The 144,179-nt window shown below is 38.1% G+C and overlaps 2 protein-coding genes across 5 annotated transcripts; both read left to right on the top strand.

Moving 5' to 3' along the window:
• Positions 1-48,700: 48,700 nt before the first annotated feature.
• On the top strand, positions 48,701-49,354 carry LOC134753734 (uncharacterized). Its single transcript, XM_063689674.1, has one exon. It carries the CDS (start codon positions 48,701-48,703, stop codon positions 49,352-49,354), a length of 654 nt encoding a protein of 217 aa, XP_063545744.1.
• Positions 49,355-49,817: 463 nt separating this feature from the next.
• Positions 49,818-72,043, top strand: LOC134754413 (peroxiredoxin 2). 4 transcript variants are annotated; one of them, XM_063690733.1, is made up of 5 exons: positions 49,818-49,838; positions 65,147-65,287; positions 65,935-66,074; positions 69,839-70,007; positions 71,237-72,043. In XM_063690733.1, exons 2-5 carry the CDS (start codon positions 65,157-65,159, stop codon positions 71,382-71,384), a joined length of 588 nt encoding a protein of 195 aa, XP_063546803.1. In that variant the 5' UTR covers positions 49,818-49,838; positions 65,147-65,156; the 3' UTR covers positions 71,385-72,043. The 4 variants fall into 4 exon arrangements, with proteins under 4 accessions (XP_063546803.1, XP_063546802.1, XP_063546801.1 ...); XM_063690732.1 differs by lacking the exon at positions 49,818-49,838 and adding an exon at positions 51,416-51,556; XM_063690731.1 differs by lacking the exon at positions 49,818-49,838 and adding an exon at positions 53,563-53,695.
• The last annotated feature ends 72,136 nt before the right edge of the window (positions 72,044-144,179 follow it).

Raw genomic sequence — 144,179 nt, 5'->3', positions numbered from 1 at the left:
TTTATTTTATAATAACATCTAGCACCGTACGTCAGCTCATGTGTTGGAAGTTTGAAGATCAATTAAATACTTTTTAATCTTACTTTTAAAAGTTGCTGTCGAAGTACAATTTCTTATAGGTGGTGGTAGATTATTCCAACACTTCGTGGCGGCGAATCGAAAGCTGCCACGAAAATCAGACGTACTGTGCTTCGGGCGAACAAGCCGTTGAGCGCCCCGCACTTCACGCTTAGGGCATTGTATCTTATTAAATAAATATGAAGGTTTTTTTGTATGCATGACTCCAAATTTGTGCCAACAACCCCTGTAGCGGTAGTTTGGTTCACTCAGCGTCCATTTTTTGCCCGCCGAGAGGGGTGGGCAGGTATATTCACCTACGGCGAATAACGGGTTCACCGCCATGTAGTCCACTAATCTTTTTAGTTGGACGTTAGTGCTCCGAACTCTAAAACAGCATTCATAGGATTCAATGAAGGTCTAACATTATGAAACTACGAAGTTTTCTTGAAAATAAAACGAAGGGTTGAACAATATTATGAATAAAATATTAAGTTTGATGATGATTACTCACACTTTTCGCTTGGTGGAAGTCGCCATCGCAATAAACTATTAAATTTTAAATACCCGTAGGATTTAAAATTCCCCGCCGTCAAATGCCTGATTAAAATTTGACACTGACATTTCCAACTTTAACGAGAAGGAGACAAAGTTATCGTGACTAGGGTCGCTCCGTTTCTAAGGCTGACTATTCATTATTTTTTCCGATTATTTTTGTACCGATTCAGTGTTGCCACGAAAGAAAAGTTTGTTCCATGTATAAATGGCCACACTGGCTAAGTCGCGCGCGGAAACTCTTTTCTCGATCTGCGAACTCATGCTACCCAAAATAGAGAAATTGACAGATCGAGTTAGAAATTTGTGACGGGCGACTGCCGTCTCTCGCGGCGCGAGCTATCCCGCATGTAATCATGTGCTAGCCGTGCAGAGGAGGGATCAAGATACTCGATCTGAACAAGCTGCGTGCGGTTTTCGAGGTAAGATTTGAACCAGTCGAAAGCGATGCCCCTGGTTCCATAGCCGTATAATTTTTGTAGTAAAAGTTGAGGACTGCCAACCATCTAAGTGGTGAGGATGGTAATGTTGTCGCGTAGGGCGATGGCGAAAAGAAGCGGCAGGGATTAATCCGAACAATTCCTCGGAGCACTCCCCGTTATACACGCGATAGAAAATGCAGAGCGAGGCCACATCTCTACGCAGCGCCAAGGAGTCAAGCCGTTCCGAAATACGCTGGCAGTCGACAATTCGAGTCGCTCTTCGTTGGATGCGGTCCAGAGGGAGAAGCTGGTATTGGGGTGCCCCTGCACATAGATGAGAGCAGTATTCCATGTGTGGGCGAACCTGCGCTCTATACAGCTGTAGGCGGTGGGCCGGCGTGAAATACTGTCTCGATCTGTTGAGCACACCGAGCTTTTTTGAGGCTAATTTGGCCTTACCCTCTAAATGGCCGCGGAACTGGACTTCACTCGAAATGTCGACGCCGAGAATTCCGATGCTGGCTGCGGCAGTCAGGGGAGTGCTCTCAAAACGAGGTGACATGACAAACTCTAACTTTTTTGCGGTAAACGCGCAAACCTGTGTCTTGGCAGGGTTAAAACGGACTAAGTTTAGTCGACCCCATTCAGAGATTTCTTTTAGGGAAGTCTCAATTTCAGACACAAGTTTGTTCCGGCTCTCGATGACGTTTTCCCGAGAGATATTGGTGCGGCCGGTGTAAGAGGCATCACCCGTACTATCATCAGCATAACAATGAATTCCGCTGATTTGCAGCATGTCATTGATATGCAGAAGGAATAGCGTGGGCGATAGCACACAGCCTTGGGGGACACCAGCATTCACAGACATGGAGTCTGAGCATTCACCGTCAACTACGACCTTTATGCTTCTGTCTGCTAGAAAGCTACTGACCCATACACATAATCTCTCGGGAAGCCCATAAGACGGTAGCTTCGAAAGAAGTGCTTTGTGCCAGACGCGATCGAAGGCCTTCGCTATATCCAAACTAACAGCCAATGCTTCACCCTTTGTCTCGATCACCTGTGCCCAACGATGTGTTAGGTAGACTAGAAGATCACCAGCCGAGCGGCCTCTACGGAAACCGTATTGTCGGTCACTAAGCAACTGGTGGTCCTCCAGGTACCGAAGGAGCAGGCAGTTGATGATGGACTCCATTATCTTCGAGAAAAGGGAGGTTATAGCTATTGGCCTGTAGTTGGACGGATTTGAGCGGTCGCCTTTTTTAGGGATCGGGTGCACCAAAGCTGACTTCCACGAGGTCGGGACTACGCCGGAAGAGTAAGAGAGCCGAAAAAGACGCGTTAAGACCGGTGCCAACTCGGGAGCACACATCTTCAGCACAATCGCAGGAATTCCATCGGGCCCACTCGACTTATGAGTGTCGAGGGAAAGAAGTGCTTTGCGCACCGAGCTTTGGTTGAACCGGACATCCGGAATATAGCTCTCGCACCGCGGTATGGTCGGCGGCAGTTTCCCCCGTCATCCAAAGTCGAGTTGGACGCAAAGAGTTTGCCCAGAAGATCGGCTTTGTCTTTTGCGTCGTGGGCCACTGAATCATTCTCCGTGTGCAGAGGTGGAAAAGATGGCGTGCAGAAATTCCCCTGGATAGCTTTGGCAAGAGACCAGAACGCACGAGTTCCCGACGGGAGACGCTCTAATTTCTCGCCAATTCCACCAATGTGCAGCGACTTTGCTCTGGCAATAACTCTTTTGAAGGACCTGGAGGCAAAGTTAAACTTCTTTCTTAATGCGCTAGTCTTTACATCCCGTACTGCCGCTGCGTCTACCCAGGCTTGGTAACATTCCTGCTTTCGGCGAGAGGCCTCTTTGCAGGAACGACCACACCAAGGTTGGGATTTGCCACCAACAGGGACCACAGAGGATGGAATGAAAAGCTCCATTCCCTGCAGCACCACGTCAGCAACAGAATCAGCAACGACGTTGGGATCATCCGGCGTGAAGCAAACCTGCCTCCAAGGGTAGGATGCAAAGAAGGACCGCATCCCGTCCCAATCTGCTGACCTATAGTGCCACACACGGCGGCCACAAGCAACTCGCCGACGCGGCGGGTAAGCGAGTGGTACCGTACTCCGGATCAAGCAATGATCCGAGGAACCGAGTGGTAGCTTAGCTACACCCTCTTCCGAGCATGCATATAAAGAACTGGCGTCCAGTCGAGCCTCATGGGAACCTTCATTATATATATATTCCGATACTGCTGGTGATGAACCCGCTAATCCTCGTGCTGAGTTGCTCGAGCTGCATCCGAGTTAGTTTCCTCCTGAGACCCGACTGGCGTGAACCCGTCCAAACTGCAAAAATGTTTGCGTTCAAAGCTTTGGACAATTTCGTATATTTGTCCTTTAGCGAGAACTTGGGATTCCCTCGGCAATTCACGTAATGAGCTTCCTAACATTTGACAAAAATCGTCTTTGTGGTCGCTTGGTCGAGCCGTTGAGTCAACCCCCCTTAAATATCTTAATAAATCCGCTGAACACACTGGTTCTACGGAACGTGAACTAGTGGCAGATGTTCTTTTTTGTCCCCGATTTGGACGAAAACTTCTGAGAGGCTGTGTAGCCGTTGAATTTGAGGCCCTAGATGGTTCCGCTATACGGTCAGGTAACTCCACGGCCCCTTGCGATCCTGAACATCCAGGCACTGGTTCTTCTTCGGCTAGTTCACGCCGTTCCCTGACTTGCTCCTCCTCGAGGACCGTGACTCTGCCAGCAATGCTGCTCACAGTGTCACGGTCCTGTAAATGCGGTTTTAAAAAACCTAACTGGGCAGAGTAACGGTACACCACCAGTTTCTTTGCCACTTGGCCGCTTTTCGTTTTGTTTTTAGTGATGGACTTTCTGTACACGGTTAGCACATGATGGGCGCGACAGTCGACAGGCGAGAAAACGCCGCGACATAGAGCTCTCTCGCGAATCGGTAGCATAAGACTCCCGCGACAACCCGCTCTCTCGCGGACATATGTCAAAGCGACATAATTTTGTCGCTTGACAGTTCCACGCGGAATACTCTTGAAACTCGTAGCACAAGTGCACTTTGGGCGACAAAATATCCCGCGTTTCAACGTCAAAATGAGAGAAACTGTCTTCGGGACATAAAGCTAGCGAGACGCTCTCGAGGACCTCGCCTATCCCTTGAAAGTAGATAAATCCAAAAAAGGAAGTAAGTTTTCCGTGTTTTCTTATTAATTACATGCTATTGCATTTTTTGCGTTATAAATATTATGAATTGAACAAAATTTTATAGTTTTTCAGAATGGCATTTTTTCTTTTGCTGAATGAAGAGCTTAGGCAAAGAAAAATTCAGCGGAAGAGGTTGCGGGACGCTAACAACCCCTTCGAGCTGCTGGATCCGGAATTTCAGCATTTATTAATGTTATAGGTTGGTAGTTCTTACCGCCATACTCCTCTAGATCCAAAAAAATATTTATCTCTGTGTTTTACACTAGTGTTGTACCTTGTTCATGATTAGGTCGATCAGATTTTTGGAAATCGTGCTTCCCATAACCTGTGAGGGTTTCTCCTCTCACTTTTAAACTAATCACTGAAAACACTGTGTATAAAGAAATACTTTAATATAAAAATACAACACAATAATAATGAAAAACAGCCTCCGCTGACAATATTATTTTCTCCACAGAGAACCGTCATAACATTCCATTCAAACATCCTTCAAGATTCAAACCAGCCAGCCTGTCAACAATTGTCTACCTCTTTGCTCTAACAGTCGGGCATAGCTATGATTAAAATATATTGTGTAAAAATATTTTCCATTATGTCAATATCTAGGGAGGAAAGTGAGGACTACGTTTGTACGGAGAATCGATAGTCTCCTATCCTTTTATTTATTTATTTATTTATGTTAAGGAGAACCAACAGCTATACACTTACAATAAACAACAAGATTAAAACAGGAAGCCAATTACAGGAACTCACAGGTAGTAACAAAATATTCAATTTTAAACTAATGCTAACACTTACGCACACACACATGCGTACAAAAAAGAGAGAAAAAATAACATAAAATAAAAAACATACCAAATTGAAAATTAATGGCGATGGAAGCCTTACAATAATCCTAAGTTTTGAACACTTAGTTCATTAGCCCCTCTAGGGGCTTCTACTTATAGGTATACTTATTCAATAACAACAGAGGTCACATAGTTCCAGATAAAAAACACTCTAAAGTAAAATTGATCAGATTCAAATGAAGAATACATATTTAGTGACAAGGCGCCAATACACTAAGTTGATAAATTCCATGCATTTCATCGCGTAATGAAAACGAAACAAAAAAAAAAAAAGAAAAAAAGATTACATCTACGAGTAACATTACATTAATAGAAATGTCGCTCACATAAAACACCGCTCAACCAAACTATGCCTCACATTAGGAACTTTACAGTTGAATATATCGATATCAAGTTCTTTCGATAGCTCATTTAGCCTTCGACTCGCGCGAACCAGGAAGCTATTCTGTCTATATTTGGAGGATGCAGTCTTAACAGATATTGGGGGATGGTACCTTTTAGAGCGATAGGGGGTATTAAAAGAAAGTTTACTAAGTAGCTCGGAACAGTCAGTTACACCACTGGTGATGTTCAGGAGAAAGGTAATATCAGATATGTCACGTCTTTTTTGCAATGGGACTAGATGGTGTTTCTTACAAATACTTAAATAATTGGATGAGCTATAGGGATATTTCAGTTTAAAGCATAAATATTTTATAAATTTTTTTTGAACGCGTTCGATTCGGTCAACGTAAGTATTATAGCAGGGGTTCCAGACCTGTGACGCGTACTCCAGTTTACTCCGCACATATGCGCAATAAAGCACTTTCAGGGTTTTAGCTTGGGTGAAGTATATAGAATTTCTCATTATAAAGCCTAGCGCTTTTAGTGCTTTTAATGTATACATACTATTGTCACTGTGACAAGGTACCAAATGGGTCATAAATTAAACCTGTTCAAAATACCTTAAGCAATGATAAAAGCTTTATCTAATAAACGTTATCATTTCATAGTGTTTGAGACATGCTAAACTTTAATGCGTCATAACGATGCGTACAATCACCTGCAAAAACACGTTACTCTTCAAATGCCGCAAAAATATGAGACACGCTCAGGCTCTACAAATAAGACCATGTCAGATATTTTTGCGGCCTTCGAAGAGTAACATATTATTGTAGATGACTGTACGATAGTAGATAGATTACCTACTCACGGAACACTTTGCTGCCGCAGTTGCGACTGCGGGCTTGGCCAAATTATTTCTTAGTATATGACATTTATTTCAGGGTATATTTGTGACTGTATGTATGTATGTTTGTTCGCGATTATCTCTCGTTTGGCTGAACCGATTTTGATGCGCAGCAATTTAATAACCATCGGGTAATTACTTAGTTTTTGAAGGCGGTGCCAAACCAGCAAAACATTCTTTGCTGCCAAACAGAAAAAAAAAGTATTAGTGAAAGAACTAAATTAATGAGTAAAGATGTCTTTTACTATGTTCTCCAACATTTTGGGTTAGCACCGCCTTCAACACTTAAACAATTACCCGGATGGTAATTAATTTGCTTATTATTAGGTATTAATTACTTTTTGTCAGAAATTTGCTTTACGACGGGATAGGGACTGGACAAGGATATGGGTGAGGTATATAATAGTATTTTATACAATCGTGATATAATAGAGAGCTTTTCAGTCGAGTGCCGTGTTTAAGCAACGAAGCTTACTGAGTTGCTTAAGTTAAGGTACGAGATTGAAAAGCTTGATTATATCACTATTGTATACAATACTTTTTCTACGAGACAAAAAAAATATACTTTCAACTAGTAGAATCATATACTTAGGTAAATAAACCAAAAGTATACAGCTAAGATACGCGAGCTGCCGCGGCCCGCGATACCTTCATACTCGTACGCGCACCGGCCGCCGGGCCCGGTGCCCCCGGCGGGTTGGTCAACGACACCTCCTCGTAACTCATGAGGCCCTGGTACCTGCTCCGCGCTAAATTCAATTTTAAGACAATTTTTTACTCGATTGTGGCCACCGTAGCCTATGGAGACTAACAAGCAACGCTAAGCGGTTTTCGTAGGATATGGATGTTGCTATATGAAGGGTGTCACATGCGCGTTTATGACTTATGAAGCAATTGTTGGCCAACCAATCACAAAGCAGATGCGACGCAGCAGCGTGTTTAAGTAGGCTAATTTGCATTGAATCGAGTCTCCGTAAACAAGAAATATTTTACTGAAATAAATGAAGTTCTATTTTCAAAATTTTTATAATTGACTAAACCGTATCGATAAAATTCTTATGCTTGAGTCGGAAGTGCCATAGACTATCCAACGTTGAAAAGAGTAAGGTTGTAGTGTTGCATATGAAGTCGTAATACACAGATTATACTCGACGAGTAGAAAAAAAATATTTAGTGTTTTTCAGTGGGTTGGTTTTTTGAAGGCGGTTCCCTTTTTTTAAAAAAGAAATAAAAATAAGTTTTTTTTTATAATTATTTTTAGTGTAACTTTTATTCTATCGCCTCAAAACTTTTGGGGTGTCTTTAGCATGTCGCATTACATAATTACAGCATTAGTAAAATTCTACTTTATTTCTAGTACCTAGAGTTCATAGTCTTTAAAATGGCAGACTAAGGTTACAATACTTAATTCACGAAGGCTGATTTTTGCTTGCAATTTTAAGGACAATATACCTACCTTATTTAACTTAAATACGGTAGCGTCAAACTCTTTCAAATTCTACGGTGAATGGCAAATAGTCATATCATAGTAGGAAGTTAACATTCACATACGACTTTTTGTTTTGGAACGTCACGGACGTCACGGTCAACGTCCTGAACGTCGGTGGGCGAGTCCGACTCGCACTTGTCCGGTTTTTTATTGTTAGTTGACACTTGACAGTCGGTGTAAGTCTCTCGCGCTAGATGCATAAGAGGAATGTGTTGGGGTTGGGTGTGTGGTGTGTGGAAGGTATAACGCCGGTAGCCGGTAGTGTAGTGAGTAACGTAATGTGCTGACTGACCTTCTTCTCGAGCTGAACCTTGTTTTCGAGCGCGTGCATGACGGCGCGCGACACGCGCTCATCGAGCGCGCGCAGCGCAGCGTCAGCGTCGGCACGCGCCAACGCCTCAACGCCCTCTACATAGCTGGTCCACGCGCCGGCCAGCTCCGCCACCGGCGCCCCCACACATCTGCAACATTGTTACATTTCTTTACATTATTTTCAACACACTTGCTCGTAACATGCAAGTTATTTAACCGGAGGCTTATAATCCTAGATATTAAACACGCGGTCTTTTTCATTATATTATAGAACTTGTTAGGTAATTAATGATAATTAACAACTTAACAAGGTAACTGATTGCTAATAATATGTATGGAAACGGAGCCATCTTAAATTTGTCGAGTAGATTTTACAACGCGGACTGGCGGGCGCGGCAGGCAGTATGACAGATGCATGACTGCATACTAACTGTTTTTAACAATTAAAATTTGATTAATATGAGTTTCCTTTTTTTCCTCGCAAGTGTGTTGAAAAACGTCGTAAGTAAAACACGTGTGCATTGGTCATTACACACATCGGCTTTCTTATTACGCGCGAGCTGTAAGCGAGCACAGGAGATTCTGGCTACCCCTTGGAGCCCTGGCTCATGACGCCGGTGTTGCACGCCGTCCCGCACTCGCCACAGGACCTCTACACGCGATGGCACTGCCAGGCCCGGAACGTAGTGGGGCGCACCAACGGCTACCTTCTTTGAGATGCTTGGGTTGGACAGGTGCCTCCACTACACTCCAGAAAAATCGTGCAGCCTCATTTATGCTTGCTGCACAATATATAATCTTATGAAGTACTTTGGGTAAATATTTTTATCTGGGTACCTATAGTTTGTACGTTGAAAATATCGAACGTACTTATTTAATTTTAACTACTACGATTATGTTTCAGAGTCGAGTTGAGGCAAGAGGCAGCAGAGCCAATCGAAAACGAGGAGAATTACGGCCAAAATTTAGAAGACGCTGCGGCCCTTATGCGCTTAGCAAACGAACGCCGAGAGCGTTTGATAATACAATATTATTCTTAAAGAAAACTTTCATTTCAGCTGCATTTACTCTCTACAACCTTTATATATATTATCCTCAAGGGTATCTATGCAAAGTAAAACTATTCTTAAATTGCATGCGCCTCTATTAGTATTTTCATGTCAAAAAGATCTGTCGGTTGCAGATAATTATCTACCGTAAACATTCTCAATTAATACACACGGACAGATGGACAGAGTAGCGTAGGCGTGTGCTTTTCGATTGGTTTAACTCTAACCAAATTTTACAAGTTCATATTTCATTAACTAGTTACACATAGGTACGTAATTAATAAGATTTGATTTAAAAAAATGAGTCCCACCGAGTTTGTTGCGCCGCGCGGCGCGGTGTATGTCCCCATCCCCAACCGTGGTATAGCACGTGGTTGGGAACGGTGGACGGTGGACGGTGGTAGGCTTTGTCATTCATAAATGCATTGTAATACCGTAGTTATGCCTTAATCAAACAATCCAACACCTTCACTGTCACTTCAAATCTACGGGTATGAATAAAAAAATCTTGACATGTATTTATATATAGTATTGTTTATTCTTCAATTGAGTGGCTTAAATTAAAACTACCTATTAGATAAGAAAAATTATAGGGTAGATATTATCAGAATTCATTCTTAGCAAGCTGGAAATCGTTTTAATACTACTATGTGGACTGGAAGAGCGAGTTCTCCTGATAAAGCTACTTCATACCTAATAGGAGGACTCGACCACTATGCATTTACCAACTAAGATTGAAATTAAATAAATGATTATCTTATTTTAAAATGAATATCTTATCTTATCTTATCTTATGTATGTATATAATCCGAGTTTGCGCAATCCCAGAAGGTGTGCATAAATTTTAGTTGTCTTTTTTTCAGTTTTTTATTGTAGATCTAACGTATGCGGAGTGAAATCTGGACAAAATTTTGAACATGTAAAATGTAAACAAAAACATAAACTGAAATTATACCTAACTGCCAATTTAGTCTATTATATCTGTCAATTAATCCGGTAAGTTTCATGGGCATTGGATTCTTTCTCTTGAAATTGTGGTCAATCTAGAAGAACACCATCGCGAAACTGTATGTAATTTCTCCAGTACTATTTCCCTATGGCCGAAAGCGAAGATAGTGGAACATTTTATGTAAGCGGGGTAGGTGAAGATATGTTTATAATATTTTTACATCCTTTTTCTTAAAAAAAAAAACTACCGCTAGAAAGTTCAGGCCGCGTCTGGTTCAGGTAAACATTCCAGCATTAGCCAGTTTCCTGGGAGAGATCGATTGAAGAAAATGACGGCCCGATGGGTCACAAAATCTTACAGAGAGGTCATGAGATTTTCAAATGTGACAGTAACTGTTTAAAAATATCTTGAAGATATGGGCATCGGCAAACATTCAAGAAAAGTTAAGGTCACCGTCTCCGAAAAAAAAATAACTGAAAATTTACCATATCGCGACCGGTCTGGCCTAGGGGGTAGTGACCCTGCCTGTGAAGCCGATGGTCCTGGGTTCGAATCCCGGTAAGGGCATTTATTTGTGTGATGAGCACAGATATTTGTTCCAGAGTCTTAGGTTTTTTTTTTTTTTTTTAATTTATTTATCTCAATGTACATCACAACAATTTTCTTACAATTATATTCCTCGCCAAACTGCGATTGCAGTTTGTTGGCGAGATAGCGCTCATTTTTACATTTTAAGCATTTATGCACTTAAAAAACTAAACTTAAACTAAACTTAAACTTAGATACTATCCGAAAAGCGAACATGCATGGCGATAGTTTATGATGACTATTAAAAAAAAGATATATTATTTTATCTTTTTGTTTAATTGTCACTACACCTTTTAGACTATTTTAACAACTAATTAAGGTATATTCAAATATAGTTTACAGTTTTAATATTAGGGTATCTTTTCCAATAACGTTTTTTTAACTCATTTTTAAATTTAGCCATACTACATTTATTTTCTTCCCTTAGGTAGTCAATTTCGTTATACAATTTTGGTATCAAAAACAAATTAGTCCTTTTGCCATAATAGTTTTTAGCAGTGTTTTGTACAACTTTTTTAAGCCTTATGCTCTTTGTTCTATATCTACTTTGTTTCAGCACCTTAAATTTACCATCAAAACAATATTCTACTGCTATCCTATATTGCACCTTTTGATGTATAGGAAGTATTTTACATATCTTATACAATTTGTCGTAATTTCCTTTGAGCTTATTTTTAATTTTTTTATGAACTAGGTATTTCATAGATCTTAACTGTAGTTTTCTAATTTCATCCAAATAAGTATGAAAAGTTCGACCATAAACACTAAAACCGTAACCAATGATTGAGTCCACTAACGCGTAATAAACAACGAGCATTGTTTTTTTATTAACTAATCTATTTAAGTGATACAACTTACTTAGGACTGAACGGAGTTTTGAACAAACTGCAGTAACGTGTGTTTTCCAGTTAAAATTGTTATCCACATGCATACCTAAATATTTATATATACTAACATATTCTAAAGGTTCACAGCTACAACTATAGGTATTATTTGTTCGGTTGTGGAGACATTCGTACCCGTGACCTACAATCCCATACTCATTGTAATTTACAGTTTTTGCCTTTCGATTGTATGGGGAATACATATGCATACACTTCGTCTTTGATAAATTGATAATTATACCGTTATCGTGGGCCCACTTCACTACATTGTCAAGGTCACTTTGAATGTTATTATGGGCTACCGATATATCTGTATCTGTATCTGGTGTTTTCTATGTATTTAAGTATTTATATATATTATATATATTTTTGTCTGAGTACCCATAACACAAGCCTCCTAGGGCTTACCGTGGCACTTAGTCAATATGTGTAAGAATGTCCTATAATATTTATTTATTTATTTATTTATTTATACCGACAAAAATGTACAAAAATAGCCGTTTTTGCGTAATGGGACTTATGGGGGATTAATCATATGACACTTAAAATGGAAATTAATGGCAAATTATTTAATATTTTGAGAACGACAATGGTCCAACGGACGAGAATGTGAAATATGTCGAGCATATGAAGATTCCTAAAAAAGTTTTCCTAAGGAAGATAAAATTTTAACTTAAATAAATGTCAACATTTGTGTTTTCAACACCGATGGCTTTAAAATAAAGTACCACAACTTCCGTTAAAAATCTCGAATTTGAGTAATCTTTATCTTGCATTTAACACTGTTAAATACATTATTAAAAAAATGAAAATGTATGAAAAATAACCATGTTGTTTTTATTTAATACGACATTGAATTTTGTCCAGATTTCACTCCGCATACGTTAAAAGGGTACGTTCGACGGAAAATTTGTTGGAAAGTATATTAATGTAATATGAATTCGTAAACGCCTTTTCACCAGTGTCTGATCCACCAAACTTTGCTGGCAGTGTCATTGTAATTGATGGTGGGTTCCTTCTACATCGAGTGGTTTTGCAATGTAAGGAACAATTTATCTCCTAAGGCTCCCAAAATATAGGCACACCTCCTGGGATTGCGCAAACTCGAATTACACGAATTTAGGAACAAATGGAGATTTAAAAATTAAAACGGTTTGCAGTTTGAATTTAAGTTACTACCATTAAAAATTTAAATTTTGGAAAGGTGTCGGCCGGTTTCTTTTTAGTTGTCTTTTTAATATTACATTTTTTATTTTTTGTTCCGCGACCAGCTCCTGAAACAAATTTCATATAATTAACCAAAAATATAAATGGCTTTCATTATAATAGATTTCTAAAAACAATACCTATACTCTTAAGCTTGTAGATAGACTGACGTGATGAAACTCTTAAGGATTCTGTTTTTGCAATTCTGGGTAGGGATCTTTATATGCCTTAAGGCCAACTTTAATTTGAAAAATAACATGCTCGACTTGGCCGAGGGCACTGCAGTGCCCCCAGATTACGAATAAAATTGCACACGATGCACAAAGCATACCTTCAGATGCAGCGTCTGCTGCTTTTGACCGTCAATAAACTGCAGCGTGGGCTTGGTCGCAGCGTCCAGCGCGCGTGCCGGCCGGCGCCGATTCTTAGCGCGCGGCGGGGTGCCCCGGGCCCGGGTGGCCGCCTGCGCCTGCGCCTGCGCCTGCGCCTGCGCCTGCGCCTGGGTGTCTGAACCGCTGGGTCTCGGTGAAGACTCGGTGCAAGAGAGCTGAGGAATAGCCATGAGATTCTCGATCTGTAATAAATAAGTATATAATAGAGATGATAGCTCATTATGAATGAAATAAATAATTTAGGCTTAGGTAATAATTATGGTTTAAGCATTTAACACTTTTATTGTCCGTGCATTACATGTAATGCACCATCCAATTAACTCTGTCACGTCTACGTGACGTCAGAAATGGATAGCTGTAAGCTTATGGATCACATATAATGCACGGACGTATCGACTCTCGACCCATGTCATTTGTTAAAAGCGAGGGACAGTAAAAGTGTTAATACTTATTAATACTTTTACTATACCTACATCCCATACGAATTATTATTAAAAAGTGACAAATTTGAATGCTATACCAATACACCCAAACAACTTCTAGATTAACATTTTTCATTCATACAAACAATGTAAGTTAAATAAAAGCTTGTAAAAATATACTTACATCTTGCTCGCCCACGCCGCTTTCTCCCTCCACCGAGAGCCCCCACAGCACACTCCCGGCCAATAATACTCAATATTTGTTGGGAGAGTGTGGAGGGTTCAGGAACCAATGCCGCATTTCCAGTTTTGGCTCTTGCCACCCGGGCGCGAGCCGCTTCTTCGCGGGCCTTTTTTTTTAAGTCGCGCCATGTCTATAAAAAGTGAATATAAAAATATTGTAACTTGGCATATAACTATGATTCTTGATATTTTTAATGACAATATGATAGAAAAAAGTAAAGGAAAACTACTTTTGTAATTAGTACTTACGTGTTTCCATTGATCCACACTCTTAAGGGGGCCGATTTCTGCCAACAACCCCTGTAGTTTGGCCCACTCAGCGTCCATTTTTTGCCCGCCGAGTGGGCAGGTAAATTCACCTACGGCGAATAACGGGTTCGCCGCCATGTAGTCCACTAATCTTTTTAGTTGGACGTTAGTGCTCCGAACTCTAAAACAGCATTCATAGGATTCAATGATGGTCTAACATTATGAAACTACGAAGTTTTCTTCAAAATAAAACGATGGGTTGAACAATATTATGACTAAAATATTAAGTTTGAGATTACTTACACTTTTCGCTTGGTGGAAGTCGCCATCGCAAAAAACTATTAAATTTTAAATACTCGTAGGATTTAAAATTCCCCGCCGTCAAATGCCTGATTAAAATTTGACACTGACATTTCCAACTTTAAAAAATATATTCGCTATCTCTTTAATCTTAATACTGCGAGAAGGAGACAAAGTTATCGTGACTGTAATGTACCGTATTTACCTCAGTATATCATACGATGTAATGTATTTCCAACGATTCGCCAACACCAACATCACGCGGCACGACCGGCTCTGCTCGTGGTATAATATCGACTGACCGTAACTGTCAGTGACGTCACCATGACGTAAGCGCTCGAAGCGTCAATACACTACATCCCTTCCTTTGTTTATTTTTCGAGAACTAAGTTAATCATAACAATACGTAATTACATACCCAACGTTCTATGAATGCGCTGGTACCATTGCCTTGGGTGGACATCTCCAAGACTCCGAGATCTATGACTTACCCCACTTGGGACTTTTGTAATCTTCAACTTCTCTACTGTATTGTCGATAACTCCTGTAAGTCTGATACCTGAATCCCTTTTCCTTTCCCCCTTTTTCCGTATAGTCTAGTGCTTTTACTTAATCCCCTTGTTTTTATAATCGTCAAATCCGTTCCTAAAATGTTCGTGATATGAATAGTGGACTACATCATCGGGTAATGCCTAACAAAACAATCCGTAGCCAACTCAGTCTGTGATAATTAACTTATTTAGGTACTGAGTTTATTATCTGTATTAATTATGAAATGATTTAATGAAGCTCCAACTGCTCCAAGAGTTAGTAGTTTCCCTCTAGAAACCTCTCATCTAAGTCACTGCATGAGCTAATGAGCTTATCATTTGGGAGTGGTGTGTGTGGAAATACTATGATGCAATGCCTTTAATTTTTCTTCGCCTAGTTGTCCAAAACAGTTCTACCAAATAAAACTGTGGCCCCAATTATTTATATTTGATTAGCTAGACAATAAGAGCTGAACAATCATTACAGTATTAATGACATTCTTCAATTTTGGTGACAATGACGGTTCATTTTTTTTTCTATAACCAATGACGATTGAATGCTGACATGATGATCATGTTTTAGTTTATCTCTGGTCCGTTTGTTATTTATTTACATTTCCTATTGTTAAATTTAATTTTTCTACACCTTGTGTAGCTTTCTACGACCCGAAAGTGACTTAACGAATCCTATTTGAGTACTCGATAATGGCTCACTATCTTTTCAACTTTCAATACTGTACAAGTGTACTTACAGGTTACAATGCCACTTAAGCTATAAGCTACACTGCCAACCTAAACCAAGTTGTGCTTATATACAATGCATTATTATTAATACAATATACAGAACTCCAACCAACTTTGACAAGGTAGGGTTGTGGACTAAACAGTATAATTACAAAATTCAAAAGTTCATTTTTTCAAGTGGGCCTCAAGACTTGGAAGTTTTTTATAAGAAAGGCAAGCAGGCAAGGTCACTCTTATACTTCTGTGTAAGTAAGTGGCCTTACAGGACTCCATTTACGCTTCTAGTTTTTATATGCATTTAATTATGTTGAAATTCTCCTTTTCTAACTGCATGTTTTAACTTCTGACACAATTAACAGTCTTACAGAAGCGAATGCCACTTCTAGTTTTTACATGCATTTAATTATGTTGAAATTCTCCTTTTCTAACTGCATGTTTTAACTTCTGACACAATTAACAGTCTTACAGAAGCGAATGACAAATCATCCGAATAAAAAGATCTAATTATGCTTACACTAATAATATGAGATATTATAACCACATTACAAGATACACAGTACCCACAGTGCAGTGTAATTACCTTGCTACTTTCATCTTTATAGTGAATACAGAACGGAGCTACGGAGCTGTATCTTTTCTTTCAGTGCTACGGATTAGCTATTTAAATTCCAAATTCCTTGTCTCAGAAAATCAAGAACCCATATGTGATTGTTTGTAGCACATCTCTTTCTTTTTTTTAATACATAGAATTAATAAGTAGTTGACAATCATCAGTATCACATAGATCAATCTAACATTGATTCTGGTGCAATTCATGTTTACCTTTTTTATTTTGAAACGTGATTGTTTAGTTACATACGCTTTGTGCACGTACATTTTCTGTTTACTTTATTATGTGCAACATTTATACAAATTCATGAAGATAAGCTTCCTATGCAATTTGTGCTGAGTCAGTGATACAGCATGTTATACATTAAATATTGAACCAACATGAGTTTTATTTTTACTATCACTTTCAGAAGGTCAATGATAATTGCTAGCTTGTGCAATTTTCTGTGTATGTTCAAATAACATGTATACCTACATTTTAGACCAATAAAATCTTATTTTATAATATTTATTTATTGTAATCTTATATTTTATACACAAGATGCTTTATAAATCGGTTTTCAAATGTATGAGTCCCGTCCATTAACTACGAGTTATATACATAGTATCTATAGACCTGCAAATGTGTTTATGTGGATATATATATATATATATCTACAATACAACGCAACGTCCATCAATCTAGAGCAAATTCGTTAGATACTTGTGGTAATGTGAAACCAGGCAGTTGCTTATTCATTACCCATATTACATACCTATATATGATAATGACTGCACTGTTCGCTATGTTCTTTGTACATACATATAAATATATTGTACATGGTATCGTGTGGTATCGTTCACCACTAAAATGGACTTCATGTTTTCTCTAGAATTCTTTATTTTCCCGCATGTAGTCTAGTATGCGTGTGCAGATGGTTAAAACTACGAACCACATACATACGTAAGCTAGCTGCATAGCTTAATTATTTAGTTTTTATTTTATTTATTAGTTGGATTTATTTTTATGGCTATCTACTTAAATTTAAACATATATTCACATTTTCAACCTTTGACATACCAACTCGTAGGTAGAATATGCCTATGGAAGATATCGGACGTAGGTTTAATAAAACATTCAATGTTTATTATTTCATAATTTCTTTTTTTTTTATATAGTAGCCGTGTGACATGTGACGTTTGGTCTGAAGTCACAATGTTATTTTAATATCACTGGTACTTATTTACAAGTATCCATTTATGTACCGTAGTTGTGTAATGAAACATTCACAATTTAGTTTTTTGCTATACACTGTATTGAAAAGTTGACCGAAGCGTCAGCGAAGGTCTCCGTTTTAACTTGAGCCAAATGCTTTCGTTTCTCCTCTACAGGTCACAATTTTCAACCGATTATCATGAAATTTTGTGACCAGATTAAATATATTTTTTCCGATCCAGGTTTTGGTAATTTTCCAAACTGCGTAGATTGGCATTAAATAACTAGTGCCAATAGCGTCCATGGCGCTTAAGACCCTTGTGAGTTCACTATGATAATGACAATGACTCAACGAACCAAGTGTTTCACACAGAGCCACTAGTAACTAATTATAGTGATTATTATGAATTTGCTAAATAATCACGACTTCAAGCAGACACCTTCATCCCTTCCTTTTCAAATGAATGCAGTGTCCATGTAAGGTTCTGCGAATTTCGTTTAAATCTTCGAAGCTTATTAGCTATGTAAACTAAACGTCGTGAATGACCAGTAGGTAAGTGTTTTCCTGCAACCGTTTTTTTATATAATTATTGGATGTCGCTGACTAGCAGCCAAGTTAAAGTATTTGCAATTGATATCCACTAGATTATGGAAAAAGCTTACTTAACTCATTGTTTAATTAATTTATATCTTTATATCGCCAACACTCCTTTTTTTATTACATATTACTGTATTAGGTAGCTGTTTGATTAGCTAACCTCATTTAACACTTTAAACTCTCGCGTTTTGTAGACATAATTAATGTCTATACCGGGTCTAACGCGATTAAATTTCATTATTTTACCTATTTTCCGACGTTTCAACTAGGTTGCACTAGCTGTGGTTTCGGAAGACTGACGTCCCAGCAAATGTCAATTGAGATTTGAGATATTGGTAAACAACACTAAACTACCCGACATTAGTTTATATAAATGTTCGGGGTAGACAAATAAATTTTACCTCACCTCATTTATTTAAAAATTTCATCAAAAGTATACTGACTAGATTGGAGACTATCCAGTTTTTTTTTTTTATCAGTATAACTGGATGGATGGTCATGCCAGTACCTCAAAATCAAATCTATAAATAAGCCAGATACATTTTACTTTATTTGCGATCGCTGATAATTTATTATATCTGCACAGTTCACTTATTATTGTTTTTTTTTAAATATATATATATAAATAATTTCGTTTGGATTATAACTTTACCCCGCTCTTAAGGTCTTCAAGCGATTTCTCGCGTCATCTTAGAAACGCTTTATTGGGTGACCTATTACAGGGTATACCCATTTGTTTTAATACAACGTGTGGCCTTGCTGTCAATTGTATGACCATATCATACAACATCTATGTATTAAACAATAGGCCGTACTATAGTACGATGCCGATTTAATGAATCTGTCGATTGACATCAATTTTGCTATACACAGCATGACTATTTAGTCCTGGCTGTAAAACCTGGTGTTTTCAGTCTATATTTATATTATTTAATGAGCAGACAAAAGATATGCCTATTTGCATTGACCGATTTAGTAATCAGATTTTAATATACACGTGACAATTTAATGTCTAGGTTCGGGAACCTGCTAGGGTACTAAGCACCTATTTTAATTTAATGAACAAATCAATTCATCTGTATTAACCGATTTTGTAATCAGATTTGTTATTTCCGTGACAATTTAATGCCCAGGTACGGGAACCTGCTATCTCAATTTAATGGCCAGATCAGTTTATCTGTTCTAACTGATTTTGTTGTCAGATTTGTTATTTACGTGACAATACAATGTCCAGGTACGGTAACCCGCTATCTTAATTTAATGGCCAGATCAATCTATCTGTTTTAACTGATTTTGTTATCAGATTTGTTATTTACGTGACAATTTAATGTCAGGTCTGGTAACCCGCTATGTTAATTTCATGACCAGATCAAATTATCTGTCGTGACTGATTTTGTAATCAGATTAGATATTAACGTGACAATTTAATGTCCAAGTTCGGTAACCCGCCATGTCAATTTCATGACCAGATCAAATTATCTGTCGTAACTGATTTTGTAATCAGATTGGTTATTAACGTGACAATTTAATGTCCAGGTTCGGTAACCCGCCATGTCAATTTCATGACCAGATCAAATTATCTGTCGTAACTGATTTTATCGTAACTGTTATTTGCGTGACAATTTAATGTCCAGATTCGGTAATCTGCTAGCTGCAGCTGTTTTATGTCTATCTAATTACCAGATAAATTTATCTGCTTTGATTTCATAAATCATGACAATTTAATGTCCAGATTCGGTAATCTGCTAGCTACAGCTGTTACATGTCAATCTAATAACCAGATAAATCTATCTGCTATGTTTTCATAAATCGGTTTCATTATACCATCCATAATGTTACGTGTGACAATTTAATGTCCAGATTCGGTAATCTGCTGTTTCAAAATAATCAAGTCACTTGGGCTCCTGATTGGGAATCACCTTACATATTCACATTACTCGTAGCAAAGTAAATACTTTCTTCCTCTCACTACAATCATGTTTAAATAAACCAACTATGTATTACATTTGCATCACACAATTGCGTTCTGATGGAACTAAGTTGCAATAATAAAGCTCCAGTGTGAACATGTCAACCATGAATGTAGTGTCATTGTACCTACCTACTTACGTTTAAAAGTGGAAGTCAACATGCAATTATTTGCAGTGTTGATGCCTGGCAGGCTATAAGCTTTAAACAGTGCTGTTAACACTGGCTGCCTCCGAGATGATTTTTTTATTTGTAGGTAGATCTAATTGTTGTTAGTCGCACATTCAACTTTAAAGCCTACAATTATAACTGTAACGTTCAACGCTTCAAAGATCATATTGCTAGATGGCGTTACCGAATGGAAATATTGTTTTCTTTGTTTTTTAGAAGTGAGTGTGTAAGGTGTACCACCAGTGCGTACTCTCACTTATCACTTGTTTGAAACAGTGGATTCGATTTTAAACCAATTTTTTTTTGCACACTGACAAAACTTGATAATTAATCGAGATCGACTAACCTGTCTTCCCTTTCCTCTTTTCTTGTTTTCCTCGTCGCCACATGTAATGTACCGTATTTACCTCAGTATATCATACGATGTAATGTATTTCCAACGATTCGCCAACACCAACATCACGCGGCACGACCGGCTCTGCTCGTGGTATAATATCGACTGACCGTAACTGTCAGTGACGTCACCATGACGTAAGCGCTCGAAGCGTCAATACACTACAGTGACTATTAGGGTCGCTCCGTTTCTAAGGCTGACTATTCATTATTTTTTCCGATTATTTTTGTACCAATTCAGTGTTGCCACGAAAGAAAAGTTTGTTCCATGTATAAATGGCCACACTGGCTAAGTCGCGCGCGGGATGGCTCTCGCGTGGAACTCTTGTCTCTTTTCTCGATCTGCGAACTCATGCTACCCAAAATAGAGAAATTGACAGATCGAGTTAAAAATTTATGACGGGCGACTGCCGTGTCTCGCGGCGCGAGATATCCCGCGTCTAATCATGTGCTAGCCGTGCTGCGTTTTTTGACGTCTTCTTCTGTAATAAAGAATTAAATATATGTGTTTACGGCACGCAAACTGGTTGGTAGCAATGTAAATAAAATAGGTAGGTAGGTACATAACTGGTACTTCTTCTAATCAATTCCAGTAATTTTAACACTAGTACTTACTTATAATTACTTAAACAATTATCACAATCACAATATAAATTCCTAAGAATTTACCATGTGTAATTTTGTGCAATTGTATATCGTGAGATAAATAAATCATATCATATGCAGATATATAAACTCAATCAAATAAAAAAAAAGAAGGTGATTAAAAGTATTACAATTTACCGTTTGATTCTAAATCCCTAGCAATCCTGAGCCATATGGATCCTTTTTATTTAGGGTCCATATACTTCGGGTTCGTCATATGGTACAATACGGGAAACTGCTCCACTGCAGCTATGAGCCTTTCATCAAACGACATAGCTTATAAATACCTTAAAATTACTCGTCTAACACGTCTGTACTTTCTAGAGGTATGACACCTATATATTTTATTCGAAATTACGTTTGTAGCTAGGCTATCTGACAACAGATTTTTTAATACAGTTGCTCAAAAAGTGCTCTTTTCGCGAACTAGTGCTTTTTATTTTTCCAATTTTTTTAAATTTTTACATGTTCCAATTCATGACTACTTATTGATGAGTGTTAATATTAGTTTCCTTTAAACGTCGTAATCAACATAAAAACCTACTGTTAATGTAAGAATACGAAAAATATGCATATTTCATATTTTATTACTTACCTCTTCATTCCTCTCCTCTTCAAATTATTTTTTAGGGTTCCGTACCTCAAAAGGACAAAAACGGAACCCTAATAGGTTCACTTTGTTGTCCATCCGTCCGTCTGTCTGTCTGAGTGTATGTCAAGACCCTTTATCTGGTGAACGCGTGGAGGAATCGACTTGAAATTAAAACCATATACTTAGGTCTATAGCCCCTTGAAGCTGTGAAATAATCAAACTTTTAAGTTAACGTAAAAAAAAAACTTTTGTATGGATGGAACCTTCGGTGGGCGAGTCCCACTCGCATTTGTACGGTTTTTTTTATATAGGAGGCAAACGAGCAGAGCCCATGAACAGAGGTCGTATTATAGGATTGGTAGATACATTAAATATCATAGAAACAGCGCTATGTTAGAAGAAGTTATTTTTTAGGGATACCGTACCTCAAAAGGAAACACACACTTATATGATCAGTTTGCTGTCCGTCCGTCCGCCCGTCCGACTGTCTGTGTGTGCATCTGTCAAGACCCTTTATCTGGTGAACGTGTGGAGAAATCGACTTGAAATTAAAATGATATACTCAGGTCTATAGCCCCTTGAAGCTGTGAAAAAATCAAACTTCTAAGTTAACATAAAAAAAAGATACTTTTGTACGGAACCCTTGGTGGGCGAGTCCTACTCGCATTTGCCCATTTTTTTTAAATATAGGAGGCAAACGAGCAGAGCCCATAAACAGAGGTCGTATCGAGATAAGAGTGGTAGATAAATTAAATATTAATACTATACAGTATGTACAAAGAAACAGCGCTATGTTAAGTAGAAGTAATTTTCTTAAATACAGGAGGCAAACGAGCAGAGCCCATGAACAGAGGTCGTATCATAGGATTGGTAGATACATTAAATATCACTATACAGTATGCACAAAGAAACAGCGCTATGTTAAGTAGAAGTTATTAGGGTTCCGTACCCAAGGGGTAAAAACGGGACCCTATTACTAAGACTCCACTGTCCCTTTGTCTGTCACCAGGCTGTATCTCATGAACCGTGATAGCTAGGCAGTTGAAATTTTTACAGATGATGTATTTCTGTTGCCGCTATAACAACAAATACTAAAAACAGAATAAAATAAATATTTAAGTGGGGCTCCCATACAACAAACCTGATTTTTTTGCCGTTTTTTGTTACAGAACCCTTCGTGCGCGAGTCCGACTCGCACCTGGCCGGTTTTTTTAATATAGGAGGCAAACGAGCAGAGCCCATGAACAGAGGTCGTATCATAGGATTGGTAGATACATTAAATATTACCATGTACAAAGAAACAGCCCTATGTTAAGTAGAAGTTATTTTTTTAAATATAGGAGGCAAACGAGCAGAGCCCATGAACAGAGGTCGTATCATAGGATTGGTAGATACATTAAATATTACCATGTACAAAGAAACAGCCCTATGTTAAGTAGAAGTATTTTTTTTAAATATAGGAGGCAAACGAGCAGAGCCCATGAACAGAGGTCGTATCATAGGATTGGTAGATACATTAAATATTACTATACGGTATGTACAAAGAAACAGCGCTATGTTAAGTAGAATTTTACATAGGTAGAGAATCTTTAAAAATAAAACAATAGCTACAAATCAGGTGTTAACGAAATATTGGCCCGTCTTTATATATTATGTATATACCCTACGGAATATTTCATTTAGTTGGATGAATTTAGGGTGGGAGGCTTGTTTGACCTTAATGAAATGAAATGAAATGAAATATATTTATTTGCATTAAGTGTGATAACATTCCTGGTCATAATATGTAAAATTAGATCACACACTTAGCTAATAATAAGCATGCAAATTTTTTTAAAGCCTAAACTACACACTAACAACTATAGGTATTTAAACTTAAGGTATTTAAGAACTTACAAATGTGTGTATTTGAGCCCCAAATTAAAATTTTCGTTCGTCAATGTGGACCCTATAGAAGAACCGGTTTTTTTTCTTCTTATTATTACAAGTATTCTCACGGAGCCCCAACAGAGGAGCCCTAGGGGTCCGCGGAGCACACTTTGAGAATGGCTGATATAGACAACTAGATAGCCAAAATAATGTTACAGGTGCCCTATAGTATTAGGTATTGTGATAGGTACAATGAATGGTATAATAAACAATTTTTTTTTTCATATATGTACCATGGACATTCCTCGATGGCATCAAGTTGCAACCGGAAAGCGATGATCACATGGTAAATCAAATCCTGAAGACTGTAGCAGCCACGTCTAACCAGGATATATTCAATAACTGTTTATTCTTTGTTGTTTGATATATAACTAGAAGTTCGCCCCGGACTGAGAACTCGCGGTTTGAACAACAAGAAAACCTTTAACAATTATATATGTTTGCCGTAATGTAAGTAAACGCTGCAGCTTTACGGCTTGAGGGTTCAGGCCCCAAATTCACCAGGATGCCTAGAGTATCAGGCTAGGGGATTCGTGTTAAGCTCCACAGCAGAACCACCTTAGCTTTAATGAATATATGAGAAATATCTATATAATGTCTAGTCTGTTCGGAAAGAGAAGAGTTGTGGAATGTATCGGGAACCATACATTCGACGACTCTTCTCTTTCCGCACAGACTCTACAATTCTAAGAAAAATAGACTAGTTTAAAAAATATCTATATATATACTAGTTCGTTGTACGCTTTCTTATGTTTCAGCTGTAGAGCATACTCCCTGGCAGAATTGTAGTTTAATATTGTTACACACGCAGTATGCCTGGTTTTATACTTCACAGTCAGGGCTATAACTGCGAACCACTTCATTTGTTCATCTATTTGCCTCTCTATCACTCTTATATATATTTGTGCGGAGGAGAGGCACATAGATGAAATTTTTATTTTGGATGTCTGGCGGCTCCCCTAAGGAAATTACGCGTTCCACGTCTAAGTCATTAATATTAGATAAGAACAATAAAATATACGAAGAGTACTATTGTATTATTTCAGTAGTTAGTGCCTTTGGGTCATTTTAGGCAGAAAATAGGCAAAACTCTGCGTAGGTAGAGGGCGTCACTAGCACAATCACAGGGCCTACCGCGTAACACGACAATCGAAATTTCGGTCTGCCTGTATATCATTCTTGCATGTCGCTGCGCGTACAAAAGTCGCTAGGGTGCACTAGGGTAATTCCGAATGATTTTTGCACTAGTTGATAAGGTGTATTATATATGTCTCCATGAACCAGTCAGTATAGCAAAGTTTTTAGACGGAAATAGTGAGTAACTTACTTACTAGATGGTATAGCCTAACAATCGATTACAGAATTTTTCATAAATAATGTAAGATTTTCGAAATACAAGCGTTTCAAATCTAGTTTTTTTTTTCGTTGCGAACGTGCAATTCCGAATTGGTTCGGGTAAATCCGAATACACTTGAAAACGAGTTTAATGTGTATGTCGCATAAGGTACATATTACTCTTTTGATTAGAATTACCTTCCCTGCTCTTTTTACTCGATTAGGCTTATAGGAGTACTTATTCATGTGTGTGTCAAGCTTTTATTTCGGAATTACCCGATCAGGAATCTGTGGTACTCAAACTTTAATGACACTTGCAGAGGACAAAAAAAATTCCGGCTTGAAATGCCACGAATCGAGGAAAATATTCCCATACAATATGTATGCAAATGAAAACTTTTATTTTTTTAAGCCAATCGATTTCATTCCTATCCAGTATCAATAGTTTCCTAGGGGTCGACTTATGATAATGTACCTACTTACTAAAAATCCACATATTAAAGAAAACTTTTTCCATACATGTGGAGCAGAATTTACTATGAGAGAAAAAAAAATAGCCTGTGAAAAATAAAAGTTAATTTTGATTGTTTGAGAACCACTTGCTGTCACTTTGAGAAAACAAGGTCGGGTAATTCCGGAACACTTTGTGATACGGAATTCCCCACTTCGGGTAAATCTGAAAATGTAATAAAATTCAAGCTAGAATAGTTTGAGCCCATTTAAAATGGCTAAAAAACGATAATCTCTTAAACACAAAAGCAGTCAATTCATTTACTCACCAAATTACAGAGTTAGCGATGGTCGTCTAATTCCGAATGTCAAAAAAGCGGGAATTTTTCACCCGCTCATTAATCTGATGCGCCACACGCGTAGTTTCATCGCTAGCGTCCCGAGCCTTCTGACGCGGGGAGGGAGATACTTGAACGTCATAGGGAGTGTTGCCAGAGCAAATAATGTAGCCGCGTTTAGTAGATATTAGTAATTTTCGGAATATCCCGATTTTCGGAATTAGCCGAGTAAACCTTATGTGATTTGTAACGATATTTCGGTTTTAATGCCATTTTGAACCTTATTTCTATACGCATATGCTCCAAAAACAGCGTAGCGCTTATTTCAATATTTAAGGATTTATTAAATGTAGGTATGTGACGCCTATACAATGAATGCTCTTCCTATAATCGCTAACTGGAATAAATCACATAACTACATTAGCTTATTTGAACAGCAATTACAGAAGTGTGCTCGCTATGTGATGCTTGACACATAGCGATATGTTCTACAAGTTTATTTAAAAATGATTAGATGCGCTTGCTCCCGATATGTAGTTTCTCGCACATAGCGATATTTTTATACTAGTTGCAGTCGATGTTATGTTTCTAGACTGTGCGTTTTACGATACATAGCGGGATTTTCTTATAACAATCGAGTCTACCGTATATTAAACTATTAACTACCCTCAAGTTGTATACAGGTACCTACTAAACATGATTATTTCATGTGAAGCGCTAGTGGCCTAGCTGTAAGAGCGTGCGACTTTCAATCCGGAGGTCGCGGGTTCAAACCCACGCTCGTACCAATGAGTTTTTCGGAACGTATTATGTACGAAATATCATTTGATATTTACCAGTCGCTTTTCGGTGAAGGAAAACATAGTGAGGAAACCGGACTAATCCCAATAAGGCCTAGTTTCCCCTCTGGGTTGGAAGGTCAGATAGTCGCTTACGTAAAAACTAGGGATTAGTTGTCAAGCAGACCCCAGGGTCCCATGAACCGTGGCAAAATGCCTGAATAACGCGAGGAAGAAGAGTTGATCTTAATATTTTTTGCCTATATTTTTAAAAGCCCGACTTTTAATTAATTGCAGGTTTATTTCGGAAATTATTTAAAACTCAACTTTTTGAAATTCCTTAATAATCTTTTTTTTTTGACAAAGGCCCTCCAGCTTGGGGAGCCATTTGGTGGATATGTGGGACTCCCTCCTGCAACCATCCTCTCCTAGTAAGAGGAGAAAAGGAGATATACCCACTAAAAGCCACTCCGGCGCTCACCCTTTTGGCCGTTTTAAGGAGGTGCGGGATGCCTGAGATTCTACTCCTTCCGGCGGCCCTTTCTTATCTTACTCCGGAGTACCCACACCGCTGGAAAGGAGAGTCATTGACGCTTGACCCACTGCCAATCGTGTAGCGCCGTGTAGTGCGGGCCCCCACAGCCCGCTGGCCATGCTAGGGGTTTAGGCGGACAGCAAATTGTGCCCATCTTCTTCACCGCCGTCTGCGCCGGTTCAGGTGCGCGTCGTCAGCTCCTACTCTCACGCTCCCTTTCCGGGTTTTGAAATGACGGTTTTGCAGAAGAAGGCAACTGCGTTCCATTTCCTTTCGCTGCCCAACATAGTCATTAATACGTTGCGCAGCGAAACGTTCCCTAATCCAAGAGCCGCCGTCATGGTGCGACACTCTACGGCCCAACATTTGCATTCTTAACTGCAGTGTGCCTCTATGGTATGAAATCCATAGCGAACGTCCTCCAGGTCGTCCTTCTTAGCTTTGCTGCATCCGTTCGTGCCCTTGTTGACGCGTCCTCGGCAGTTCTTCGGGTGCAGGGCATTCATTTAAGGCCCTGCACCTGACCCTCTCCCTGTGCTTATCGGCGAGTATCAGAGCCTCTAACTATCACTCATTTTTTGACAACTTGAATCATTAAAACAACCTAACTTCACTGTGATTACTTAGGAATGCAGGAGAAAACCGAAAACGGTTGTGCGGAAAGTTGGTTTTCGCGAACTAGTGCTTTTTACTTTTCCAATTTTTTAAAATTTTTACTTGTTCGAATTCATGACTACTTATTGATGAGTGTTAATATTAGTTTCCTTTAAACGTCGTAATCAACATAAAAACCTACTATTAATGTAAGAATACGAAAAATGTGCATATTTCATATTTTATTACTTACCTCTTCATCATTATAAGTATTATAACACGTTTATTTTTTTATGTTGAAAAGCCGTTCTTAATAAGTTGTCTGAATGGAACGGAACGTCTGTCAAAGAAGAGGCGTATTTTCTTACTCCAAGAATGTTTTAAGTTTCCAAAGGCAACATTCAACATTGTTTTTATAAATATACGATACACAAATAATCGTAAATAACTATATTTAGGTAATAATAGTACAATGTTTTAATAGCAGCGTTTTACCTTACAATAAAACGCTTATTAAGCGAAATACCTTATGTGAAGCCTATATTTTAATATTTGAGAGAGCGATGCAGTTTGTCAGTGACGAGCGGTTCCGGTTCATGATCGTGCTGACACCTACCGGCATGTTTCCAATTTCAGTTTTAACCCCCTCCACCAGCGTCCGTCCGTGGCGTGCGGCCGCGAATTTGGTTCATTGGGTCTCAAAATATACCTAAATAAAACGAAGTTGCAATATACCACTTACCAAAGGGTTGCAGTTCATTTATTATTCCGATGTGTAATAAAACAAAGACATACACTGGTATCACTGGTATGCACTGGCATTGAACTGTAAAGACAGTAGATGGTTCTATTTGCATATTGCATGGTAGGATAAAAAGCAGCGTGCCAAAAGTACCCTCAACGGGCATAATAAAATAAAAGTGATGTGGTTTATTGCAAACTGAGTGTTGTAGCCACAGGTGAAGTTAAAAATATAGGCTTCAAATAAGTTATTTCGCTTAATAAGCGTTTTATTGTAAGGTAAATCGCTGCTATTAAGCTTCTGTACCGTTATTTGAAGCCTATATTTTAATATTTGAGACGTGTCTGTGATCGCCTGGTGGTCAGAAAACGCCAATGTGACTTATGTGACTCATTTATACTCACAAGTGAAACTGGTGGAAACAACTAGTACAAGTGCACTTAACAATCCGGGTACATGGATGAATGTTAAATAGACTAATGGGCTAAGTGTGAAGTGACATATTTTACTACACCTAATTATTTATAGGTGGGTAAGGAGGGTTGTCAGAAACTGAATGTATATAGATATCAGTATGTTTATTAAAAATTATTTCTGACAACATTTTTATATTTTTTATTTCATCCATCCCACAAAAATATTCTAGGGCCTAAGCCCATACTAACCAACCTATTATGTGGTTTTATTTTATTACACGAGCAATAATTAGAGCCGGTATGGTAAGTATAATATTAATCCGAGAGCTGTATTACCGCAAGAATAACAGTAAGATGTTTCTCTCATTACTATTTGTGAAAATATGTAACGTCCTGCAAGATGTATATAATATTAGTATATTAGGGCGTACGACATATATAACTTAACTTGGCCTTTGGTTTTAGATTAAAAGCGTAGTGACCGTATCTGATCAAAGTCATGAGCAAGTGCTGTATTATTGGTAATAAAAACCCCGTCAATTTCGGTTAACCAGCTACAACTGAATCTAAGCTCTGTCCAGAACATTGCTCTTCCGCTTGGTTCTTTGTGCCGTTTGATATTTTACACATTAGGTACTCTGTTTGCGTTTCTGTTTAGCCAAGGTTTGGCCCGTGCATAGACAGATCTGCGTAGTGTTTCAAAACAAATATTTGCATTCGCATAATTTCAACCTATAACAGCCATGCTACCCGGAAGACGGCTACAAAGCTAGGGCGTTTTGTCTACAACAGCACCTTATTTCGGGATTACTTGTACTACCCGTAGTGCAAGCTCAAGGAAGAGCAAGATATATTTATATATAGATTATAGATTTAACTGATGTTGTTATCTGGCGGGTTAGGTAGGTAAGGTCAATGACCTTCGCGTGTAAAATGATCAGCATTCAATCATTTGGCATTAAGCACCCTTCTTCTTTTTATGTTTTTGAAGAGAAACGAAAGAAAGATAGTGATGAAGCTTTCAAATGAAGTGTCTTAAAGTGTCAAACGTGATTTGAGCACTAATTCAACCTGCCGCCTGGGCTATGGCGCAGGCACCTAGCTTTAAATCTTATCAACCCTCTATATTAGGATGATTTAAATAATAGTTATCTGAGTGAGCTTACTGATTCGCGCATGTATTTGTACCATTCTCACAAAGCCAATACTGTTTTTTAAAATATTGTTACCAAAAACATTAAATATTAGAAGAATTTCACCGGACACCAATTAATGAGCATTAGTACAGTAATAACCATCGAGATTACCTTATTACTGCTTCCTGAGTAATTTTTAGCTTTTGATATTTAGAAACAAACTGACCGTTTTTTATATTGTTGGATTTTAACCCATTGATACATGTATGTAAATTCTTTCAGCTTATTAACTTAAGGGATTGGATCAGTTTTCCAGAAAATGACCTTTGTCCCCATTCCTTAAAAACGTGCGAGCCTGCGAGGGCTCTGTTGTTAACCTGAAGTTGTCTAGGGAATCTAGGACATTTATAATATTAACGTGTGTTATTCATCTGGATTGATAAACATATTGGCTTTGTTTCATTTGGACTGATACTCTAAGTAGATGAGTTGCAATGTGAGAGTCATACACATTTTATACATATAGTAATTTGATTACCTCGTTCACGTCTTGCAAGACAATGCAAAGTTAAGGGAATCTAAAGTTAACTTCTTACAATGCACCCTTGCAGGTGGGATACATTGTATCAAACATTTATACCTATAATTATATGCAGAGAAGGAACCTTTATCTTAATGTTTTGACCCACATGGGATTAAATGATGAATTTTTGGCCTGAGCCAGTCAAGAGTAATGTATTTCTACCTTTTAATGAATGAATAAACTGAAAATGAATGAAAAAATTAATAACTTTATTTCAGGCACTAGTGGCCCATTAACTTGCAATCGCAATGACTTGCATCATATGTGGCGCCGGGGCGGCCCGCTGGTTATGGCAAACAAAATTAAATTTTAAAATTTTAGTTCAACGATTAGTATCATGAACTTTATAAAATCGTGACCTTGGCCCTGGCATAGGAATTACACAATTATTTGCTTGATTGAATGAACCGCGTCTGAAGCCACTTCTAACCTAATAGATGGGTTTGTTAAAAACGGGGTTTATGGTGCTTATGGTGATTTCTAATCTTACTGCCCTAAAAGCCAGTTAACCCACTCAATGCCAGAGCGAACTACGCGTTGCTAGCGTAGCTAATAACACGAGAAAAACAGTATGTAGCGAAAAGCGTCTACGAAAGGGAAACCCGCCTAGCGGGTCGCTGGCAGTGAGTGTGTTACTTATTTTATCTTTTTAGGGTCTTATAATATTAAGACTTAGGGTCTCCCCGGGAGAATTTAATGTTTATTAGTGAGGTGTGTTTTTGCAGCAAAACGAAAGTGTGAATAATTTCTCAAATGCCTTGCGTAGGCAGAGATTTACATGGAGGCGAATCATTTTTACACATTGAAAAACATGTTAAATAGATACTTGTATCATAATTGCTTTGTAGTAGCAATATTTGGTTAATGAACTAATTGCTACGCGCTTGCACAGCAGGCTAATGTATATTGCACGCCTTGCGCAGGCATGTTGTATGATATTAATATACTTAGCTTAAACAGTTTTAGTGTAACTGTAACTACTAAAAACCCAGTAACAACAGTTCCAGAACAATGTTCAACTATTAGCTTTTCGCCCAATGACTAATCATTTTTGCACGCCTTACGCAGGCGGTAATAAAAGGTCTTGGCGTTTGGAGCCCTGTTGATTGTATTATACCAGTGTTATAGTATTTTGCTTCATCTACTAGCTTTTCATGATAATGAAACTCGCACGCCTTGCGCAGGCGACGGGTCTTCAGCTGGCTAAATAATAATATTCACACGCCTTACGCAGGCGGGAAATTTTAAGTATGTTATTTGAATTCTAAAGCATAGCACAGCATAGCTTATCAGCACATATTTTAATAAACTTTCCGGCAATACCCGCTTGCGCAGTGGGTAATTGCTGTAGTATTTAGGGCTTGGCGGATATCCATTATATAAGTTACGTTATGGTGGTAAATTTCTTCACACCTTTCGCAGGTGGGAATCTTAGAGTATGCTAAGTCAACATAATGCACCATTGTACTACTCTGCTTATGCAGCAGGAATGTATGCCTTGTGCAGGCAGCGGCTCCGTTACCACCAGACCTCCCAGCCTCAATTACGTTACTCAGTTTTTTCACAAGAGTTATTTTTATAGCAAAGGGTAAAATAGTGCCCCTCCTGTATGCTGTTATACATATACATATATATACGAAATCAAAATTTTGTATGTATAAAAATACTTATTAACCAAAATTCATAACAACACAAACTGGATAGAGATACCTCAGTTTTACATACAAGAGTTTCACTTTCCAATCCCTTGCTTGAACTAGCAGGCAGCTTTTAACAGCTAAGTATTTATTGTTAGGTACAAAACCCTTAATTGAAAATAAAATTCAAAGGTGCTGACGGTACCGTGACTACCGTGCAACCAAAGTTGGCAATACTTAAGAGAAAACTTTCCAAAGACTATAGACACAAAGATCGAAAAGGGAGGTTTTCGATGTAGGTTTGTTAGTTACCTTGCGCTCTTCAGAGCGGAAATAGAAGCCCAGCGATAGCTGGGCTTCGTCGACTTTAAGGCAGATAGGACCCTAGTTTGGAAGCGACTAGAGTAACTGTTTAATGGTGCCAATACCAAATATGGCATTTCTTTATTTTTGTGATATTTCGATTTCAATGCAAAGGAAAATAATTTTTATTACAGCAGCACAGTACCAAAAAATGTGGAAATGCACGGAAAATATCAGGTCATAGGTATATCTCACTATCATTAACACTGTAATTACTTTAGCCTAAAAATACTAAATGCAAACACACAGTGATTACTTAGCATAAATTACGACGTCATAGAGCGCGTCTGTTTAAGACCTTTGAAATTAGGCAGTTCTATTTTGAAATAGAAACCGTTATAACCTCCCTTTCGGAGGACACTAAAACGGAGGCCTATAAATTGCCATTTTCACTTTTTCAAGGGCCTGTTCCTTGCCTTAAGACGAATCGATTCACGGTAAACAAAATAATATAAAAGTCGCTTACTTACGGCGACCGCTGCGCTGCGCTCGCGATGTGAATCGATCACGTGTCAGCTTCTCTAAACACGTTAACGAACCCGAGCTGTCCGTCAAATGTTTTAAATTTAAATTATATTAATAACCGAACGGTAACACCGTTTTAAAAAAAATACTTTTAATTAGTACTTACAAAAAATTCTAAGAATTTAAGAATTTCTAAGAATTTTTTGTAGTGAACCGAACGTTCCGACAAACAGAACGCCAATGAACCAAATCCGCGGCCGCACGCCACGGACGGACGCTGGTGGAGGGGGTTAAAACTGAAATTGGAAACATGCCGGTAGGTGTCAGCACAATCATGAACCGGAACCGCTCGTCACTGACAAACTGCATCGCTCTCTCAAATATTAATATATAGGCTTCAAATAACGGTACAGAAGCTTAATATTTACAATTGTTTCTGTCTTAAAAAAAGAGCATTGCGCATCATCGCTGGTGTTAGTTGGGATCATCCTGCAAAGGACTTGTTCATAAAACACAACATACTAACCGTACCTAGTCTTTACATCTTGGAAATGGCTAAGTATGTTAGAAGTAATATTAACCACTTCCATACCAACGCTGATGCGCACGGCTCCATCACGCGACGGCGACATGACCTGAGCTTGCCACACACACGACTGGCTAAAACTAAAAAATTATCTTGCTTCAGTGTTGCACTAAGGACAAAGTAATAACACTATACTGATTTGCACTATTGAAAGATGAAATGACGAATGACCGAAGATAATGATGGTATTAAAATAGTTTGTTTTTTTTTGGAAATAATGACATATTGATAGTGAGTGGAGCGCACCATTCCTATCCAATCCCCTCATTCCGTTATAGCCCAGTCAGTAAAGGTAGAGTCACAGTCACACCAAACTAACCCGGCAGCGATATTGATAGCACAGATTGTGCAAGTGTTATTTTCAACCATCAAATTATGACGTTTACCATTACCATTACACTTGCGTAGTCTGTGCTATCAAAATATTTACAGAACGTTAGTAGGGTATAGGGTACTAAGTACTAACATTCAACTCAGGCGTAGGTTTTACTTTATAATAATACAACAAAACGTGAATCATTTTCTTTTAATTCTGCTTCGATTTGACCATCAATTTTTAGGGTTCTGTAATCAATTAGGAACCCTTCCCTTATTGTCCATTCAATATGTACAATCAAATTATTGCCCACGGAATATTAAAGTTTTGTTCAAATGAGAGCGAAGGGTGACCCTGTCAAATTTCAATAATTTGGTCTCATGCTTCAGGCGAATATTGAAATAAACTTCAATTATACGCTGTGTGCAAGTATACGCTGTCTTGTGTTTCCTTGTGTTGGCGGCAAAGTCGTAGAAAAGTGGCTAAAATTTAAGTAAGTACCTACTGTGTTGGTGTGTGTTGTTATAATACCTTCAAAAAAGGTATTATAACAATCGTTATTATTTTAACTCGGTTATAAAGGCTAATATCTTAATGATGTGAAGAAATTAGTTAAATATATATTGTACCTATTATACCGACAAGTTATCGATACAGTCATATGAACATTTTGTCAAGCCCTAGCGTATAGTAACAGTTTAAGTTTTTACACAAAATATTCCAAATTATTGACTAATATGATAAAATATTAGCACACAACTGAAGAAAAACTTATAATTAATTTGTACAAACCGGCTTTTTACACTTTTTATGCTGTTAATTTAACAAAATATCGTTAAGAAAACTTCGCTCGGAATATCATAATTACCTGTGAAATGAATGTTTGCCTGGGTTATTTCGCCCTGTGATACCACAATCCGGCACACTACACGACACCATCTTCACTACATTACTTAATTACACGTTTTCTTCCAGATTTCTTTTTATTTTGAAGATTAAAAAATACGGCAATGCGCTCACGGTCGAGTTGGGCCGCCTGTCACTCAAAAATGGTTACGTTTTCTCATTTGTAGTCTGACTCTTTCGCACTCATGGGATGTTCATATACGAGATGGCTTCCTTTCCTACACTTCAGCTGTCTTTATGCGTAAGCATAAATTTTAGGTCTGTGCTATTACCTTAATGCCAAAATAGCATAATCTGACAGATGGATTACCTAAACTGAGGGATTACACGAGTTTGAAGTTAAGCGACTCAATTGTGTCAAATGTCTCAAATTAATAGTCATAATATCATATGGTTGGAGAGCCGGCAGTAAAGTTTCGAACCAACGTGATACCGCGATGAGATGCACAATGGTTTCCCATAAAAGTGATGCTAAGTCCGAATTTGATAGTCTGCCACGGCGGAACTGGCCGAAAGTACAAAAAAGATAGCCACTTCCGGTGCGAAAAAGGGGGGGTCATTTAACCCATCTGATACTGCAATAATAGCTATGGCATCAGTTAGAAATTTACTGGTAGATACAGAAAAGCGAAATCTGCCAGTATGATTCCTGCCGGAAGTGCTTGGCATACGCTCTCAAAGGTGACCATCGGGACCCCTAAATTAACCCATCTGATACCAGCATGAAACCAATTCCAGTCGGTAGATATGAACCTTCTATTCAGGAATATATAAGTCTGCCAGGGCGTTTTCAGCCGAAACACCTTGACATACGAGATTTTGTGGCGCAACATCCGTGGTACCCGTATTTCGGAATTGTACATATTACGGACATTTCAAATACTGCAGGCTTATTAATTTATTACTCTATGCTTATATTTGTATATTATTACGTTATTAATAACATATATTTCAAATTTATTAAATACACAATATAATTTGGGCATTAATTTAATACCTGCTTATGGCTTTGTACTTCTTTGTTTGCCTTATTAAAGGTGCTAACAAATTAGCTACCGATATCTTTACAGTTGATAGTACTCGGCTCCTGAAGTATATGTAAGTATGAAACATTATAGGTTTTATGATGTTATTTTGAGAAAATTGGAAAACAAATTTGCTTTGTAAAAAAACTCTGTTAATGAGATAATTAAATGAGACCTCGTTGAACAGATTCGAAAACCTCTTTTAAATATAAAACGTAACTGGCCACTTCACGTTGATAAATCAAATGACACGTTGACAATGACATTTAAGACAAACAAGCAGTTAAATACATGATGATTATTTTTTAGATATAATTATAGTTTATTTATTTTGTTCGGTAAATAAAATAAAAATTATGAGAAAATTTCTTAATTTCTGTTAAAAGTTAATTGTTCTAGTGTAAAGTACCATCTCGTAAAATTTCTGTAGCTAATTTGTTAGCACCTTATATATAAATAATAAAATAATTTTAAATTACAATATCCTTATTTACCAAAATGAACAAAATTATTATTATTACATACTTATTGTAAACGGGTGTGAAAAGACAGGATTTTCAACGTTAAGGACGATTTTTACCAATAATCCAAATATGAGCATTTTACATCATTTTTAGGGTTCCGTACCCAAAGGGTAAAGACGGGACCCTATTACTAAGACTCCGCTGTCCGTCTGTCCGTCCGTTCCGTCTGTCACCAGGCTGTATCTCATGAACCGTGATAGCTAGACAGTTGAAATTTTCACAGATGATGTATTTCTGTTGTTATTTATAAATATTGGGAGTATTATGGGTACTAGGCGAGGATATACATACATACTTATATAGATAAATATATACTTAAATACATAGATAACAACCATGACTCAGGAATAAATATATGTTTTCATCACACAAATATATGCCCTTATCGGAATTCGAACCCAAGACCATCGGCTTTGCAGGCAGTAAGTAGGCCAGACCGGTCGTCAATAGATTAGTTATCTCAATTTGTAGTGTTATAAAACAACACCCTGAATGTTAAACTACGTCATTTTTGCGTCAACGTCAAGAAATGTAGGGGAGAGGTGGGAATGACGGTATACTTAATGTTTCAAGTCCAATAAAACTAAAAATGCTATTATTTTTAAGTTTTTGTTATTTTTATTATTATCTTTGGTAATCAGTCTTTCATAATCAACACTTACTAGGAACTCTCTAGTTAGATAATTAAATTAAAAATAAATTAAAATGGCCAAAAGTGCCTACTCTCCATCTTGCCACCCAGGTATGGTAAGATGGAGGAACTCCTACCGGACAAGATAAGAATAATTCATAGAAATATTATATTTAGGGTCTAAACAAAACTTCAATTTTTGGATATTGGGTCCATCGTCTAATACCTTCTCACGAACTGTTTTACTTTTATTTCTTAAGTCGTCTGAGAGACAGAAAATGTGTTTACAGCTAACATGTACCCCATCTTCCCTTTATAACAGCATCCACCGCTTTTTTCTTGGCCTCTAACCACTCTCCTCTATTTGACTTTCTTTTATACTTTTTCACCGTTCTACAAGAGAAGAATAAATAAATTCAAATCCGCAATTCTTCACCAGTTTATCACTTTAAAACTACGGCCGTCAACCCTATCTTGCCCCATGTGCCTAATGAAATTCGAAAGTAAAAAAAAAACCGTACTTGAAACCAAACAAGTCCTTAGCTGTTGGCGTGATTGCTGGGCCATAGGAATAAATTAACAGTATATATGTGCTGGTGATAATAAGGAAACAAACGCAAACCAAATAAAACACAAAAACCGGCCAAGTGCGAGTCGCGTTCCGTCCCATAATACCATTACGCAAAAAACGGCAAAAAGTCATGTTTGTTGTATGGGAACCCCACTTAAATATTTATTTTATTATGTTTTTAGAATCATTTATGCATCAATTGTGCATTACAGGTAATGAATACAGGTGTTATAAACAATTAGTTATAGTTTGTTGTTATAGCGGCAACAGAAATACATCATCTGTGAAAATGTCATCTGTCTAGCTAATCTAGCTATCACGGTTGATGAGATACAGGCTGGTGACAGACGGACAGACAGACAGACAGACAGCGGAGTCTTAGTTATAGGGTCCCGTTTTTACCCTTTAGGTACGGAACCCTAGAAATAACAAGGAATATGGCAAAAACAGTTTTGTTGCAAATAAATAATTAACGACACCATTTGTCTAGCCGGTCACTGTGCGAACTGATTGCCATGATGGCGACGCATCGTCATGCACTAACGGGATTCTGATGGTTGGTCAGTCGTGTCGCCATATAAAGCCGCTACCCCGTCTTACTCGTCTTGCCCCTCTCTCCCCTACATAAGATAGTGATTAGACACACCAAATAGGTGAAAAAACGCCTCAAGCGTAAAAGAAACACCAAAAATCATTTTATGTCGCATTTCAAGCCTGATTTAGTTATGAATACTAATACCCCCTTATTCGTAAAACTTTACGAGCCTGAATTAGTTAAATTATGTTTTATCCTTTTCTTACAAATACATAAGTCAAAATGACAGACAAAGACAAACGATTCATATAGCTAATTCAATGACTATCAATCATATTAATCACATTATTTAATTTATTTTAACTTAATTTATTATAAATATATGTTATTAATAACGTAATAATATACAAATATAAGCATAGAGTAATAAATTAATAAGCCTGCAGTATTTGAAATGTCCGTAATATGTACAATTCCGAAATACGGGTACCACGGATGTTGCGCCACAAAATCTCGTATGTCAAGGTGTTTCGGCTGAAAACGCCCTGGCAGACTTATATATTCCTGAATAGAAGGTTCATATCTACCGACTGGAATTGGTTTCATGCTGGTATCAGATGGGTTAATTTAGGGGTCCCGATGGTCACCTTTGAGAGCGTATGCCAAGCACTTCCGGCAGGAATCATACTGGCAGATTTCGCTTTTCTGTATCTACCAGTAAATTTCTAACTGATGCCATAGCTATTATTGCAGTATCAGATGGGTTAAATGACCCCCCCTTTTTCGCACCGGAAGTGGCTATTTTTTTTGTACTTTCGGCCAGTTCCGCCGTGGCAGACTATCAAATTCGGACTTAGCATCACTTTTATGGGAAACCATTGTGCATCTAATCGCGGTATCACGTTGGTTCGAAACTTTACTGCCGGCTCTTCTACCAATAATAGGAAATACGATACGATATTTTTCGGACGTCACGGACATCACGATATTCACGATTTCGACAAGCAATCGAAATATACCTTTTTTGCGGCACTCATTATGAAATACTAGCGTTCCGCCCCGGCTTCGCACGGCGCCCCTTAACAAATTATACACCTCAACAAGAATCACTATTTTTGAGTTTATCGCGAACATACAGACATACAAACAGACGCGGCGACGGGGGACTTTGTTTTATAAGATGTATAGATATAGATTCTAATTATATTTGTCCGAGGTAGTTATTACATGCAGTATCCCGATTCCAGCGTCTAACGTCGCGATTTCAGAGCCTAAAAAAAATCCTACCTGGCAACACTATGGTCACCGTACTTCATTCCTGTTTTAGCGCGAAAAACTAACGGTTCGCGTCCCGTGAAAATAAATAGTTTTATACATTGTTATATGTAAAGAATTACATACTTTGTGAGAAAAAAGATGCCTAAAAGATTTAGTGAAGGTGAGGATGGTGATGCACGAAAGTTACGGAAGATACGTAAGATGGAAAGGAAAATACAAAGATACAAAGAAGCCATGACAGGTAAGTTTTCATCAAACAATGAATTTTGATTTGCATTACCAGTTTTTTCCACACATAGCAGGTTATTTTGAATAGTTTTTGCCTAGACATAGTAAAATCTCGTTGAGATACTATGAATATGGATGTAAAATTATCCATAACCTAAAACGGGTTGCTCGAGTTTCGAAACCCGTTTCTCTCGTTGAGAGAATTTATCTGGTTCTAGTTTTCTGGTTTTACCTTACCCTCATTTTCCGGTGGAAAAGGGGAAGATCTCGTTGAGATATTATAGATACTTTAGAAGATGTCAATCGTTTACATTACCTTCATACCGGGATCTTTCGAGTTTCGAAGTCCTGATGTCCCCGTTGGGTGAAATTAACTTAGATGATAACATCTAATCATACCCCCAGATTCCGTTGGATCAAGGGGAGGATCTCGTTGAGATATTATGTGGATTTTAGAGAAAATACCATGGTTATTGGTTCTTGCTCGGTTCACTAGACAAGTTTGCTCTGAAATTTGGGTATCATAGTGTGGACTTAGGTATAAACCTAAATTACTTACCATAAGCATGTGATTGAAATCTAACACATCATGGAAAAAATTTCAGCTGCGGATCCAGAAACATTATCAATTTTGGAGCAAAATAGTGTGGATGAAAATTATAATAAGTTGGAAGAAGAAGATAATACTCATACTGACAAACCAGAAGAAAACCAAGAACACCATCAAGAACAGGAGGAAGAGGAAGGTGATGTCGAGATAGAGGAAGACCTGCCCCAAGACATCCTGGCTGCTCTCGGAGAAGAGGGACAGGATGATGATGCTAACTATGGTGCTGAAATAAAACCGGAGATTGTAAAGATAATCGATACTATACTAACAGATGGAATTAATAAAGAGATGCTTGAATCCTTATCAAAGACTAAGATTCCGAGAAATATCAAACTGTTAGATGCTCCAAAACTAAATACAGAATTTGCAGGGTTCCTCAACAACTCCATGACTAATAGAGACAACTTACTGAAAGATAGACAGCAAGACCTGGGTAGAGCAATTGCTTTAGTTACTCAAACAATTAATAATCTAACCAAGAAAGATTTTGATAAATTACAGGCAATAAAGTCCCTGAGTGACAGCATAAGACTACTCAGTAACCTGCATTTCAATTACACCCAAATTCGCAGAAAGTTGATTGCACCATTTATGGATAAGTCATTGACACAGAACTTAAGTGAAAACAAGCGATCTGAGTTTTTATACTCTAAACTAGAGGAATCGGTAAAGACATCCTCTGCAATGAAACGCACAATCAGCATTCTGAAACCCAAAAACACACCAAAAAACTATCAGAATCCCAGGTGCCAAACCGCCCCAAATCACTACTCGACAATAATAATAATAATAAGCCCGCAGGGCAGCTTGTGGCGAGCTGTTGGGGAGTAACGACCCCACGGACCCGAGTGCTCCCGAGAGTCGGTCAGGGTCTCCGTCTCCGGCGTGTCTTCGTCGGTCGGAGTGGACCCCAAGGGGACCCGCAGGACTCTCAGCTCTGGCTTGCCTTCATTGGCTGTCCAGAGAGGAGTCGCTAGAGCTATATGCTCCAGGGGTGGAAGTGAAAGATGCATAAGACGCGAGTTGGCACAGTGGCTGGTAACAGCCACTGGGTAGAAAGCGGCGCACACCTCTCGACACCCCTGAGCCGCTCACACCGGTGTTGCTCCTGGTCGTCTTCACGACGGCAGTTTCAGGGGCCCATCTAGTCAGCGGCAAGTCACCACCTGCCTCGATAACGTGTGTTAGCATTGTTATGGCAGGTGTCCGGACTTCTTTTCAATAGCCCAGTCTCATTGTCCACCCAAACTTCAATCCATAGACCGGTATACTGTTCACTTTTTCTACAATAGTCCCAATGCCTGTTGCAACCGGTTCATGGGTGTCTATTGTTGCACCTGTGAACGGGTTCCAGCAGGCGTTCTACATGACATTAAAGCTCTCCAAGGGGCCTCTACGTGTTGGATCTATATCCCCACGCAAGCCTATTAAAAGACCGGGATTTATAGGCCCGAGAAATCCGAGGAGATACAAATAATAATAATAATAATAAAAATCTTTATTGCTTTAAACCTTGGATATACATTTCACATTATAAAGTTTGACAATATGAAACAGGTGTAACAGGTTTGTAACACATTTAGGTAGTGGGGTTGAGTCTCTGCCTCCCGAACTAGGTCCAAGCCTGTGTCTCGGGAGTCAGTGATTCCTCCTAGGTACATTTGAGCTCTCAATTTAATAACAATAATAGTATACACGTAGCAATATACGTTCTTAAACAGGGATATAAAGCAAATGACGAAGAGAAAATAAAGAAAAGAAGTATACAAACAACAACAACAAATACTAAAAGAGAGAAAATAAGCCAGCTAATAAGTGTAAGTATGTGTGTAATTGTGGTTAAGTTAGTGCGTGTTCGTGTGTGTATGGTGTATGAAGTGTGTATGGGGGAGGTGTGAAGTTAGAGGGAGTGTAGATAATGCGGTTAGTAACTATGAATAACTTGATATTTAAGGAGGAGAGCAATAGCTATTTATGGGTTACTTCAAGCATGATAAGAGGTTCTCGGTTTCCTGATATGATAGAGATTGTAAAAAGGCATTTAGTTTTGCTTTACAGTTATAGGAGTTTAAAGGATATATATTTAATTGTTTATTAATTTTATTATATTATATTATACAAGAACAAACAACACGAATTACAAACCAAGACCATATCAAAGCAACCAGGCCCCAACCTACAAGCCACACCGCAGCCATCAACGTCTACCACAACAAGCGAGGTCAACCCGCCGACCAACAACATCCCATCATCGAGGAGGTCGTGCGAAGTACCCATAAAGGTAAATTTTGCTGCCCGTCTTAAACATTTTTATAATTGTTGGGCATTTTTGACAGATGATGAAACAATCCTAAAATGGATAAATGGATATTCCATTCCTTTTGATAGTGAACCATGTCAACATAATGTACCTCTTAATAATACATTTAATGCCATTGAGCGACAGATTATTACAATGGAAATACATAAACTTATTGTAATGGGGGCTATTACCCAATGTCAACCAAGTAAAGGGCAATTTCTGTCTAGTATCTTTACTATCCCTAAAAAAGATGGGTCTCACAGATTCATTCTCAATTTAAAGTGTTTAAACAGATTTATTATAACAAAACATTTCAAGCTGGAAGACATTAGGACATTATGTAAACTAGTTACAGCAGATGATTACATGTGCACTATTGACTTAAAACATGCATACTATTTGGTGCCTATAAATGAATCACATAAGAAATATTTAAGATTTACATTCAATAAGAAATTATATGAATTTAACTGTATGCCATTTGGTTTGTCTACAGCTCCTCTAGTTTTTACTAAACTTTTAAAACCGGCTATTGAAACACTGAGAGAACAGGGTTTTAGGATTATTATCTACCTTGATGACATTATTTGTCTTGGGAGTACTTACAAGGAATGTCTAAATAACACCCAAACAACATGTAGTTTATTACAATGTTTAGGTTTCATGATTAATGATGAAAAGAGCTCTATAACACCATCCCAAGTGAAAGAGTATTTAGGCTTTACTATTAATTCAAAAACCATGACTTTAAGCCCTACATTAAAGAAACGTAATAATTTATACTCTTTAATTAAAGACTTCCTTAAAATTAAATCATGCAGTATTCGAGAATTTGCAAAATTATTAGGAAACTTAGTATCAGTCTGCATAGCAATTCCTTATGGTTTTGTATACACAAAAAACTTAGAAAGGGAAAGTTCTTAGCTCTAGAATGCCATAATGATAATTTTGAAGGAATTATGAACATCAATAAACCAATCAAAACAGACTTAATGTGGTGGAAAGAGAACATTTTAGTAAAGAGTAATAACATTAAACAATATAACTTCTCCTTAGAAATATTCTCAGATGCTTCACTTATGGGATGGGGTGCATTTTGTAATGGCCAAAGTACACAAGGCAATTGGTCTGAGTGGGAGCGCAATCAACACATTAACTATTTAGAACTTTTAGCAGCTTTCTTTGCTCTAAGATGCTTCACAGACAAATATAACGACTGTGAAGTACTTCTCAGGATAGACAACACAACGGCCATAGCATATATTAACCGTATGGGTGGGGTGCAATACCCGTTATTAAATAACATTACTAGACAGATATGGAGGTGGTGTGAATTGTGTGATTTTCAGTTTCGCAATTTTAATGTAGATACTGAGTGGGAACTTGCGCAGGATATTTTTAATATGATTGTTAATAGATTCGGCTTCCCCGAATTAGACCTGTTTGCGTCACGAATTAATCACAAATGTGACAAATATATATCATGGCACAGGGATCCCTTCGCCTGGAACATTGACGCTTTCACAGTCAAATGGAACTCTACCTTTTTCTACGCTTTCCCACCTTTTGGTATTCTACTAAAGGTTCTTCATAAAATTAAATCAGAAAAGGCCACAGGCATTTTAGTATTTCCACTATGGCCATCTCAAGTTTGGTATCCACTTTTAAAATCTATGGTAATATCAGATATGCTAACATTCGGACCATCTGAAGATCTCCTCGTGTCTCCTTTCAGAACTGCCCACCCACTCCAGACTCAACTTATCCTGGCGGCGTGCAAATTATCAGGGAAGCGTTTAAAAGAAGATTAATTGCAGAACGTTCAATTGACATTATGATTGCTTCATTATCTAAGAACTCCATTAAACAATATAATAGTTGTTTACGCCAGTGGTGGCTTTATAGTAAACGTAATAGTATAGATACATTCAGTGCATCAGTGCCTATCATAATATCATACTTAACAAATTGCTTTGAGAATGGCCTGTCTTATCAATCACTCAATTGCTATCGCTCAGCGTTATCCCTTATAATTGGCAGTCACATAGGCACGGATGAGAGAATTAAGCGCCTATTCAAAGGGTTTTATAAGTTGCGCCCTATGAAACCCAAGTATAACGATACTTGGAATCCGGACACAGTATTAACATTCTTAGGAAATCTATATCCCTTAGAATCTTTGCAACTAGAATTACTTACAAAGAAACTAGCAATGCTACTGATTTTGGCAACAGGCCAAAGAGTACAGACTCTTTTTTATATTAAAATTAATAATATTAAGACCTCTACAGATGGTTTCACAATACAAATTACAAACCTTTTGAAGACCTCTGGGCCCAGACGTTCTCCAACAGTACTTAGCATACCATATTTAACTAACAAACCTGAGATATGTCCCGCTAAAACTTTAACTAAATATTTAAAAATTACTCAGAGTATACGACAAGAAAATAGTTCTCTAAAGAACCTTTTTCTTACTTTTAAAGGTCCTATCAGGGAAGCCTCCACTCTGACCATTAGTAGATGGCTGAAGCAAATTATGAATGATAGTGGGGTGGATATATCTAGATTTTCAGCTCATTCCACTAGACATGCGTCTTCTTCTAGAGCACACAGAGAAGGTCTTACTATAGACAGCATAATGAAGGCTGTAGGTTGGTCATCAAGGTCGCACACATTTGCCCGACATTATAATAGACCACTAACTAATATGGTTAACCAAGTTCGATTTGCCCGAGCAGTGCTCGGAGATTAAAATGTTTTGTGTTTAGTATAGTTTTTATTGTAAGGGTCAAGTCCTGAGTTACGTTTTATTAAACAATTTTAGTTGAAACTTGTACTAAGACAGTACAAACAAATAGTTATTGTTGATTAACTGTTAAGAAATTAGTTAAGGAGCTTATAAGAGTAATATAAGACTGTTACTCACTGATTAATTTTATTTATAGAGATTTAATCTGTATGGTTGTTCTAATTTGATCTCATTATAACTGTTAAGAATACAGTAAGTATACCTAAGGTATAAAATGTAAGATACTTGAGATAGTAAGTCTCTTTTTTCCATTAAAACAAAAGTAAATAAATAATGTTTATTAATTTTCTCTGAACATCTACATGTAATAACTACCTCGGACTAAGCACAAATATAATTACAGGATTAAACGAACTTACCTGAAGTGAAGTTCTATCCTGATTATATGTAGTGCTTAGTCCGAGGTAGGAAGTTCCCTTCCCTCCCAAGATTAAGGTCTTAATCTCTTACCCTCTTAATTAGCTCTGAACTTAATGAAGTACGGTGACCATAGTGTTGCCAGGTAGGATTTTTTTTTTAGGCTCTGAAATCGCGACGTTAGACGCTGGAATCGGGATACTACATGTAATAACTACCTCGGACTAAGCACTACATATAATCAGGATAGAACTTCACTTCAGGTAAGTTCGTTTAATCCTGTAATTATAGATAGATTGAACATTTCTACTCCTATGTTACATTTTTTAGTTTCAGCGCCATCTTTAAACAAACTTCTAAACGACGCAAGAGCTTCGGATGAACGAATTCATTCGAGTAAGTAAAATGCTAAGTAAGTAATAGATGTCGTTATTTTTCAACAGATCTACCTAACCATTTACACATTTAATTTACAGTATAATATGGTAATATGATTAGGATTACAAATTACAACATGCGTAAATAGTAAATTAATTTAATTAATAATAGGTATTTTAGTTTCAGCGCCATCTCTAAACAAACTTGTGAACGACGCAGAGCGTCGGATTAACCAATGAGGTTGGCAACTGTCAAAGGTTTGCATAGATGGCGCCATCATAGCTTGCCCCTTTTTCTATGAGATTTGGCTTAGAGGGCATCCAGAACATAAAATTCCATTTAAAAAAAAACATAATTTTGACACAATTCTAGGGATTGACAGGGCATTCGAGTAGGTAAGTAAACCGCTGCATGTAAGTAAGTAATAGATTTCGTTATTTTCAAACACATTTACTTTACAGTATAATAAGGATTACAACACGCGTAAATAGTAAATTAATAATAATGCAAATAATTTTCATCTTTTAAGTGAAGTTTAATTACGGGTGATTACGGCCCGACCTGGCAACATTGCACAGCGCCATTTTTGTTTTGAGCTGGAGGAAACTGGAGGATATCACGCCGCGGATTGTACGTGGAGGGCAGAGTTGCCAGGTTTACGATAATTGTCGTACATGTACGATAATTTGGGCTCCGGTACGATGTACGTTCCAACGAGCAAAATATGATACTTTCCCTCAGAAATAGGGTACAATTGGGGGTTCGGCTCCTTAGTGTAATTCAAAAATGTCGAAATTTCCTGTAAACCGTTTGGATCTATCACAATTATTGTGAGCCTATTGTGTCCCACTGCTGGGCAAAGGCCTCCCCCCTCTTCTTCCATTCGTCCCGGTTTTGAGCTACATCTGGCTAGTCTCTCAAAAAGGAGTCCAAGTTATCCCGCCATCGCCGACGAGGTCTGCCGGATCCCCGGTTTAACTTGTAAGGCACCCACAACGTGGTTATCTTGGCCTTGACCCACAAGTCATTCGGCATGCGGCAGACATGACCAGCCCAGTCCCTTTTTAACTTTGCCGCTTTTCGAGCTATTTCTATTTGAGTTTTTGGGCGCATTGTGTTGTTCCTGATGCGATCCCTTAGTTTCACACCTAATATGCTGCGCTCCATAGCTCGGGCAAACCCTGAGTTTCGACTTCTGAGCTTCCGTCAAAGGCCAAGTCTGAGCACCGTAGGTGAGGACTGGAAGTGTGGAAGTATGCACATGTCCATGAGCCTACCTTTAAGTGACAGAGGTAGTTCGGCCTTCTAGCCGTGCTATAGAACCCTGGAATTATTTTAGCTCGTCTTAGTAAATGACCCACGAAACGGCTCCGTCGACTGTGACCGGCTTGAAGAAGAATTGCAGAAGCGGAAGAGAAAGTACTGCGTACTATCACGGTAATAGTGCCTTGGTGATGTTATAAGGTCACAGTCAGACGGAGCTTACAAAATGAGCAGTTAAGCACTTTAGATTTTAAATACACAAATTACAATTTAAATCTTTATTTAAATCAAAGACAAAAGGGTTTTACAAAACAAAAAACATACACACAAACATAAACACAATACAGAAATACAATGTCAAAAATTATACAAATATTAATAAATACCTAAAATCTAAAAAAATCTACGTACAATTTCATCAACATTACCTAATATATTTTAATATAATAAAAAAACACACAGAAATACAAAACAAAACACAAAGTAGTAAGCAACAGTCAGTCAAAAATCCCACCCCGCGTCATCCCCGGCGCAAAGGTGCCCAAAACGCTCGCCGCATTACCGCGCTGAACCGCAATGGATAACCTCTGCAGTGCAGAGTCTGCACCAAGAATGACCCGGAGCGGGGATCCAGGCCCTTATTCCGCAAATCTTTCCCAAACTCCTTGAAAAACTCTCGAATAAAGTAAATATCAGGTAAGTGTTAAAAATATCATACTTGCAAAATAATGTAACTTATATTAATTTAAACCCCGACAATTACGTATCTAAGGATCGCAGAAATAATTACATATGATTAACCTAGGTTACGTAACATTTATGTTACAACGCGGCACATCCGATACATAACCGAGCCTGCGATGCCAGATATCGACATTCTCGGAGAACAATACCTCACGAACGATGTTAGCAGAGAATGAGAGAAGTTTCTAGTTTTGTAACCAGTAAGAATAATGTTATTATGTTTCTTTACAGATACCATGTTTCCAACGAAGAGTACAGATTCACCATGATCAGTGACTGAACTTACAGATATTAGGTTTCTAGAAATTGCAGGAACATATAGTACATCTTCCAGTTCAAAGCCATTTGGTTTGAGCGACGAGGTTCTCTGCACTGGCACATCTTATTTCAACATTTATATTTTTATAAAACTCCCGTGAGACTCATACATATTAACCTTAACTACGCGGACGACATGGTGCTGCTGAGCGCGTCGGTTTGTGGTCTCAGAAGGTTGTTGAGAATTTGTGAGGAGTACGCTGTGAGCCATGGCTTGAAATATAATGTGGCTAAAAGCCAATATATGGTCTTTGAGGCCGGCAGTAATCGACCATTGCATGTACCTGATGTAACTCTGTATGGAACACCACTAGAAAGAGTAAAGAGTTTTAAATATTTAGGGCATATCGTTACTGCTGACCTGAAAGATAACGTTGACATTGAACGGGAGCGAAGGGCATTGTGTGTAAGGGCTAACATGTTGGCGCGCAGGTTTGCTCGGTGTTCCAGCGACGTGAAGTTGACGCTGTTCAAAGCCTACTGCACGTCGCTGTACACGTGCAGCCTGTGGGCTAACTACACACAGAAAGCATACAATGCACTTCGCGTCCAATACAACAACGCGTTCCGGGCAGTGATGGGGCTGCCTCGCTACTGCAGCGCCTCGGGAATGTTCGCGGCAGCGCACACGGCGTGTTTTCATACCACTATGCGACTGCGCGCCGCGTCCTTGGTCCAGCGGGTGCGAGCCAGCCCCAACACAGTCCTAGCGATGATCGCGGACAGAGTGGACTGTCCTTACATCATGCACTGCTGTGACAGGCATGTAATTAAGACTGGCATAGGATAGGGACTTAGTGTATGCTTTAAATTTATTTTATTGTTTTATTAATAGGTACCAATTTTTCGATTTCAATTTTAATTTTATATTTGTTTTTATTATTTTTATGACGTGCAAAAACTGATTATGAGCCTTGCAGCTTGAAATAAATGAATTTTTTTTTTTTTTTTTTTTTTTTTTATTAAGTTATTTTACACCGACGTGTCGTGCTCCGTGAAGACGGTCCTCGTAAATTGGACCGAAACATGTCCAGCTATTCGACTTAATAATACGTGAGTGACCCGGTTTAAAATAATTTAATATATTTATATTTTCTGTGGAATTTATATTATTATTGTAAAACATGTGGGAAGAAGCACCTGAATCAATGATAGCTCTAGTACTAGTAGTCGTATGCTTTATTTGTTCACTCACCAGGCTGAAAGTGCGACAAAATCTTTCAATATGTCCCTCCCTTCGTATTCCCTTCCTATTACATTTCCTACATACTTTTGTGGAAAAACATTCACTGAAAGTGTGTCCATTTTGAAACGTGTTAATAAATGTTGCAAATTGTGCACTTTTTATTAAAGCAGAATCTCGCAATATGACCTGGTTGTTTACGGTTGAAACACTTCTTTTGATCACTTTTCATGGCTTCTTCTAATTGTGGATGTATTTCTAAGTGACTATTTTCAAAAAGCTTAAATTCTTTTTGAACACTCAATGAGAGTATGTATGGTTTGGTCGGATTTTGGAGTTACCTCCCATATAGTTCTAAAGTAATTTAATTTTGGTGGTAAAATTGTTAAAATCTTTTGTATAAGCATGTCATCACTTATTTTGTTTTCGGTTGACTGTAGTTCAAAACACATATAGTTTGCTGATGTCCTGAAGTATATCTCCGGTGAATTTATAGTTATAAAATTCAATGACTTTAAGGTGACTGTCTTTTTCCACTTTGTCAAAAACAACATCAAATTTATCAAAAATGTTCTTTGTAGTTGAGCAATTAATAACGTAATGTATTATATTTTCATCTATTGAATTTAAGACAAAATATTTTCTTTTGCGGCTTTACCTTTATCTTCGCTGTCATCTCCAATTCCTTTGGCATCCAAGAATAATTTTGCCAGTTTTCTTCAATTTGAATAATTTGTATTAGTTTTCAATTTGTTTAAGCTGTCCATGTTGTTCATGTTTGAAAGTTACGTACGGTTTTTTCTTCAACTGAAACGTCATCAGTCTGGTTAATAGCCTTATTTTATAACCAACTCCGTTGCTAGCAAGGGCTAAGGCCATGCTTTGTCCTTATCACCGACCGGGTTTTTTTACATAGTCGGGTTATGGCAGCATAGGTAGGAGGCGATGGCGAAATACCGAAATTTATAAGAGTGAAAGAGAAAAAGGATTATGCTGCCATACATTAACCTGTCAACACATGAATATGTCTTTCTCTTACCCCTGGTCGCTCGGTTTCATGTCTTAAACTACTATACTATGTCTATGGTTGCTAGGAATATCTTCTGAAATATTAGTGTACGAAACTAATTCGTTTTCCTGAAACACTAAACACTTATTTTGTAACGCGTTCTATAGGGCTCCATAACCTGTAAACGATTACAGGAGGACCTTGGAGCTTTAGTGGAATAATGGGGAGGCACTTCTATAAAATCACAACATATTTATTATTAAATTTACATTCACAATATTAATGACATCTGTCTTGTAAAACAGTTAGAAGTGACTTATCAATTTGAAAGCCACTGAAATATTCTTATTTGATATTCTATAGTTCTGTCACAGCAATGTCTCATTTCAAACATAGACAGAGAGAATAATACTATCTTTGTCTTACACTAGTACTAGCACCCAAAAGAAAAGGATGAGTATAGTTTTTATTTGTTCTTATTTAATGCCAATTTGGTTTGACCAACTATATATTCGACATCAGCTTTGTCAAGCTAGAGTCGATTGCTCATAAAACCTCTACACCAACATGTACGATAACTTTTTCATCGGTAAGATAATTTTGACACTCAAATACGATAATTCATGGATAATTCTCTTCCGCTCACCTGGCAACACTGGTGGAGAGAGTAGAGTCGTCGTGTTTTTTTTCTATTCTGTCCTGTCGCCTGTCGTATCTGTCACTTGCACGCCGACTTTCGAAGCGAAGCAGAGATCGTGTGATTTGTTTGGAGTCTTCTAGTACATTTCCCACATACTTAAGTGAGTTATATGATTATTTTTATTGTAGTTTTGTCTTACTTTGTTTTAAAAATTATCGATTCTCGTTCTTTTCTAAAATCAAAGTATTGCCGTCTTGCATGTCTATTGTTAAGGTACATTGAGAAAAACGTTATGAACCGTTGAAATAATCCCAAGGTATATGAGTAATTATGTGACCGACCTTGGCTTGAGCTTGCAAGTTATTTCTTGTCTAGAAGATACAATTGATCTAGCGGTTTAAGTATTTTTAGATGTACCCACTTGGTTAAACGTTGATAGCCCATAAGACTGTCTTGACATTTGTCAATTCGAATAATTTCTTAATATTAAGTACAACCTTATTCTGATTTTGAAAAGGACGTTCATGATGCCCTCAGAATCGAATGATAGGAAACGACACCGAAGTGAAACCGACGCCGAAGCCAGTAGCAATGTGGCCAAAAAAATAATGACATTGACACAAAGGTGCTGTTCTTGTGGTGTCGGGGTAGCATGTTTCATACAAAACATTATTTGCTTTTTATTAGGGTTCCGTACCCAAAGGGTAAAAACGGGACACTATTACTAAGACTCCACTGTCTGCCTGTCTGTCTGTCACCAGGCTGTATCTAATGAACCGTGATAGCTATACAGTTGAAATTTTCACAGATGATGTATTTTTGTTGCCGCTATAACAAAAAATACTAAAAAGTATGGAACCCAGTCGGTGGGCGAGTCCGAATCGCACTTGTTCGGTTTTTATTTGAATAGTAGGTCTGTATAGGTAAATTGAGTTTAGTAGTAGCTATCACGGTTCATGAGATACAGCCTGGTGACAGACAGACAGACAGTGGAGTCTTAGGGTCCCCTTTTTACTTTGGGTATGGAACCCTAACAATCAACTTCCTATGAAATAAAATAGATTTTTACTGTAATGTGTCTATAAAATATATTAAACCGGACCACCTCCATAACAAGGAGCATTTTCATAGAGTGCACATGTCGAGCAATCCTCGAGTTTATGAAAGTGAGTGACTCGATTTAATATGTCAGTGTCTCGTGGAAGTTTTGTTATTAAAATTGTACGTAATGTGTCTACTAAATCTTACATTTAAAAGTATGCAGAAAGAAAATTATGAAATTCTTTTGGTTTGTGATGCGATGCGAAAAGATTATTATAATTTTCTTATTTTCTTCTAATTCTAATTTTCTTTGTCATGCTTTTATCTATGGCATAGATAAAAGCATGACAAACCAAAAGATTATCATAATTTTCTTTCTGCAGAATTATAAATCTATGCTTGATGGGTGTTATTTCTTGTCTTTCTTTTCCATCACAGATAATGCTATAATTTCCATGGAGTAACAAATATTATTTTCTAAGTACTAATAAAAATATTGTCTTGCTTGCATAGGTTCTGTTATATAATAAAATATTTGTGTTAAGGCAAATAAACCAGTTTTTAGTATATTAACTGAGCACATTTGAGGAATTGTTGCATACAATAAATCTAATCTTTTTTAATGCTAGAAATTTGCATGATGAGATTTAACACTTTATGTGAAGTTGTAAAAATGTAAGATTGCTTTAAGTGATTTGGCAATTATAATTTTTTGTAGTATATTGTATCGCAGTGACTTAAGTTTTAAATTGTTAAATATGCTTTTCCTTCTCTAAATTAATTTTATAAAGAAACTCCGAATGTGGTGAATATTAGGAAATATTTTTTTTTACATTCTTGTACCAAACAGGACACCATTGTTACTTTGGCTCTTTTCACACTGCATGTAATGTTTAATGACTGGTATGGCCTAGTCTGTAGTGACACTAGTGACCCTCCCTATAAAGCCGATGGTTCTAGGTTCTAATCCCGATAAGGTAAGGGCATTTATTCCGGATTATCTTTATTTTACTTTGGTCGAATTGACCTGAGACTGTCTAATTGCCCATGAACCCATAACAACTTGATCATCTTTCAAGAAATAAATAAATATGGTGTATTTAAATGTTGTGAAACTTATTACAGTTTTAAATAAAGAAGTGTTAGCAGCCAGGATGAGTATGGAACATAAATGTTACTGTCGAGGTGATGAGGTCTCCAGCTTAGAACTGAACAGGCCGGAACACCTGATGCCCATGATGAGACCTTTTTCAATGAGGTTCCATTTACTTGTCTTATGTAGCAATTACTTGTAGTGTTCTATTATATTATATATAATACCTATTTAGATAGTAGGTAGTATTTTTGTAAATAAGTAATATATGCAATATATATACATGCTTACAATAGTTAGAATAGCACATGACCAACCTGACGGTTGTTGTCTGTAAGGGAATTTCTAGAGTATCATGAATAATTATGTTTGTATTTGTAGTTTAATTTGATGGACTAACTACCTAACTGCAACTGTATTTAATTAAAATGGCACTATATTTTTTGCTTCAAGTTGTTAACTATACCTACCTATAGACATTAGTTTGATATAACAGAAGTCAAGGTACGAAATGGGTCGGAAATGTAATTCTTTGAGTGTACCTTATCAGTCTTATCACCGTAGGTAGCCTACATAATTTTATTAAAATCACCAGTGTACTATGAGGGCGACCGCGTTTAACTTTCGCCGCTAGGGGCGCTACTGTAGATAGGGGGTCTTTCAAAATGTCAATTGCATAGAAGTTTGGGGGAATTCGAGCTTTTTTATCGGGAATTTTCACTCCTTATTCATAATTGTGGTAAATCTTTGTCCATTTTTGATTAATCATGGTAAACAATAGATATAGCTCAAAAAAAAATGTTAGTGGTTTAATAAAAGTGCCAACTAAAATATATGCAGAATTAAACAGGTTGAAAAAATGACACATTTAGACGTTTGTGTATTAGAACATTTTGATTTTATAAAAATAAGCATAGAAGAATTTTGAGATCTGTTTTTCTGGACCTACATCTACAGTGGCGCCAACTAGTGAGCACAAAATAGGTAGCCCTCATTAGTGTAACTAGGTACAGTCAGAAGGAGAAATTGCTAAGTGTTTCGTCAACAATTTCTATGAAAGATAAAACTAGTTTATTTGTACTTGCCTACTCCTTACAGCTGAAATATGTCATTAAACTAACTAGCCTCTCTTTTTCTCTAACCAGATAAAGTAATTTAAAAATAAGTAGGTACCGTAATTTGACTTTAATGATATGGCATTTACATAGAATTCTGAAATACCTACCATATACTTTTACCTATATCTTCTTTGAAGAGATATGTTACTACGAAATGACAAAAAAAATACAACAATTTAGTAGCAGTTATTTTTAAGGCAAAAAAGTGGTGCCATTGTGCCTTGCCTACCCGCATTATGAAAATGGTTATGTTCCAGTATGTAATTAAAAAAACATGCTACATTATAGCCTTGCGGTGCGGCCGTGATCTATAAAATCGCTTTTAAGGGTTCCGTACCCAAAGGGTAAAAACGGGACCCTATTACTAAGACTCCGCTGTCCGTCTGCCTGTCACCGGGCTGTATCTCATGAACCGTGATAGCTAGTTAGATAGATAGTTGAAATTCTCACAGATGATGTATTTCTGTTGCCGCTATAACAACAAATACTAAAAAAAGTACGGAACCCTCGGTGCGCGAGTCCGACTCGCACTTGGCCGGTTTTTTTATTGATCTTTATAAGAAAGTGTTGGAACTATCGAAGACATCAAAGTTGCAGTAAAGTAAAACTAGGGACAAAAATACAATAGAGACAGATATTTGCACTCTTGATTGTTTTAGACTAAAGTTTGAACTTAACAGTTAAATTTATATTTTTTACTAGCGACCCGCCCGGCTTCGCACGGGTAGTTCAACTAATTTACGCAAAACCTTTACAAATCTATATATATATACGTAAAAGTCCTGACTAATTGACTGACTGACTGACTGACTCACTTAAATCAACGCCCAGCCCAAACCGATGGACCTAGAGAGCTGAATTTTTCACAATTGATAGCTTTTATGACGTTAGTATCCACTAAGAAGGGGTTTTTCAAAATTCATCCCCTAAGGTGGTGAAAAAGGGGTTGATATTTTGTCGTGGTCCTAATTTTATTTAGCTAGGTACTTGAAACTTCATAGAAATATATATAATTAAAAGAGAAAAAAAACTTATTTCAGCATTATTGAAAATTCATCCCCCAAGGTGGTAAAAATGGGGTTGAAAGTTTGTATGGAGATCAAATTTTTTTTTTAATGCGGGAATTGAATCTTTGTATAAAGGCATATATTATTAAAATACAAGAAATGTAATTTAATCGTTTTTAAATATTCATCCCCTAAAAGGGTTAAAAAAAGGTTCAAAGTGAATCTATTACAAATGCTTTGAAACTTCTTAGAAAGGCATTGTAAAAGATTCCAAAAAAGTTATTTCAACGTTCTTAAAAATTCAACCCCTAAATTAAATAGGGGTTAAATAGGGGATGTAAGTTTATATGTGGTACAAATTTTCTTTTAAGCTAGGAACTTGAAACTTGGTAAAAAGGGCATTATATTAGAATAGACGAAAATTGATTACTTACACCGTTTTTGAAAAGTTTGTATTAATAGTTTCGGGAGCGAATTTTTTTTTAAATAGTGGACTTATAAATCTTCTAAGAGGGTCGACAGGGATTATATCGGGAACAATTTTTTTCAGTAAGGGTCTTGAAACTTCGTAGTTTGTGAAAGACAAATTTCATGCGTTGTATAATTAACAAATGATTAACCGTCCCTACTGATATCTTTTGCTGCATAATGTTCTATATTATGCTCATGTAGAATATATAACCACCAACATACAAATCCACGCGTACGAAGTCGCGGGCATCAGCTAGTTATACATATAAACCATCCTCTTGAATCACTATCTATTAAAAAAAACCGCATCAAAATCAGACAGACGGACAGACAGCGGACAGCGACTTTGTTTTATACTATGTACCCATGTAGTGATACCTTACAGACTACAGACCACGTGAATTTTAAGCTAGCAACAGATTTGTGTAAATGTAAAGAGCCCGTTATCGATTTTAGTCGCAAAAATCTAAAATTGATAGATTTAGTCGCTAAAATTGTACACCTTATGATACATTATAGAAATAACAAATACTGGTTTCTATTAGCACGTCTTCTCATCTTGCCGTTTTGCAGATCAATTTTTTGAAAACAGACTCACTAAATTAGTAATGATTTTTTTTCTGGTGGACGTTTAGGTAAACGCGCGTAAAGCACTGATTTTGTCGCTCTTATTTGTAAATTTCGTAAAGTTTGGACGGCTAAAAATTGTAATTTTGTATTACACATATCCTGTACTCGACCTTTTACAGACTACATTTTTATTAATATGTGACGTTTTCAATCAAAAGGTACCACATTGTCGCTTACCATAATGACGAATGTATCTTTATACGAATAACCTGTCAGAGCGTCCTTTTGGCAAGCGATTTGATCGAAAACGGCACATATTACTTTGAAGTAGTGTAAATGAAAGTTAGACGAAATCAATTTTCTCCAGAAATTACTTCAAAACAACTGACAATTTCTCTGAGAATCGACTTAATCTCAACGTAATTTCGATACTTAAACAATCTACAACATGTGCTGAAACTGTTCTTGTACATAATTTTGTATAATTAACCACCATAATTTTTGATGAATTTTTAAAAACTGCCCCTTATCTTCATATATTACCGGTGACGCACGCTCGCGACCTCATTATTAAAAGGCAAGATGAGAGGACGTGCTAATAGAAACCAATTCTTATTATTTAGATATCACGTAACAAAACGTGTATAATTTCAACGACTAAATCTATCAATTTTACATTTTTGCTCCAAAATCGTTAACGGAATCTATTATGCCTAGAGAGCGTCAGCTGGCGGTCCGTTGGTGTGGTAAAGAACCTTAGCCGCCAAAACAAAACAAAAAATTCTGCTACTGGAAAGTCAGCTGACTATATAAGGGAGGTCAGGCGGTGCGGTGGTGGACATGTATTATTGTTTTCTTCGTATTTTGGTGGCAACCACTTCTCAACCCAACAACGGAACCGCAGCTGCTCTCACGAGGCCTTACTCATATCACATCTCTGCTCGCGTCGCGTGTGCCTAGCCCGGGGTGTAAGTCTTATTTGAATATGTATTAATATTGTTCCATTTTTATATTTTATCTCTGAGATGTTTTGAATTTTAAAAAGAGTATTTCTTTAGCCTATCCTACCTTGTTGTGCCATTAACTATTAAAAGTTAAGTTAAATTCCAAAGCTTAAAAGATGCATTGTCAAATACCTGCTTATTGCATACAGCTCATAATAATACAATAAGGTACTATATCTTTTACCTTATTGTATTATTATGTGCTGTATGTTTCCCAAATAAATAAATAAAAAATAAAAAAAATACCCTCATTTCCCAGGGTCAATAAACTGGAAGCAATCTTGACTAACATGCTAACATGCGGGATTCTCGCCGAGCACTTGTACCGCAGAGATGGAAGGTTACTCGCTCAGCTATGGAATACTTCCAGAACATTACACGAGGTGTACATAATGCCCCCGGAACATTACTTACGATTACGACTCTTGGAACCAATGCACGATAGGTTCGTTTGATATCCCGTAGCTATTTATTAGGTCCTTACCTATGAATTGGGCGTTTTTTCACACGAATTATTTTGTACGTAATTTATTAATTTTAATTGACTGTGTAACAAAGGTCAAATAATAGATTTTTATTTTTTTATTTAGTGTTTCAAATTAAAGCTTGAAAACCACCCCTTTCATATGCTGCCGGTTCAAGTGTTTCAATTACGTATAGTTTTATGATGCTAACTATTTTTAAGTAAATTTTGTTTGGTTAGAATTTGACATTGCTGAATAATCCGCAAAATTCAATGTATGAAAATCACAGTTTCCCATAAAGTTCTCCATACTAAACGCCAATTTCATAGGTAAGGACCTAATATTAACCATATAAAGTCTTTCTCTTTATCAAGCTCGGCACATAGATAATACCTATAACCTATAACGTAGTCATGGAAATATTTTTTCCCCTCACTATCTCGGAAAGTTGTATTTTATCCTTTAAAACAAGCGGGGAAAGACGCATTTTATCTAATAGTAGGGAAAGTAATTTGACCTTGGGTGGAGCGTGTTTAAGTAGCTTGACAGATAACAAAACGTAAAACGCTCATAATAATGGTTCGTTCGATATCATATATCATTAAACAAATGGTTTGAGAATCTAATAAAAAATACCAAATTTAGCTTTATTTAATGATTTTAAGTCATAAACATTAAAGTTCCATAAGAAACGTTTGTTTTTTAATAATGATGTTAAATATAATTCTGAACGCACAAGTTGAGTCGATGCAATTTCAAAACGCATCATTGACATTTCATACGTCAGAAATGTCAACATTGTCAACAATTTTTTTACTTAAAAACTTCTCACGTAAAAATACAGAATTTCCAGAGTTTTTTGTTATAATATCGTAAAAAAATTAGTGATTCCAGTGATGAAGATGATCTAATGCCTGTGGATGTTGCACTTTCCTCGCTATAGTGAGGTGAAAAGTTTTGTGTTACACACGGGTGCAAATGTATTTTACTTCTTGTGTGTGTGTGTGTGTCGCTACGCTGAGGATTCTATTTTAGAACCACTCGCTTCGCTTGTGGTTCAACTATAGAATCCTTTCGCTTGCTCGTGTTTCAATTCCACACTCGCGGGTAAAATACAACTTTGCACCCTTGTATAACAAATAACTAATGTTTATCAACGAACAGGGACTTAGTCTAACTCCATATCTTCATTCAGCCGCTTATCGGTTGAATGATTGATTATCTACCTGTATTAGTGTAGACGTAGTCTAGACAGGTACACAATTACCATCAAATCAGATGCATAAGAGCGAAAAAGGTGGCCAAGGTGCACACATAATATCTGTACGGCTACCACGAGTTGGTATTTTAACTCCCGACGCAAAAAGAGGGGTGTTATATATGTTTGATGTCAATGTCTGTCTGTCTGTGGCATCGTAGGTTCCAACGGATGGACCGATTTCGATGCGGTTTTTTGTACATGAAAGCAGTTTCCTTGCTTTGGTGGTTCTTAGATAGCACTTCTTAGTAGTACAATATATAGTATAGAAATGGATCCAGCAGTTTGAATAGTATCAGCTCTTTTCCAAATGAAGCATTTTTGGCATAAAATAATGGATTTTTATGGGCATATAGTAAGGGTTTTTTTTTAATTTTTTTACAGTTAAATATGGTGCTACAAGTACTATGCGATAATTATGGTTGGGGGGCCCAAGAGGGGATTTTTGTAGTTACTTGAGCGCGTCAGATTAAGATATGAGTGGTATCTTGCTACCTTGTGGAGTCTACCTTTACCACTTTTAGCCGTCTATGTAGGTCCGTTGGTTGGTGGGGGGCTGGTGGGAGGTTCAGCAAATCGTTAAGCAGATTGTGGATTTGGTCATTTTAGTCCTAAACCTTATTAATGCTGTAATTGTGCAATTACTAAATCTGACAATTATTTCCAAGTTAATGCTATAATTTTTAGGATTCCGTACCCAAAGGGTAAAAACGGGACCCTATTACCAAGACTCCGCTGTCCGTTTGTAGACTCGCACTTGTCCTGTTTTTTTAACCCTCCACCAACCCTACGAAATTTAAAAAAAATCTGTAGACGCTTTCCTGCTCGCTTTAAAAGAAAACTTTATATTACCTTTTTTTATTCTTATTATCTAATATTTCGATTCTAATAGGTTTCTACGACGCTCGAGTAACTACGCATTTGAGGCTCCGTCACACAAGCGCGTTTTGCGGGCGGAGCGTTAACGGAGCGCTATGAGAGCGCTCCCGTCGCGCCGGCGTCCGCTCACGCCCCGCTCGCAAAACGCGCCTGTTAATTGAGTTATTACCTATATATGTTTTCAGACAAACAAATTAATAAAGTTTTCAAACATGTGTGGCATGATACATCTAGGTGTACTCTTTAAAATTCACCACTCTCCCCTCCCCTCCACCTGACGCTACACCCCCTCCCCCTCCCACCTTGAAATGTGTCCCCGTTGGTGGTTTTTTGAAATTCCCACGAAAACTATAATAGATATCAAAAAAATGTCAAGGACAGAATTAATCCTTATTAAATTTGGAACAAAAAAGGCTATGTACAAGTTTGACGGTATTCAAGGTATAAGTACTTGTATAACCTTAAAATTACAAAATAACCATACTCGTTTGACGACGTGCATTATATTTTCAAAACGACTAGACGGATTTTAATGAAATATACCTAAAATTCACCGCAGTGAAGCCAGCTATCAAACAAAAAAAAACACATTCAAATCAGTTAATCTGTTTCGGCGCTATGAGGTCACAGGTATACACACAAATACCAAAGACATAATTCAGGGAAATTATCTAAAATTACGGCATTATTAATGGAAGACTTTTTTCAATTGGAAATATTGAAATGTGTACGTTATAGACCAAAGTTATTTCACATCAACCCTCCCCACCCCCTCTGTGTCACCCCCCACACCGCAAAGGGCCCGAAACGCGGTTTTTCTCAATTTTTAAGGAAACCGTTCAAGATACAGAAAAAGTGTGTAGGAACGAAATGATCTTTAATAAATTTGCTATCAATCTTTTATACACACTTTAGTGCTATCACTTGTAGTGTTTGTGCAATATGTCACCAAAGATGCAATTTTTTTTAAATTGAATACCGTCAAACTTGTACAAAAACACATAAAGCCTTTTTTGTTCCAAATTTAATGAGGATTAATTCTGTCCTTGACACTTTTTTGATATCTATTATACTTTTCGTGAGAATGTCAAAAAACCACCAACGGGGACACATTTCAAGGTGGGGCTAGTGGTGAATTTTAAAGAATGCAGCTAGATGTATCATGCCATACAGGTTTGAAAACTTTATTAATTTGTTTCATTTTCCCATACATTGCTTACATAGAATTCCTCAATTATATGTGACGGAGCCTTTAGCATCGCCGGCTCCCCAGCTATTAGCATATTACGTGATAATATCGAAAATTTAAAGGGCCATAATGGCCAAGATACATGTGCGAATAGGTAATTTCCTATTTTTCGCACTTGTATCGTAATGTACTATAATTTAATTATATTTTCCCCTCACTAGCTCGGAAAGTTGTCGTTTATCCTTCAATACAAGCGGGGCAAAACGCGTTTTATCCACTAGTGGGGAAAGTAATTTGACCTTGGATGGAGCGTGTTTAAGTAGCTTGACAGATAACAAAACGTAAAACGCTCATGATAATGGTTCGTTCGATATTAATTATCATTAAATAAACGGTTTCAGAATCTAATAAAAAATACCAAATTAAGCTTTATTTAATGATTTTAAGTCATAAACCTTAAAATTCCATAAGAAACGTTTGTTTTTTTATTTTATAATGATGTTAAATATAAATCTGAACGCACAAGTTGAGTCGATGCAATTTCAAAACGCATCGTTGACATTTCATACATCAGAAATGACAACATTGTCAACAATTTTTTTACTTAAAACCTTTTCTTTCCGACTTGCGTAAAAATACACAACTTCCAGAGTTTTCTGTTATAATATCGTAAAGAAATGAGTGATTCCAGTGATGAAGATGATCTAACGCCTGTGGATGTTGCACTTTCCTCGCTATAGTGAGGTGAAAAGTTTTGTGTTACACACGGGCGCAAATGTATTTTACTTCTCGTGTGTTGAAACACTCGCGGGTAAAATACAACTTTGCACCCTTGTATAACAAATAACTATTTTACGTTAGCGACTGCGTGAACTCGATACCAAACATGGCCTAGTATAGCTTCACTGATGTAGAAGTCAAGATAGAATTGAGAGCCCCAAATAAACTTTCAAGAGAGGATATCCCGAAAACTATTCAAGATATCGAAAAACTTGACTAAATTAAACTTGTAGCAAATTTAACCAGCTTTCTAAGTAAGTAAGTATGTCGCTAAGACGCAAAGAGTACGACGAAAGCTTAAAGGCTACGACCGGCGGGGACTTTCGATATGTTCACCTCCTAACTAGTCCAAACAAAGTTACGGAGTCAAAAATTGTTCCTATTCCTATACCTTCTTATTGCTTGGCCTATATTTAGAGTAATTATCATTAGCACAATCGGATTAAGTCTCACCTCGAAATCCTTCCAAAGATATGAAATTTGGTATGTATGTTAATTAAAGGTCTCCTTTTCATGTCCACACTATTTGACGTTTGGGGACCTCGAGGAATCGCAGCCATCTTGGAAAATGTGTACCATCCTGGACAAATTTGCGGTTTACTCTAAATATACGTTCTCTATGAAAATATGGTGTAAGGCAACATTAAAGCTTATTAAATTCTACACAAAAAAAGTCCTAGATAACTTTGCGGAAATAATACATCTTGTTATAGAAAATAACAGCTGAATCCAGATTTAGCGCTTATACCCTTTCAGGGGATATTCTCTTAATATGAAACTTGGATGAATATGAATTCCAATTTTGTCTATACATTTGTACACGTTCTACTCCAATATCAACATTTTACTCCACTGTGACTTAAACAGAAAGTAGGGTTATGGGTTTAAATACTGAAAATCAGTACACCCTGTAGCTGTAGGTTTGAAGGGCAAGAGGAATCTACCGATATGTCATTTTAAAAAATCCGTCCAGTATCCTGAGCTACAGGGTGTACTGATTTTCAGTATTTAAACCCATAACCCTACTTTCTGTTTAAGTCGCAGTCGAGTAACATGTTGATATTGGAGTAGAACGTGTACAAATGTATAGACAAAAGTGGAATTCATATTCATCCAAGGTTCATATTAAGAGAATATCCCCTGAAAGGGTATAAGCGCTAAATCTGGATTTAGCTATTATTTTCTATAACAAGATGTATTTTTTCCGCAATGTTATCTAGGACTTTTTAGTGTAGAATTTAATAAGTTTTAATGTTGCCTTACACCATATTTTCATAGAGAACGTATATTTAGAGTAAAACGCAAATTTGTCCAGGATGGTATACATTTTCCAAGATGGCTGCGATTCCTCGAGGTCCCCAAATGTCAAATAGCGTGGACATGAAAAAGAGACCTTTAATTAACATACATACCAAATTTCATATTCTTGGAAGGATTTCGAGGTGAGACTTAATCTGATTGTGCTACATAGATAACGACGTAGTCTGATTGCCTGCTATTAAAAAGTTTATCGGCCAATCTATACAAAAAATGATGATGTTTAATGGCTGAAAATATCACAAATCACAAGATATTTAAATGTTGAAGCTCGCAGCTAAGCAAGTAAGGCCAATAAAGCCTGACTGAAACATCATGCTACTTTATTACTTTTATTTATTAGTCATTGATCAATGTGCTGAATCATTTATTGATTTTTAATGAACCGTGTTACTCAATGTTGACTAGTATTGTGCAATATAGTATTTAATTAGTTATGTAGTTAGGTTTCTAGTAGAGTAGAGACGTCTATAGCCTTTTATACTTAACTAGCGATCCGCCCCGACTTCACACGGGTACTTCAACTAATTTACACAAAACCTTTCCAAATTATTTCTAAACCTTCCTCTTGAATCACTCTATCTATTAAAAAAACCGCATCAAAATCCGTTGCGTAGTTTTAAAGATCTAAGCATACATAGGGACAGACTGCGGAAAGCGACTGTTTTATACTATGTAGTGATTGAGTTCATAAAATTGAGTAGGTACTTAACAGGCTGTCTAATCCATACTAATATTAGAAATGCGAAAGTGTGTCTGTCTGTTACCTCTTCACGCTTAAACCGCTGAACCGATTTAGACGAAATTTGGTATAGAGATAGTTTGAGTCCCGAGGAAGGACAAAGGGTTTTTTTCCCAGAGGTCATCCTTTTAGGGGGTGGAAGTTTGTATAGGAAATCGATAAAAAGCAGATTGGATAAAAAATAAGCTACCCAAATTACTAACTCCACGCAGACGAAGTCGAGGGCAAAAGCTAGTAATAAGTATGTTGATGCGTATTACAACAGCTATCCTTATCTATCTACATATTTATATAAATAGTACCTATAATTCTGCTCTAGTTAGAAATTATATATTTGCATTAAGTATTCTCGTGAGACTGTGTACGATAAATTCAACATAATATTCCAAATTGTATTACTTACTCGTATTTATGTATGAACTTTTATTGAATAATAGAAGGTACTAAACTCAAAAACAAAAAAAATTGCTTTTGGAACTGAGGAAGTTAAAATGCATTGGAACATCATGTTTAATATTTATACAAACACCTATCAATAATACCGTATGTCCGCCTAAGCCTTTACTCAGGAAATTTCAACGGTAGACACAGCGGATAATCTGAACATTAGCCAGTACAATTTTCCGAAAAAGAGTTTTTTTTTCGGAAAATTGTACTGGCTAATGTTCAGATTATCTGGTCAACGCTGTGTATACCGTTGAAATTTCCTGAGTAAAAGCTAAGGCGGATATACGGTATTATTGATAGGTTTGTATAATATTGGTAAAGAATGCAGCCGAGCCACTACAGGGCACTAAGTGATGTTTTTGTACCGCAGCTTTAACAAGATGCCTCTCCAGCTGACCAAACCCGCCCCTCAGTTCAAAACCACGGCGGTCGTCAACGGCGAGTTCAAGGACGTTGCTTTGTCCGACTACAAAGGAAAATACGTAGTCCTTTTCTTCTATCCCTTGGATTTGTAAGTATCATCTACATTGCTAATTTTAATTTCTACCTATAGTTACTTATTCTTAGTTTAGGTATAAAAGACACACTTATATTTTACTTTATTATAGGTTACTAAATATTTAAGGGCAATTTACCAGATTTTGGATATACAATATAATATTAGATTCCTGAATAGCATACTGTATTTTTTTTGTAAGAAATAAATAATAAAGTTCCAAATGTTTCTGTATAAATAATTATGACCAGATAATAACTGGTTTTCACTACGTCATTATCTCATTATATTATTACAGCATGTAATTATTTATACTAAACGCGGTGTTTTGACATTGATAAACACAGTTTTATGGTGAAGAGGTTAAATGTCGTAAGGGCATCGTTAGTAGATAATTCTAGAACACAATTATATAACATTGTTTTAAAATATAAAATAGTTATAGGTACCATATAATTGAATGCAGGGTAAATTGTCACACAAGCCGTTTCAAAATAGCATGTACTTACCTCTTAGTTACTCCTTTTGCATAGGTACCTGTAGCTACTGAATTATTGTAGCAGAAGGTATCTTTCTTTTGAAACTATGCTTAGTAACGGCGTAAACAAGAGCATAGCATAGAAATTTAATGGGGACTATTAAACGTAATATTATCTTTTTAGCACTTTCGTGTGCCCTACTGAGATCATCGCGTTCTCGGAGCACGCTGATGACTTCCGTAAAATTGGGTGCGAAGTGATCGCCGCCTCCACCGACTCCCACTTCACACACTTGGCTTGGATCAACACGCCACGCAAGCAAGGTAGGTATCTTTACAACTGACTCACAAAAAGGAGAAGGTTCCCACCTTGAAATCTTTCTTTAAAACTTTGTAAACTTTGCTGTCTACTTACTCCCGTTTTCTTAAAGAGTCCCTGGCAAGCTCGGCCTAATTGCACCTTTTCATACAAACGTAGTTCCGCTCTCATTTTAAAACTACGTGTTGGATTGTAATGAAACTTAATACAATGACATGAGGTATATCTAGGTCTGTAATTAGTTTATATAGCTCCAGTTTATGAAGCAAACAAAATAGAGCAAAAACAAGTTTTGATGAAAAACTTAAATTTCGCTGTATTTTTTTTAACTATGGTATCTGAAGCTACATAAACTAATTACAGACATAGATATACCTTATCCTATTGTAAGTACAAAGTTTCAGAACAATCTAGCAAGTCGTTTTAAAATGAGAGCGGAACTACGTTTGTATGGAGAACCGAGCTTGCCGGGGACCCTTAAGTCAGAATCTGATGACTAAATCCTGGAGAAATCTAGGGAGCCCCTACAGTGCCTAGCCTCCTAGCCCCTCAAATATTATGGGCATACCTACTTAAGTAAAGCGATTTCAGTATTTAAAAAAAAGTAAAACGTGCATTTTATAACAGACTAGAAAAGGAGGAGGTTATCAGGTGACAGTTTTTTTTGTGTTTGTTACCACAGATTTAAAAAATTGTTTTTTGTTTATAAGTATACTAGAGACCCGTAGCGGCGTCAAAACGCCGCTAGAGTATGGTTCTAAAAGTTAGGTTGCATGTCCACTGGAGCGGAGCGGTAAGCGGGGAAAAAATCCAGCAATAGAATTTCATTAAAATTACAGAGCGGAGATTTTATGCCATTCAATCGGTGGATTTTTTCCTCGCTCATCGCTCCGCCAGTCGCCACCTCGCTCCGCTCCTGTGGCCAGGCAGCCTAAGACTGAACGCTTAATGAAAAAAAAAAAACTCAAGAGCAATAAAAATGGGTACATAAAGTATCCTATCAAAACATTACATGTAAAAAGATTCATAAAATGTTCATTCATTCAGGCATTCATGTGCTGTTGTTGATGTGTAGTCGTTGTTGGTGCTGTTGTTGGTGCAGTAGTTTTGTTTTCCAAAGGGAAAAAGTAATGAAGTTGTACTTTTGTAGAAAGAAAAGATCCGCATGCGAGCACTTCATTCCCGCAGCTCGGCCTTCGGCCTTCGCTGGGTTTCTGCGCGTTGTTTTCTTGTCTTACCATTTGGCTCTCATGCCTAAAATTTCATAGGGCTAATGTATAATTGTATATTTTCAACACACTTGCTCAAAACGACGTTTTTATTCCACCGATTTTTGGCTCATAATCCTAGATATTATAACACTTGTGCTTAGGGTTCCGTACCCAAACGGTAAACACGGGACCCTATTACTAAAACTCCGCTGTCCGTGTCTGTCCGTCTATCCGTCTGTCTGTCACCGGGCTGTATCTCATGAACCGTGATAGCTAGACAGTTGAAATTTTCGCAGATGATGTATTTCTGTTGCCGCGCTATAACAACAAATACTAAAAAGTACGGAACCCTCGGTGCGCGAGTTCATGAGACTGAAGTTTACAAACATTTTACAAACATTCCGTGACATTCCGTGTCTGGGCTATAACAACGAAAATCGAAGTTCAAATTGCGGGCATCTTTCTCTGTCACTCTAATTACGCCTTCATTGGAGTAAAAGTGCCTAGTTTTGTGGTGCCTAGTTTTAAGATTTCAATTCAAACACAGTGTAATATTGTTCTTGAATAAACAATGATGATGATGAAAAGAGAAAGATCCCGCAATTTGCGAATTTCGGTTTTCGCGGTAGACCTAATAATAAACATAGTATATACACGTAGTTATAGACATGAAACCGAGCGACCAGGGGTAAGAGAAAGACATATTCATGTATTGACAGTTTCGTGTATGGCAGCATAATCCTTTTTCTCTTCCACTTATAAATTTCGGTATTTCGCCATCGCCTCCTTGCTATGATGCCATAACCCGACCATGACAAAATGCCCGGTCGGTGATAAAGACAAAGCATGGCACTATTTTCTCTTTCCTCTTATAGGAATCGCAATAAGACTATCTTTCTCTATCAAAGAGTGTCAGGCCCTTGGACCTAATTTAGCTTTTTTTTTAATTTACTTTTCTGAAAGTCTGTACAACGACTGGACCGCGACCTTGGTACCGTCAAAATATCTCTTTCTCGCTCTCAGCATACGGCGGCCCACCTTAAGCGCCTAACACATTACCGCACCGCACCAAGGTCATTGTGCGATGCACCTAAAGCACGAGAAAGAGATAGTGCGCAAGGTGGTCACCGTACCTACGTTAAGGACGCAGCTTTAAGTTAGAGCCAGAAAGAAATCTTATAGCCGTATTTAACAGACTATCGTATAAGCCGTTAGAGACTACCACACCTCACCGCGGCCTTGGTGCGGTGCGGCGCACGTATCGATAGTGTGCAAGGTGGTCACCGTACGTACGTTAAGGACGCAGCTATAAGTTAGAGCGAGAAAGAAATATTATAGCCGTATTTAACAGACTATCGTAAAAGTCGTTAGAGACTACCACACCTCACCGCGGCCTTGGTGCGGTGCGGCGCACGTATCGATAGTGTGCACCGTGGTCACCGTACGTACGTTAAGGACGCAGCTATAAGTTAGAGCAAGAAAGAGACAACAAACTGTAAAATCATTTTTGTATTTTCGTACATGTTTTAAGTGTTGCGGATATCATGTTGCCCTCAAAAATAATATTTCATCATGCTGAACAACTTACTACAGGTTTAAGTGCAATTCATGTTTATTATTATTTGGTCATCTTGACATCTTGAGTCAAAATTGGCAACGTGACATGTCACGTGGTCAAACTCACAAATTAACTTTACATTTTCAAATTAATTTTTCAGTACTTTTTCAGAAAAAAAAATCCAGGAGTTTTATGCAACTCTCCAGCATGAGACGAATCTAATGACATATCGTTTATCAAAATCGGACCATAACTGTAGATCTGATGGGATGAACAAAAATCGGCCTCGCGTAATATATATATATATATAGATAGATAGGTAACTAACATCAAAGTTGACAATTTTTAGGGTTGCGTACCCAAAGGGTATTAACGGGACCCTATTACTAAGACTCCGCTGTCCGTCCGTCTGTCTGTCCGTCTGTCACCATCTGCATTACATGAACCGTGATAGCTAGACAGTTGAAATTTTCACAGATGATGTATTTCTGTTGCCACTGTAACTACTAAAAATACTAAAAAACTGAATAAAATAAAAATTTAGGGGGGATACCGTACAACAAACGTAATTTTTTGCCGTTTTTATAGATAATGGTACGAAACTCTTCGTGAGCGAGTCCGACTCGCACTCGGCCGGTTTTTTGTTAAAGGTTATTTTTATATATTATATGTTCGGTTACTTTGTATGAAGGTAACTTTGGTAGGAAGAGCGGGATCTCCTGCCACAAGTATAATTTTACTTACAACCATATTTTGCTGTACACAATATTGTAACCTATAAACGCTTTTTCATATATTTTATTATATATGTAATAACGAATACGACTAATTAATGATCTAACTCAGGAATATTTAAGAATTCACGTTCAACGTGTTAAATAAAATTAACATTTTATTACAAAAACAGGCAGATTGGACAAACGAAATTTCATTTTAGTATTCCAAAAAAAAAGTTACACAGGTTCGTGTAAAAATTCAGCTTGATTGTCTGAACTTCCAGGAGGTCTTGGACCGATGAACATCCCAATTATCAGCGACAAGACGCACCGCATCGCGCGCGACTACGGCGTATTGAACGAGGAGACCGGCATCCCGTTCCGCGGGCTCTTCATCATCGACGATCGTCAGAACCTGCGCCAGATCACCGTCAACGACCTGCCCGTCGGACGGTGAGTGCCTGTTTCAAGCAACCAATGATGCTTTCATACCAACAAATAAATATATTAAAGTATACTATATAGTTGCCACATGCGTGATGCGTGCTCCCATGACCCGTGACGGACAGAACATACGCAATGCGATCAAATTGAAAACACGTTTTAACATTCCCTGACAACATACCAAAAACAAACGACGTAAATTAGTCGGGTTCATTGTTTCCTATCAATCTTTGATGGGGAACAACAATAAAACGTCTACCTGTGTGTAGGGTAGGGAAACCCTTTTTTTATAGGCTTTGGGCGGCCAGAGAATTCAATAAGATTGAATGTGTATTATAACCATTAATTTATGTATCCATTACTGGTGCTGTTTATTATATACCTCCATATGTATTATATAATATACCTAAGCATAAGCAGATCCGTAATAAGAGTCTAATATTTTTTTGTAGACATAGCATGTGGTATTGTATAAAATAAAGCTTACTGCTCCCGCGCTCCGCGACAGCCGAGTAGTAAACTGAAACCCACTGTTTAGTGACTTTAGTGTATAACTTGGCCTTGGTGTTATCGAAACCGGTTTCATTCTTTTATTACCAGTTACAAAGTTCAAGTCTGTAGAGCTGCTCGTCTGCATACCTATGTTTTTGAAATAACCCTTCGTGTATTACATATTTAGAACAGTTTCCATTTACTAAAACTGGCCCAATGCGTACCTAAGGGTTTCTTAAGTTATAAAATATTTAAGTAATTAAAATTCTCACAACATACCCTCTTATTTGGTATGTGACACACAATACAGTTTGCTCTATTATTATTTTTGATTTACCACCAAAAAGCAAAAAAGTGCGCACATTGTTGAAAATGTATTAACCGATTTGAAAAACCCCAGGTGGTTCTCATTTCATCGGAATCTTTTTTTATTTACCTCTGTAAATTGTGTAAGCGTATTCATTTATTTGCCGTATTTTATAATCGGTATAAATTAATAATTTTGATTCCAAAGACGTATAAATTTCCGGTGGAAAGTTCCCACAATTGCAAAAGAAATCACATATACTTTTTTAAACCTCATATCTTTGTAAAAGCACATCAACATTTGCCGTTTCCAAACGGAAACTCCTTTATTTCTTCTGAAATTATCTATGAAATTTCGAGTGCTATTTCAATTTTTTGAGACCTTTCTGCAACTTACACATGTCTAAGAAATACATATACTTAATTAGTTTATAAAACAGGTCCGTGGAGGAGACTCTTCGCCTTGTGCAAGCCTTCCAGTTCACGGACAAGCACGGCGAAGTGTGCCCGGCCAACTGGAAGCCAGGCTCTAAGACCATCAAGCCGGACACCAAGGCTGCGCAGGAGTACTTCGTCGACGCCAACTAAAATTACCGCCTCTACCGCTGCGCTGTGCTGCTAATAATACCGTTTAGATGATCTATAGATGAATACATGTAAAATGTCATCAAAATCGTAATCTTGGCGTGTGATAAAACTGTTATCAAATGGCGGAATAAGCGCGTAAGCCATTATTTTTATTTAGAATCTTGACGTTATTAGTTATTTTTTACCTATTACGTTTTGAGCGATAACTTGCATTTATGAACAGTCGTGTAGTAACAACTTTATAGTGAAAACTGCTCTCTGGTCTTCATGAGAGCAGTTTTCAATTTTGTATGTTGTTACATTTTAAGTGGGGATATAGTAGTTGACAGCGGTTACGTGAATCTCTCAGCAGTGATTCTTTTTTCCTTTGGGCAAAATCTGCAAACTACACTGCTCAAAATCTAAATAATTATGATTAACGGAGAGGTTTTGTTTTGATCCCTTATCCATACCACGTTGATGCAAATTGGTTAGTAGTCGCATTTAGGTCATTCACATGTAATCAACAAGTAAATGTATCCTAGGGTGATCCTAGAACAGTCTAGGTAGTGCAAATAGCATTGTAGTTAACACATCAGTATTTACAGAGACCCTACCTATTTGTTAATAGAATCACTAGAGGCTGTTATAAATAAACTGTGCTGTGCTAAATATAACTATTTAAGAAGTTTCCTTTTAAAACCTACTGAACGTTGTTCGACTAATCCATAAATACACGGAAAAAAAGAAAGAGCGCGCCGCGCCCTGAGCCTAATTTAGTATGAAAATCTATGTCGCCAACACACACACTACTACACACAACACAAATAGAGGGTCGGTTTTTGGTCTACAAGTCTTCTAGAAATCGATTTTCGCTCATGTCGTCTCGGACATGGGTATATTTGGTATCATTGCATTCAGTATAATGCCCTGAACACAAATATATGAGATGACAAGCCCGAAAGTGGTGGGGGTAGTTGCTGTGACGTCATAAAGTCGGCAGTACAAAGTTTTTTACTTTCTTCTTTTAAACATACCATGAAAGGGCTTTGTGAGTAGATTACAAATATATAACACTAGAGACCCGTTGCGGCGTCAAAACGCCGCTAGAGTATGGTTCTAAAAGTTAGGTTGCCTGTCCACTGGAGCGGAGCGATAAGCGGGGAAAAAATCCAGCAATAGAATTTCATTAAAATTACAGAGCGGATATTTTATGCCACTCAATCGGTTGATTTTTTCCTCGCTCATCGCTCCGCCACCTCGCTCCGCTCCTGTGGACAGGCGGCCTAAGACTGAACGCTTAATGAAACATAAAACTCAAAAGCAATAAAAATGGGTACTTATACTATAAAGTATCCTATCAAAACATTACATGTAAAACGATTCATAAAATGTTCAGGCATTCATGTGCTGTTGTTGATGTGTAGTAGTTGTTGGTGCTGTTGTTGGTGCAGTAGTTTTGTTTTCTAAAGGGAAAAAGTAATGAAGTTGTACTTTTGGTAGAAAGAAAAGCTCCGGCGCGCCCCACTCTAAGCTTTATATCTGCATACATCTAGCAAATATATCAAGTTTGGTGTCTTTTTCGTATAATTCGAGGATGAAGAATTCATTTCTGTGACTAAATTTTCACTCACCCATACAAAAAATTCGAGAAATACAAAATTTAAAAAAATCTTTACACTTTTTTTTTCGAAAATCCTCTATAGAATTAAAACTATGAGAACTTGCTCTAGAAAAAAAATACCCGTGAATAGCCCAGTTATCCTACTATATAGAATGTTAAACTTGTCAAACATTTTTCTTTTATAACTCTGTTAAAAAAATGTTTTGTGTCGCGCGGCGTACCCGCGTTGTAAGAGCGGTATGCAGCTTTTAGGATTTTAAAGTGTTTAGATGATTTCTGATAAGTTGTTATTCTTCTGGTTGTAGATTACATTAATAAATTACTTCTGGATGTGATATATAGTTGGTCAAGCAAATCATGTCAGCAGAAAAAGGCGCGAAATTCAAATTTTATATGGGACGATATCCCTTCGCGCCTACATTTTATAAATTTGGCAGTAGTTATTATAAATGTGATAAAATTAACATAGTTAGATGTATGACAAAAATGCGGGTTAAAATTAGATATCTATTGTTCGCAATTGCCACTACATTTGTTTTGCAGCGGCAACGAATAATCTCCAAACAAGCAGCAGCCGCCGCAGGTCGGCTTGTCCATATGGGCTCCCAATAACCATTTTGTTTGGACCAGCCCCAGTCAGTAGGGCATGGTAGCTGTTGCTGAGAGGATATAATCTGTCCCCAAACCTCCTCCCCAAACTCCTCCTTGGTAAACTGCACGGAGAATATGTTTACGTAGGGCATCTTCTGTTGGAGGCAGATTCTCTAACTCAGGGTTTCTTAAACTTTTTGCTGTCACGGACCATTTTTACAATTTAAACAATTCCACGGACCCCGGTTAAAATATATTTTAGAAAAATAATAAAAACCCTTATTTATATTTTAAAATTTACTTTTATTATAAGTTTCATTACACTTAGGTCTCGTCAAGTTTATTACAACATTTCCTAATAAGTATGTTTACAGTAGATATTTGACTTACTGCGGACCCCTGATAAACATGCTACGAACCCCTAAGGGGTCCGTGGACCCCACTTTAAGAAACCCTGCTCTAACTGGAGGTTTCTTATTGTATAAAGTACTCTTCGGCACTCATTTACACTCGTACCTCGTACTTGTACCTGATCTGAAATCAGTAACAAAATTCATAGTGTTAAAATACTGTCTAGGGATCAATTCACACCTCGTAATTCAAATCTGTCCAGACTTAAAAATGTAAGACTCTTACTTGTGATACAAGACCATAACAATTTTTTCCAATATTGGCAAATTTGGCAACGCCTGCTCAGTATTGCCTTGTTTGTCGTATTTAAATCCCTCTGTTACAGCAGTAAATACGCTTGAAATACGCTTTTTTTCACCTTTCCACACGAAAAAGAAACAGTGTCGCAACCTGAAAAGGCGTGGAAGAATGCCAAGACTACTGTACTTTCTGGTCCTGTGAAATAAATTATATATCTATGCTTCTTCTCTTCTTCTTCTTTTCCTTTGCCTTATCCCACATTAGGTGGGGTCGGCTCTCCATATCCTTCGGCGCCAAGACGATCTGTCTTGAGTTGTCGGGTTGGGTAGTTGGGCTTTTTCCAATAGTTTGGCCATACTCGTCCACCACGTCAGAGGGGGCCTTCCTCTACCTGTTTTGCCTTCTGGCAGAGCAAGAGCTTTTTGCACGACATGGCCGTCGTCTCTCCGCATAACATGGCCGTACCACCTTAGTCGCGTTTCCGTAAGTTTTTCGGAGATGGGAGTGACTTTGAAGCTGCAAAATTTGAAATTATATATCTATGCGTTACAAATAAAATCATATATTTAAAGAAAGTTTGCAGCACGTGACCAATTGCCCAGATGACCTGTCTCGTACTGCGGTGACATATTTATTTTATTTACAATTAATGGAGGAACTACAAAAGTTACCTAATGAAGATGCAATAGCATGGCACGAGAGAAACTGGTCATTCTTTCCTGTGCCAATATGTACCCATAACTCCTGGAGCTCCGGCAATTGTGATAATATACATGCAACTGCGAGAACAACAACATCAGTATCCACTGTGTGTAGCATAATTTTTGTGTGACCTGGGGCTACAGCATCAGCCACATAATGGACCATCATGCGCGTGTCTGCTTCCTGTACGAGGGCAACTGGTCACGTGCTGCAAACTTCCTTTAAATAAAAGATTTTATTTGTAACGCATAGATGTATAATTTATTTTACAGGACCAGAAAGGATAGAAGTCTTGCCATTCTTCCACGCCTTTTCAGGTTGCGACACTATTTCTTTTTTGCTTGGAAAGGGGACAAAAAGCGTATTTCAAGCTTGGAGCGCATATCCTGCTGTAACAAAGGGATTTAAATTTGGCAAACAAGGCAATATTGAGCAGGCGTTGCCAATATTGGAAAAATTTGTTATTGTCTTATATGACAAGTAAGTCTTACAATATTAAGTCTGAACAGATTTGAATTACGAGGTGTCAACCCTAGACTTCTTTTAACACTATGCATTTTGTTACTGATTTCAGATCAGGTACAAGTACGAGTGTAAATGAGTGCCGAAGAAATCTCCAGTTAGAGAATCTGCCTCCAACGGAAGATGCGCTACGTAAACATTATTCTGGCCCTTATCCCGGGTCAAAACCCGAGTAAATCTTGCCTACGAGAATTACACTTCTCAAATGGAAGGAAAGCTTAAAACCAATCCCCGTGCTTTCTGGCAACACATTGCAAGTCTTAAAGCCAAAGGAGGCTTCGAGTCCCTGGTTTTCTATGACGGTAATGAATTTCAGGGTAGTGAGGCGGCTCAGGCTTTTGCTAATTACTTTTCGTCGGTCTTTCTCTCCGAGGAACCTCATCTTGATCACCAACGAATCTTACGCGAGGATCGAAGTTTTAATGCAAACTATGTGCATATTAATAAGATTTTGCAGCCGGATATCGAAATTTCTTTGGGTCATCTGAAACCTCGAAGCTCCCCTGGTCCCGACAATCTTCCTGCCTTTATTTTAAAAGGCTGCAAAGAGTGGCTTATGGCTCCCATGATGCACATTTTTAACTTGGCCTTAAGTACCGGGCAGTATCCAAACAAATGGAAAATAACGAGAGTCAAGCCTATTCCCATAACTAACAAGACCACCCAGGTTGAGGATCATCGACCTATCGCTATCCTCTCGTCGATGGCAAAACTTTTTGAGTCTGTAATAAATCGACTTGTTGCCCACCAAATCGGGCCCTACCTTTGTGATTCCCAGCATGGTTTCAGGTCTGGGCGATCGGTAGAAACCAATCTGCTAACCCTGGTTGACTCTATTGCAGATCATTTAGACAAAGGCATACAAGTGGACGTGTTGTACTTTGACTTTAAAAAAGCCTTTGATCAAGTAGATAACGATGTCCTGTTGTCCAAGCTGTGTAATATTGGGTTTTCACCTCAGCTACTCCGATTTTTCGCGAGCTACTTGGGCGACAGGAAACAGTATGTGCAACACGGCTGTTTTGTATCTAAAACCTATCATACGCGCTCTGGCGTCAGCCAGGGTTCGATACTTGGGCCGTTGCTTTTTGGGATCATGATCAATGATCTTGCATCAGTTCTTAAATCTGCCAGATGCTTGCTCTATGCTGATGACCTCAAAGTTATTTACGGTGTGCAAGAAGTATCCGACTGTGTATCTCTCCAGGAGGACGTGGATAAAGTGCACCAATGGAGTCGCCAAAATAAGTTGTCCTTTAATGCCTCTAAGTGTGCCGTCATGACTTTCAGTAGGGCCCGTCGTCCACTCTACTACGAATATCATCTAGGATCGGAACCATTATCCCGGGTCAATACTATTCGGGATCTTGGCATCATTCTTGACACCCACCTCAACTTCCATGAACATATGATATCGTTAGCTCGTGATTGTTATAAGAGGTTAGGGTTTGTTATTAGGAACACGAGAGATTTCCAGGACTCGGGTACTATAAAGCTTCTATACACATCTCTAGTCAGAAGCAAGCTCGAGTCAGCTGCCATCGTTTGGAATCCTCATGAGGTATCCTATGTCTTGCTTTTGGAGAGGGTACAAAAAGTATTTCTCCGGTTCTTATATAAAAAAATATTCGGGTATTACCCGTTTTTATACCCAACCAAATACTTGCTGGGTTCTTTAGGCCTGAACTCTTTGGAGGTAAGACGAAATTTTAAGCTCCTTACGACAGCCTGTTGCGTCTTGCGAGGTGAATCGGATTGTGCCGAACTGGTGGCACAATTACTGCGTCTTTTTGTCCCTACGCCGACCAGAATCAACTTCCGGCCTCGGGACCGTGGTCTACTTGTAGGCCCGATATCGCGAACCGTGTCTCGCAGAAAATCCCCACTTGTTCGCCCTTTACCCCTCCTGAATGCGCTCTTAGCATCAGCGCCCGAGTGTGATTTATTTGCTGGCAGGTGGAGCGAAGTGCGAGAGGAATTGTTGAGGTTCTGTGAGAAGATGGATGAGCGTCCTTCAACAGTTTGAATGTGCTTATTGTATAATAATATTATTAGTTTACCTGTTTTTGTTTTTAATTTGTTTGTAGTTTTGCAGTAACTTTGTATATTTCATACTGTTATGCTGTAAAACTATTAAAAAAACACACATAACACTGCCATCTTAACAAAACTAATGAGACGACATTTAGCGATAGTAACTCGAACTAACATGTCAACCAAAGAACCTATTTCTTAGACTCAAACCTTTGAATTTTTGATAACACTGCCATCTTAACAAAACTACTAAGAACACTAATGAGACGACATCTACCGGTAGTAACTCGAACTAACATGTCTACCAAAGAACCTATTTCTTAGACTCAAACCATTGAATTTTTGATAATACTGCCATCTTAACAAAACTACTAAGAACACTAATGAGACGACATCTAGCGATAGTAACTCGAACTAACATGGCTACCAAAGAATCTATTTCCTAGACACAAACCTTTGAATTTTTGATAACACTGCCATCTTAACAAAACTACTAAGAACATCAATGACACGACATCTAGCGATAGTAACTCGAACTAACATGTCAACCAAAAAACCTATTTCTTAGACTCAAACCTTTGAATTTTTGATAACAATGCCATCTTAACAAAACTACTAAGAACACTAATGAGACGTCATCTAGCGGCAGTAACTCGAACTAACATGTCTACCAAAGAACTTATTTCTTAGACTCAAACCATTGAATTTTTGATAACACTGCCATCTTAACAAAACTACTAGGAACACTTTTGAGACGACATCTAGCGGTAGTAACTCGAACTAACATGTCAATCAAAGAACCTATTTCTTAGACTCAAACCTTTGAATTTTTGATAACACTGCCATCTTAACAAAACTACTAAGAACACTAATGAGACGACATCTAGCGGTAGTAACTCGAACTAACATGTCTACCAAAGAACCTATTTCTTAGACTCAAACCATTGAATTTTTGATAACACTGCCATCTTAACAAAACTACTAAGAACACTAATGAGACGACATCTAGCGGTAGTAACTCGAACTAACATGTCTACCAAAGAACCTATTTCTTAGACTCAAACCATTGAATTTTTGATAATACTGCCATCTTAACAAAACTACTAAGAACACTAATGAGACGACATCTAGCGATAGTAACTCGAACTAACATGGCTTCCAAAAAATCTATTTCCTAGACACAAACCTTTGAATTTTTGATAACACTGCCATCTTAACAAAACTACTAAGAACATCAATGACACGACATCTAGCGATAGTAACTCGAACTAACATGTCAACCAAAAAACCTATTTCTTAGACTCAAACCTTTGAATTTTTGATAACAATGCCATCTTAACAAAACTACTAAGAACACTAATGAGACGTCATCTAGCGATAGTAACTCGAACTAACATGGCTTCCAAAAAATCTATTTCCTAGACACAAACCTTTGAATTTTTGATAACACTGCCATCTTAACAAAACTACTAAGAACACTAATGAGACGACATCTAGCGGTAGTAACTCGAACTAACATGTCTACCAAAGAACCTATTTCTTAGACTCAAACCATTGAATTTTTGATAACACTGCCATATTAACAAAACTACTAAGAACACTAATGATACGACATCTAGCGATAGTAACTCGAACTAACATGGCTACCAAAGAGTCTATTTCCTAGACACAAACCTTTAAATTTTTGATAACACTGCCATCTTAACAAAACTACTAAGAACATCAATGACACGACATCTACCGATAGTAACTCGAACTAACATGTCAACCAAAAAACCTATTTCCTAGACACAAACCTTTGAATTTTTGATAACACTGCCATCTTAACAAAACTACTAAGAACATCAATGACACGACATCTAGCGATAGTAACTCGAACTAACATGTCAACCAAAAAACCTATTTCTTAGACTCAAACCATTGAATTTTTGATAATACTGCCATCTTAACAAAACTACTAAGAACACTAATGAGACGACATCTAGCGATAGTAACTCGAACTAACATGGCTTCCAAAAAATCTATTTCCTAGACACAAACCTTTGAATTTTTGATAACACTGCCATCTTAACAAAACTACTAAGAACACTAATGAGACGACATCTAGCGGTAGTAACTCGAACTAACATGTCTACCAAAGAACCTATTTCTTAGACTCAAACCATTGAATTTTTGATAACACTGCCATATTAACAAAACTACTAAGAACACTAATGATACGACATCTAGCGATAGTAACTCGAACTAACATGGCTACCAAAGAGTCTATTTCCTAGACACAAACCTTTAAATTTTTGATAACACTGCCATCTTAACAAAACTACTAAGAACATCAATGACACGACATCTACCGATAGTAACTCGAACTAACATGTCAACCAAAAAACCTATTTCTTAGACTCAAACCTTTGAATTTTTGATAACAATGCCATCTTAACAAAACTACTAAGAACACTAATGAGACGTCATCTAGCGGTAGTAACTCGAACTAACATGTCTACCAAAGAACTTATTTCTTAGACTCAAACCATTGAAGTTTTGATAACACTGCCATCTTAACAAAACTACTAGGAACACTTTTGAGACGACATCTAGCGGTAGTAACTCGAACTAACATGTCTACCAAAAAACCTATTTCTTAGACTCAAACCATTGAATTTTTGATATCACTGCCATATTAACAAAACTACTAAGAACACTAATGATACGACATCTAGCGATAGTAACTCGAACTACGACATCTAGCGATAGTAACTCGAACTAATATGTCAACCAAAGAACCTATTTCTTAGACTCAAACCTTTGAATTTTTGATAACACTGCCATCTTAACAAAACTACTAAGAACACTAATGAGACGACATCTAGCGGTAGTAACTCGAACTAACATGTCAACCAAAGAACCTATTTCTTAGACTCAAACCTTTGAATTTTTGATAACACTGCCATCTTAACAAAACTACTAAGAACACTAATGAGACGACATCTAGCGGTAGTAACTCGAACTAACATGTCTACCAAAGAACCTATTTCTTAGACTCAAACCATTGAATTTTTGATAACACTGCCATCTTAACAAAACTACTAAGAACACTAATGAGACGACATCTAGCGGTAGTAACTCGAACTAACATGTCTACCAAAGAACCTATTTCTTAGACTCAAACCATTGAATTTTTGATAATACTGCCATCTTAACAAAACTACTAAGAACACTAATGAGACGACTATAGCGATAGTAACTCGAACTAACATGGCTACCAAAGAATCTATTTCCTAGACACAAACCTTTGAATTTTTGATAACACTGCCATCTTAACAAAACTACTAAGAACATCAATGACACGACATCTAGCGATAGTAACTCGAACTAACATGTCAACCAAAAAACCTATTTCTTAGACTCAAACCTTTGAATTTTTGATAACAATGCCATCTTAACAAAACTACTAAGAACACTAATGAGACGTCATCTAGCGGTATTAACTCGAACTAACATGTCTACCAAAGAACTTATTTCTTAGACTCAAACCATTGAATTTTTGATAACACTGCCATATTAACAAAACTACTAAGAACACTAATGATACGACATCTAGCGATAGTAACTCGAACTAACATGTCTACCAAAGAATCTATTTCCTAGACACAACCTTTGAATTTTTGATAACACTGCCATCTTAACATAACTACTAAGAACACTAATGAGACGACATCTAGCGATAGTAACTCGAACTAACATGTCTACCAAAGAATCTATTTCCTAGACACAACCTTTGAATTTTTGATAACACTGCCATCTTAACATAACTACTAAGAACACTAATGAGACGACATCTAGCGATAGTAACTCGAACTAACATGTCTACCAAAGAATCTATTTCCTAGACACAAACCTGTGAATTTTGATAACAATGCCATCTTAACAAAACTACTAAGAACACTAATGAGACGACATCTAGCGGTAGTAACTCGAACTAACATGTCTAGCAAAGAATCTATTTCTTAGACTCGAACCATTGAATTTTTGATAACACTGCCATATTAACAAAACTACTAAGTTCACTAATGATACGACATCTAGCGATAGTAACTCGAACTAACATGTCAACCAAAGAACCTATTTCTTTGACTCAAACCTTTGAATTTTTGATAACACTGCCATCTTAACAAAACTACTAAGAACACTAATGAGACGACATCTAGCGATAGTAACTCGAACTAGCATGTCTTCCAAAGAATCTATTTACACAAACCTTTTGAATTTTTGATAACACTGCCATCTTAACAAAACTACTAAAAACAAATGAAACGACATCTAGCGATAGTAACTGGAACTAACATATCTCATAAAAAATCTATTTTTTAGACTCGAACCATTGAATATTTGATAACACTGCCATCTTAACAAAACTACTAAGAACACTAATGAGACGACATCTAGCGATAGTAACTCGAACTAACATGTCAACCAAAGAACCTATTTCTTAGACTCAAACCTTTGAATTTTTGATAACCTACCATCTTAACAAAACTACTAAGAACACTAATGAGACGACATCTAGCGATAGTAACTCGAACTAACATCTCTACCAAAAGAATCTATTTCTTAGACTCAAACCATTGAATTTTTGATAACACTGCCATCTTAACAAAACTACTAAAAACACAACTGAAACGACATCTACCGATAGTAACTCGAACTAACATGTCTACCAAAGAGCCTATTTCTTAGACTCAAACCATTGAATTTTTGATAACACTGCCATCTTAACAAAACTACTAAAAACACAAATGATACGACATCTACCGATAGTAACTCGAACTAACATGTCTACCAAAGAGCCTATTTCTTAGACTAAAACCATTATTGATAACACTGCCATCTTAACATAGCGATAGAGATACGAACTAACATCTACCAAAGAGAAAGGTCGAAACTTTCGAAAGAATTAACAGGGAAAGAAACTGACAAAGGTATTTTTATAGATGGCGCCAGCATAGGTTTCCCCTATTTCTAGTTTTGTTCTACGGCTTAAAGAGCTCGCTGCTAGGCCATAAATTTAATATAATAAACAAGTATTTAACGCTATACAATATATATGTCGCAGTACGATAGATAAAGCCGTTATATAGTTATATAACCCTAGGGATATAATACGTATTATAATCATATTCCTAGTATGATAGATAAATCTTAATAGGAATATGATTATAATACGGTATTTGACTAAACTAATGTGGTTAAATGGTTTTAAATCTGCCAGGGAATCAAAGAAAACAGTAAATATATCCGTTTTTATTTTTATTACAAAATCAACTTTGTTGGTTGCAATTAGTTGTAATACTTTTTAGCAATAGGGTATTTAACTGTATTTAATATAACTTATTTTACACCATGCATGAAATAAAGCACCAGAAGAATAATAGAGAAACGTAGACAGCAGTTATTTTTAGACATAATTTCTATTTTATAACCCGTATAAAACCTCAGAATAATGACTAAAGCAAAGAAGCCGGGCAAAAATAAAAGCTTGGTAAAAGATATCGTATTCACAACACGCTATTACTTTTTGTCTATGAGTGAGTGAGACAACAATCCGCAAGTTCTTTCGTTTTTTTCAGTATTGTCATAAGATGAACTGAGGGAAATGTCAAATGGTCCTATGTGGTTCTATAATATAATCCAGCCAAATAAAATATATGTTCGTTATTTCACAGGTAGGTGTCAACTGTAACAACTTGACATAGTCGTATTATTTTAGTTGAAATATTTCGGGAATTTCAGCGGTCATCTTGGTTTATTTTAATTATATTGTTGCTATTCCTGAAAGATTGTTGGAAAACGTGCTGAGTTTTTATTTGTAATGGTTTGAAGTTCCCTTTGTGATAATGTCTTGTGTGATCGAGGGCTGTAAATCGCATACAGGAAGAAAAGAAAATACGCACGAACCGATAACCTTTAATCGGTGAGTTTTGTTAAATTTTAAAGAAATTAATTTATAGGACCTGACCCTAAACATAGAAATCGATATGTTCAAGTCTATATAGATTTTTGCATATATTTTCGAACTTTTCTGCTAAGTATGAAAGGTTATATTTTTGGCATAGTAATGTATCGACCTCAGATCAATAACCTATCGACATTTACAGCTTTCTTATAGTTTGGCCCAGGACTGTCTCATTTTAATTGATGAGTACAGTCAAGGGCATAAATATATATACATCCCCAAAGTCTCAAAAATATGTGTACGCTCAGACAATAAAATCGTGTTCACATATTTTTAAGCCATTTGTCTGGATCGATATTTTTGCCTTCGACTGTACCTATAGTTTTCTTTGTTCTTACTTACTGACAGATTGTGTTTGCCAGACTATAGTTTAATACTAAAAACCGGTCAAGTGCGGGTCGGACGCGCGCACCAAGGGGACCGTACTTTTTAGTATTTGTTGTTATAGCGGCAACAGAAATACATCATCTGTGAAAATTTCAACTGTCTAGCTATCACGGTTTATGAGATACAGCCTGGTGACAGACAGACGGACAGCGAAGTATTAGTAATAGGGTCCCGTTTTTACCCTTTGGGTACGGAACCCTAATAAAAAAGACATTAATGATCATTGATGAATGTTCCTTTCATTAATATTGTTGGTCACAAAACTCAACTTTTTATTTCAGATTTCCAAAGGACGAGGAATAGGGGATATTACTGCAATGTTCTGCCACCAGAGTGCAGCACTAGCTTTTTTAGTGTTTGGGTTTTTACCTTTAACAGGTTTTTGACAAGTTTTCAGGGGACCTACCGGAAAACTCGAATCCGAAATTTCGTTATCTAGCTGCCTCTTTATCGCTCGAATACGCAAGAGTGACAGAGATGTTAGATAACGAAAGTTCGATTTTCTTGTTTCGCGATAGACCCTCAGATTGTGATAGTGGCGCCACCTACGCCGAGTTTCGCGTAATATTCCCTATTATTAAATAAAAAAAAAATATTACACGAACGTTTTTTTTTTCATTTCCTATTTGGTACAGTCAGCTGCAGAGAAAAGGTACCCCACGTCCATACTAATTAACAGAACTTTGTATGCAGGGGGGGTGCCTTTTCTCTGCAGCTGACTGTACATGACTAGAAACTATACTTAGTCTTTTAGCATTAGAAAAAACGGTAAACCATTTCCACGTGTCTTTTTATTGACAAGTTTTTTTTATAAATATAACAATATTTTACTTATGAAAGTAAAAGTATGTAAATGATCGTATATTATATTTGTTGTGACTTATTTTCAGTGTTTTTCGATAAAACGACACGTTAAGATCGCTCGCCTTCTTTCTAATGATAAAAAAACGAGAGGTATAGTTAGACGGTTCTGAGTGGTAGACTGCAAATTAGATAAAAGCTATATTAGGTACATGCATTAATCCTCATATCAGGCGGCTCTTTGATTCCAAGGATTGCATAATTTTTATACTTTTTAATGATTTTTAGATTATGAAAATTATAAAAAGTATAAAAGTTATGCAATCCTTGTATTCCACGCATTTCATTTCATTTCAACGAGCCGCCTGCTACAGATTTCTTGAAATTGCCGCGTTTTTTCAGGTTCAACTTTCATTACTACAACTTTCAGACTATTATCAATTTGCCAATTTCGTGATTATTCTTTTACACGGCACATAAACTTATGCATAATTTATCGATATAAAAAGTCGACACAGTTACATCCCTAGCAAATTATCAAACTTATGACACCGTACGTAAATGAGAAATAACAAGCATATATGCATCTTTTTTCGGCACATTATCTAATTCGTAAGGAAGTATTTTTGATTTTATGTAGGAAGTATTTTTTGTATTTTCGAAGCATTTTTGCCCGACTTCTATGCTTTAGTCATTATTCTGAGTATAAAACTATAAAGAGTAGGTCATTTGACTGTGACGTCACATATTAGATTATTTTAAACCGGGTCACTCGAGTATTATTAAGTCGAAATTACGCATGTGACGTCACATGCTAGTGTTTCATATAAATTTCGTAGTAGCAAAATCGTTTTGACAGTTCAAAAAAAGAAACTGATTTGACTGGTGGTCAAATACCCTATATTACGTAAAAGTACAGGTCGATTCACGAAAGCTGGCGCGAGATTTTTCCTGAGTGACAGCTATTTTCATAGAAATTCTGTCAAATCTCGACTATGTTACGACTTATAATTATATCCCTTGGGTTATAACTATATAACGGCTTCATCTATCGTCTAGGGATATAACTATAGCTCCGCCGCACCGCCGCACTCCTACCTACAATTATTGCACTAAACTTAATCCAGTAATATAGTAATGAATCGCTTTCGTATAACTTGGTATAACTATGTTACGACATATAATCATATCCCTAGTGTTATAACTATATAACGGCTTTATATATCGTACTGCGACATATATAAAATATTGTATACGCTATAAAATATTTAGTAGGTAGGTATTTATAGGTTATTTGGTAGGATTGACAGGGGAAACCTACGTTGGCGCCATCTGTAAAAAAAAACCGGCCAAGTGCGAGTCGGACTCCCGCACGAAGGGTTTCGTACCATAACGCTAAAAACGGCAAAGAAATCACGTTTGTTGTATGGGAGCCCCACTTAAATATTTATTTTGTTCTGATTTAGTAATTGTTTAGTAAAGTGGCAACTCTGCTATCCGGAATCATGTGCTCCACGTAGGAGGTCACGACCCTCAGCACTGAGGAGAACGAAGCAAGGAGGAGGGGATAGCGGCAACAGAAATACATCAATGTGAAAATTTTAACTGTCTAGCTATAACGGTTCATGAGATACAGCCTGGTGACAGACAGACGGACAGTGTTATAGTAGCGAATCGGATCCCGTGTGTTAGCGTTTGATCTAAAGTATGAAAGCTATGCAATTGAAACTTTTTATGTTTATATAATAAGTCCACTATAGTAGTCTGTATATGGCAATCAAACCTTTGACACCTGTCTTGTAAAAAGTAAACAAACTTATGTCGTTTATGTGTCTTTGCCTAAATAATACAAAAAATCCACGATTTAATTGTGAAAATAATATCGGTACGGGATACGGGGTAAAACCTTAAACAGTTCCACGAGGGAAATTATATTTAATATAATACGATTTTGTCAGAGAGAAAAAAGCGGCTAAAAGTCCCATTATCGACTAACAAAAGATCACAGAACGTTTGTCCGCTATGACGGGTATTTACCAGTGTATTTATGATGTATTTCATATTAAATCATTAGTATTATTACCAATTAAGCAGTTAGTCTCGGACACAAATTCAGTGAGTATTTTCATTCATAATATATTAATTGACATATGTATACAGGTCATTCATGATTTTAAAATAACTGCCGAAGGTACAATGGGGCTGGCATAATCATGTAACTGGTTTAAGTCCCTAAATAATAAATAGAAAAAAAAAAATGCATAATTATATATTATTTTATTTTTATTTTTAGAAGTGAGTAAATATACTATCTCACGAATAAAAAAAGAAGGTTCTTTAAATAACGCTATTTGGGCGGAGGTGGGTCCATACGCAAGGAATATTTTGCGACCGGTCGCTGCTTGCGATGGGTCTATCTCTATGGCAGCTACCTGTCCGGTGGTTGGCATGGTGAATGGTCTCGGAGGGAGCACAAGTTGCAGAGAACCTTGAGGCAAAACTGGTTGTGCTCCTTCCCGAGGTTACCGCCTGTTAACCAGTGCCTGGTTCTACCGTAGAAACAGGCAGAACGGAAACAATCATCTTGGGTTGAGCTTTGCAACGGATCGAACACCGGGCTCGGACATAGATGATGTCATCCGCATGACTCCATCTACTACTGGGCCAGGAAAGTGAACCAGTGTAAAGAACACCCTCCACGTAATCCCAACCTATCCCTATCCCTCAGATGGATCTATATTTGCGTGCCAACATCGAGAAGCCACTGTAGGTTCGTCTTCGTTCCAAATCCTGCTGGCGTTGCTCCGGGCGCCAATGACGGCGCGGCCACGCCCAAGGGTGTGGACGAGCGGTCGGGTGGAGGAGCCGCTATGTCCAGGAGGCAGAAGAGGCGTGCGAAGGCGCGAATTGCGAGGACGGACGCGCAAATGGTGGCCGGACCCAACACTAGTGAAGCGGAAAGGCCACCAAATAAGAGGCCACTGGGGGCCAGTGGCGACTCGTCTCTGCTCGCTGGCGACCCGAAAAGAACGAAGGTGGGAGGATCGTTTGCGGAAGTCGTGGCGAGCGAGAAGATGGCCATCGTCCCAGTGGCCTTTCCAGCTGAGAAGGTGATGTAGGAGCACATGCCGGCGATCGTAGGAGCTCTGCTCCTATTCCTTGATAAGGCCGCCGAACCTATGCCCGACATCACACTCGGCAACCTCGTGGGGGGCGCGCTCAGCGTAACCTGCAAGGGGAGAGAAACCGTGGCATAGCTCAGCTCGGTAATCGGAGGTGGTGAGATTGCCGGGCTGCGCCTAAAGGTCATGAGTGCCAGAGACCTGCCGAAACCGGTCAAGTTGGCCTGGAAAACGGTGGTCGATGGCAGTCAGGACATCGCGAGAGCCCTCAGGGTGCTGCAGAAGAGGAACCCGAGTGGAAGATAGTCGACACCGTGGGGTCGAGGCCGAGCACCAGGCGAATCGTCCTGATGGACCGGGTGTCGGCCGCCGTCATCAAGGAGGCCCACTATGTTCTGCACTCTGGGCTCGACACCAGCCACTTCAAGCTCCTGGAAGAAGGGAGGGAGCAGGGGCCTGAGGGGGCTGAGGTCGGGCCCTGTGGGGAGGGGGGAGGTAGCCGAGGAGGCTACGGTTGCTACGGTGACAGGGGAGGCCCCGGAACGGAAGGTTGACGCACCTGTGGAGGTGGCTGGAGACCAGTCGGAGGAGACGGGGGGTATGGTGCAGCCCGGGGAGGACAACGCTGAACCGTACATGGCTCGGGCATCGTCACCCATTTCGATGGCGGGCTCAGCTGCCGTGTCAGACGGATCTCTGCTATCTTTAGATAACAGAGATACGCCTAACCAGTGCAAAAATAAACTAGACCCTATGCTTAACATAATACTTAACAAAATTTCAAAAAATGTCTTTAGTTACTGAGATATTTCATATTTTAACATAGACATTTTCCAATTTTTGGACATTAAGTTACGCGTATCTCTTCTAACTCAAGTGAGAATAATTATGCGTAACTCTTCGCAGTTTTTTCACGGCGTCTGGATATCTACTATCTCGAGTTATCATAGTTTCGCGTAACCACACGCAGGTAGTACGGCGATAGGCCCGCCTCGCGGTGAGGCGGGGCGCGGAGGCAGTATAGTTAATGGATGAAGGTGCGAATGGGTACGACAGGCTACGGTATCCGCTTACCTTAAGGCGGGCCGAACGCCCGAACTTTCGTTTAATAACATTAAAAGTTAAAATGTAATAGAATAAAAAAAAAATTACTAATTTTACCTTAATATTTTTACTAGGTATCTTCTAATACCCGCAATAAATTTGCACCAAACCTGAGTTCCACTAGGTACAGCCAGGGTTCAGCATCAGCTTAGCTCTATGTATACTAAAACCTTCTCCAGAATGTAACAAAACCGCTGGAAACCGCAGTCCGCATCAAAATCGGTTCTGCCAAACGCGAGATAATCGCGGACCACACGGGTCAAACAGAACGTTTTTTAAGGCGGTTAATTTTTTTGGAGTAACTGACCTTCTGCCGTTAATTCCGCCTTGTGAGTTAACACATTATACAATGGATAATCTTGTGTAGTCTGCCCGCGCAGCATGGTTTCCCCTATCACTAAGTCCGTCACTTTCGCACTCACATACTTGTTAGAACGTGACAGGCATGGTGATAAGCGTACCGTGCTACGACTCCTGGTTACGCGTTTTACTAGGAGCACTAATACAACGAACTATTACAACTTAAGATAAATGAACTACGCGTGACTACCTCAATATTCCCCATGCCCTGGTTACACGTTTTACTATAAGTTGATACAATGTAGTCTTCTAACTTTAGATAAACGAAAACCTCAATAAGCCCGCGAATCTTGGCCACGCGTAATATTATGAGCGCTCGCAAATGTATGAAACCACCACCAAACACTAAAACGCCGCAATGGAGGGTATAAGGTGCGTACAGATAAATCTTCAGCACAATAAAGCAGCCACTGCCCTTCTGGCTAGGCAGCTAAAAAGCGACAAGTTCGATATTGCTCTTATTGAAGAACCATATATTTTCAAAGGCGAGATAAGGGGCTTAAACGGTACTGGCGGGACAATGTTATATGTTTGTCCTGAAAGTAATATGAGGACATGTATTTATGTTAAAAATGGCATTGACGCTATGCTTCTACATGCTTTCTGTTCCAGGGATCTGACTACGGTCAAGATCCGAAACATGGGGGGGGGGGGGGGGGGCAAGGCTCTAATCATCTCAAAGTTCAAAGTGTTGTTATCAGCCTACCTTCCCTACGAGGCAGCGGATCCAATCACTGGGCAACTGCGGGATCTTGCTGTCTACGGCAGCCAGGTGAACACCGACCTGATCATCGGCTGCGACGCGAACGCATATCACGTCATCTGGGGAAGCTCGGATGTCAACAGAAGAGGGGAGAAGGTACTGGATTTTCTGGTAAGCTCTTCCTTACAATTATTAAACAAAGGCAATGAACCGACATTCCTCAATGCTAGGCGGGGTGAGGTTATTGATATAACGCTAGCATCCAACAACGCGAGTAGTAAGATTAGCTCATGGCATGTCTCTGGGCAGATTTCTTTATCGGACCATAGATACATATGCTTTAGGTATAAGACTAAAATTCAATTAGAAATTATACGCAAACGGAATCCCAGAAACACCGACTGGTTAGCGTTCAAAAGCGACTTGAAGGCGGAACTGGAGACCTTAAACGCAAGCTAAACTCTATCAGTGACATCGAAACTTGAATCAGACCGAATGGTACAAGCTGTCTATACAGCCTGGGCAAACAACTGCCCGGAAAAGAAAATCCTGGCGAAGAAAGTGCCCTGGTAGAACCCAGAGATCGCAAAACTCCGGAAGGAAACCAGGGCTGTCTTCAACGATACTAAAAGGACTAAGGACTTTCAGCATTACGCGCAGAAACTCACTGAATACAGCAAAGCGGTGAGGAAAGCAAAAAGGAAGGCATGGATGAACCATTGCGATCAAATCAGGTCCATACCGGAAGGCATGAGACTTACAAAAGCACTAGCCACAACGAAGTCAGTTCCGCTCACTTCAATTAGAAGAAGTGATGGTGGAATGACTGAAACGGGGTTAGAAACCCTAAAAGTCATGTGTAACACACACTTCCCATGCTCGATAATACATCAGAGCGTAACGGACGATATAGTAACTAGTGCAGTGGAACAACCCACTAGCACTACCAGGTACAACTGGGACACATCTAAAAAGGTAGTAGATCGCGATAAGATACAATCGGCACTATCAACATTTCAGCTATACAAAGCCCCGGGGCCAGATGGAATCTACCCCATACTACTACAAGAGGGCGCCAATGTACTAATACCGCACTTAGGTAGACTGTACAGAACGTGCATAGCTTTCGGACACGTGCCACGTGTGTGGAGGATGGTAAAAGTAACATACCTGCCTAAACCAGGCAAAGCAGATTACACAGAAGCCAAATCGTACAGGCCGAAAAGTCTGTCATCATTTTTCCTCAAAACATTGGAGAAACTGGTAGACAGACATATAAGGGATGGTCCTCTTCAGAGACATCCGCTGCACCAATTGCAATGTGCGTACCAGCCAGGTAAATCGACTGAAACGGCACTACACCTGGTGACAACCAGAGCAGAGCAGGCGATAGAGAACAAGGAACTATGCCTAGCCACTTTTCTAGACGTGGAGGGGGCATTTGACCGCACCACGTATCAGGCAATCAGTATTGCAGCATCTAAACATGGCATAGAACCGACAATCTGTAGATGGATTGGTACTATGCTAAATAGCTGACTAATAAAGTCCACCCTCATGGGAGATGAAATATTAGCCAAGGCCACGAAGGGTTGCCCACAGGGAGGGGTTCTTTCGCCGACTCTCTGGAGCCTGGTAGTGAACTCACTGCTGGAAGAACTAAACAAAGGCCCAATATACACGGTAGGGTATGCAGATGATTTAGTGATTCTTGTAAACGGGAAATTCCCGGGAACGGTATCGGAAATCATCAATACAGCACTGAAGCAAGTGGAGAGGTGGTGCAACCATCGTCAACTCTCCATCAATCCTGGCAAAACAGTAGTAATACCGTTTACCAGGAAAAATACCCATAACGGCATGAAGCAGCTGAAGCTTTATGGAAGGGTACTAATGTCCGATGAAGTGAAATATCTAGGTTTAACACTAGACAAAGAACTGAACTGGAAAAAGCATGTCAAAACTACCATAACCAAGGCACCGAGGGTGCTTGGAATGTGTAGAACGGCATATGGCATAACATGGGGTTTAAACCCAAAGGTACTGAGATGGATCTATACCATGATGGTAAGACCTATCATTCTGTACGGATGCCTGGCATGGTGGCCAAGGACACTAAAGAGCACATGCAGGGATGCCCTTACGAAAATACAAAGAACGGCGTGCATGGCTATTACTGGCGCGTTTAGAACGACGCCAACAGCGGCGATGGAGGTACTACTAGACCTCCCGCCGCTACACCTAGTGATACAATCTGAGGCGCGGAAATCGTTACACAGGTTGGCATTGACAGGCCTCTGGAGCGATAGCAAGCCAAAGACTAAACACACAAACATGGAATGTGACAATTTCATAAAAAGGATTACGAATATGGGCTGCGATAAGATGCAACCCAAGTTTGTGTTCCGTAAGAATTTTAAAGTTCCAAGTTCCAACAAGGGCTGAATGGACCGAAGGTTTTGAAGCACCAATATCTGATGAAAATGACATCATATCATATGGTACACAGACGGGTCCAAGACAGAATCTGGTACTGGGGAAGGCATTTATGAAAATGACTTTAGTAGTAGCATAAGCATTACGCCACTGTCTTCCAAGCCGAGACATAATATAGCTATAATTGCCTGTGTACATGAGAATATAGTTAGACAAACCCAAGGGAAGAATATCTGTATACTCAGCGACAGTCAGGCTGCACTCAAAGCGCTTAAGGCGCCCAGAGTGGACTCTAGACTGGTATACAATGGCATTCAAGCTCTGAACAAGCTTGGAAGGCAAAGTGCAAAGTGCAAGTGCAGTTTATTTCAGTTTAAAGTGCAACTGGTATGGATCCCAGGGCACGAGGGATTCATAGGTAATGAAAATGCAGATGAAGTTGCCAGAGCCGGATCTGCAAACAACCTTATAGGTCCGGAACCATTCGTGGGGTTCTCACAGGGAACCATCACAACGGCTATCAAAGACCTTACTAAGACCAAACACTAGGAAGAATGGGACAGTCTGACGGGTCTAAAGCACTCAAAGCTCTTTATACAACGGGTAGACTCTGGTTGGAGCAAAAAAGCTTTGGAAACTTAGCAAACGGCAACTCCAAATAATAACGGGGGTGTTTACTGGACATTACGGGGTCAAGGGAATCCTGGCCAAGATGGGGCACGCTGACAACACCGATTGTCGTATGTGTGGCGAAGAGGAAGAGACAATAGAACACCTTATGTGTGAATGTCACGCCCTCGCCGGATAAAGAATGAAGGACTTTGGAACAGGCTATCTGGAATCAAAGGAATTCAAAACGCTACCCATAAGGTCCATCATCCGGCATATGGAGATGGTGGGGAAAGCTCTTGAGTAGCGGACGGATCTTTCCTAGGTGGTAACTGCACAAAAGATCCCTATGGGTCGAAGTGTATCCGCAAGGGCCCCCGAAACTATAAGATAAGATAAATAACGATATTTGGTGTACACCTGGAGAAAAGCGCAAAGGGAAACCAAAAACAGTAATTGTGGATGATTGCGGTAAGTGTGCTAGGGTACACCCTCCAGTGAATTAACACCCCCCAGTGAATGAACAAAATCACGTTTTTTGTCTAAAATAAGAAATAAAGCAATTTCTACCATTAGTCGTATTTTTTTTCTTATTAACAACTCTATTTCCTATGCAATGGCAACCCGTGATACATTTATTTTCGACCAGTTTGAATGTGACTGGCGTTTGAAGGTTACGTGTTTCTGGTTTTGAAGTTTTGTATGGAAAAATTAGATCCCAGAAAAGAACAGTGTACGTTTGGAGCAACATATGAAGTGCTTATTTAATGTTTACCTGTACAAAGTTTAGTTATTTGGGTAGATTAAGAGTATAAAACCTTCTATAAATGTACACTTTGTCGGCGTATTATGCGATTAAGTCTTTATTTTTTATAGTTCCATTACTGGCTTATCAAATGTTCTGAAACCAGTAAATGAACGGGGTGTTCATTTACTGGTGTCGTCTAAAAGTAATTTTTTCAAAATTTATACGTAAATGAAATGGTATTGAGCTTGTTTTTTTGTGATTCTGCATAGAAAACGATTCTGATTCATTCAGCCAGTATTGGAACAAACCAAATTTATATAGTCCATTTACTAGATTTTTCATGCCTATGTATGAACAGTACAAAATTTGGCTTGTTCATTCATTGGGTTTCTACTAATTCTATGTATGAACAATGTAACCACGAACAACGGAATGAAAAGTCTATTATTTTAAGCATTATTTGCTGAGTCTGACCTTTTTTCATCAAAATATGCACGTTGTTTCTTGTTTTAAATATTGATTATCTTTTTCTTATTAATATATAACAGATTTCTCTGTTATTGGTGAATAACCATCATTTTATTACATTCTTATATATTTAATTTAACCCCTTTTTAACCCTTTTAGGGGATGAATATTTAAAAACGCTTAAATCACTTTTCTTGTATTCTAAAAATATGCCTTTATACAAAGACTGAAGTCCTAAAAAGGTTTGATCTCCATACAAACTTTCAACATCTTTTTCACCACCTTGGGGGATGAATTTTCAAAAATGCTGATACAAGTTTTCTTCCCTTTTAATTAAATATCTTTCTTCGAAGTTTCAAGTACCTTGCTTAAAATAAAATTAGGACCCCTACAAATTTTCAACCCCTTTTTAACCACTTTATGGGATGAATTTTTATTTACGCTGAAATTAGTTTTCTTGTTTTTTTAATATAATACCTTTGTGAAAAGTTTAAAATTCCTAGCTTATAATAAAATTTGAACCCCAAGACAGACTTTCATCCCCTGTTTAACCCCCGTAGGGGTTAAATTTGCATAAACGTCAAAATGGTTTTTTTGTAAGCGGCTATTATGCCTTTCTAAGAAGTTTGTAAGCATTTGTAATGGTTTCAAATTTTCAACCCCTTTTTAACCCTTTTAGGGGATGAATTTTTAAAAACGCAGAAATTGCTTTTCCTGTATCCTTTTACATTTCTGACTTTAACATTAACCTCTTTGATTAGCTAGTTGACCATTTGACCTCTTTGATTAGATTAAAAGTAAATTGCATGGCAGTTAACTGTCATTTCTGCCACTAGTCTTTTTGCAACTAATTCACGTTTATGAAAAACGGTTAATCAAAAAAGAAAAACAATTAACAAATTGATAAAGAAGTATCCTTGTCTTACTTACAACGAAAACAACAATATACTGCTCTAAATGTAAGGTTCACTTAAAGCAACTAAAAAAATATTGCGTTGAAACTCACATAACGAGCAAAACACATTCACCTGAGTTTAAAGAGGTAAAGAACGATAATAGTTTTTGTCTAGATTTGATAATATTTCTCGTTGGTTGCAACATTCCATGAAAAAAATAATAATCCACATTTCCGGAATTTTTTTAAGGTGACAGAATTTATCGATAGCTGAAAAAGTCGATAAAATTCAACGTTCCAACTCTATTAACGTTTTATTTTTGCCATGAGCAATTCCGCCCTCTGCATATCATCTCTGAAACTATAAGAAACTGTTGAAACTTGGTAAGTAGATGTATTCTGCGAACCGCATTAAAATTTTCACACAAAAATAAAAAAAAAACAATAATTTTTGGGGGTCCCCATACTTGGAACTGACTCAAAAAAATTTTTTTTTCATTAAACCCATACGTGTACCCATAGATGGATAGGTCTTAAAAAATGATATTGAGGTTTCTAATATAATTTTTTTCTAAACTGAATAGTTTGCGCAGAGACACTTTCAAAGTGGTAAAATGTGTGTGTGTGTCCCCCTGTAACTTCTAAAATAAGAGAATGATAAAACTGAAAAAAATATATGATGTACACCATGCAAACTTCCACCGAAAATTGGTTTGAACGAGATCTGATAAGTAGTTTTTTTTAATACGTCATAAATCGTAAACCGCAATTTACCTTTCACTCACGTTTGAAACATTGTTAAAATTATGTAATTAAAAAAAAAATTAAATCATTGACTCTCATGTAACTGTGACACATACATTTTGTTAGTAAAAAACAGTGTCAAAAGGGTTAGTACCTAAGCCTAATAACAATTATATCTATACCTAAACCTACACACTTAACCTACACGTTACCACTGTATGGAGCCCATTGGGGAATGTAGCCCGCACAGTGTAGCATTAGCGGACAATCAGGCCTATCCGCTATCATTCTTAAGATTATGTTGGGACTGTCCCGCACCCGGCGCACCAGGGATGCGGCGCGCCTGCGCAAGGTCGTCTGAAAACAATCAACGCGCGCCTCCGCAAACATTCCTGATGCGCTACAGAAGCGAGGCAGTCCCACAATCACCCGGAACGCGTTATTATATTGGACACGGAGAGCTCCATAGGCCCGCTGCGAATACTGAACCCAAAGGCTGCATGTATACAGGGAAGTACAGAACGCTCTAAAGAGAGTGATCTTTACCCCCCCGGAGCAGCCCGCAAACCTTCGAGCTATCATATTCGCCCGCACCGACAGGGCCCTCCGTTCCCGTTCAATATCCATGTCGTCCTTGAGTAATGTACGGAACCCTCGGTGCGTGAGTCCGACTCGCACTTGGCCGGTTTTTTAAGGAGCGGGTAATTTCGAAAGCAAGTGGGGTAATTTCGAAGGTCTGTAGAAATGATTTTTATGCAATATGCGATAAGGATCATATTCCTTTTTTTTTTCTAATTTACCCCCTTAAAAATCCTGCTGATTCACGGTTAAGAACAAGTTTTTTTTTTATTACTTTTTTTTTTCGAATTTCCCCCGCGCTGTGATCAGTAAAGATCAGTGATTGCCAACATATTTTAACCGCGTTCGGACAGAACCCTTCGTGCGCGAGTCCGACTCACGTTTGGCCGGTTTTAGTGCTTATCCTGTATAATATCCAGAAAGGAAAATGGGGACTTACCTACGCGTAGGTACGTTTGTATGAACAGGCCGTTTATGGGCTGTGGTCGTCCACTTTCGTTAAGGCGGCAATTAATCTAATGAGTTTTTTGCAACTGGGCTTATAAAATTAAATAATAATTTTATGTTACATAAAAGTTTTTAATAAATACGTGGATGAAAAATACAATCTTGCCTTTATCAAATCACATCATTTATAGAGAAATTTGCGAACTAAAAGTTATCTAAATAACGGTTACAAATAAGTCCATATCACAGCTATAAACCCTGGCAGGGTTGAATGCTGAAGGGATAGATTAGATTACATATTAAGGTCGGTATTTAAGTAAATACATATAGGACAAACCCTTTATTCACTTACGCGAGCGGAGCCGCGGGCAAGTCTAGTAAATAATATAAAATACAACTGAGATAGTAAAAGTTAAGGTACATAACTGTGCTGAACTCTGTTGCGACTCAATATTTTAAGTACTTAGTTAGCTTGGTCGGCAAACGTGCATTTAAAAAAAGTCGCACAAATCGAAGATTTAAGTATGCAAACCCTGCTGTGACATACCTTTTTGCTCAAGAACCTACAAATGCTACGGCAGATATTTAAACCTTAAAGTAATGCGGCATGGTTCAAATTCATATGATGAATTTTGTGAAGCCTTTTAAAAATCGACCAAAATTAAACTCACGCACCTCAACTCTGCATACCGTTTTAATTCATCGAGTAACTTTAAACTTTATTGTAAAATAAAGCTTCGGCTCTTGCACTTGGTGTTATTTTCGATTGTATGAAACATGTCATTCAATAACGAGCTTACCGCCGCGGTGTTCAAAGTTCTTACCGGCTTGGAAATACGAGCTCCAAAATATCTAGGCCCCAATCCGGTTGATTGGGAATGTGTGTCGCGGAAGTGGCACATCGCGGGGTGCGGTGCGGGGGCAGGTGAAAGGGGGCGGGGGATAACTTCGTTAAGATTATGCACACTGCACAACTGTACAGCTAATTTAATGTGGAATTGTCTATTTTCGCATTAACTTGTTTGCAAATAAATAAATTGCACTGTGCATTTAAAGTAAGTATTTAGATAAGTAGTTATTTATTACCTACTAATTTATATTTTTGTTATACAATCCAAGGTACACTCAAAAAAGGTTACTTACTTAATTCTTTTGAATAGGTATATGGTATTCGTAGGTCGGTATATACTTGCCAAAATTAGGTACTTAATGAGACTAATGACTTAATGAGTGAACATATTGAACATGTGACGTTATCAAAGAACCGGGACCTTATTGTCGATTTCGGAGTACTTCAGTAAAACTCCGAAAAAAAATCTTCTTTTTAACCCCCTTAAAAAAAAGGTTCTGTTTGACCCGTATGTTTGTATGTATGTATGTTTGTATGTATGTATGTATGTTTGTTCGCGATTATCTCGCGTTTGGCTGAACCGATTTTGATGCGGTTTTCAGAAAAGTGTTTGTTACATTCTGGAGAAGGTTTTAGTATACATATAGCTGAGCTGATGCTGAACCCTGGCTGTACCTAGTGGAACGCAGGTTTGGTGCAACATAGGCACACGCTGTTTTGGTCTTCCGACACGTTTTGATGAGCAATTGGGAGAGCAGTACCCAAGATGGAGCTGATGCTGAACCCTGGCTGTACCTAGTGGAACTCAGGTTTCGTGCAACATAGGCACACGCTGTTACATATGCTATACAGGCTGCTGAAATCCTCATGTACGCCGATGATGTTGCTGCAATCATCACGGAGCAATCGGTGGACGCGATAGAAGAGAAATTAAATGAAACACACAGTTGTTGCACAGTTGTTTTATGCCAATGGTCTAGCGCTAAACCTTAAGAAGACCCACTACCTGGTCTTCAATCTATCAGGTCGCAGCACGAGGCCGCTTGCTGTTTCCGTAAATGGAACTGCTCTAGACCAATTAAGTAGCACCGGTTTCCTAGGGTTCGAAATTGACACCTGTCTAAAGTGGGACCATCATGTTAGCAGACTCAGCGGAAGAATCGGCAGTGCGTGCTTTGCATTAGGACGAGTAACTAGGTTGGTGTCGGATGAGGTCGCGCGCTCGTGCTATTTTGCCACGGTGCACTCACTAATCCAGTACGGTACGGAGCTATGGGGACGCTGTGCCGAGTGGGAAAGGGTATTCCGTCTCCAGAAGCGCGCGGTCAGGTTAATCGCTCGGGTCCCGCACAACACTCCTGCACGACCCTATTTTAAAAAACTGGGGATACTGACTTTACCAGCAATAGTCATCTTGCAGGTGGCTGTGTATGTGAGGTCAAACTTAACAGCCTACAAAACGAATAGCATGGTACACAATTACAACACGCGTAACGCCCACAAGCTCGTCGGCGTCGGCTGTAAAATGGCCAAGTCGGCCAAGCTCACCCACATCATGGGGCCCGCTGTCTATAATAAGCTGCCCGACAGCATCACCAGCGCCCAGAGCTTGGGCAGTTTTAAATGTCGCCTCAAACGCTGGCTTGTTGAGCATCCGTTTTATGACTATGACGAGTACCTAAATTTCCACAAAAGGGATGTTAACTAGCTAATTCTTTTATTTCTATATTATTACGAATAATGTGATTTATATGTTATGTTTATTTCAAATTGATTTTGTGTATTTGTTAACGGCATATGTAAATATGTTCCATTTTTATAACGTGTAAATTAACTTTATGAATAAATGACTTATGACTTATGGTCTTCCGACGCGTCTTGATGACCACTTGGGAGAGCAGTATCCAAGATAGAGCTGATGCTGAACCCTGGCTGTGTACCTAGTGGAACTCAGGTTTGGTGCAACATAGGTACACGCTGTTTTGGTCTTCCGACACGTCTTGATGAGCACTTGGGAGAGCAGTATCCAAGATAGAGCCGTTTTTTTATACCACGTCGGTGGCAATCAAGCATACGGCCCGCCTGATGGTAAGCAGTTACCGTAGCCTATGGACGCCTGCAACACCGGAGATATTACACGCGCGTTGCCGACCCTAACACTCCTCTCTGATGCTGTACCCTGGCTGTACCTAGTGGAACTCAGGTTTGGTGTAATATAGGACCACGCTGTTTTGGTCTTCCGACACGTATTGATGTGCACTTGGGAGAGCAGTACCCAAGATAGAACTGTAGTATTTTGGTAAATGTAGGTAGCTCGAAAAATATATCAAATGTCAGTTTGCCGTAAAATGTATGTCCGTTACATGGCTATCCGCGTGTTTTAATTATAACTAAATCCCACACAATATATGGCGACGAGAAGTACCTAACGCGTTAAAATAAGTGATAAACTAGTGAAATAATTGTTAAAAACGATGGCGGCGAGCGCTAACGTGATTTATGGCGGCAATCTCACGTTCGACCGCAACGTCCGAATGGAGGATTCTTAAGGAGCGGTTTGAAGCGATGTGTTTTGCAAATAATTTGACGGACACCACCGACAAAGCGGGCACAAAGCGGCGTTCCATACTCCTTACGACGTTGGTGGAGGAAACTTACCGCGTTGCAAAAGATTTGGTGTATCCAAAAACGTTGAACACCATTGCATACCCTCCTTGAAAAGCTAGATGCTCATTTTGAGTCACCTAGGTGTTAAGAACTGATGCTGAACCCTGGCTGTACCTAGTGCCACTCAGGTTTGGTGCAACATAGGCACACTCTGTTTTGGACATCTGACACGCCTTGATGAGCATTTGGGAGAGCAGTACTCAAGATAGAGCTGATGCTGAACCCTGACTGTACCAGTGGAACTCAGGTTTAGGGAAACATAGGCATGTACTGTTTTGGTTAACCGACTCGTCGTCGTGTGCCTATGTTGCAGGTGGATCGATCAACTTTTTTTTAACCGCCTTAAAAAAAGGAGGTTCTCAGTTTGAGCCGTATGTTTGTGTGTATGTATGTATGTTTGTTCGAGATTATCTCGCGTTTGGCCGAACCGATTTTGAGAAAAGTGTTTGTTACATTCTAAGTTGAGAGGGTTTAAGTGTACATGGATGATTTGAAAAACCAATTGGACCAGGTAGGTGGCGCTGCTATCGATATACCTTCTTTGATTTGCTGAAACCGATTTAGATGAAATTTAGTGATGATGATATGATGGTAGTGGGAGTGGTTGTGCGAGTGGGCGTGGGAGTCGGAGACAGTCAGAGTCCTGGAGCCTGGAAATGGGAATGGGAGTGGGACTGGGACTGGGAGTAGGAGTGTCTAGGTAAACTAAATCTTAGTTACAATAGGAGGAAACATAATACCTTTACCTAGCTACATTTACAAATCCTTTAGGACCGAAACGTCAAAGTTTCGTCACGAATAATTATCGAGGTTGGCCATCGCCTACACTAGAGTACCTTCTAATATTTTAGCCCAAAATCTAAAAATCTAAAATAAATCGCTAAAAAGTAAAATAAAATGAATAAATAATAAGAGATGATAAAAAATTAAAACAAAAAAAACCACTATCACTAAAAAGTAAAAAAATAAGTTTCATAAAAAAAATAAAAGCAAAAAAAAAGTAAAAACTGTAATAATTTAATTTCAATCCTTTTTTTTAATAAAAAAACCAACCCACTGAAAAGCACAAAATAATTTTTATATACCCCACGCCCTATCCTTGTCCAGTCCATGGAGACTATATAAAGGAGCCAAATCTCTATGTATGAAGTGTCCATCAAAAAACAGTAATTAGGCGGCGCCACCATACACCGAAATATTACCAAAAACAACCTACGTAATTTGGTCGGGTTATTTGTTGCCGTATATGGTTCATGTTATACTCATGTCACAGAGCCTAACTAGCGCCACCGGAGAGATTAGGAACTATTATTTACAGCTGAAAGCTGGTCACTTTTGCAATAGTTCTGCCATAAGAGATAGTCGTCCTTTCTATACCGTCCATAGTCCAGTCCCTATCCCGTCGTAAAGCAAATTTCTGCCAAAAAGTAATTAATACCTAATAATAAGCAAATTAATAACCATCTGGGTAATGACTTAGTTTTTGAAGGCGGTGCCAAACCAACAAGTTATTCAATATAATAAAAATAAAAAAAAACAACTTCAATGGGGGATGCTGCTGAAAGTTTACTTATTGTTGATGGTGCACTCTTAGATTCCAGACAATGAAATGAAAAAGACAGCATCTTTTGCCTAATTATATAGAAAAGGAGGTAAAACGACCCACTTTTCTAGTAGCATTTCGTTTTGTAAGGGTCGCAGTTCTAACCTAACCTAACCTACTTTTCTGATAGCATTTCGTTTCTGTAAGGGTCACAGCTCTAACCTAACCTAACCTACTTTTCTGATAGCAGTTCTGTTCTGTGAGAATCGCAGTTCAAAACCCACCCACCCACCTAACCCACTTTTCTAGTAGCATTTCCGGGTCCGGGTCTGGGTCCGGATCTGAGTCCGTGTCCGTGTCCGGCTGTCCGGGTCCAAGTTTGGGTCAGAATTCGGTCCGGGTCCGGGTCCGAGTTAAGGTCCATGTTCAGACCCGGGTCCGGGTCCGAGTTCGGGTCCAAGTTTAGGTCTGGGTCCATAAGGAAGAAAACAAATCGCCAAACGTGAACTATGTGTCATTGAAGAGTTCCATTCTGATCATCATCAGCAGTTCCACTTCATCAAAATATCACTTTTTTAAATGTAAATGCTAGATTTGTTGATGAAAATACAAAAATCACTATATGTATGCCTTTCACATTTGAGGAGTTCCCTCGGTTCCTCGTGGGTCTCATCATCAAAACTCGAGCTTGACAATAATATGTCTTAAAAACTTAAGTTGCTTAACAAACATAAAGAAGAGGACAAGTCGCCAAACGTAAACTATGCGCCATTAAAGAGATCCATTCTGATCAGCAGTTCCACTTCATCAAATGTCACTTTTTAAAATGGAAATGCTGGATTTGTTGATAAAAATACAAAAATCACTATATGTATGCCTTTCACATTTGAGGAGTTCCCTCGATTCCTCATGGATCCCATCATCAGAACTCGAACTTGACAAAAATGTTTCTTGAAAACCTAACTTGCTTAACAAACATAACGAAGAGGACAAATTGCCAAACGTGAACTATGCGTCATTGAAGAGTTCCGTTCTGATCATCATCAACAGTTCCACTTCATCAAATGTCACTTTTTAAATGTAAGTGCTTGATTTGTTGATAAAAATACTAAAATCACTATATGTATGCCTTTAATATTTGAAGAGTTCCCTCGATTCCTCATGGATTCCATCTTCAGAACTGCTTATTGACAAAAACGGGACTAATCTGTATGTATATACTTATTATCAAAAAAGAATTTTCAAAATCGGTCCAGAAATGACGGAGTTATAGAGTAACAAACATTTAAAAAAAACAAACAACCGAATTGAGAACCTCCTCCTTTGAAATCTTGAAGTCGGTTAAAAATAGGCAAAAAATGAAATTTTTGACCCAGTAGTTTCGGAGATAAAGGGGGGGGCCTTTATCTCCGAAACTACTGGGTCAAAAATTTTGAAAAAATACACAAAATAGATCTTTACCTATAGATCACCGGAAAACCTATTAGAAATATGCAGTCAAGCGTGAGTCGGATTTAATTACTTAGTTTTTGATCCTACTTCTACGGGTTTTTTAAAGACATTCACAAAAAATACATTGTTTAAATTGTGTAATGTACGGAACCCTTGGAACGCGAGTCCGACTCGCACTAGGCCGGTTTTTTGGTTTTTATTTCGTTTTTTCTTTTATTTTTTTCTTTTTATTTAGTTTTATTTGGTTTTATTTTTTTATTTTACTTTATGTTGGTTAACACGTTCACTGCAGCAAGCCAAAACCTGTACCACAATTGTAGTGCGTTACGAGGCCTAATCCGCCCCATAGTGGTTTACACCGTGGGTTATAAAATTGCCCCGTATACCCAAGTTTGTTAAAACTGCTGTAAAGTCCTGAAATCTTTTATTATATTTTTTCTGACAAGTTTAAAGAGTATGAAATTTCCAACGTCTTGTTTCCTTCGCACGTAGACACGATAAAAACGCATGAAATTATATAGGAAAGAAAAAAACGGGGTTATTTTATCCCCGTATCGCACTAAAATTGAAAACCTACGGGGCTTAGCAAAATCCCGTAACGGATATACCTTATTTATGTCGATAATTCAATAGTGATGGGAAATAAAACAAACTATATTTTAGTGCTTACTATATTATAGTCCGTTTTCTATTGGGCATGCTTGTATGGAGAGGATTGCAAGCATTCCCATTAGAAAACGGACTATAGCCCCGTAGGTTTTCAATTTTAGTGCGATACGGGGATAAAATAATCCCATTTTTTTCTTTCCTATATAATTTCACTTCGAGAAAGAGGTCACTCGTCGAATCCGACTCGGTTGGGCAGCGTTCGGGAAGCTCCACAGTATCTTTTCGTCCAAATTGCCGCAGTGTCTTAAGTCAAAAGTCTTTGACCAGTGTGTGTTGCCAGTGATGACATACGGATCTGAGACGTGGGCGCTAACGATGGGCCTCATAAGAAGGCTCAAGGTCACGCAAAGGGCAATGGAGAGAGCTATGCTCGGGGTTTCTCTGCGTGATAGAGTCAGAAATGATGATATCCGCAGTAGAACTAGGGTCACCGATATAGCTCGCAGAATTGCAAACCTTAAGTGGCAGTGGGCGGGGCACATTGCTCGCAGAACTGATGGCCGGTGGGGCCGGAAGGTTCTGGAGTGGCGTCCGCGTACCGGAAGACGAACTGCCGGTAGGCCTCCAACGAGATGGAGCGACGACCTGGTGAAAGTCGCGGGAATTCGGTGGTTGCGAGCGGCACAGGATCGGTCGGAGTGGCGAGCCTTGGGGGAGGCCTATGTCCAGCAGTGGACGTCTATCGGCTGACATGATGATGATGATATAATTTCATGCGTTTTTATCGTGTCTACCTGCGAAGGGAACAGGACGTTGGAAATTTCATACTCTTTAAACTTGTCAGAAAAACCATAATAAAAGATTTTAGGACTTTACAGCAGTTTTAACAAACTTGGGTATACGGGGCAATTTTATAACCCACGGTGTAAACCACTATGGGGCGGATTAGGATTACATTTTTGGTTACAGCAGTGCCATTTGGTGTGGTGTATTAGACACGTTCACCTGAGCTCAAAACGCCCAGTAGCCAGATTGAACTCCGCGTCAGGTGGGGGAGGGGGGGTCAAAGTATAGAGCTCCCGGTGCTCAGTTTTTTTTCTTGCGGATTAGTTTGGACAATTGGGTCAACTTTGGTGTCATTATCAGATAACTAGATGATGCCTAATTCATTCCCCATACCAGTTTTTTAGAATTCCGTAGTAAAATATGACGCAATCCTTAAACTAATAAACTTTTAGTAGTGACACAATGCAAACAAACCCGTATAGTTTTATATTTTATTAATATTAAATATACATTTAACTATTTTCAATGCAAAATAAAATATTTATTGCACGTACCGAATTGATTTTTGCGGGCGGCGCGCGGGCGTCAAGAAGCTTGGGTGCCAATGTGGACCCAAAGTCCTTAGCTCTAGAATTAATAAGATGTCGGTGCGTGGAATCTTGCAGTTCACGGTGCAATTGTTTCAAACGTCAGCTCAAATGTACTGAGTTATGTAAATGTGGAGGTTGTTGTATATGAAATAAATTCACAAACGTATATTGTACGTCCGTGATGGATAAACTATTGGTTCTTAACTGTATTATTTATTGTTAACACCTTTGTATTGTACACAGTTATACAATAAATCTTATCTTATCTTCTATTATTATTTTTAACAATGTTACCTGACTTCATTTATAAATTGAAGATGATTAAAAAGCACACTAATATTATAAAGCCGAAAATTTGTAAGTGTGAATGTTTGTTACTTCTTCACGCTCAAATGGCTGGACCAATTTTGATAAAATTTGTTATGGAGGTAGCTGACACCCTGGATTAACACATAGCCTACTTCTTAACTGCGGGTAACACCGCGGGGCGCAGCTAGTATAATATTACCCTGGCCCGTAGAATTTTATAAGGATTGAGCGAGGAATCTCTCTGGGCGACAGTTTGAGTCCCCTGTGGTTCTGCCTAGCTCTGAATCCCTTCAGCAGCCTGCTGAAGGATTTGGGACCAGGTTGCCAGCTTCGGAGATAGGGTGAAGACATTTCTCACCCTCTGTACATGGATGACCTCAAATTATTTGCACCAAATAGCCAAGACTTGTTAGAGCTAGTGAAAACCACCGAAGTAGTGCCATCAACATGGAGTTTGGTGTCGATAAATGTGTTGAATTTATAACCTTTCCCCGCTATACATGTATAACCACATGTACAGCGGGGAAAGGTCATAAATTCAACACATTTTCAACTTTCTGAGTCAATGTCTTTCTCATCTATCTCTGAATCAGATACCTATAAATATCTTGGTATGTCACAGGTCACAGTCGTTGGGTATTGAGAGGGTCAGTGAAAGAGCGCTTTTTCAGTAGACTCATAAAAGTCCTTAAAAGCCTTTTGTCAGGAGGCAACAAAGTGCGCGCCTTCAACGCCTGGGTCCACATAGTCCTTTGATATACAAAGGTGGACTCAGACCGAGCTGGATGCCCTAGATCGGAGGGTCCGACAGCTGCTCACCACATACCGTATAATGCACCCACGCTCGTCTGTTATGAGATTGTACATCCCACGAAACGTGGCTTTCTAAACGCCAAAAATCTCCACAACCGTAATCTCAGGAATTATTTCCTCAACAACGAGTGTGGGATGCATCGTGATGAGGTGGCAGTAGACAGGGGTCTCACGCCGCTCCTCTTGGCAAACGAGAACTGGCACAAACCGGTAGTACTAAGTACCGACGACCACAAGGCGGTATGGAAGGATAAGCAGCTACACGGGCGGTTCTACAAGACCGCCATGGGATCCGATGTAGACCTGCCCACGCCGGTGAACTCGGGGACCTCTTCGGAGAAACCGAGGGTTTAGCACGCGGGCAAGGCAATTGCGGCCGAAATTATCATGACGAATAATCTACCAGAGATATATATCTTGCAGGACGTACGGTCGACATATATTTTTCGGACATGCCGCCGTCCCGGAGAGACACTCAGGCATATTATCTCCGGTTGTTCTCATCTTGCTAACGGCGAGTACTTGCACAGACATAATCTAGTAGCCAGAATTATTTACCAGCAGCTTGCTCTGCTATACGGCTTTGTGGACCGCGAAGTGCCGTACTACAAGTACTCACCTGCGTCAGTTATCTATTGGGATCGGTCTATCATCACTCACAGGGATTGTTGCCAATAAGCCTGACATCGTGCTAATGGACCGATCGCAGCACCGGACCGTGCTCGCCGACGTCACCATCCCCCATGATGAGAATCTCGTGAAAGCCGAGAAGGACAAATCCAGCAAGTACCTACCTACCTACCTACCTGGCTCACGAGATTACCGCCATGTGGGATGTTGACTCGACGATCATTGTTCGGATAGTCGTGTCAGCGAACGGTCTCATAGCGAAGTCTCGACCAACACCTTTTTTTTTTTTTTTTTTTTGATGACCCAGGGGGAATCCTTTATGGATCCCACTGGCCCGGGAGAAGCCTAGTGGGTATGTCCGACTCCCACGGACTAAACCCCCTGGGGTGTTCCGCCGCGTGCTTTGTAGACGGGGTTTCGGGAACTCGGTTGTAGACCTCCGATACCCCGTCGGCGTTGTTCTTGCGAACCCATTCTTTACGGCCGCTCTAGCAGCTTACTTCGTTGAAGGCTCCTCGGAACACTCGAGGGCCTTCCAGCTCGAACCTGTTCATGCGGGTGATGGAACTCCAGACCCATCACCCGCTGGGTCCCGTTAAGGCGGCATTATCCTTGATGCGAAGGCTCTTCGCCGCCTACCTGGTCTCCTTCGGCGCTGAGGGAGCGAGTTCGCGTCGTCCTCGCGCGATCGCTCTGCCGCTTCCTTTTGCGTTAGAACAGTGACGCTAAAGGAAGCCACTGCCGCCCATGCCTCCTCACTGCTGATCATACGGCGTATTAGCGCCGGCAGTGAGAGGTCTCCTCCCACAGCCGCGGACAGCGCAGCGCGAGGCTCTGCCCATGCAGGGCCTACCTCGCGCGTGTGCTGCTGCACTGCTGGCGGCACCCTAGGTTAGGTTTTTTATAATGTGTTTATATGTATCTTTTATTGTTTTGTAAGTGTTTTTATATTTTACTTTTATATTATAAAATGCCTAACTTAAGAAGAAGAATAAATAAATAAAAAAATAAAAAATAAATAAAAAATATCATCATCATAACTCTTAAGAGCCTGGCTCTTATCGGTGGAGTAACCGCCACTCCGTTCGTCTTTCTGCCGCTGTTTTGAGCTCCTGATACGTCACTACGTTGATTTTCTCTTTGGCTTGATCCAAAAACGCACGTCTCGGTCTTCCTCTGCCTCTCCTTTTTTCTATTCTTCATTCTATTATAGACTTTATGTAAGTATCGTGCCGTATCAGGTGCCCCAACATGTTTCCCCTTCTGTTTTCAATCATTCTCAGCAGAGCATACCTCTCCATTCGTTTTCCTCTCCTTCCAGCTTATACCTTCCATTCTTCTCCATGTCCACATTTCAAAAGCGCTTAGTCTGTCTCTATCACGCTGGGTTAACGTCCACGTCTCGCTACCACATAACGCTATACTCCAGACGTAGGTCTTAATAAATCGCTTTCTAATGTTTCGGGATATCTTTGCTTTAAATAGGTGTTTTTGGTGTTGAAAGCTTTTTTAGCCATGGCTTTTTAGCTATGCGTGTGACGATATACGAAGTGCATCTCATCTCAAATAAAAAATAATGAAAGAATAATTCTGATATTATTGTAAGCTCTTTAATTTATAGATATTATGAAAGCTATGGATCTTCTATGGATTTTCTATGGTCTTTTTGCCGTCCCCCACCCTGCGCTGACGAACGTCGTACGTCGCAGTACTATCAATATTTTATTTTATATTGAAAATAATCACGTTTATATTTATTGTTAATGTTTTTAGAATCTGCATTAAATGGGCTTTAGGACAGTATTTTTTAAAAACCAAGATTAATACAAAAATATGAAAATATGAGGGTTTGTTTGCATTTCGTTACTACTAAAAGTTTATTATTTTAAGTATTGCGTCATATTTTGCTACGGAACCCTAAAAAACTGGTATGGGGAATGAATCGGGCATCATCTAGTTACCTGATAACGACACCAAACTTGACCCAAATGTCAAAACTAATCTGCCAGTTTTTTTTTCTGAGCGCCGGGAGCTCTGTGTTTTGAGCCCCCCTCCCCCCATCTGACGCGAGGTTCAATCTGGCTTCCGGGCGTTTTGAGCTCAGGTCAACGTGTATAATACCCCAAACCAAATGGCATTGCTGTAACCAAAAATGTCTACCTTCTTCCCAATAGAAAACGGACTATTGGTAATCAGATATCGTTTTTCAGGTTAAAACCTAAAGTTTTAATATTAAAAACGTCACTTTCGGGCACAACATGTCTGGAACTGATTGGTGTCAAAATTGACTACTGAGCAGCATGTCAACAATACGTAAAATTCAGTTGAATGAAGTACTTATATGTTGTTCTAAATTATACAGTAGACAACTGTGAACGCAACCATATTAAATGTATGAAACCGATATGCGTCACGACACCACACAACACGACAGGTCAGACAAATGTGAACCGAGCTTTAGGCTTTGGATTTTGGTAGATTATTTTAGCTGCCTCCCTCATTCCGCTTGTGTCAGAAATTGACGGGAATCCAAAATGTTGCGTAAAAAGTCGTTTTTATGTAAAAATAAAAACTCATCGCATTTACATATTCTGTGGGGATGCTCAATTGAGCAATCATGAAGAGGACACTTAGATAACATGTTTTGGCAGCATATTAACCTTTTGTTTCTATAAATCGTACCAAGACGTCGGTGAAATAGTCTCAAATTAAGCTCGATAAGCTTGTACAAATCATATTTGCTAGACGGTATGGAAAGCATCATAAAGTCCCTAAAATAAAATAAAATGTAAAACCTTCTTATATCAGATATGGCTTAAAAATATCCTCAGATCATACCTTAGAACAAAGTAATACAAAATAATACATACACACATTAACAGTTAGACCAGTTATTCTATGGTCTTGCAGTCATACAAACACTAAATAGGTTATATACCTGAGTTTACCTATATGAGTTTGTTACCTAATCAGATTGAATTTATATATTTGACTTCATGAGTGAAATTTATTAATTTATTTTGTGACTTCTACATGGTGATGGAGGTTTAATACTTCATAATCACATGTACGTGATGTACGCAACCATCTCTGTCACGATAAAGTTGTATTGAAGCTGCCTACGCTACTTTAGCATAGTAACGAAGTGACATTGCGCTGACATTAATACCCACTGATATATAATGAAGTATCCGCATGCATGGGTATATTTAAATCTTCATATTGCTGACTAGTTTTGATAGTCGGGTTAAGTTTGTCACATACTGTGACTTTGGTGTCTATTTGTAAATACGACGTAATCTACGATATCTACTGATATCAGCTGAATACCTCAACCATGTAATTGTATTGAACGAATTTGTCTCATGACAATCATGCGATCCCCCACCCCAGGTGATCCTCTAAAAAACCATTATCTATAAATATGTCAAAAGTACATACCCATTCAACTACTTTATCTTACCGTATACTAACCGTCTATATAAATATTTTTTTTGGAACCTGTTTCAAAGAACAATCGTCTTTTTGAACTTGCACCAATATTAACTATTGTTCAGTTTTATTGGGCTATAGGTGCGTTTGTATTTATTAGCTTAGTATGTTCAGGGCATAAAGTTTAGCAATCAAAAAACATTCAATCTAAATCTGCGCCTACACAGCCTTTGCCCTCCTTCCCCCCACTGAGGAGCGTCGCGCAAGAGAAATGGCGTGACCTTGTTTCTTGACCCACTGCCGACGTCGCGGCCGTGCGCCACGCATACGCTCACAGCTCTCGCACACAACCAAACAAGTTACCTATATACACAAGCTTGTAGCATAGCTTTATTTTTATGACTTCATTACTCACTTCTATCAGTGACTAGCTAACCCGGTGAACTTCGTTTCACCTTAGTACATTTATGCATTTTTTTTGCACGTTACGGATTATACAATCATTGTATTACAGGCATTATATCAACAAATATGTATACGTAGGTACCTACATTTTTTTTGGTTAGTATCGGTTGCGGTACATCACTATTACATGAGTGGAACGAAACAGGCAACATAAAGGGCCCTCCACACTCATGCGCGAATCACGGCGCGAAGCCGCGAAAGCGAGTGTGGAGTGTAGCGCTAATCAGCGAAAATGACTCCACACTCGCGTTCGCGGCTTCGCGCCGCGTAGCTGGAGTGGGCTTTATACTAAAATATGTCAATGTCTTGCATTCTAATAAGGGTTGACCCCTCCCCCTCCTTGTCACACTTGGTCACATTTGGCAAACCCCTCCCCCCCTGGTGTGACGTCATATTTTTTCAATGAAATCGGCAAATCGTATTAAGTAAGTATTAATAATATTTGATCAAAATATTTTTGACAAAAGAAATATTAGTAATTTTATAACCCAAAACAGTCAGGAAAGAAAATTAAACGATTAAAAACGATTATCGTTCCAAAAACTTGTTATTTAACTGTACAGCGAATAAAATAATTTAAATAAGTTAAAGTGACGTCACAAAGTTTGTGACTCCCCCTCCCCCATGTCACATCATGTCACATTTTATTGACCCCCTCCCGACCCTAAATGTGTGATGTAATTAATGGATGACCCCTAAGCTTGTGGTATATAACTCGATTTTTTCAAATTATGTAATTCCGAGTCGATATACCTAATAGACGATACCCTAATAGTAGTTTATGTGGCTGCTACATAATGAAAGGCATTAAAACTCGAGTGTGGGTATATATATACTTTTTTTATTCTACTTTGAAAGACAAAATGGAATGTGTGTTTCTTATGGGCGGCGGTATGTTGTTCCAGCATTTCGTGGCAGAATATCTAAAACTACCACGAAATGCAGTTGTATTGTGCCGTAGGCAGATAAGACGAGTAGCTTCTCTAACATGCCACTGAGAAAATTGCAATTTTTTAGATAAATATTGGGGTGTCAATGACTTAATAATGCCAAATGCGAAATGCAATGAACGACGTGACTCCATGTTCTTCAGCCCGCTGTTATTAAGGTAAGGAGTTATATGAGTTCTGGGCGGTATAACGAAACAAAATCGAGCACATGCGTTCTGCACTCGCTGTATGAGCTTTTTTGTTTTGTATAGAAGACATCTTCCTATAACCGTATCTGCATAATTCAGTTTTGATAAGACTAGATGGCAGTGAATTTACAGTGGTTACAAAATTTACTATGACAGTACCGCTCTATCTTATTATATCCTCATTGGTAATTAGGTATAACAACTTAAGGGTGTTACGTGCATTAGGTATATTAGTTTTAGGTATTTCGTTCAATAGGTTGTTATTCGTTATTTGCCTTCAAAATCCGTAAATAATGGACAACATTAACATAAACTGTTTTGTTACAGCAATTTTTTTATCTGTGAAAATGTTATTATTGCTAAATAATAACATCGATTTCGATAATATTATTTTATTCAAATTTCGAACATCTCTGAAAAACAAAGAAATTTGATTTGACATCTATTCTAATATCAGGCGAGATGACGTTTTATTCGAAATGAAATGTCAATTGCATACAAATTTGAAACTCGTGCTTGGCCAAATGCTCTGTTGTATGATCGTATTACTTTTTTATACTGTTTGCGTGTACCTATCGTCAAACTCACCAACCACGTTTTTTTTATTATGGAAGTCTATTTTCACTTGCTTACTGTACCTATTGGTCATACCCACTCTTTTGGGAATTTTAGTGGCGGGTAAGTTACCTTAGGTTTTTGCCAACGGTTTTTTAAAACAGAATCTATTTAATATTAAAGGGTAATCCTAGCATTCCTCTAACCTTTTGGATAATGATTCCCGGCTGTTTTTGCTCTTTTGCATGTTAAATTTTCAAAACTGTTAGGTTGTCAATTTTGAGTAAACCTGTAATAATAGTTTAACGGTAAGTTATATTTATCTCAGTCTGGCGGTGTTTTATGTAGACCAATCGTCGATCACATGAAAATTATTTACTAATAAAACCTACGACGGATTTTTTAAAATTATGTTTTATAATCATTTATTATATACAACACATAGTTCATGATCAGCAACGCAGGCTTCGTCAAGTGCTTACAACAATAAATCAGCTACAGGCTTCGTCACCTACTAACAAATGATATAATCCGCAACAGGCTTTGTCAATCTTAAACACTAAATTAAACTAGGCCAAGTCCCCACTTCGGACCGTAGCCGGTCCAAAAGTCCCCATGACACTGGCAGCGTTGCCCCGTTGAATTGCCAAGGAGATCTGTTGGACCAGATACGATCCGGAGCGAGGATCGCCACCCCTTTCTCTTAGTCGCCGACCCAATTGCCACACAAACTCCTTAGCCTCCGCACCCCAAGATCCGCTTATACTTAGACGGTTTATAATTAGTAGGTACACAATTTCATTATCACAAAATAAAACTGGATTTTGCACAATCTTTTTCGAAATAATGTACGACCCCAATAATAGACGAGGAATAACAATCATAGGAAATAATTTCAATAAACCTGTAATAAGTAGTTTTTCACGTCACCCTCATCTATTCGGAAATAGTAGATTGTGTTACAAGGGAGCAAATTGACATATTTACGGCGAAGGCGCACATTGAACACTGAACGAAGCGAAGGATTCTAAAATAGAATCACGAACATATTGAGGGATTCAAAGAAGAAAAAGCCCTTTTCCGAATAGGTGATGTGAAAAGGCCTCATTCACATCACCTATTCGAGAAAAGGCTTTTTCTTCCCTGCTAGGAGAATCAAAGTGGCACTCTTCTGTTCTAGGACACTTTTTTTTTCATTACTATTTTTTTAGATTAAATCATATTCGCGCCAAAAAAAATTTCTACTACTTTTTCCTAATCAGAACACAATATCGAATATGGAGCTTAAACGGATCCCCAATTCCCCACTATTTTTGTTACACCTTGTATTTTACTGGAATCTTACCATCCTAATTTTCTCCACGCGATAAATACGCTGTAAGTAGGCTTAGCTTTAAAGGAAATGGGATATTACATACATGGATCATGTATGTGTTTTTAAATAAAATAAGTACCACTTGTTACTTGAAAGAGAAAGGAGCATTATGAGCCAAACATATTTTACCACGTTGAAATATTGTTAAGTATGGGTTTGATTTCGAAAAAATCACTTATTGACCAACAAACGTGACTGATCGTTTAAAAATCTAATTATAATGTGACTTTAGTCTAATCATGTAAATTCTCCAAACACATCCGAATTCCATTCGAAGGTACCAACACATCCTGCAAAGAATCATGTTGGTTGTGGAGTGGTGATAATTTGCCAAATATAAGGCGCCAGTAAGTGTGTCTTGATTACGCGTGCGCGCGTCGAGAGCGAACGCGAGTAGGTACAGTTAGATTCTGCCTTGACTTTTACTTTTGTATTTCACTCTTCCGCTAGGTACTTCTCTTTACCGTGGTCAATTTTGTAAGTTGTGAAACATTGTTTACTAATTTATTTAAAAATATATAGGTATTGTAAATATACCTACAACCGTAAAATCAGGTAACTATTATAGTCCTTAAGAACAAGTATGGTCCAGTTTTTAACGTTGATTTTTAACGAGCCTTTATGATTTATACTCGTTACATTTATTTTGGAGCTTAGATACACTAATGCTCTTTCTATATTATATATATACTCAACCTAATTTGAAAAATACTACGTATACATATTTTACTGGAACTTGAATTTGGACCATAGTTGTAAGTCGTGGACTAAAGTTATCTGATTTTACGGAAGTTTGCTCGATTGACTGATCAGACAATTTGGTACTTTTGACACAAATAAATTAAGTCTTTTTTTTTTACTGATCGGCGGTTGGCCCTAGTCACACCTGATGGAAAGTGAAGACAGGGCCTAAGATGGAGCTCATCGGTTCAGTAACAGCCTATTCACTCTTGTTTTAAAGAGACCGAGGTCATATTGATCAAGAAATACAGATGGCGGGAGCGCATTCCATTCCTTAGCCGTCCGTACCAAAAAGGAGGAGGCAAAACGTTTCGTCCGAACGAATGGAATGTGGACCACGAACGGGTGCATTCGCTCCCCGCGCCTTGATGTCTGATGATGGAAAGGGGAAGGTGGGATCAGGTCGTGCAGTTCCTGTGCGCACTCCCCGAAATGTATCCGATAGAACACCGATAGGCAAGCGACTCGACGGCGATGCTCAAGGCTCTGTATCCTTGACTTGGCAGATGGGTCATCGCCAAAGAGTCTATGAGCCCGGCGCTCTATTGAGTCCAGGGCCGCCAGCTGATATTTGGCAGAACCGTCCCATAGGTGGGAGCAGTATTCCATGCACGAGCGTACCTGTGCTTGGTATAGGGAGAGAAGCTGATTCGGCGTGAAATACCGCTTCACCTTAAATAGGGGACCAAGTTTTTTGGCAGCAGTTTTAGCCCTAGACTCAATAGTCGACCCGAAGTTTAAGTTTGATTTTAAACCAGGGCTCGGAAACCGGTCTCAATGCTCAAACCGTTATCGCTCATTCGCCCGGGAACGAAAAGGATTTCGTTTCCGTTTGCGGTTACCGGTTAAAGAACAGTTCTTTTGAGATTGTGGGTTCTTATCTATATGATTATTAAATCAAAATGCGAACTCCACGTACAAATATAAACTATAATCTCCGCTGTCGCCTGGACGGGTTCACGAGTAGTGGTGTGCGCATGCGGTCTGAGTGATGCGCCACAAGATAACGGTTTACACCAATTCGTTCCCATTTCGTTCTTGAGTTCTTATTTCGTTCGAAATAAACCGGTTAAATTGAGAATGTCGCAGCAAGTTAAAACGAGTTTTATTATTTGTAACCGGCAGTCCGGAAGAATATCAATGCTTTCCTCGAGAAAGCGAAGCGTATTGCTGAGTAGAAATCCTTTTGCTGTGAAGAACACAGCGTGCGACACCGAATGTTGTTTTTTTTGTTCAATATTTCTTAGTTATCTTTTAATTATTGTATGTTTATTAGTGTAATGTACTGTATTTACCTCAGTATATCATACGATGTAATGTATTTCCAACGATTCGCCAACACAAACATCACGCGGTACGTCCGGCTCTGCTCACGGTATAATATCGACTGACTCTAACTGTCAGTGACGTCACCATGACGTAAGCGCTCGAAGCGTCAATACACTACATCCCTTCCTTTGTTTATTTTTCGAGAACTAAGTTAATCATAACAATACATAATTACATACCCAACGTTCTATGAATGCGCTGGTACCATTGCCTTGGGTGGACATCTCCAAGACTCCGAGATCTATGACTTACCCCACTTGGGACTTTTGTAATCTTCAATTTCTCTACTGTATTGTCGATAGCTCCTGTAAGTCTGATAACTGAATCCCTTTTCCTTTCCCCCTTTTTCCGTAAAGTCTAAGTGCTTATACTTAATCCCCTTGTTTTTATAATCGTCAAAACCGTTCCTAAAATGTTCGTGATATGGATAGTGGACTACATCATCGGGTAATGCCTAACAAAACAATCCGTAGCCAACTCAGTCTGTGATAATTAACTTATTTAGGTACTGAGTTTATTATCTGTATTAATTATGAAATGATTTCATGAAGTATGAACTGCTCCAAGAGTTAGTAGTTTCCCTCTAGAAACCTCTCATCTAAGTCACTGCATGAGCTAATGAGCTTATCATTTGGGAGTGGTCTGTGTGGAAATACTATGATGCAAGGCCTTTAATTTTTCTTCGTCTAGTTGTCCAAAACAGTTCTACCAAATAAAACTGTGGCCCCAATTCTTTATATTTGATTAGCTAGATAATAAGAGCTGAACAATCATTACAGTATTAATGACATTCTTCAATTTTGGTGACAATGACGGTTCATTTTTTTTGTCTATAACCCATGACGATTGAATGCTGACATGATGATCATGTTTTGGTTTATCTCTGGTCCGTTTGTTATTTATTTACATTTCCTATTGTCACACTGCCAACCTAAACCAAGTTGTTCTTATATACAATGCATTATTATTAATACAATATACAGAACTCCAACCAACTTTGATTTGACAAGGTAGGGTTGTGGACTAAACAGTATAATTACAAAATTCAAAAGTTCATTTTTTCAAGTGGGCCTCAAGACTTGGAAGTTTTGTATAAGAAAGGCAAGCAGGCAAGGTCACTCTTATACTTCTGTGTGAGTAAAAGAGGCCTTCATCATGTCAGCCCTTTATAACCCACTGCTGAGCATAGGCCTCTCTTCCAGGACTCCATTTACGCTAGCCACTTCTAGTTTTTATTCTCCTTTTTCTAACTGCATGTTTGAACTTCTGACACAATTAACAGTCTTACAGAAGCGAATAACAAATCATCCGAATAAAAAAATCTAATTATGCTTACACTAATAATATGAGATATTATAACCACATTACAAGATACACAGTACCCACAGTGCAGTGGAATTACCTTGCTACTTTCATCTTTATAGTGAATACAGAACGGAGCTACGGAGCTGTATCTTTTCTTTCAGTGCTACGGATTAGCTATTTAAAATCCAAATTCCTTGTCTCTTAGAAAATCAAGAACCCATATGTGATTGTTTGTAGCACATCTCTTTTTTTTTATACATAGAATTAATAATTAATTGACAACCATCAGTATCACTTACATCAATCTAACATTGATTCTGGTGAAATTCATGTTTACCTTTTTTATTTTGAAACGTGATTGTTTAGTTACATACGCTTTGTGCACGTACATTTTCTGTTTACTTTATTATTTGCAACATTTATACAAATTCATGAAGATAAGCTTCCTATGCAATTTGTGCTGAGTCAGTGATACAGCATGTTATACATTAAATATTGAACCAACATTAGTTTTATTTTTATTATCACTTTCAGAAGGTCAATGATAATTGCTAGCTTGTGCAATTTTCTGTGTATGTTCAAATAACATGTATACCTACATTTTAGACCAATAAAAACTTATTTTATAATATTTATTTATTGTAATCTTATATTTTATACACAAGATGCTTTATGGGCTTTATAAATCGGTTTTCAAATGTATGATTCCCGTCCATTAACTACGAGTTATATACATAGTATCTATAGACCTGCATATGTGTTTATGTGGATATATATATATATATATATATATATATATATATATATATACAACACACAATACAACGCAACGTAAATCAATCGAGAGCAAATTCGTTAGATACTTGTGGTAATGTGAAACCAGGCAGTTAGTCAGGCAGTAGATGTCCACATATGCAGGTCTATAGATACTATGTATATAACTCGTAGTTAATGGACGGGAATCATAAATTTGAAAACCGATTTATAAAGCCCATAAAGCATCTTGTGTATAAAATATAAGATTACAATAAATAAATATTATAAAATAAGTTTTTATTGGTCTAAAATGTAGGTATACATGTTATTTGAACATACACAGAAAATTGCACAAGCTAGCAATTATCATTGACCTTCTGAAAGTGATAATAAAAATAAAACTAATGTTGGTTCAATATTTAATGTATAACATGCTGTATCACTGACTCAGCACAAATTGCATAGGAAGCTTATCTTCATGAATTTGTATAAATGTTGCACATAATAAAGTAAACAGAAAATGTACGTGCACAAAGCGTATGTAACTAAACAATCACGTTTCAAAATAAAAAAGGTAAACATGAATTTCACCAGAATCAATGTTAGATTGATGTAAGTGATACTGATGGTTGTCAATTAATTATTAATTCTATGTATAAAAAAAAGAGATGTGCTACAAACAATCACATATGGGTTCTTGATTTTCTAAGAGACAAGGAATTTGGATTTTAAATAGCTAATCCGTAGCACTGAAAGAAAAGATACAGCTCCGTAGCTCCGTTCTGTATTCACTATAAAGATGAAAGTAGCAAGGTAATTCCACTGCACTGTGGGTACTGTGTATCTTGTAATGTGGTTATAATATCTCATATTATTAGTGTAAGCATAATTAGATCTTTTTATTCGGATGATTTGTCATTCGCTTCAAGACTGTTAATTGTGTCAGAAGTTCAAACATGCAGTTAGAAAAAGGAGAATAAAAACTAGAAGTGGCTAGCGTAAATGGAGTCCTGGAAGAGAGGCCTATGCTCAGCAGTGGGTTATAAAGGGCTGACATGATGAAGGCCTCTTTTACTCACACAGAAGTATAAGAGTGACCTTGCCTGCTTGCCTTTCTTATAAAAAACTTCCAAGTCTTGAGGCCCACTTGAAAAAATGAACTTTTGAATTTTGTAATTATACTGTTTAGTCCACAACCCTACCTTGTCAAATCAAAGTTGGTTGGAGTTCTGTATATTGTATTAATAATAATGCATTGTATATAAGAACAACTTGGGTAACTGTTTTGGACAACTAGACGAAGAAAAATTAAAGGCCTTGCATCATAGTATTTCCACACAGACCACTCCCAAATGATAAGCTCATTAGCTCATGCAGTGACTTAGATGAGAGGTTTCTAGAGGGAAACTACTAACTCTTGGAGCAGTTCATACTTCATGAAATCATTTCATAATTAATACAGATAATAAACTCAGTACCTAAATAAGTTAATTATCACAGACTGAGTTGGCTACGGATTGTTTTGTTAGGCATTACCCGATGATGTAGTCCACTATCCATATCACGAACATTTTAGGAACGGTTTTGACGATTATAAAAACAAGGGGATTAAGTATAAGCACTTAGACTTTACGGAAAAAGGGGGAAAGGAAAAGGGATTCAGTTATCAGACTTACAGGAGCTATCGACAATACAGTAGAGAAATTGAAGATTACAAAAGTCCCAAGTGGGGTAAGTCATAGATCTCGGAGTCTTGGAGATGTCCACCCAAGGCAATGGTACCAGCGCATTCATAGAACGTTGGGTATGTAAATAATTATGTATTGTTATGATTAACTTAGTTCTCGAAAAATAAACAAAGGAAGGGATGTAGTGTGTTGACGCTTCGAGCGCTTACATCATGGTGACGTCACTGACAGTTAGAGTCAGTCGATATTATACCGTGAGCAGAGCCGGACGTACCGCGTGATGTTTGTGTTGGCGAATCGTTGGAAATACATTACATCGTATGATATACTGAGGTAAATACAGTACATTACACTAATAAACATACAATAATTAAAAGATAACTAAGAAATATTGAACAAAAAAAACAACATTCGGTGTCGCACGCTGTGTTCTTCACAGCAAAAGGATTTCTACTCAGCAATACGCTTCGCTTTCTCGAGGAAAGCATTGATATTCTTCCGGACTGCCGGTTACAAATAATAAAACTCGTTTTAACTTGCTGCGACATTCTCAATTTAACCGGTTTATTTCGAACGAAATAAGAACTCAAGAACGAAATGGGAACGAATTGGTGTAAACCGTTATCTTGTGGCGCATCACTCAGACCGCATGCGCACACCACTACTCGTGAACCCGTCCAGGCGACAGCGGAGATTATAGTTTATATTTGTACGTGAAGTTCGCATTTTGATTTAATAATCATATAGATAAGAACCCACAATCTCAAAAGAACTGTTCTATAACCGGTAACCGCAAATGGAAACGAAATCCTTTTCGTTCCCGGGCGAATGAGCGATAACGGTTTGAGCATTGAGACCGGTTTCCGAGCCCTGGTTTAAAATCAAATTTAAACTTCGGGTCGACTATTGAGTCTAGGGCTAAAACTGCTGCCAAAAAACTTGGTCCCCTATTTAAGGTGAAGCGGTATTTCACGCCGAATCAGCTTCTCTCCCTATACCAAGCACAGGTACGCTCGTGCATGGAATACTGCTCCCACCTATGGGACGGTTCTGCCAAATATCAGCTGGCGGCCCTGGACTCAATAGAGCGCCGGGCTCATAGACTCTTTGGCGATGACCCATCTGCCAAGTCAAGGATACAGAGCCTTGAGCATCGCCGTCGAGTCGCTTGCCTATCGGTGTTCTATCGGATACATTTCGGGGAGTGCGCACAGGAACTGCACGACCTGATCCCACCTTCCCCTTTCCATCATCAGACATCAAGGCGCGGGGAGCGAATGCACCCGTTCGTGGTCCACATTCCATTCGTTCGGACGAAACGTTTTGCCTCCTCCTTTTTGGTACGGACGGCTAAGGAATGGAATTCGCTCCCGCCATCTGTATTTCTTGATCAATATGACCTCGGTCTCTTTAAAACAAGAGTGAATAGGCTGTTACTGAACCGATGAGCTCCATCTTAGGCCCTGTCTTCACTTTCCATCAGGTGTGACTAGGGCCAACCGCCGATCAGTAAAAAAAAAGACTTAATTTATTTGTGTCAAAAGTACCAAATTGTCTGATCAGTCAATCGAGCAAACTTCCGTAAAATCAGATAACTTTAGTCCACGACTTACAACTATGGTCCAAATTCAAGTTCCAGTAAAATATGTATACGTAGTATTTTTCAAATTAGGTTGAGTATATATATAATATAGAAAGAGCATTAGTGTATCTAAGCTCCAAAATAAATGTAACGAGTATAAATCATAAAGGCTCGTTAAAAATCAACGTTAAAAACTGGACCATACTTGTTCTTAAGGACTATAATAGTTACCTGATTTTACGGTTGTAGGTATATTTACAATACCTATATATTTTTAAATAAATTAGTAAACAATGTTTCACAACTTACAAAATTGACCACGGTAAAGAGAAGTACCTAGCGGAAGAGTGAAATACAAAAGTAAAAGTCAAGGCAGAATCTAACTGTACCTACTCGCGTTCGCTCTCGACGCGCGCACGCGTAATCAAGACACACTTACTGGCGCCTTATATTTGGCAAATTATCACCACTCCACAACCAACATGATTCTTTGCAGGATGTGTTGGTACCTTCGAATGGAATTCGGATGTGTTTGGAGAATTTACATGATTAGACTAAAGTCACATTATAATTAGATTTTTAAACGATCAGTCACGTTTGTTGGTCAATAAGTGATTTTTTCGAAATCAAACCCATACTTAACAATATTTCAACGTGGTAAAATATGTTTGGCTCATAATGCTCCTTTCTCTTTCAAGTAACAAGTGGTACTTATTTTATACAATAATGTTTAAATAAACCAACTATGTATTGCATTTGCATCACACAATTGCGTTCTGATGGAACTAAGTTGCAATAATAAAGCTACGGTGTGAACATGTCAACCATGAATGTAGTGTCATTGTACCTACCTACCTACGTTTAAAAGTGGAAGTCAACATGCAATTATTTGCAGTATTGATGCCTGGCAGGCTATAAGCTTTAAACAGTGCTGTTAACACTGGCTGCCTCCGAGATGATTTTTTTATTTGTAGGTAGATCTAATTGTTGTTAGTCGCACATTCAACTTTAAAGCCTACAATTATAATTGTAACGTTCAACGCTTCAAAGATCATATTGCTAGATGGCGTTACCGAATGGAAATATTGTTTTCTTTGTGTTTTAGAAGTGAGTGTGAAAGGTGTACCACCACTGACCATTGCGTACTCTCACTTATCACTTGTTTGAAATAGTGGATTCGATTTTAAACCAATTTTTTGCACACTGACAAAACTTGATAATTAACCGAGATCGACTAACCTGTCTTCCCTTTCCTCTTTTCTTGTTTTCCTCGTCGCCACATCTAATGTACTGTATTTACCTCAGTATATCATACGATGTAATGTATTTCCAACGATTCGCCAACACAAACATCACGCGGTACGTCCGGCTCTGCTCACGGTATAATATCGACTGACTCTAACTGTCAGTGACGTCACCATGACGTAAGCGCTCGAAGCGTCAATACACTACAATTAGTATTTTCCTGTTTGTTAACAAATAGTTTTTTTTAATTCTTTGGGGGCGCAGATTTCAAAAAGTTATGACTATTTTGAAATCGTTTGTTTGCCGACCGCGATTAAGTACCTACTATACCTAAATACATAATGAGAACTAGTGCTTTTACATGTGTTTATACATACTAATCATACTACATATAAGTATATAATTATAATAAAATAACTTTTTTATAACAGTTTAAATAATTATATTAATTATACAAAGAAATATTATTAATATTTTTTATTATTTATTGAAAACCAACAAATTTAGTAAGTATTCAGTTTCAGAGACTGTCTTAGTGACTGACTCATCAACGCAGAGGCGAAACCACAAAAGCTAGAAAGTTGAAATTTGCACAACAGGTTACATTTACTATATTGTGTACAAGAAATAAGAAGGGATTAAGAAATTCAACCCTTAATTGGGTTAAAAAGGGGATGAAAGTTTGGATGGAAATCAAATATTTTTGTGGGTGCGGGACTTAAATCTTTATACAATGGCATATTAGTAGAATACAAGAAAAGTTATTTCAGCGATTTTGAAAATTCTACCCCTAAGGTGGTGAAATAGGTATTGAAAGTTGGTATGTAATTTAAACCTAGACCAAGAAAGTTTACACGGGCTTCACATTATGTTATAAGTACCTATGTAACTTTATGTTTGTTGTTTAATGATGTTTGGTCAAAGTCATATAGCGTTCCAAAAGAAATCAATATCCATACATATATATACCGATATTCCCATTCATCACATCCAGCATTAATCCTATACCGGAAGATGTTAGCAAATTAAATTTACTGTGACTACAACATTCACCCTGCCAAATGACCCTCTATACACTCTGTCACATTGAAAACTATTATACTTACATAAACATCCACTACAGTAGTGCAAAAATAAGTACTACTGTTATAAAACTTAAAGTGCAAATTTACATGCAACGACTCATAATAACAGACATGTAATAAAATATAATTCTGTTGCGAAGAAATTACCAATAATGAATGCATTTCATGCAAGTAATGGTCAGACCCTCATAGTTATATACTTAGTCTAAATTTGGTTATCGTCTCCGATATGCAGAAGTAATTCACTCTTGTCTTCACTCAGTGCAGCAGTACTTATAAACACATAACAACCGTAGCATTATAGCTGACCAGTATGTCCTACCTTCGTACGGAAACAGTTTTATGTATCTCCAGGTCAAGCTACCCTGGACAGTATTTTGCGATCAAACGCAAAACGTTTGTTTGTGAAACAAGATGTTAAGTCCCGTATTTATACAAAGTATGTGCTGAATTATCATTAATAGTATCTTGGTAATATTCCTCACAAAACACAATTAACGAAATATGCAGTTCTCTTTGGATATATCTTGGTTTAATATAAATATATTTAAAACTCACCTGTGAGCGCGACTTACTGTATCCCACTTCTGATTTGTAAAGGTTAATCCTCTGGAACAGCCGTATTTGGCCCTTAATGCAAACACCGTCTTGATTTTTATTTTAAGCTAGAAATTTGAAGCTGAGGGAAAATATATATTATTAAAATACAAGAAAAATAATTTCAGCGTTTTTGAAAATTCATTTCCTAAGGTGGTGAAAAAGGGGTTGAAAGTTTGTATAGAATTCTAAAAATTTTTTAAAGTGCGGGACTTCAATCTTTGTAATTGGTATGGGCATATTATTAGAATATAGGAAAAGTAATTTCAGCGTTTTTTAAAATTCATCCCGTAAGAGGGTTAAAAAGGGGTTGAAAGTTTGAATCCATTACAAATGCTTTGAAACTTCTTGGAAAGGCATAATAGCCGATTACAAAAAAAAGGGAATTCGGCGTTTTTGAAAATTCCATCCCTAAAGGGGTTAAAGAGGGGATGAAAGTTTGTCTTGGAGTTCAAATTTTATTTTAAGCTAGGAACTTGAAACTGCAAAAAGGTATTATATGTAAAAAACAAGAAAACTAATTTCAGTGTTTTTAAAAATTCATCCCCCAAGGTGGTGAAAAAGGGGTTGAAAGTTTGTATGGAAAACAAATATTTTGTGGGTGTGGGACTTAAATCTTTGTACAGTGGCATATTAGTAGAATACAAGAAAAGTAATTTCAGCGATTTTGAAAATTTTACCCCTAAGGTGGTGAAATAGGTATTGAAAGTTGGTATGTAATTTAAACTTAGACCAAGAAGCTCTAAAGTGTTGGTCACGGGAAGGGACACATTTCGGAAAGTGGGAGCCAAGGTGAAATGGCTCCGTTTTGCGGTGAAAAGACACGCCTGTGTTTTAAGGGCGTTGAATCCAACCAAGTTGGCCTCGCCCCATTCGGACACGGCATCCAAGGAGTTATCAAGTTATTTTCTTTATATTTTGCTTCTCTAAGAAAAATATTGTTTTCAGGTGTCTCTCTTGTACCTACAAAGATAAATAAGAAATCGAATAGGTATTGCTTAGGTATTGAATAGGTATTAATAGGCTTGACTAACTGGTTGATTTACAGGCAACGGACAATAGGGAAATTTCATATTATAAGATGATTTAGAAGGCCTGCTCCGTAACGTATTTGACAAATTCAAAGTGCTTTTTCTTGAATATTTTCTAGCCTACTTTATATATACACTGCACCATTGAAATTGCCAGAATCACGATGCGACGACTTGTTAGATAATCAAAAATATATAATTAAAGTGAATACCGAAAATAATTTGGCGCCAAATTACTGTCGAAAACTTGATATGTGTTGACGAAACTTGCATATAACTAATTTCCGACACAACCTGCTAAACAACATTATACCATTACTGAAAGGCAATTTCTTTGCAATTCTCATGAAACAATGAGAATGTAGACGAGTCTCCAAATATCTGGTGTACCAGGGATTTAGTCGATGTGGTATCAGTTACCTGGCATGGGACACTTTTCGATATATAAATCTACATCAAAAATCACTAAAGGAAAGGGTCCCCAGATTTTGTTTAATAATATGTTCTAATATTATTTAGAATAGAATTTCTTTATTTTATCTTTATTAAATCAGTTAACAGATGTCAATTATTAAATTAAAGGAATAAATTACAAAACAAAAATAACAGTCAACATAAAAGCACAATTAATCAAATAACCCACCCCGGGTTATTCCAGGCGCAAAAGTTCGCAACACGCTCGCTGCGTTTCCGCGTTGAACCGCAATAGATAACCTTTGCACCAGGAACGACCCGGAGCGGGGATCCAGACCCCTCTCACGCAAGCTACTCCCGAGCTCCCTAAAGAAGGCCCGTGCCTCCGAGCACCAACACCCAGGGTCAGAGTATAGCAAAAGGGGCCCCATTTTAGGACAGAAATTTTTCATAAAAAAAATTTTTTTCTCATTTTTGCAACTTTTTTGATTAGAACTTTAAAGAACACATTAAAATAAGCATCTTTTATTGATTACAATTTTTTGATTAACTTGCCCGTTTAAGAACTACAGCGGTCCAAAGGGGGCGCAACTGGACTTAGAAAATTTCTCATATTTTTTTTTAAATTTTCATTTTTGTTTAATTTTCTTTTCCTATCATATAAAATGCGTCAAGATAAGCATGTTTTATTCTTTGAAGTTTTTCTTTCAGATCGGTATTTACCGAGATAATTGTGTTCGAAAGTCAGTCATTTTAAACAGAAAATTTCGGTTTGCAAACAAGTTTGTCCGCTCTTTTTTCCCCATTCTGTTTTTTAACCAGGCGTTTATTTTTTCAGTAGTTAATTTAATCACACGCGTATGTCCCAGACGCTTTTTTCCCCAAAGAGTAATATTTCCGAGAACAAGCCCTTCTTATCCTGAGCCGACGGAGCCCCGCTACGCGGGGCTCCTATTTCTGGGCGGTTTGCCCTTCGGGCATCTGAAGCTACCTAACGAACCTAACCTACCTATCTATCGACTTAGTGTGACTATCGTGAAAACATTACTCTAGTTCGTTAACGGTCAAGTTTATAAAAAAACTTCAATCAATAAAATATGCTTATTTTAGCATGCCCTATATGATTAAGTAATAAAAAATATAGGTTATATTGTTATTTTTTTTCATCGTAAATTTTCTAAGTGTCTGGCTCCTTAGTAAACCCATGGCCGAACTCGCAACTTCAGATCGCTCTAGTTCCTAAATGATCAAGTTTATAAAAAAACTTCTCTCAATAAAAGAGGCTTATTTTAATGATTACTTGAAAATAAAAAAATAAAAAGGAGCAAAAATGCAAAAAAAAAAATTTGCTCGTAAATTTTCTGTCCTAAAATCGGGCCCCTTTTGCTATACCCCAACCCAAAGTCCCACAGTATTGACCTATTGAACGGTATGGGGGTTGATATGCAACAAAAATGTTTAATAAAAAAATAGTTCTTCATAGAACTCAAACCAAGAATGTGTCAAAAGACACTGTCGAATGTATGATGGAGGGCATACAACAAAACTTACGACAGGTGCGGGGAGAAATGGAGAATGATGAATTTACTAATCAATAATATTTTTTAAACAAATTTTCAATAAATTATAGAAAAACGAATTTTGATTCAGCGGGCTTCGGTACCATTAATTGGGGTTTTGAAATTGTCAAAAGGCAGCAGGCCTTACTCGTATTTGTTTCACAGCGGCCATGAAACCGAATTTGCGGAAACATTTACAATGAAAATAAAACATTAAACACGTTTTACGCTGTCAATTTTTTTTATAAACAAAAACTCATTAAAAGGAGGAAGATTCATTGTGACGTCACAAAATGCGTTGGTTCTCATACCTAGATACTTATCATATCGTTTGGCGTTCCATAATAAAAGCCTGCTACTTACTGATTTGTCTATTAGGTACACTGTCTTATTGCACAAAGCTATCACGGACCAAAAGTTAAAATTGAGGATCAATACTTACATGACATAGGTAGGTACAGGATATTTTTTTTTATAACCTGCAATATTTCACGATGTAAATATATAGGTCATATTATTGAGCAACTTTTACGATAGGACTAACCCCAAAATCACGAAAAAAAGAAATTGACTCTCCCATAGAAAATATCAACATTAGACAAAGCCAAAATGTATAGAGCCAATTTTTTTTCCGTGATTTCGTGATTAATAAAAAACACGTGTAGTGTAGATCCAACTTGGTACATAATATACATATAATATGTTAGTGGGACCACAAATTCTGCTAAAAGTACCTACAAAGGTTTGTGCCTATCTACTTAATTAAAACTTTCCTTCTTTTGGAATTATTTACCTATTTATGAGTATTGGCCTGGCGCCCGGCTATGACACGTACACTTTTATTATTTAGGGTGCATACAGTACAGTCATATGAGAAGCAGCAATCTAATTCCCAAGCTGTCAAGAACATGTTTACGGATGTCGTACCGACGGCGACGGCTAGCGTCGGAACTCAAACTGTGTCACTAGCACACTTTCCAGTAGTGCCGTCTCGCTCACTCGCGCGTAGTGCCGCCGCCGCCGGCGCAGCTTCCCCGCGCAAACGGAAGTGCCATTTAAGGTCGGTTATGGTCAAGGTTATGGGTTATCGTTTACGTCTTTCACGTCATTTTAAACGAATTTGTTATATTGGGGTGTGCTTGCAAAAAAATTACACATAGGTAGGTACTTTTGCAGTTAGCAACGCAGTAGAAATGCTTGTTTTCTTTACAGAACTATAGAGTGAACCGGGTTATTCCCACTAGTTACCACCAAGTTGTTATCAGTAGTAACTACTGGGAAATTATTTTCCACCTTTTACCACCGGTAACTACTGGGAAAAAAATCCCAGTAGTTACCACTGATAAAAGGTGGGACTTATTCCCAGTAGTTAACATCAAAATTTTGTTAGAGTTCAATACTAATAAAAACAGTATAAATACAGATGATTTTTTATAGTCACCTGCAATAATTTACAGCGTGAATATGTAGGTCATAATGAACAACTTTTACTACGGAACCAATACCGAAATTGCAAAAAAAAAATTGACTCCCATACAAATATTAACATCAGACCAGCAAAAATTACACAGCCAATTTTATTTAATACACTTTGCTTTTATAAATTATTATAAGTTGATTAGTGTTTCATTTCAGTAAATTGCCTTAAAAAATTTAAAAAATACTAAAACAAACTGTTTAATTACCTAATAAAATCACTTGAAAAATACTCTAAATGGACGATTAAATTTATTCTTACATATATTTTAGTTTTTGCACTAACTGTAAGTTACAGTTATAGCTGGCCGGTTAGCAAAATGACACTGCACTTTATGCAGAAAGCAAGCCGCTTTGCCCAGTGATACTAGGGACCAATCTGAATGATTTCATTCGAGGAAACACAAATTTCATCCACTAGAATTCAAGATGGCGGACCTTTTCCAAATGGCGGCTGCAAAATTTGAAAAAATTGTAGACACAAAACGGGTGCACCGATTTTAGTGATTGATACATCAATCAATTCGTATTGACACATATAATCGGAAAAAAAATACCATTTAAGAAATTAAAGATGGCGGCCGAATATTAAGGAAATTATGTTTTTTTTTTCGTTTTTTCTTCTACTGAAAATAACAACTAAATGTTCTATAGTATGGTCACATATTCTTTCATTTAAATGAAACCTGATAACATTAGCTACAAAATAAAATAAAAAACTATACGCATACGCAAAAGCGCGTAACTCCCGTCCGAAACGGCCCCATCGCGTCAAAACTGACAACTTTGATGATATTTCTTTATATTTAAAGGTAAAAAAAGAAAATAATACATATTTACTTCATTTATTGAGCTATAAATAAATGTATTACCGCTTATTATTTGTGACGTTCCACGGAAAAAGGATCCTTATGGAGACTGGCGCTTACGTCGCATAGCACCGCGATAGTATTGGAGCGGCGTTAATAATAGCTTAAGCGCCAGCCGCCATAAGGTACCTTTACCCGTGGGACGTCACATTTACTCCTCTTTATCATCTTCGTCCGATGTCGTTGAACTGTAAAAAAAGGAAAATTCATATGAAATTAGAACAAAATATACCTACCTAATATAATTAAATTGAATATATAGAAATGAACTACGCCAAACTGTACCGCCCCTCAATTATTATTTCAATGTGTGTAGTATTAAGGTTTCATGAAGTACCTGAACAGTATATAGCATTAATTCAGGATATGTATACCAATGTCACCACCCCGATAGTTTGTCCAGCTGGAACCTGTGAAAAGTTTGAAATAAACAACGGAGTGCATCAAGGGTCAATAAGCCCGTTATTATTTAACGTCACCATAGATTACCTAACAAGGGCTCACCAAAAACCAGTGCCATGGAACATATTATATGCTGATGACGTCGCCCTAATATCAGATAATGTCGAAGACCTCCAAAATCAACTAAACATTTGGACTAAATCATTAGAGGAAAATGGTTTGAGAGTAAGCCGTAAGAAAACAGAACACATGTCATGTTTGTTTGACGCTACAACAGATCCTAACTCAATCAAGCTCTACATAAATGATATCCCACTGCCTACAGTGAAATAATTTAAATACTTAGGGTCGATAATCAGCAACGATGGTAAAATTGATAGAGACGTAACTCATAGAACCACAGTAGGCTGGATGAAGTGGAGGCAGTTGACCGGTGTTGTGTGATAACAGAATGACTTTAAACATAAAGGGTAAATTATATAAAACCGCAGTGCGACCCGCCATACTTTATGGAACCGAATGCTGGGCATCAACAAAACAACACGTCCAAAAACTGCATATAACAGAGATGCGCATACTTCGCTGGTCAGCTGGAGTCACCCGGAGGGATAGGATCCGTAACGAATACGTGAGAGGCAGTTTTAAAATCGCTCTGAAGGAAAAGCGACTACGCTGGTACGGTCACGTACTCAGGCGGTCTTCAGATCACATGGTACGAGTGGCATTAGTGCAAAAGCTAAAATATATGTGTACCACTACCACCAAGTTGTTACTAGTGGTAATTAACTGGGAATTTTTTTCCCACCTTTTACCACTGGTAACTACTTGGTGGTAACTAGTGGGAATAATAACCCAATGGACCTGGCGCCAATATAATAAGACTTAAACCACAAATCCTCTAAAATAAGTATTTAACATCAGTTTTAAACACTGGCAACATTTTACCAAACAAGTCATTGCATAGACCTAGCATTACATAGACCAGCTATACGCGTGCGCCCGTAAGGGATAGACATAGATGACGTCATAAACGTGGGGATACCATATTGGTAAAAATTACCCCGATTACCCTGGAGGCAAAGTTAGCTTGTTTGACGGTATTAAAAAAATGTTAAATAAAATGTCAATGGGCCGTTCTTTTTAGGCGTATAAACAATGAAATACCTCCTATAATTCGCGCAGGTGGTACAAAACTAAACATGTTTAGTAAATAAAACGTAAAATAAAATGTATTATGGGTTTTAATTTAAAGAAATCACAAATCACAATCACACCAATTAATGTACACCACATTTAATCTTCACAACATTTGTTTATTTATTTTTTGGAATTAGAAGTACGAGGTCAAAATTACCCATAAAATTATGATATTTTCATCTGGTATCCCTAACATGATTGTTATGCAGCTAAATTAAGAAGAAGTTTAAAAATGGCTGACCTCAGACTCTTACCTACCTACGTAATTTGGGCGGATAATTTTACAAATCAACGATAATTAAACAAGCAACGAACAAACATGACATGTCACGTACTTATTTGTTTGCCACAACCGCGGTTGTGGCAGCGGTGGAAAAGTGAAACTATGACAAGGACAAACAATAACAGCGTTTTCTCTGCTACTCCTACTGAAAGATACATAAGACTATCCCGTTCGGTCATTTTCCCCCACTCCTCATGACCGATCCAGTTATACTAGATTCATGAGTCATTGGCTGCTTAAGTCTGTCTTGACTTTTGACCCGTAATTTACACAGGACAAACTGACAGAACGTGAATTTGGAATTATGTGAATGAAGTTAGGGAAAAGGGGGAAAACCAGACAGCGGGTAAAACCCGATGTCTAATTCACATTCTAACTATCGCTGACTCGCTCTGGCAAGTCAGATATCACAGACGGAGGACACACAGTAAGCGTGCAGAGGGCGGGCCGTTTTGTCCTTCGTTTAACGGGTGTGCAGAAATAGAGAAATAAAACTCCTGATCTAATTTTCTTACTATTTTCAACACGTATCAAATCAGTATCTGTTTAAGGATATCCATACTAATGATTACGTCTAAGCAGTACCTGTTTAAGTAATGATTACCATTTTTGTTCCTCAATTGACTGTTGTTGCGTAAAACTTTTGATTTGTAAAAATATGGCAGTGGGGTAAAGAAGCAGGCGGGGTACGTCGAATACACGTTTCAGTATATTTATTTAAATCTTAGCAATGAAAATTTGTGAAAGTTACCTCAAGACATATTACAATCTTACTCTTAGTACTTAGTTACTTAGTACATGGATTGTAAAATGTACTCTGTTTTTCTTTTCTCCTACTATTTAGTACTAAAAATGAAAAATAGAGTGATTAGCTCGTAGATATTTTGGTACGCGGTTTCATCCGTATAAGTTTGTTACATTGTGGTAATTGTTTATTTATTTTATAAGTCATTATTTGATCTCATGAAGTTCCAAAATAATGAATTATGGTCTAATTTCCATAACTATCCAGTATCAATCGGACAGGTATTACAAGACTATCACAAACACATTGAACAGGTAAATGTTTATAGTCTCTTCTCTATCCGAACAGACTACATGTATCTATGAAAAAGGCATTAAACTGGGAAATAATTGTACCTATTGAATTGATTTTTAGTAAGTAATTATTTTATGACCTAAAATCACAGTCTGTGTTTCAAAGAATACGCGGTTCCGTCCAAGTTTCTAGCGTCAGCGGTCTTCATGACTAATTTACGCCTTACGTAGCTGATTTTTTAAATCACTTTAATATAGTATAATTTCCTTAATAGGTACCTAAGTACCCATTTGACTATTTAAAAATCTAAGTAGACAGGTAGGTAAGGTACATACTTTCATATAACATGTTTCCTCTCCAGATGATAGAACGACAAACGCTCAAGAAAAATCAGAAACGCTGAAAACAGACTACTTACACAACTTTGGGAATACTTTATTTATAAAATTATTTGATTTGAGTTTTTTAAGTAGTCAGACTACTATATCTATATATAAGTTATAAATTATAAACAGAAATAAATTACATCTATGTCAGTATAAAACAGAGTACCTACCTACTTATAAGTACGGGAAACTCACAATCCAGTTCCATCAAGGATTTTTTTTCTTTATTTAGAAACAAAAAGTAATTAATAAGTTGTTACAATATAGGGTAAATAGACTTATAGACCTATGTACAATGTTTTATTCATTTTGGTATGTAAGTATAATATACCGAATTATTTTGATTAATTCGTGTAAACATCTGGAGAACTCCGAAGGTGATTTTCTGTGACCAGAGGAGCTGGAAAAGAATGACACTGTCGTCACTAATAAGGCGTACTTACCTAAAAACTAAATCTCTAGTACCTATATTAAGTCATATTTGCATTTGCAAAGCTCTTGAATTATCAATAAGTGACATAATAATATATAGTTACTCGTATGTATGTAGCGGTTACGTACACGTATGGTGGGTAGGTACAGCGCCGTCGCCTGTGGCTCGCGCGCGTCTAAAGGTCATGCGCAGGTTCAAGTATGAAGGGCAAGGCGCGGCGGCGCACGCTTACGAGTATTATCGGCAGGCATTTCACCTGATCACCGCGCATGTTCTAAAGGTTACACTGACCTTTCCTTTACTTATTTGGGAGTACATCTTCTGCTCACACTTTCTGCTCACATTCTCACACTTAATCCCGCTTGCAAGTTTTCGAATTTTATGTAAAGCTGACATGACCATTACATGACCTTTTAGGTACCTACCTACAATTCTCAATACTACCAAGTAGAGGGTAGGAGGAGAACGTTGAACAGTTGGGTAAGTTGCGAAATTGAAACATATTGGAAAGTACACACGTAATACGTTAGAGCTACAGTAAAAACTGCATGAATTCAGATCATACCTAAACCAGGGACACCTCCACAGGTAGCATTTATACGTCATTATTATGACGTATAAATGACGCCATTATGACGTCGCTGACGTCACTGCTACCTGGGTCGTATCGCGCGATCTAACCATTTATCGCCAAATATACTATCTCGACTCCAATACCACCTCTCAGACCGTAAATTGATCATCCCTGAACAATCCACCGTGTATTGGAGCCCAGCGCATCGTCTCCTGGATGACGGGTTGAGGTTGTACGATCTCCAGAGCCGTAACCGTAATCTACTTAGATATCGGCAAAGTCTTTGACTAAGTTAATTTGGCACCAATGTCTAATTTATAAACTTTATAACACCAGGCTTGGCAGGCTTCCAAACAGACTGGTTAAACTCCTCTCTGACTTTTCAAATAGGCCAATTCGAGTTTTAGTTATTCGATCTGTTTCCAATATGATATTGATCTGGTAGTGTCAAAAGTAACGCCGATTTTGGTTAAAGAAATGTGACTTTTAACACTGACAGTATCTTATTGGAAACAAATCGAATAACTAAAACTCGAATCGGCCTGAAAGTCGAGGCTTCACGCTCTAGCTTCCATCCGATAAGAGCTGGGATACCTCTAGTCAAGCCTCCTCTGTCCCACCCTTTTTCCATATTCATCAATGATATCTCTAAACTCCCCCAAACCCAATACGTATTATTTACTGTAACAGCCATAACTATATGCCACCTGGGCCATTGGTGCAAACTGTGGAGAATGAAAATAAACCCCGACAAAGGCGTGGGAGTCATCTTCTCCCGTACTATCCGCTATCCCTAAAGTCACGTTATGTGGCTAAGCTATCCCATGGAAAGGTGAGGCCAAATATTTTGGCGTTTAAACCAAAAGCTTTAGTTAAACACCGTGTACCTTTTTAGCTACGTCGATTACACACCCTTATGACGAATTATTAAAATGTCCCTGATAGGCCAAGCAATAAGAAGGTATAGAGGGAAATGCGAGGAACACAATTTTTAACTTCGTAGCTTTGTTTGGACTAGTTAGGAGATGAACATGTCAAAAGTCCCCGACCGTAACCCTGGTGCTGGGGGGAGGGGGGGTTTGAAGGTTCCATTTTTCGGTTTTTCGATTATATCTCGGAAACTAAGCGTCTGAGCGACTTGGCCACTTATACAAAATGAAACGAGATTTAATTTGTTACAAGTTTTATTCAGTTAAGTTTTTCGACATCTTGTATAGTTTTTGAGATATCCGCTCTTGAAGGTTTATTTAGGGCTCTTATTTTTATCTTGATTATCTACATCAGTAAAGCTGCTAGGCCGAGTTTGGTAACGTTTTTGTATAAATCGGCGGTGCTGAATTTATTTATGGTATCAACATTGACATCTTTCCGAAGTAAAAACATATAAACTTTAAACAAATAACTTTTTTTAACTCCTCTTTACGCTTAAACCGCTGAACCGATTTAGTTGAAATTTTGTAAATAGGTGTTTTAAGTCCCGAGACAGGATATAATATAGGTTTTATCTCAAAAATCATACATTGAAGGTGTGAAATTTGGTGTGAGGGGAATTCAGCTTCTTCGCCAAAGTTGAATTCCTGAGGTTAATACCGTTTAAATTTAGGTTTGAAGTCATGTTTGGTATCATTATCAACTAAATCAAACATGTAGACCATCCCAAATATTATTTAAATAGGTTCAGCGGTTATTGATTCCCCATACAAATTTCCACCCCACTTTTCACACCATTAAAATATGATTTTGGTTATAAAAACTATCCTATGTCCCGGGACTCAACCATCTCTATACCAAATCTCAACAAAATCGGTTTGGCGGTTTTAGCGTAAAGAGGAGTTTTATAAAAATCATTTTTTAAAATTTTGTTTTTACTTAGGAATGGTGTCAATGTTGATATCATAAATGAATTCAGCACCCCCGATTTATACGAAAACGATTCCAAACCCGGCCTAGCAGCTTCACTGATGTAGATAATCAAGATAAAAATGAGAGCCCTAAATAAACCTTCAACAGCGGATATATCTCAAAAACTATACAAGATATCGAAAAACTTGACTGAATAAAACTAGTAACAAATTAAATCTCTTTTCATTTTGTATAAGTGGCCAAGTCGCTCAGACGCATAGTTTCCGAGATATAATCAAAAAACCGAAAAATGGAACCTTCAAAGCCCCCCTCTCCTCCCCAGCACCAGGGTTACGGCCGGGGACTTTTGATATGTTCACCTCCTAACTGGTCCAAACAAAGCTACGAAGTCAAAAATTGTGTTCCAAGCATTTCCCTCTATACCTTTTTTTGGGCATTTATTTCCTGGCCTATGGGTAATAAGTTGCACATATACAACATCGCAATTCGTAGTTTTTTCTTATGCCTCCAATGGCTTTTGCACAAGCTCGCCTGGCCGAATTAAAAATCTACAAATATTGCAAAACAAATTTCTTAGAAACATAAACATAGTATGGGTACATCAGTAATAAGGACCGACATCAAGTGGTGGCACATCACTTTTAGGTACTTGGACCCGGGTATGTCCTTAAACTACGTCCAAAAGAGAGGTATGGGCACTGCGAATGACATCTCGCTTTGTTAGGTAGGGCACAGGACAGCGGATGTCATTCCAGATCTAGAGCAGAGCCCAACTGGGGAGGTACCTCCACCTTACAGAAAACCGCAGCCAAATAACACTAGACTCTACTAATAGTGTTGTGTTCCTGCCGGTGAGTAAGGTTGCCAGAGCTCGAGGAAGAGGAGTGTTAGGGTCGGCAACGCGCATGTAACTCCTCTGGAGTTGCAGGCGTACATAGGCTATGGAGACTGCTTAACTTCAGGCGGGCCGTATGCTTGTTTGTCACCGACGTAGTATTAAAAAAAAAAGGTGTGGAGTCGCCTACTTCGACAAAGCCTCAAACCACAGCAACGATCTAAGAAGGCAGGCCTCGGTGTACACACCTGAGGAAAGGTGTGCGTATTAGGCCTAGGCATGTCTAATAAGGCAGGCCTCGGTGTACACACCTGAGGAAAGGTGTGCGTAGGCCTAGGCATGTCTAATAAGGCGGGCCTCGGTGTACACACCTGAGGAAAGGTGTTCGTAGGCCTAGGCAATACTAGGCATGTCTAATAAGACAGGCCTCGGTGTAGTACACACCTGAGTAAAGGTGTGCGTAGGCCTAGGCATGTCTAATAAGGCAGGCCTCGGTGTACACACCTGAGGAAAGGTGTGCGTAGGCCTAGGCATGTCTTGGGCCATTATCGGATTATTCATATAATTTTATTTCCTTGGCGATTTTTATTTGTACAAACTGACCATGTTGTAATATAATATGAAATTTAATATAATTATAAGCCTATAACTCGAATAGGGTTCACTTTTGGTCCATTTATTACACAAATTACACAGTTACGTATTTACAACCATTTGAATTTTAGCTATTAGGGGAATGATAAAATCGATCAGGAAAATGAAAAAAGACCCTTGAGACTTGATGTACGCGTTCTTTACTCACTATTCTCACTAAAAAACTATTCTCGTACATACCGTAAAATGGGGTGAGTAGGGTTCGCGGGGAGAGTTGGGTTATGAATGGGGAGAAATGGATTGAAAGGGGGGTGAGATGAGTTTTTAAGGATACTGCTACAAAATAATGTATTCCAATTTAAAATGGAGGTATAGTAATACTCATCATAAAAAAATCGATCCAACAATCTTCCAAAATCTCCTTTGTATGAAAACCTATCTCACCCCAGTTACGAGGGACTACGGGGTGAGGTGGGTTTTCCTGTTTATCGTCGAAGCTAATGGAACTACCCAAAATAAAATAGAAAGTAAAATACAAACGTCCGGAACACTTATTATATAATTATACCATTCAGTTTGCTTATGTAAAAATAAAATGTTATCGAGGTTTGAATGTCAGTTTTGCTCCTACTCACCCCATTTTACGTTACCTTTAATTTTGTCCATCACCTGCATATATTATCATTCAGATAGTTTAAACTGTCAGGTGAAGAATATTTTGCGGCAGGTTAATAACAATTATATCAAAACTTACACTCCTAACTATATAATTGTATGTCTTTAATGTAGCTTTTGTGTGATAAATGAGGAAAAAATCTGTGTTAGATATTCAAAAGTCGAATATGATGATCCTTATTTTAATGAGAATGTATGGAAATTGGTAATTAGTAAAATCATAAATATAATGTAACTAGAGACCCGTTGCGGCGTCAACACGCCGCTAGAGTATGTTTCTAAAAGTTAGGTTGCCTGTCCACTGGAGCGGAGCGGTAAGCGGGAAAAAAATCCAGCAATAGAATTTCATTAAAATTTCAGAGCGGAGATTTTTCCTCGCTCATCGCTCCGCCACCTCGCTCCGCTCCTGTGGACAGGCAGCCTGACTGAACGCTTAATGAAATCAGGAAATGTGACGTCTTCAGATGAATCACTGGCTGTCACTATCTATTTGATGCTGACTATACCCACAGAATATGAAATCTTATACATAATTATCCATACTATCTATACTAATATTATAAATGCGAAAGTCTGTCTGTCTGTCTGTCTGTGTGTTGCCTCTTCACGCTTAAACCGCTGAACCGATTTAGATGAAATTTGGCATAGAGATAGGTTGAGTCCCTGAGAAGGACATAGGATAGTTTTTATCCCGAAAATCATCCCTTAAGAAAGTAAAAAGCGGGGTGGAATTGAGATAATTAACGAAGTGCCTGTTAATTTGTGTGCATAATATGCTCAAATTTAGATTGCTATGAAATTTTTTGCAGGCGCTATTCTTACTCTAGCTGCGGTTACTAAGTCCACGCAGACGAAGTCGCGGGCAAAAGCTAGTAATATTATAAATGCGAAAGTCTGTCTGTCTGTCTGTCTGTCGGTGTGTTACCTCTTCACGCTTAAACCGCTAAACCGATTTAGTTGAAATTTGGTATACAGATAGTTTGAGTCCCGGGCAAGGACATATGATACATTTTATCCCAGAAGTCATCCCTCAAAGGGGTAAAAAGGGGGGTGGAAATTTGTATGGGGAATCAATAACCGCTCAACCGATTTAGATGAAACTTGGTATGGGGATGGTTTGAGCTGTGGGAAATGATATAAAATAACTTTTATCCCCAAAATCATCCCTTAAGGGTGTAAAAAATGGGGTGGAAATGTATAGTGTGGACCAATTTGGGGGTGAAAAAAGGATGGATTAAAAAGCAGATTTGTTTAAGAATTAAGATACCCAAATTACTAATTCCACGCAGACGAAGTCGCGGGCAAAAGCTAGTTTCTTATAAAATGGCGACACGTTTGTATAATTTTAGCGTATTATATTTCGGTCGCGTAGCACCTACCAGCTTGTTTTGTGATCGTTAGTTTTGATGCAAAAAAGACATAATTATTGTCTATCTTTTCGCATCTTTCTAAACTAAAAATCATGATACGCTATCGCGATATGATACGGTAAATCAAGATTTCGTGGATAGGATGCCTTCTTGTCATTTGGCTCTCATGCCTAAAATTTCATAGGGCTAGAGTATAATTTACCTAGTCGGCTCATAAGTTCTGTCACTGGCCTATAAAATTTAAATTTGGAACTCCTAAAACAAAAACCGTTCTGCATTTGAATTTCGAATCTTTATTAAATATTTGAGTAGTATAATTTTGCAATTTTCTGTTTTCTTCAACATGGAATGGACGCTTAAAGATTACGTACCCGTACCGCAATAATTGCACTATATCGTTGTGGTCACTCGCCGACTAAAATTTTTAAGCTACTTGAAAATTTAAAATTCTCTCTAAGATTTGTGTATCGTACCATAGAAAGATACAGTGAGGTCTCTAGTTTAAATGACAAGAAAAGAAGCGGTCGTCCGCGTATAGCTAGAACTCCAGCGGTTGTACAAGCAATTAGGGCACGCATTGCCAGAAATCCCGCTAGGAAACAAAAAGTTATGGCCCTCCAGATGGGTTTGAGCAAAAACACGGTGAAAAGAGTGCTTAATCAAGACCTGAGACTTCGTGCTTATAAACGAAAAACTGGCCATCTTCTCAATGGTCGGCTTAAAGCTTTAAGGCTTAAAAGATCTAAAGCTTTATTGAAGAAGTACGCTAAAAATAAGCACCGTTGTATACTGTTTTCGGACGAGAAAATTTTTGACATAGAAGAAAACTGTAATAAACAAAATGATAGAGTGTACGCTCGCAATAGTAAAGAAGCGTCTAATAGCATTCCCCGTATTCAAAGAGGTCATCACCCTTCATCTGTGATGGTTTGGCTGGGAGTTTCTTATGCGGGCGTCACTAGTATGCATTTTTGTGAGAAAGGAGTAAAAACTAGTGCCAAAGTGTACCAAGACACGGTGTTGACTAATATTGTGAAACCACTATCCCATACGATGTTTCTAAACCAGCATTGGGTTTTCCAGCAGGACTCTGCTCCAGCCCATAAGGCAAAGTCTACACAAGCCTGGCTCGCCTCCAATAAAATCGACTTTATACGGCATGAAGATTGGCCCTCCTCTAGCCCAGATCTTAATCCTTTAGACTATAAAATATGGCAGTATTTAGAGGAAAAGGTGTGCTCAAAACCTCATGCAAATCTAGACTCGCTGAAAAAATCTCTTGCTACGGCAGTGGCCAATATCGACATGAAAGTGGTGCGTGAATCCATTGACGACTGGCCACGAAGACTTCAAGCCTGTGTAGATAATTATGGCGGTCATTTTGAATAAATGTTATACATTTAGATTCTCTAGTTTATAAGCTTTCAAACGCTGTACAAATTATACGGAATAAACTTACACTTTTGATTTTATTTGATACTATGTATATGACAGAACTTATGAGCCGACTAGGTATATTTAATTCTCTTTTTCTTATTATTCATGAGACTGAAGTTTACAAACATTTTACAAACATTCCGTGACATTCCGTGTCTGGGCTATACCGCGAAAATCAAAGTTCAGATTGCGGTCATCTTTCTCTGTCACTCTAATTACGCCTTTATTGGAGTAAAAGAGAAAGATCTCCGCAATTTGCGAATTTCGGTTTTCGCGGTAGACCCTCTGACCTAATAATAGACTTAGTATACCTATATACACGTAGTTATAGACATGAAACCGAGCGACCAGGGGTAAGGGAAAGACATATTCATGTATTGACAGTTTCATGTATGGCAGCATAATCCTTTTTAGGGCTCCGTACCCAAAGGGTAATAACGGGACCCTATTACTAAGACTCCGCTGTCCGTCTGTCTGTCACCAGGCTGTATCTCACGAAAGATAAAGCATGGCACTATTTTCTCTTTCCTCTTATAGGAATCGCAATAAGACTATCTTTCTCTATCAAAGAGTGTCAGGCCCTTGAACCTAATTTAGTTTTTTTTTAATTTACTTTTTTGAAAGTATGTACAACGACTGGACCGCGACCAGGTACCGTCAAAATATCTCTTTCTCGCTCTCGGCGTACGGCAGCCCACCTTAAGCGCCTAACACATTACCGCGCCGCACTGGTCATTGTGCGATGCACCTATAAGTAAGAGCGAAAAAGAGATATTGCTTTCTCGCTCTTACTTATGGGTGCGTCACACAATGACCTTGGTGCGGTGCGGTAATGTGTTAGCCGCTTTATAGCCGTATTTAACAGACTATCTTAAAAGCCATTAGAGACTACCACACCTCACCGCGACCTTGGTGCGATGCGGCGCACGTATCGATAGTGTGCAAGGTTGTCACTGTACAAGTGTACATACGTTAAGGACGCAGCTATAAGTTAGAGCGAGAAAGGGATATTTTGACCGCACCAATACGGCTTTTCGAGATATTCTCTTTCTCGCTCTTACTTATGGGTGTGGCGCACCAAGATCGCGGTGCGGTGCGGTAGTCTGTTACGGCTTTTACACACGATCGCACATACGCCGCACTGCACCAAGGGCGCGGACCGATGCGGAAAATGGGGTTGGCCGGTCGAAATAATTAACAGAGGGCGCCAGCATAGCTTGCCCTGTCAATCCCTAGAATTGTGTCAAATATTTGTTTATTTAATGCCCTGGATGCCAGCCCTTTAAGCCAAATCTTATAGAAAAAGAGGCAAGCTATGATGGCGCCATCTCTCATCTTTGACAGTTGCCAACCCCATTGGCTGACCGTTTACCTTAAAGATCCGACATCATTTAACATCCTCATAAGAACAAACCTCGCCGTACGTGCTTTTTGAAGTAAATATAGATGCTTTTTCCCACCGATTCGTATGGTTTATGGTGGCCTGGTGGGCTACAAATTCTGTCCCTCACAGGCGCACGCGGTACGCTACTTCTATAGGATCCTACCTTCTATGTGCCAAAGCAACAATAAAATAAACATGTGTCATTTTGATGAGTACGATGTGGATTAGAACGTAGTGATTATATGCTCTTTGATGTGGATGACACATGTCTGACATGTTGTCAAACACAATAATAAAATTTTATGGTGTTTTAATATAATTTTTAGTGTGGTGTATGCATGTTACAGTCTCAAAACAAATATTTGAATGGATTGGATACCTTACATACATTGGATATAGGTTTGAGTTCAATTCAATCTCAAGTCAGAACAAAGGTCACGTGGTACATTTTTTCAAATTAACTTTTTAGTACTTTTTCGGGAAAAAATCAAAAAACTAAGAGCTTATTGCAAATCTGTAGCATGAGACGAATCTAATGACATAATTTATTAAAATCGAACCATAACTGTAGATCTGATGGGATGAACAAAAATCGGCCTCGCGTAATATATATATAGAAGATAGATAGGCAGGTGAATGACTCCACGAAATATCTAGGTGTAATGCTGGACCAGCGCTTGTCGTGGTATACTCATACAGAATATGTAAATATGAGAATACGAAAACTGATATGGTTATTCAAAAAGTTAAGACACATTACAACAAAAAATCTATTAAATCAGTTATATATAACTTTAGCTCAATCAGTAATGTCTTACTGCATATCAGTGTGGGGTGGCTCAGCAAAAACCAAGTTTCTGGAAGTTGAAAGGGGGCAACGTTGTTTACTAAAGGTTATGTACTCAAAGCCATACAGATTCCCAACGAAAGACCTCTACCACCTAAGTGACTTACTAACAATGAGGAAGCTGTATGTACTGAGTCTAACAACGAGACTACATAAAACATTACCATTTAACCCACAGCTGCTAAATCGTAGAAGAAAACATAATGTTGCCCCCATATCAACTACAAAATCTGTATTTGCTAAGAGACAATTTGGAGCGCAATCTGCATATGTGTACAATAAAATAAACAAAATACTAAATATATACAATTTACAACTATAAAAATGTAAGAAAATATTAACCGAGTGGCTTAAAATACTTAAGGCGCTAGTCGCTATTGTTGGCCGTAAACTCTTACTTTCTAGAGTATATATCTGCTTAACGGTTCAACAAAAAATTATGAAAAAAATATATATTAATCTCCATTTTATGTACAACATTCCTAACGTTTGACTTCTTCCCTGTGACTTATAGTTTCTCCATAAAAGGAACATTACGACAGGTCGTTTTGCGACTAACTTTGCTTATATCTCCTAAACGGTTTATTCCATTAAAGTTATTTTTAACCTAAAATGAATGTACAGGCACTACAAATGCAACGTTTCATAATGTTAAAAAATAATATTTTTTTAAAGAAATTTAATGTTATTCAACATTTCGTGCGCATGCAGCTCGAAAAAAGCGTGGCTGGCAGTCGTGTGCTAGCTTTGAGACGAGGAGGCTGTGTCGCTCGTCGCTCCGTGCCTTCCTTGTACTCTGTATGCTTGTGCTAAGCCCAAGTGCAATAAAATTGGAGTTATTGTGGCCAAACACTAAATAACTGCAGAAAGTTGATTTGATTCTGACGCGCTTTAGCGCGCCTAACACGGTGTTTCGCAGCCTATTATAATGAAAATAATGACAATATTTCCACTTATATTTGAGAACGCTTCATTTGAAATATAAAAATAAAAGTTTTCTGACATGCGCGGACATATTGCCATTTTTAAGTTTTGAATAAAGTTCGATTCCTAATAAAACAATAATTAA

This window comes from Cydia strobilella, chromosome Z, assembly GCF_947568885.1.
Source record: "Cydia strobilella chromosome Z, ilCydStro3.1, whole genome shotgun sequence".
In the NCBI taxonomy this organism is placed as follows: domain Eukaryota; kingdom Metazoa; phylum Arthropoda; class Insecta; order Lepidoptera; family Tortricidae; genus Cydia; species Cydia strobilella.
Note: the sequence above shows the minus strand (reverse complement) of the source record. Positions and strands in the feature narration are given on the sequence as shown.

What these genes read in the sequence shown, in the direction of transcription:
- LOC134753734 (XM_063689674.1), top strand. Translation starts at nt 48,701, where the DNA reads ATGGTGCTGCTGAGCGCGTCGGTTTGTGGTCTCAGAAGGTTGTTGAGA.
- LOC134754413 (XM_063690731.1), top strand. Translation starts at nt 53,592, where the DNA reads ATGAGTATGGAACATAAATGTTACTGTCGAGGTGATGAGGTCTCCAGC. An exon ending in TTCTTCTATCCCTTGGATTT is followed by an intron (nt 65,288 to 65,934) that starts GTAAGTATCATC and finishes TTATCTTTTTAG; the next exon opens with CACTTTCGTGTGCCCTACTG. An exon ending in AACGACCTGCCCGTCGGACG is followed by an intron (nt 70,008 to 71,236) that starts GTGAGTGCCTGT and finishes TTTATAAAACAG; the next exon opens with GTCCGTGGAGGAGACTCTTC.